Source organism: Micromesistius poutassou, assembly GCF_964030765.1.
Source record: "Micromesistius poutassou genome assembly, chromosome: 6".
NCBI classification, from domain to species: domain Eukaryota; kingdom Metazoa; phylum Chordata; class Actinopteri; order Gadiformes; family Gadidae; genus Micromesistius; species Micromesistius poutassou.
This window is the reverse complement of record NC_140276.1, coordinates 12,963,048-13,070,547: the sequence shown is the minus strand read 5'-3', so window position 1 is coordinate 13,070,547 and position 107,500 is coordinate 12,963,048. Positions and strand designations below refer to the sequence as shown.

Genomic DNA, 107,500 nt, shown 5'->3' with positions numbered 1-107,500 from the left:
GGGGAGACGGAGGCGGAGCAGGAGAACAACGGAACGGCGCGACGGGAACTCTCCCCCGACGACGACGACGGCAGCGACCGGGCGGCGGGGAGCGAGGGAGAGGAGGGACGGGTGGACCCCGAGGAAGAGCCGGCGCTGGAGAAAGAGCGTGTGGAGAGGCGGGAGGAGGAGGAGGAGGAGGAGGAGGAGGAGGAGGAGGAGGAGAGAGACGGAGTCGCCGAAGCGGACGATGCAATGGAAGACGAAGAGCAGGCGGCGGAAACGGCGCTGCCGGCGTCCGCCGCCGCGGAACAGGAAGCGGATGTCGGGGGCGACGCGGACGCCGTCGCCACGTCAGGCTCTCCGACGGCGCGGCGAGGACACACCCACCAGGCGTCCGACCCGGCGCCCGCAGCCGCTCCTGGGGACCAGAACGCCTCCCAGCAGAGCTCTGAAGACGGAGGAGGAGGAGGAGGAGGAGGAGGAGGCGAGGACGAGACTCCGGAGGACGAAGGAGACACCGACGAGACGGAGCCGAGCGCGGAGCCCACGGCAGACGCGGAAACGGAGGGACGCACCGCAGGCGGCGGCGTCGGAGGGCCCCGACCGGACGCCGGCGGGGCGGAAACCCTCGTCGCCGCGGCGACCGAGACGGACGCGGACGTCCGAACGGAGACGGAGCGGGAACCGGAGCCTGGCCACCGCGCTGCTGCCTCCCCCGTCCCGCCCTCCCGCCCCACCGCCGCTCCGTCTCAGGGCGACGCCGACATGGAGAGCGAGCCGGAGGGCGGGGGCGTCCCGGCGGTCGAGGCGGCACCCCCCGCCGCCGCCGCCGCCGCCGCCTCGGCCGTGCCGGAGGCCAACGCGGACGCCGTCCTCAGCGCTAGTCCCGCGCAACAGCGCTCAGAGGAAGGCGTGTCTCCTCCTGATGAGGTCGCAGAGGTAACGGCGAAGGAAGAGGAGGAGGAGGAGGAGGAGGAGGAGAAGGAGGAGGAGCCTGCTGCTCTGGACACCCGGGCGGCCGTAGAGCCGAGGGCAGACGGACGGGCGGCGGTGGATCAGGAAGAACCCGCAGCTGAGGTCGGAGACGCGGGAGGGCCGACCACCGAAGAAGAAGAAGAAGAAGAAGAAGAAGAAGGAGAAGGAGAAGGAGAAGAAGACCGGGAAAGGGCAGAAGGGGAGTCGCCGAGGCGGTCCTCCGTCGACCTCTCGTCGGTCGCCGTGGAGACGGAGCACAGACAGCCGCCACCCGCTGACAGCAGTGAGCAAAGCGGGGTGCACTTCACCGTCGCCCCCGCCTGGCAGAGATCCCTCTCCGGAGGAGGAGGAGGAGAGGTGGAGAGGGCCAAAGAGAGCTCCGTCACCAGCCCCCACCCTCACCCCCACTCCCTCCCCCCCTCCCCCTTGGCGTCTGGCGACCGGCCAGTCGCGGCGGCGGCGGCGGCGGCGTCCAGAGCGGGACGGGTGAGTGTGTCGTCGGCGGAGGTGACCCTGAGCCCCGTCAGTCCCAGGACCCCCGCCGGCCCCCCGACCAAACCCCGCCCCTCCTCCACGGCAGCCCCCGACGGTGAGGTCATCGCAAAGGTCACAGTTAGTGCACCACAGAGGTCACACTTAATGCAGCACAAAGGTCACACTTAATGCATCACAGAGGTCACACTTAATGCAGCACAGAGGTCACACTTAATGCATCACAGAGGTCACACTTAATGCAGCACAGAGGTCACACTTAATGCACCACAAATACAATCTAGGAGCGTTTGGCATTTGCGTAATGTAATGTACATGAGGCTTAATGTACGCACTTATTGTATGTTGTACATCCTGGCACTTTAAACCCTGGCATCTATGTCTCCTAGTCAGCGTATTTTTGGGTGGCGAAAGGCATCAAATGAGATCAGTTGTGATAGTTGAGTCTTTAACTACTTAGCATCGTTTAGCATCTTATCCTAGCTATCTTTGTTGTATACGGGGAATGGGTTAACCTAGTGATTGTTAGTGCACTTGGTTCTATGAACATCCTTACTGTACCCACAGTGATCTATTGTTTCACCTTCTGACAAATGTACTGTACATTGTGTGTTTGTGTTGTTGTGTTGTGTTGTGTGTTATTGTGTTGTGTGTTGTTGTGTGTTGTTGCGTTGTGCGTTGTGTGTTGCGTGTGTGTGCCGACAGTTAATTGATGCTGGGCCTTGATGCGCTCTAATCGAATTGAATACATGACCTTGATTATGCAGATTGTTTGATGATTCTTTTTAAAAACCATGACGAAGAAACAGGCCCTGCCTGTCCCCAGCGCCCCGGCGTGAGTGTGAACCCTGTGTCTCGTCCGCTCCACAGAGGCGGCGTCTCCGGCGGAGGGGAACCCTGAGAGCCCGTTCGGGGTCCGGCTGAGGAAGACGGCGGTGGCCCCGCCCCGTAGCGGCGAGGAGGCGGGCCCTCAGGTCAGAACAGGGCTGGGTGGAAGAGGGGCGGAGTCACAGTTCACCGGAGATAGGAGAGAGGAATGGACGAGGAGATGGTGTCTCTGGAGGATTTGCCGTCCTTTCTTAGAGAGATGTTTTTGTATCAGGGATACGTGGAGATTGATCTGGGGGGGTTACTGGTCTCCATATCATAAAGATGTATAGATTCAAACCTGAAAATCTGTAGCTCAATTACTTGGAAATGCGTTTTCTATTGGCTAACAATTAGTTTAGAAATTTGCATCTAAATTGCCATATACGATGTACGTGTGATTAAGGGCTATTTGATTCAATATAAATTATTTGTAAATGATTGTTTGTTTCTCATTCATCAACAGTCTCCCCAGTCCAACCCTGAGCCGCCAGCCCAGCCAATGGACAACAAGGTTGTCGCTTCTCCACTAATCAGTGTGAAGCCTTCCCTGCCTCAGCCAATCAGCATTAAGCCCGCCCTGCCCAAGAAACCAGAAGTCCAAGCACGCCCCTTGGGTATGTATAAACCACTTCACTTAAACAGGTTTCCACCTCATTTTCTCCATGGTCGATATTCCTCTCCACTCACGCTGAGTGAGCTTGGCTCTTGTAGCTGTACTGTGTTTCCTTAATAGCGTATCCATACAAACGACCTTGGGTTAGTAATCACTTCCCAAGTGTACATTGACAATATCTTATAAAAATGCAAATACATAAACTTGCTAGCCTGGCATCGCCAGACGAATGCAAACTGCGATTAGTCGGGAACTTCTCGGTTCATTTTGGATTTCCAGAGGGCGTCACCGACAGGCACCAGGTGAAATACCACAACACTATTGGGTAGGCCTACAACCAATCACAGCAAGGACACGCGTGACACAGCACTGAGCCATGAAAAAAGATACCTCTTCTCAACAAAAGCTTCAAGTGCAGTCGTCTTTTCTTCTTTAAGTGTAAATATACCGTCCAGTTCGTTGAACACCGTCTCGATAGCATAAACAACTAGAGATCAGCAGCAGCCATCTCTGTTGAAATACAAAGAACTTCAAATGTCAGGAGGGCAGCCGGACCTCATCTGCAGAGCGAATGAAACACAAGCTCACGAGAATAGGCAATATGCACGCAACACTTCCGCATTGGTCTCAGAATGCTTCTACAAATCCGGTTCAGGTGTTACACCGATTTCTCCGACCCACCGCACGAGTTTGAAGCGTAGACATGGCATGAAGTTGTTCACGTGCGGAAACGCACACACAAGCTTAAAACGTAACATTTGTATCGTCATCCGTTTTTTTTTCCTGGTTTTGTGAAACCGGGCAGTAGTATGTTGATCCATAGTATGGGTCTGTAAAATGCTAATCAAATCAAATCAGGGTGTCGATGACGATACAAATGTTACGTTTTAAGCTTGCGCATGTTTCCGCACTTGAACGACCGTTGCCTGTCATGCCTGTCGACGCTTCAAACTCGAGCATGTTTCAGAAAATGTTCAACAGCCCCCTTGGGTCACACTTTTCGGTGGGTCGCAGAATTCAGTGGAACCGGATTTGTAGAAGCATTGTGAGACCAGTGCGGAAGCGTTGCGTGCATAGAGCCCATTGTCTGGTTCCCAGGCTGTGAACTGACATGACCTCCACATGAAGGGGTGTCATGAGTCCCCCCTGGTGGCGTCCAGCTGTACTGTACTCACGGCGTGTCCACAGGTCTCATTTCTAGACCTCTCCACCGCTAACAGTGGTGGAAAGGTTAGTTAGTGTGTGTGGATAAAGGATTAGAACCCGGACACCTGTGTGCCTCTGTGCGTGTGTGCGTGTGTGTGTGTGTGTGTGTGCGCGTGTGCATGTGTCTGACCAATCGACAAACGGAAAGGAAAACAAAACAAAAGCACCATAAACAGGGGAAGGAAAACCCACAGGCCGTACCTATCGACCATCTTGGTTCCAAACGTTAGCGACACAACTAGTGTTTAGAACCGAGATGGCGGCAAGCTGAACGAGGCCCATAGCATCCAGTCACAACACGTTTGCTCAGTTTGCTTTGTTCTTTCTGTTGGGTGTAGACGCATCCGTAGGCCGCAGTGTCCCCAGTGTTCCCAGTGTTCCCAGTGGTTCCAGTGGTCCCAGTGAGCCCCCCAGCTGGATCTCCATGGCCCGGCAGAAACAGAAAGTCTACAAGGACTCCTCGCTGGACGACGCCTCCAGTGCTACCAAGGTAGGGTGGGTGTGTGTGTGTGTGTGTGCGTGTGCGTGTGTGTGCGTGTGCGTGTGTGTGTGTGTGTGTGTGAGAGAGAGAGAGACATCGGGTGTGTGTGTGTGTGTGTGTGTGTGTGTGTGTGTGTGTGCGTGTGTGTGTGTGTGTGTGCATGTGTGTGTGTGTGCAGTCTCGTCTTCATTAAGCACGTCATCAGAAGGACGTCAACAGGAAACAAACCGTTCCAGTACCACCCCTCCTGTAGTTCATCCACAGTTTCTTTCTCATCTGTGTGAGGAGCATAAATAAATGTGATGTCATTTGTGCATTTACATAAAATGTAAGGTCTACATTTTATGTAAACGCACAAATGACGCCACGTTATCTACTTTATATCTACTTTTATCTGATCTGTGGCTCATAGGCAATGAAAATGACTGTCGTATATTAAATCCAATTTTGTATTATTGTTGATCGATTATTTGAAAGTCTGGGTTTGATCGTCTGCCTGTGTGCTGTGTCTGGACCTTAGCTTCTCATGTTTCTGAACTCACACTGAGCCGCTCTAGATGAAAGCGTCTGGAGCCAGACGGCCCGTAGGTCACATGTTACCGGCGGTGATGTGAAGGAGGGGGGTGGTGCGTTTGTTTCGCTGACTCGTGTGTCTGGACAGGAGGAGTCAGACAGGAAGTCCTCCCTGCCGTCGTACGTCAGCTCCGCCGCCTGCAGGGAGAGCAGCAAGGCACCCGCCTCCACAGGCAAAGGTAACACACACACACACACACACACACACATACACAAACACACACACACACTCACAAGCACACACATGAACTCACACGCACGCATTCACAAGCACACAAGCACGCACGCACACATGCATGCACACACACACACACACACGCACTCACAAGCACACACGCACACATGCACTCATGCAGACACACACACATGCACGCACGCACGCATGCACAAACTCACACATGCACACACGCACACTTACACACACACACACACACACACACACACATACAAGAAGGCATGCACACTCACTGATGTCAACTCAAATGCACGCACACATGCAAATATTCCCTATTTGTTACTTTTATATAATGTCATACTGTTTGACCACTTGAATATTTTTTCTTAATCTCCCAGTGAGTTCAACAGAGGTGGCCAAAGCTGTGTCCCCCGTGGAAAAGGACTCGAGGAAATCTCTCTCTCCACCCACACCGGTGCCCACCCAGACCCCCACAGCCCAGACCCCCACAGCCCAGACCCCCACAGCCCAGACCCCCACAGCCCAGCCCCCCAAAGCCCAGCCCCCCAAAGCCCATACCCCGCCCTGCCCCATCACCCCTAAACCCTACTCCCCGTTCTCCAGCGGCGCCCCAAAGCCTTTGACCCTCCCCACCCCCTTCAGAAAACCCCTCTCGCCCCCGACCCCCGTCCCCGCCATCTCCCGGGTCACCGGCCCCCCGGCCCCCCCGGCCAAAGCTCCCCTCTCCCCCCCTACCCTCGTGCCCGCCGCCCCCCGGGTCACCAGCCCCTCGGCGCCCCTCTCCAAAGCCCCCCTGCCTCCCCCTGTCACCCCCCCCGCGGTGAAGACCTCCACCCCCGAGGTGCCCGTCGCCCCCACTGCCGCCGCCGCCCCGCTCCCCCCTCCCACCTCGTCCAAACCCACCGCTGCCTCCCGGGCTCTGGCGGTCCCGGGCCCCCACCCCGTGGCCTCGCCCCGGAGCCAGCCGGCGCCCGGCGGGTCGCCGCCCCCGGGCCTGCCCCAGGACGAGCCCCCCTGGATGGCCCTGGCCAAGAAGAAGGCCAAGGCCTGGAGCGAGATGCCTCAGATCGTGCAGTAGATCTGAGGCAGTAGGGCGGGGTCGGCGCCGTAGGGCGGGGTCAGCGCCGTAGGGCAGGGTCAGCGTCGTAGGGCGGGGTCAGCGTCGCGGCCAGGACAGTCCAAGATGGGCCCCGGCCCTCGACGGTCGACCTGTTTAGAAGGCCGACCTGTGTGAGTGTGTGTGAGGGTTCATGCTGAAGAGACAGACTGCGTGAGGAAGGCGACCTTGTGTGAGTGTGTGAGGGTCCATGCTGAAGAGACACACACTGTGTGCAGAAGGCGACCTGTGTGAGTGTGTGAGGGTTCAGGGCTGGGAGGGGAGGGCCGGTCCATGGACAAAGATGCTTTTGAACACCCAGAGTAGTAGATTAGTTTGTCCCTCCTGGTTTGTGTTCTGGCTTGCTGTGATAGCTAACAAACCCACTGAAGATGCCAAAAACTAAAAATCCTCCTTCTATTCCTCTGATTAGTTTTACAAGTTTTTAGTTTTTATTCGTTTTTTTGTTTTTTTAACTTGACCAAAACTGTAAATCCTTGCAGACCCGCTTCAGTCAGACCAGTGCGCTAGAGAGTGATTTGATTAAATAATCTGTATATGCCTCATATGCGCTTTTGGTTTGGTTTGGTTATGGATCCTGTTGTGAACGGCTGACCCACGCTTGAGAGAGACCTGTAAATAGTCCACAGCTCCTGTCTATGTTAGATCGGTTAGCTTCCAGAAACCACCGCCCCAATCTCTTTATTTATTAAAAGAGATTACTACTACCGACACAGTGCAAAGTAAAGGGGGCAAGAGTGACTCTAAAACATGCTTTTTATCTCACTGAATGTTTGTTTTAATACTAAAGAGGCGCAACCTTTTCCAGAAAGGTAAATTGTGTGTTTTACTCTGGGTTAATACCATTGAAATGACTCTCAGTAATAGAACATTAGGAATCCTAGAAATGAGACAAAGGGCGATGGTTTCAAACGTGTACGAGGGCATATCGACTTCCATGTTTGAAACTCTTATGGCCGTCTTGTTTCTTCGTTATTCATCTATCACTTCTAACATATTCAGAGGACACCTCACTAATGCACTAGTGCAACAGGGTGCACATTTTCGTAAGTAAGTTATGTATGTTGTTTTGTTTCGAATCTTGTTGGTTGGATTGAAAGACAACCACCCTCTCCACATGTCCCATCGTATTGTACGGCGTAAATGTGTTCTGAACACACGTAACGCATCAAAACGACGTTGATAACGCAAAACATTGTTTTAATCAATTAGAAACTTCTGCCAAAATTAAAACAGCCAATATTCACAAATCATGAAATAAGGGCATCTCCTGAGCAAAAGATGTCAATAACATTTTTTTTTACTACCGATAAGTCTTTTTCACCAACTAAATACTCATGTTTAATGAATTGAATGAATTGTTTCTTTTATTGCCTTTAAATGTTTGTCTTGTAAATAACAGATGTTCAGTAAAGAACGACTGAACCACGTGTGTGTACCGAGTCCTCCATCCAAAGTATGCGTGTGTGCGTGCATGTGTGCCTGTTTCTACGTGTGTGTATGTGTGTGTGTGTGTGTGTGTGTGTGTGCTTGTGTGTGTGTGTGCGCCTGTGCATGCCCCTGCATATGTGTGTGTGTGTGTGTCTGTGTGTGTGCCTGTGCATGCTCCTGCACGTGTGTGTGTGTGTGTGTGTGTGTGTGTGTGTGCCTGTGCATGCTCCTGCACGTGTGTGCCTCTACCAAGTATCCATAGCTTGCTGGCTGGCTGCTGACCTTCTCATTTTCAAAGTTATGCAAGCAGCCTACTTGGCAAACGTGGTCATACTGGGAGAGAGAGGTTGGGGAGAGTGAGGTTGGGGAGAGCTGGGCAGGGGAGAACGAGGGCAGGGAGAGCTGAAAGAGGTCAAGTGTGGGTGAGAACATAGTAGTTCTAAGGAAATGTGTGTGTGTTGGGGGGGCGGGAGGGGGGGGATAACAAGCATTCATATGCACTCATTCTTGTATCAACCTTTTTATTGTTATCTATATTTATTTAATATCCACCCAGGCCTGAGAAAGATCAATCATGCATTTGAGCCACTACAGATGAAACTGCCAAAACCGACACCAACACAATACGCTATAGCTGTGGGATTCAGAGGCTAGGGTTCGTTTTTATTATCTCATTATGATCGCATTGATGGCAGCCAAGAAAGTTCTGGATAAGTGACACTCGTGAAAACCAAAGTGAGGAGGGACCCTCCTGGTCGGACGTCTGGCTCAGAAATAAACATTCCCTGAGATTTGGTCATTTTACAATGAATAAGCTAGAAATGCTGAAGGTCATTTTGGTTGAATGAGGCACTAAGGAAATAGTAGCTTATTAACTTATTAATTAACATTAACATTAAGCGCATGGGCACATGTTTAATGGGGTTTTATGTAAGGGGGGGGGGGGGTTGGTTGCGTAAAGCTGAAAGCAGGTCAGACAGGAACAAAGGCTCTGTGGAAAGAGATCCCTGGTTCTGTCTGTACGGATTACGATTTAATCTGTAACATATGTCTTCTATTCTGTTCACTGCTGTTCTATTCAGTGAACAGACACTGGACAGTTCACTCTGCCCAGTTCTGGTGTATTTAGTTGGTCTAGTCAGTTCACTATGTCCTCCTCTGTTATATTTAGTTGGTCTTTTCGGTTCGGTATGTCCTCTTTTATATTTCGTTCTATTCACTATGCTCTCGCAAGGGGCCCCAGACTTCCCTTTCCGGGGGCCACATTGGCCAGCTCTGACAGGGGATCCCGTCACCAGTTCAAATGGAGAATTCTTTGATAAAAAAAAAATTTGTTTCAAATAAAAATAATTTTTCTAACTTCATTCTTGACTATATTTTCTATTCATTTTGCAACTCATTCGATGAATAAAGGTGAGTTTTCATGGAAAACATGTTGTCTGGATGACCCCAAACTTTTGTCTATGTGTGTATATATATATATATATATATATATATATACGGAGGAAGGCCTCCTCTTGACCTACATTAATGCAGAGCATCATAATACTGCAGGCAAATTCATCCAACAAATACCTACTCAATGCACATGGTTTACCTAACCTGTGGGTTTAGTTTTTTATCATATGTAAGTTACTTCAAACTGAAAAAGCATTCAGCTAATCATGAGTTGGATCGACCACTAATCTCCAGGTTACTAATCAAATTATACAATGTGTATATGAAATAATGAGCATTAACACCTATTCACTGCACCAGCTCAGAGGCTCATGACCCTCGTTAGTAAAGAATATCGCTGGGTTGTTATGCAGCTAATGAGCTAATAGAAGGGGACTGTAAACTGTGTGGAGGGCGTCGAGGCTTTCTCCCCCCCCCCCCCCCCCCCCGAGACCCCCAGCCATCAATGACCTAACCAACCGGAGACCCCTCGTAGCGGACCCTCTCCGCTCCGGTCTGACCCACACGAGACAACGCCCAACAACCTTCTCTTTCTCCGCTCGTTTTGATTTAATCACAGGCTGCTCTTACAGTACAAACAAAACAACATGAATCACTGCAATGACACAGAGTAAAAAAAAACAACGGACGTTTACGTCGAGCATCCGAGAAAGCGCCAGTGGTATACATTCATGTTCCACACGGAGACAGTTTAAGAGGCCGCGGTTCTGCTCACGACAGGGAAGACGTCCTGGTCCCGTGGCACAGCCGAGGTGTACAGCCGCGTGTCGGGGCACTCGTGTGTCAGCATAAGCATGGTTCTTTATGCTTTACATAAGGCAAATCATTTACAACCCTTTTTGTTTCTGCTTCAACAGTTGACCTCAACTGATGGGAATAACGTGGATCGGACCGTCAGGCCTTAACCTCTTGAGCATCAAGAGAAATCTCATTGCATAAGTTTAAATACTTTAGACATTGCACTTCAAATATCCTAATTTGTAGATCTCTGGGAGTGAGCGGGACCAGTTGAACTATGTATTCGTTAGGAACTGTAAAGGCCTGTGAACTAATGTGTTTGGCATGAGCCAACAGGCCGACACTCTAAGCTTGGTTTCAGTCAGTGTCTTAAGATGGGCTTTACAGATCGGTGGCTTGTTATTGGCTACCTCTCACTCCAGGACCTTTCATTGAAGTTAAACATAGAAGCCCACGAGAATGGAAGAAATAAACAGTAAGGCACTGGTGCTGCTACACTGAACATCCACTCACACACAGCTCTGCGGAGCCCGACATCTGACTCAAATGTAAAGTACGTTGGAAATTGTGGATTACATTTACGTGACTATATTTTAAAGGGTCCCGATATGGACATGAGAACAAATGACTCAATTAGAAAAAAGTCACTTTTGGACTGAGATTAAGCAATTCAGAAACTCTAAATTGAACCCATTTGAATGTTGTATAAATGGCAGGGTTAGGGAGATTTTCCAACTCAACTTTTGCAGCTAACTTTGACACAGTTGTTACCAGAAGCTAGTTGCTGTAACGTGATATTAAACATAATCATTTCTCACAACATCCTATCGCCAGAATCACAGAGGCCAAGCTTTGGCCCATATTTTAAAAAACAAAGTTCGAAAATACGATTATTACAAAGTTATTCCCATCAAATAAATACAGGAAATAATACAGTACAAAAAGTCTGATGAAATAAAGATTAAATACACATGCACCACCTTCAAGATGTCCTTTCTTTAGACCACGGGTGGAGATGAGAATGCTTTTGAATCACGGAGTCAATGATATGTGCACGGTCCCTCACGTTTTAAAAAGTGCCATTGCTGTAAACAAATATCTTTTTGTTCTTGAGGAACAGATGGAAAGGTAAGCCACAAAACTCTTTTTTTACTTGTTTACAGGTAAAAGGATCAGCTACTTCTAGATAAAAAGGTTTGGGCCCTTGCTACACCTTTCAGAAATTCAATAGGAATGGCCCCCAAAATAAAAAGTATGTATGTCATTGTATTTCTTTGAAGTATCCAGAATGCATTCAAAATCACACATCCACAATAACTGTTTACATCTCTCACTAGATAGAGGGCACTCCAGGCACATGCAATCTATGAAAACGACCCAGCAGTAGCTGGGGCATGAAGGCAAGACTTCAGTCAGCAAGACACGTCCACATCAACAGACATAATGCCTACTGGCTCAGCACGTGGACGGTGGGAGGACATCGATACGCTTCTACAATACTAATACTAACTCTATTATTATCTGTTACTAAGGAAGATCTTTTTTCATTTGTACCTGTTCAGGTTCTCTGCTTTGTGCCCTTTTAAAAGGGTGCCAACACTAAGAACCGTGTTGACCTGACCCATTGTACAGGTTCTTGGGACTCTGGAGAGTGTTTTAACAAAATCCTTTTTGGTGCAATTAAAACCTTCGTAATGCACCACATGATTTCATGTTTCACCTGTCCATTGCAAACTGTAGACTAAGAGTGTCACTAACCAAAAGGGCCGACCTCTAAATGTCTCTCTGTATGCCAGTCTGGTTAGAACAGAACATAAGATGAGCTTGTTTCTATCAGGATTTATATTAAGTAATGCTTGATATCTTAAAAGTGCGAAGGGAGTATAGCTACTGAATCTCTACTGCTGCAGATAGTCTTTGGAAGTTCTCAAGCAGCCCTCCCTGTCTTACTGCAAAGAATGTAAACAATACCACTGCATTCACATGCACACATGGTCATAAATAATAATTATAATAAAATGAGGGAAACAATAAAAAATACACAATCAAAACAAAACAAACAATGTGAAAAAAATGTTCCATAGACAGCTTTCAACAGTTCAACCATGTTGACATTCAGACTGTCCTTATTTTGACTCGGGAGGAAAAATATACTCAAATAGAGAAATTGAAGGAAGACTATTGAGAGTGCTCACTGGAAGATGCCTGACGGTGACTTGTGTTGAAGTTGCCATTTAATAAATCTGCCGTTGTAAGTGGGCACAATCCATACTCTGACACACACGTTCAGTGCATCAATGGAGGGACAAACAATATCCTCCTGTGTTTGTGTGTGCGTGTGCGTGTGCGTGTGCGTGTGTGTGTGTGTGTGTGTGTGTGTGTGTGTGTGTGTGTGTATGTGTGTGTGTGTGTGTGTGTGTGTGTGTGTGTGTGTGCAATAACGAACTTTGGGAGAACTCCAGATGCTAACCAGGAGCATTACGTTTTCGCTTGCTAAGTGTTCCTGGCAAAACGCAGACCTGGACTCACTCTGGCGTGGCTACCAGCCGAGCTCGGGGCTACAGTGATCTGGGAGGAGTCCTGGGTTGGGGGACGGTGGACAGGGGGGGCGGTGGACGGGGGGACGGTGGACGCGGGGGGCGAGGGCTTCATCCACATCACTCCGGTTGTGCGGCACGAAAAAAAAGAAGTTATTTTGTGCGTCATCTGCAGTAAGTAATAAAGGCTTGGCAGCAGAGCGGGGGGGGGGGGGGGGGGTGGTTTGGGGTAGGGTCGCCATGGTAACCGCGCCGGTGGTCCCGGGTAGCACCTCAGAGGGAGGGGGGGGAGGGTCAGCGGTGGCGCGTGTTGCGGGCCATGAAGAGCAGCACGCGGCGGATCCCACGGAGCCGGTCCTGGAGGGAGGTGAGAGCCACGAAGGGCAGCTGGGCGCGGCCGTCCAGGGGGAGGACGGCCAGCAGCCACCAGCACCAGGAGGGGCCGTTGGGGCTGGCCTGCACACACACACACACACACACACACAGGGAGACAGTCACGATCTGGGCCTGGGATACACACCCCTTCATGCAGTGTAAACACCTCGGACAAACGATCGATATATTACGACTTATGAGGGTGTCATTATTACAGCTGCAATAATCGCTTCATGGACTTTGTTTATATAATTAACATTTGCGTCACTATTTGTAGAATCATCAACTGCCAGTGTGTGTATGTGTGTGTGATTGTGTGTATGAGTGTGTGTGTGTGTGTGTGTGTGTGTGTGTGTGTGTGTGTGTGTATATGAGTGTGAGTGTGTGTGTGTATGTGTGTGTATATGAGTGTGAGTTTGTGTGTGTGTGTGTGTGTGTGTGTGTGTGTGTATATGAGTGTGAGTGTGTGTGTGTGTGTGTGTGTGTGTGTGTGTGTGTGTATATGAGTGTGAGTGTGAGTGTGTACATGCGTCCACGCACCTGAGGATCGGAGTCTTTCTCGGGCATGGGTCCAAAGTGCGCCACGATGCGTTCCTTCTGGTCCGGTTTGAGGGAGTTCACCCAGACCAGGGCGTGGTCGTACACAGCGTCGTGGAGCGTCTGGAGGTCCTTCTCCGCCGCGCCCTCCACCTACACAAACCGCCACGCACAATGTCAGATACTGTTGGGACAGTATTTTCATCTGTTCTTTTCTCTATTCAGTCATCGATCCATCTAGCCTCCCATCCTCCCTCTAACCCTCCCTCTAACCCTCCCTCCTCCCTGCCTCCCTCTAGCCGGTCCCCTCCCTCCCTCTCTCCTTTCCTGCTGCGTTGCGTCTCCCTCTAACCCCCCTTCCCTCCCTCCCTCCCTCCCTCTCTCTCTCCCCTCCTCCATGCCTCCCTCTACCCCGTCCCCTCCCTCCCTCCCTCTCTCCCCCTCCGGCTGCGTTGTGTCTCCCTCTACACTGTCCACTCCCACCCACCCACCCACCCACCCACCCCCCTCCCTCCCTCCCTCCCTCCCCCCTCTCAGGCTGCGTTGCGTCTCCCTCTACCCGGTCCCCTCCCTCCCTCCCCCCTCTCCGGCTGCGTCGGGGGCCGTACCTTGACGTCCTCCAGGTACTCGATGTCGGCCGTGTTGTAGCCGTCCTGCTGCCGGTGATGGTTGACCTTGAAGCGCCGCCGGCCGATGCAGTCCACCACCGAGCGGCCGTCCGCGAAGAACTCCACATTCCGGATCTCCAGCAGACAGCCGTAGTCGGCGAACCCTTTGGCTTCGTCCCCCAGGCACATGCCGAAGCACCTGGTGCCCGTCTCCATGCAGCGGCGGATCATGAGCCGGTAGCACGGCTCGAAGATGTGCAACGGGCAGGGCACGGTGGGGAAGGCCATGGTGCACACGAAGATAGGCACGTTCTGGTTGAGGCTGGAGGGACCACAGTGTGGTGTCATTAGTACATGCTGCATAGCAACAAGAAGCCAATGAGAAAGTCACTGCCCAAAATACATTTGTCTAGCTTATTATGTGGATACACCGCAGGGGGAAGCTCTGATTGACTTAAGGAGGCAAAAGGATTGATTTTGATTAGATTTTTTGAATTTATGAATTTCAGAAGTTTGGTTTCATAAGCACTTAGTAATAAGTAACACACTAACTAATATGTGTGTGGACTGTGACACATTCAATTTGTACAAAAATACTTTACACCCGCCGGGTGTAGCCCCTCGGTGTGACGCAGGAGGGAGATACCACAGCTGGGGCTGATAGTGAATTTTACACTAAACACCCAGCCACATCGCCAGCAGGCCAGCTGTGAGCTCAGCCTGTAGGCACAGCTCTCCTCCAGAGCACCACCGGAGCTGGGTCAGAGGGTCAACCACCAGGGACACTTACTTTGAGAACTCGGCCATCTCCTCGTGGTAGACTTTACTCCGTTCCATCAGATCGGCGGGAAGATACGTGGATATCAGGCTCTCCATCAGAGACGTCTTGCAGTAGGACCGCTCGGCCAGAAACTGGGGAGAGACGGTAAAACATGATGCATATGTATAGAGGAGGGAGAGAGGGTTATAGCTCAGACATGGCAATGTGTATGGTGTATAGTCCGATCTTGTGATGCGGTCTTCAGGGAGGACATTACTGTTGGAAACATTGATCTGACTGTGACTGTGGAATGGTCACATTGGGCATCATGTCGTGTACATTTATTGATGAAACTATTCACCTATCCTCTCTGTGTTTGCTCTTCATTACTTTACTTCACTTTGAAACTAGAAAAACATGCATTGGTGACATTTGGCCACAAACGCCATCTTAAACTAAAAGTTAAGAGTAGAGAGGAAGGAGGTATCCTTAGAAGCTTGATGTTCTGGAACATACCTGAGACAGGTCTTGTTTACAGAGGGGACACTGGGGGTTGTGGTCCAGACATCGCTCCAGACACTTAAGACAGAAGGTGTGACCGCATGGTGTGGTCACAGGCTCGTAGTAGAGTCTGGAGAGACCAGAGGCACAAGGGAAATGGGAGCCATCAGAAACACATCCGGTAAACACAAATAAACACAAAAAATTGTGAAGCTGAAGCATTTTAAGGCCATTGCGATTGTGTTTGCAGAAATGCAAGATTAAAGACTTTGACGGCAGGTTGGAACAGAAGCATTGAGGTCAAGTTGTGTCTGTTATCATACCTCATGCAAAGAGAACATTCCAGATCTGTAGGGTCAATGAGGTCACCAACCACAGAGTTGCAGGCACCAATCAAAGGCTCTGGAAAAAGAAAAAGAGTAAAATAAGAATACAAAAAATTTACATTCCTGATTCCTCATCGGAAACCGCAAACGTTCAACACCTTAGTAATAACTGATTGATACTGCGGTAGAGACTGTTGTATGGAGGCCCTTAAAAACATGGCAACGTGAATGTGTGTTAGCAGGAATGCATTTGGCTCCAAACAGCAGCGTCTCAGTTCCTCACCAGACTTGAGCTTCTTGCAAACGTCTTTCCCTGTTGCTCCTTCCTCCTTGGTGCTCCTCTTGTCCTCCACCACCTCCTCCTCCGTGTTCCACCTCTTTCGCTTGAGGAGGTGGCGACAGCAGGCGCCATCGTCCTCGGCCCCCTCGACGGCCAGTACATCGCTCACTTTCAGAGACTTGCAGGGGAGCCTTGAGGAGGCTTGTGGTGGGGAGGGGGGTAGGTCTATTTCTGAGGACAGTTGACTGGACTGGACCGGTGTCTAAAGTAAAAGATTGACGACAGGAAACACATGTGATTAGTAGGAGGTACTTCCCCTTGGTTGTGACGGATCTCTCTTGCTACTGTGTCAGTTTGGACACGATACGATAACGGTGCTCGCTGTTTACTCCTTTTGACTGTGCCTCCTGTTTTGAAACGTCGACAGACGAATGAGAGCCATAAAACCGTAATAGCTTAATAACCATTAAGTGATTCATCTCTCTTGGCTTGTACTTTGACATCAGTGTTTTGTAATACGTGCTTTTGCATAACCACCTGCACGAGAGTGGGAGACAGCGAGATGAATTTGAGAGAGAGACGGGTCTTACCCGAGGGGACCCCGAGGGCGCGGTGGGCCGTGAGTGCGTGCGGGGGGCCGCCGACGTGGCGGGTGTGTGGGTGTCCCACGGCGCCAGGCCGCTCTTGACCGTCGTTCTGGAGCACAGCAGAGCAGAGTAGTCCAGGACGCGGTCTGGGACCTGGTCCGTGACCGGGGCCAGGAAGTCCCCAAGGAGCTGAGGACGCAGGACACAGGAGGAGGTAGGACAGAGGAGACGACGGAGGAGAAGAGATGAAGAGGGAGAGAACACAGGAGAAGAAGTTATTCAAACGTGTATCGATGGGGTGTCTCATACATCGTTTAGTGGTAGGATAGAGGGTCTCAAGCTAGTTCAAGTCGCTGAATCAACACCACTAGTAAGAGGTAGTTTTAGAGATTAGTTTCAGCAAGGTGTGGACATTATATCACACATCTCCATCAAACAAATATATATATATATATATATATATATATATATATATATATATATAAATCACAATACTTCCATCAAGCCTACATAATAGTCTACCTTTTGTGCCTCCGTCTTGGCCAGTTTGCAGTCTGGTTGCAGGGTCAGACAGATCAGGTATTCCTTAAGAGCGTCGTCACTTCTCCCCAGAGACACCAGGGCCTGAGCCTTACGCTGATGACCCTGTGGAACGAGGACAGCGCATCGATTGCACACACGGCTTTACCCTTTCAGTCCACAGCCTGCTGTGGATACACATGAATCATTGCACCAGATGGCCAATTAAACGTCATTCGGTCCATGACGGCCCGTACCTTGGACCAGTGAGGCATGAGCGTGCAGGCCGTCTCCGCATCGCTCAGAGCCATGTCGTAACGCCTCAGACTAGCGTGGATCTGAGACCGGTTGCTGAAGAGGAGGTAGTCTTTAGGTGCTGGGAGAAAGAAATAAAGTAAGGAGAGAGCGATTAAGAAAGAAGGAAAGAAAGGAAGATATAAAGAAAGGAAGGCATAAGGAACGAGAGAAAGAAGGACAGAGAAAGAAATTAGAGAAGAACGAGAGAAATAAAGAGAAGGAGAAAATGAGAGAAAGAAACAGAGCAAAGCAATTATTAATCAATGAATTGATTATTATGTAAAAGCGGCCGCGATGGAAAAAGGTCCATTACAAAACGCTGCTTTATGAAACCGCTTCATATGTAGGACGGCCATGCTGCCAGCAGGTTTCATAACCTGCTAGTTGCATAAGTTAAAAACTTATGCAAACGTCCCCATTGTCTACGGGAATCGTGAAAATATATGCATTCAACATCCTACTTATAAAGTGTTAGCCCCTATACATTTCTAAAATGTTATGAATCGGTACTAATATGGATTAGGATTTGCTTGTTTGCATCATTGATCATCAAGGACACCTAATTAGCCTAGTCAGTTATAGCGACGTAATCCACTTGTAATGTATACATTAGAGTCACCCCTTGGCCTGACCTGATATAACACCCTGACCCACATATCATGTCTGTTTTCATTGTTAGGTGCCACACAAGGTGCGGGGAACGCGCCAGCAGAAGCGACGCACTTACGCAACGCTGGCTCCTGTTATCCAACACGGCCCATAGCCCAGCGGAGGGAACACATGTGCTGCTGACACAACCCCACAAAGGCTACTGCACGAACATAGGAGCGCGTAACAACAACAAATCCCAAAATAAAAATCAACAGACGTCTATTTTCGTACATATAAATATAATGTGCCTAACATTATAATATCATGTAATGTGAATGAGTCAAAAGTTGTAATTTTTACATTGAGGGCCCCAATTCACGCAAGCAGCAGCAAAGGATGATCTTCTTCTTAATAACACTGTAATATATACATAAAGTGCATATAGCAGGCAGCATCATGCACCATGCAGTAGTAACGTCGAGATAAGTGCCCATACGAACTGCAGACCTACCTATTAGGATGGCTTGGTTGTATTTGCCCAGAGCCTCTTCCGTCTTCTGGTCCGCATAGAGGCTGTTGCCCTGCCGCCGGAGCTCGGCGGCCCGGCACTGGGTCGGGAACCACTTGCACAGGATGTTCCCGAGGACCACGTTCACCCGGTAGCCCGGCACGTCTTTGAGCTGGGAAGAGTCACTGCACTCCTTACAGCTGACGGGCTGTCCTCCGGTCTCTCTCTCCAGGCACTTTTTGCACAGGCTGTGTCCGCACGGTAGAGTCACCGGCTCGGACAGAAAGGCCAGACACGTCCGGCACGACCAGGCTTCGAGTCCGCAGCCCGTGGCGGCATCGGGGCATCCCTCCGCGGCTACCGACTCCATTCCAGGGTCGGTCTTATTTTTACTTCCACCTCCATTCTTCTTCATGTTCTCGGTGAGGAAGGTGAGAAGGTTGCCCAGGTGAACAGGTTGAAGTCTTTCTATCTTCGCCGCTTTCTGGTAGACACCGAAGGCTTCGGTGAGTTTCCCCCCGAAGGCGAGCGCGTCCGCCCGCCTCACCATGAGCTCGAGTCGGCCCCGGGGCTCCGCCGGCTGCCGGAGCTGGTCCTCATAGATGTCCGCGGCCAGCTCGTAGTTCTTCAGGTGGAAAGCCTCCGCCGCCAGCTGGAGCATAGCGTGGGTCTCCGTGCTCATCGCAAAAGGTCTTGTGTGGTAAATGTCCTCCTCCGTGTTACACTCGTCTGCTCCCCAGTCTGCCTCTGGGTCATACTGCCATCCGTCGGCGTGCTCAGACCCGTTCCTGTCCTCCTGTCATAAAGGACGACGTTCTCAATGGAGGGGAGATAAAAAAAAAAAAAAAAGGTTACGTAAAGGTGTGGTCATGTGACGCCGGCGAGCTGTTGTGATTGGACGAGCGTGATAAACGGTTACAAAACAGTCTCTGAGCTAACAGTTTGAACACAGGGCGGGGGGGGCTGACCCACCAGGAGAGGCTCTGCCGCTCCGCCGCGCCGCCCACCGCCGCTCTGCCGCTCCGCCGCAGCTAGCCTACTTGAAGATTTCTAGGGCGATAGTTCAGTTTGTGAAGGTGATTTAGTGTATGTACAGTAAACTAAACTATATTTAGTTTTCGTTATGATTGAAGTGGTTGTAGATACACAATACCTAATTGAAATCATGTTATATAGCTAGGTCAATAGCATCCTCGGCTGTGGCCGGTCATGTAACTTGAATTGCAAGTCATACTGACCTGCGGTCTGTAGGCTATATAATACTTATATATAATAACTTATATCATGCATTATGTTAACCATGACATGGCTGTTTCCCCATACAAATACAAAAGGCCAGTATAAGAAAATGTGTATAAATATTATATATATTTGTTGCGTTGAGATGTAGCCTACAGGTACATATGCAGTTAGACATCCTTATATAATATTTACTTTCATTTTATTTTCAATTATTAAAAAAGGGGGCATTTTGGCTGGTCCATGAAACAGTTAATACACCATATAAATAGTGTTTATGTGTAGTATGATCTTTAGAGTTTGACTCAAGTTTGAGGTTTGACTCAATATAGCCTGCATGTTGTTGTGTTATTATTAGGGTTACCCCGCCATATCCTATTAATAGCCATCTCAAACATTCCAAATCAACTACTCAGGCTTACGGACTTGCCTCATTGTAGTCAGGAATATAGGATGACAGGCCACTAGAATGCTACTACCAGCAGAGCTATAGGTCAACTGGTCTAGTCTGAACTCATTCCCAAACACAGACACACAGAGCTGGAGGATGCAGAGCAGAGGCACTGACACAGATGTTCATCACACAAAGATAGACAGTTACGGACATAGCCGTCATTACTGACTTTCACTTTTTGTAGGCTATATATTGATTCTAACATACATACATACATCTATAGGCTACATACATGCATACATACACACGCAAACTCATACATATGTACATACTGGTTCATAAATACATGCATGCATGCATAGGCCTACTAGAGCCCAACCGATTGGTGGGCCAATTTTACAGATTGTATATTATTCTATATGAAAACTTTATAAATGGTGTTGGTTTATAAACGTAATCATCTATTGATGAATCCTCTACTGCAGTGGTTGAACCTATACATGCTTTGACTGAGCACATCCACTCCCAACGCTAACAGTACATCATGTTCTGTGTGATGGTTAGTAGCTCCTCCCCATACCGGTAATGGGTTCCTTTAGTTCATGGTTTTAATGCGACGTTGCTGCAGCACAGTGCATTGCTGGAGGCTATGCAGCAATGCCCAAGCTCCACCCCCAGAATACCTCAATATATTTATCGCATATTGGTCGATATATTGACATCGGCCAATACCATTTTTATACCCTAATCTGTATCTGCCCTTCAAACCAAATATTAGCGGGCTCTAATGCATATACATACATACATATATACACACACACACACACAAACACACCGCGTCTTAATACTTGAAACAGCTTCATAAAATTCCTCAAAAATAAACAAATATGTATAAATAAGCAGACAATGTCTCTAGCCATGCATTTCAGTAATCAGACTGTATAAACTGATTGGGGATTTAACAGTGTTCTATGTCACCTCAGAGAGCATGACATAACTTCCGATTCATTTATATGGCCTAATGGAATCACCTTAAAAAACTGAGCTGTTGTGTCAAAGTCTTCGCATTGAAGAGCAAAATGGTGCCCACTTTTATTTTCCTGTGATGACAACAAGACACTAGACTTATTTATCTCAATTAACCTCCTCATGTCGCACTAGCACTAGTAATCAGAACAGAAAGTCAGTCCACTTGGTTGAATGCATTTTAGTTTTGGGTTGATTCTTTCTGAGAGGTCTGTTCTGAATAAAAATTACAGCCAGACATTCCTCTCTGCTAAGGTAGACCTTCAAAAAAACATTGTGCCATGATAACGTGAGATTGCGTAACAAAAAACGAGTCCAGTATTTTTAAAATAGGTTAATACGATTGTGGGGGAAAGAACTATCTGTGCAGCATGACATCAAACCAGCCAGCACTGTAAAGCTGGCAGGCTTCATGGCTAGCCTTTGGACTGACAAAGCATTTTGTCTAAACTGAGTGCAAGCACAACATTCCACAAGTGCCTGCATGGCTGACGTGACCCATGCTTATGTGGATTAGACCATCAATACAATAGCATAATGAAGAGGTTAAAGGGCATTTTCATAGGCACTAGCTTATATGCATAATACAGGGTGTGGCCACTTCAGTGGCCAGTCAAATTAACCCTGTTAGATGGCCATGTATCATTTCTATAGAACCGTACCTACCAGACGATCTACAAGATACAACATATGTTAACCGAAATGTTCAATTCTGACTGCGACATCCACACCGATGGACACTGAATAAAACATAATGCATCTTCAAAATGGGGCTAAGGTACAAACATGAGGAATTCTTTTGTAATTATATAATTTTTTTATATCAAATATTTTTTTGTATGCATCATCAACACCTTTACTGATATGTCAGACAAAATTGTAAAAGTGTGTGTTTTTTTCTGAGACAAATCCAGATGAGCCAACAATAACGCAGTATACCCACCAGTGCTCATCATCCTCTGACGTAACTGATATACGCCCATCCGTTCACACATTTAAAATAGACAAGGGGGAATTAAACTGTTGAACTATTAAACCGTGTGACAAAAGTTTAATTCCACAGAATGACTTCAATGAATGCTATGTGACAATTCTACAATAGTTTGAAGGAAGTATTCGGCCTTAAACAAGAGAATAAGGATTGCTGTGGGACTGAAGTGTGCCGCAGTCAGTCCTGGATCTTGAGGACGCTTTTCTTTTCCAGGTCGTTCATCTCCTTCAGGATCAGAGCCACGTTGTAGCGAAGCTCCTGGAACTTGGAGACGGGAACCTGAACCGGAAAACAATATAAACAGTGGTTTGTACTCAACAGAAGAGGTGGCACAAGTGTCGTCCACAAGATAATGCCACTGTTATTTGATCTACTTTGATGTAGAAATAATTGTTAATCATCACTATCTATCTTCATGCCATTGCTTAATGGGACGATGAGTCAGTAGGTTAAATGCTCGGTTTAGAGTATCACGCCTCCTTTTGGATCAGTGTGTCCCTTAAGGTTTGGACTTCTCTTTAGCTAGTGAGATAAAAGAAACAATAGTCTGTTAAGATCAATACAAGAGGTTGTTTGATGTTCTGGCCATGACGTCAATAAAAACCCTTCAGAGCTTATTGTCCTGAAGAAATCTTCAGAGCTTAGATGATAATGACAGAAGTCTGTTAGAACTGCTGCCAAAAGCGCTATTGGAGCTATTTTAATCCTTTCGAGAAACAACTGCTTGCTGGAAACCATTATCATGAAACAATATCTGCTCATTAGAATATGCCGTCTAATTGCATAGATCGATTTTTCTTTGGTACTCAAAGAACAGGGTAATGGTTTTAGATGCAATCCCTTATGTTTCAAGAGAATTCAACATGATTTCTGAAGCTATCTATGATTTATGAGATATGATCTGCTTTCCCTCAGTGTGACCCGATACAATCTTATTGTGGCAGAAAACAAGGTGACAGTCAAGAGCCCACTGGCATTCTAACCCACTTTAACAGCGGTCTACAGCCTGGGAATACCGAGAGTACACAAGACAGAAGAATTTAAGAACTTTTAATTTAGAGCAAACATACCTCAAATTGCTGCACACTCCCATCAGATAGTTTCATCTGCATCAGAACCGATGGCTGAAGAGCTCTGGCTAAGGAACTGGAACAACACAACAACACAACAACAGGGTTTTCATCTTTCACATTTCAACTCCAGAAGGTTAACAATCTCCCACAAAATCAATGGAAACATTTTAAGTAAAACATGATGAACGATGATCAACTGTTCCTTCTGACTTTTGGTTGGCGTGTTTACACAGAGGTCCTAGTATTAGAGATCCAGTTTTCCGATTGGTATCCCTGCTCAGCCCAGCTGAGATGATGCATACATTACAAAGCTGCAGCGTGTGCCCCAAAGCCAATTACGCCGATGTCTTACAGAACATTAGAAAGCAATCCACACACTCTAGTGTGGTTGAACATTATATCCCATCAGACTCTTTCCAAAACAATTAGCCATTTTCCAAAATACATTTAGAAAGAGATGCGTGTGTGTGTGCGCACACACACACACACACACACACACACACACACACACACACACACACACACACAGACACACAGACACACACACACACACACACACACACACACACACACACACACACACACACACACACACAAATTAAGCAGTGCAGCCATATTTCAGATGCTGAGGGTTCTTGACCTTCAGTTATTCCCTGTGAGTGCTACCTGGTAGAGATGGTGACGTCCACACGCCAGCGGAGCTCATCCAGAGTGGGTAGGTGAGGGTCGCGTTGTGACGTCACAGCCTCTAAAGCCGCACGACTGCAAATAAAAGCCACAATTTGAAACTAAAAATAGTATTTTTGTCTCAATCACCATGCATGACCTTTTAGATCATTGAGTAATCCATTTACAACAAGACATCCATTGTAACTTAATTATTTATGCAAACACAATACGGTATAGAGCTTTTAGCCCTATACTTATCATCCACTTCTATACTGAATGTTGCTTTTGAATGAGGTAAAACGTTACATACCGGCTTCCGAACACCACACTGGCAAAATCTGTGATAAAGTCTTCAGGTATCCTAATAACAGAACAAGACATATATTCAAACTTGATGAAACAATGGTGTGTGTGTGTGTGTGTGTGTGTGTGTGTGTGTGTGTGTGTGTGTGTGTGTGTGTGTGTGTGTGTGTGTGTGTGTGTGTGTCGTGTCGTGAATCAGACTCGCCTCAATTCTCGAAGATCTTCTTTGAAAGCCTGAATGGAAAGAAAATAACAAGATCATGTCAAGTCAACCCGATACTCCTGTAGCGTAACGCAAAGAAACACTGCTGCCCTTAACATACAAGTCTGTTAACACGTAAACACATAAGTCATGTACATGTAAAACACGACAGAAACTGTATTTCGCGATGATACTTGATTTGGAACATCAACGACCACCACTAACCACTCGGTGAGTTGCACATTTCTGAAAACGTTTAGGGTTGTTTTAAGGACAGGTTTGTGAATGCCCATAGCCAGCCATTCTGAAGCAGGCAGGGGCGATTCTAAATAAGCCAAATAATACCCGAGACAGGACCAATAGTCAAAATTTCAGTGTCAACCACTCTATTTCATCCTAGACAAACCAGAAAGGGGGCTCAATGTTCAAAATACCGGAATTGTCATTTAATGTGGATGTTCAGCTGGAAATGGCTGATTTTTAATGGAATATCTACATAGGTGTACAGAGGCCCGTTTCCACTCCTGTGTTCTAATGGTACATTGTTTAGCCCATCATGTTAAAAGGCTAATCGATGATTAGAAAACCCTTGGTGCAATTATGTTAGCACAGCTGAAAACTGTTAATAAAAGTGTGAGTTTTCATGGAAAACATGAAATTGTCTGGGTGACCCCAAACTTTTGCACTATTTTTTTTTTTTTTTACTTTGTCTATTTGATCATCTCTGTTATGTTGTTGAACGTGTCCCGTTAGGCACGGCTCACCTCCTGTTTGAGGGAGGAGGTGGGGATGCGGATGGCCTCCGTCAGCACGCGGTACATCCCCGCCACAATGTGACTGAGCTTCTCCTCGGGGATCACGCTGCTCTCCGCTATCGACCTCATCACCTCCCGGCAGTCTCTGCCCTCTATGCTACTCACCAGAGCTGGACACAAGAACAAGGCTGCTTCATGAGGAGGATTAAAATCGGACAGCTCCTCTGGAACCTGTTCTATTGTTCCATGGACACATGATCACAGAAGGTTTAAGTGAGGCGTGCTGGCTGCAAGTCATGTGAATGTCTTGTTCAAAGTGACCTGTGGTTTAACATCCAAACAGCTTGTAACGGATGTTGGTAATGGGGTCCATTATTCAACATTGATGCTCTCTCATATATAACAACTTTTCAACAAGACGTCCCAGTCCGGCCACTTTGGATAAAACCCTGGTCCATAATCACCCAGAAGAACACATAAAATATTAAGTATGGAAGTAGCATATCTGCACACTTGACACTTTGACAGTGTAACTTAAAGCTTCTTTTGTCCACCGTTTCCGCTACTTTGGATATTTCCACCAACTCAATGATAGATAACATATTTACAGCACAAGACATGGACACTGTACTCAGTCAAACGCGTTTACCTTTCAGTATTTTCCTGAAGGTGTCTTGGTCTAAAGTTAACGATGCATCCTTCAGATATCTGGACATGGATTCCACCTCAGGGGGGATCCTCCCGCCCAGGAAGCTGGACTCCTTGGTCTGGTGGGACGACATGGTCCACCGTGCAGCCTTAAGAAACGCAAAGGAACTTAAACAACACAGAGAACTCTGAATCAAAGAGCAGGTCGCTCTCTGTTTATGTCTCCACTTCCTGGCTCAGATCACGTGCTCGGCTCGCGTTTCTTCTGTTTATGTCACTACTTCCGGGCTGAGGTCACGTGCTCACCGTCGTCGTCTCGCTCGGCAGTGACGTCGTTGCATAAGTGAGAGTGTCATAAGTGCAAAGAAAGGACTTTTTGCAAATGGAGGTCCCGGGAAAGACCCAATAAACGTGAACGGTGAGTGTGCGAACACATTACACGGACGTTCTGGCTGTTATTCCAACGTTAAACCTCGGATGACGGGCTGAATGTGACGGAAGTGCAGTGTGTGTATGTGTGTGTGTGTGTGTGTGTGTGTGTGTGTGAGTGTGTGCGTTAGCTCCCGTTAGCTGCACCTGGCATGCTCGCAGTCAGTTGACCACACCAAGTTGTGTTTAATCGCTCCTCCACTGGGGGGGGAGCCTGACAGCGTGTCACTGTGGGTTGTATTCGGTGAGGGGGTCCCCTGCCCCCCTCAGGTAGACCCCCTAGAGGCTGGAGAATCACGACCCCCCCCCCCCCCAGCAGGGCTCTGTCAACAACAACAAGCCTGGCTAGCGAGGCACGCCAGCTAGCCGCTACATGCTATCCGCTAGCAGCTAGCTGCTGGTGGTAGCCCCACCAGAGAGCTTTAATGACTCGGTAACGTGATCGATCGACACTGACTTTAATAAAATAATATCTGATGAGCTAACGTGTGTATTCTGTGATCACGTGGCCACTAGTTTTGTTTTACCTAAATCTGTGACGTAAACATGTGGACGTGGACGACTGCTCACGTTAGTGGGTCAACAATAACAACTTAAACTCGTAGGTTTTCAATCTATTGGTGTCTAGACTCCACAGAAGCCAATTAAAGGCGTGATCAAGAGCACAGTTATACGATCGAATACCTTGTTTCTATACTAACTTAATTGACGGGTTGTGTGTTTATTTGTTTGTGTAGCTGTACACAAACATGTGTCTCAAGGACCACACAATCTGTGGTTCTTACTGTGGCTTTCTAAATGATACAATGAACTGCCCTGTCTGTGGTGGTTGTGTCACTTATGTGCAAACCGTTTAGCCTGTTTTTGTGATTCATACAAGAGGCACCAAATGGCTTGTCATTAACTCATTCCATCATCTTGACTTGCAGAATGGTAAAGCATGTCTTACATTTAGGGCATTTAGCAGACGCTTTTATCCAAAGCGACTTACAATAAGTATATGTGTCAGAAGAAGGTTAAACAACAATATACCTCTGTACAGTGAGGATGTCCATAGAAACAAGTGTCATGCACTAACCATCGCTAGGTTAACCCATTCCCTGTATAGAACAAGGATAGCAAGGATAAGACGCTACACAACTAAGTATTATAACTAAGTACGACATACAATAAGTGTGTACATTAAGTGCCAGGGCAAACAACATACAATAAGTTAGAGTGGTGGTAGGGGGTGGCTATGCAGAGTCTACGTGAACTCTGAACAGGTGAGTCTTGAGTCTTTTTCGGAAGCTGGTGAGGGACTCTGCCGCCCTGACATCGGCAGGGAGCTCGTTCCACCACTGCGGTGCCACTGCGGAACAGAAAAGAGTTGTTGTGACTTTGAAGTCTTGTGTTTGGCATTTCAAAGCTTTGCATCATCGTTTTCTTTTGGACACTGTTGTCAAAGATATGATGTGATCCTTCTGTTTGCTTTATTTACATTAAACATCATCACACCAGATTGAACCGGGGAGTAAACCATCAAGCACTCTGCTCTTCTTCCTCGGCCTCTGCAGCGATGTCCGACGCTCTGTATGAGAAGTTCCTGGCCCCTGAGGAGCCCTTCCCGCTCCTCTCCCAGAGGGCCAACCTCAGCGACGTGGGCACCCTGGACGTCAGCGACTTTGGGTGTCAGCTGTCCTCATGTCACAGGACGGACCCACTGCGCCGTTTCCACAGCAACAGGTAGGCAGACGCAGTACATATGCCTTCATCTGTCTTCGGAGTCTGTCTGAGCAGCAGTGGGGCCAGACGGATGTGCCAGAGCAAAAAAAAACATGACCTGGCAGATTTCCCTGGCTCCCAGCCTACGGTAATAGGGGTAGCTACGACAAAGGTGTATAATTATTTCCATCTTAATAGGTCATTTTCAAAGGAAATCATTTTTCCGGAGGGGTGTGAGTAACGCTACCCTCTGTGTCTCCGACAGGTGGAACCTGACATCCTGTGGAACCAGCGTCGCCAGCTCGGAGTGCAGCGAGGAGCTGTTCTCGTCGGTCTCCGTGGGGGACCAGGATGACTGCTACTCCCTCCTGGACGACCAGGAGCTGACGTCTCTGGACCTGTTCCCCGAGGGCAGCGTCTGCAGCGACGTCTCCTCCTCCATCAGCACCTACTGGGACTGGTCCGACAGCGAGTTCGAGTGGCAGGTATGTCGCTGGTCATTACGTTATGTATTTAGTCGTGGTTGTTGAAGAAATGTTTTTAATGGCAGGCATGTGGTATTACAAAGGCCTTGTTGTTTAAATGATATCCATTCTCTGGTGCTTAATCCACTCGAGCAATGGTTCTCAAACTTTTTATATTGCGTACCACCTCAGAAAATAATGATATTTAATGTTTCATTTTTTTCGATATTCCTGTGCGTACCACAAAATAGTGCATCCATCCAGTACCATAGTTTGAGAACCAATGCACTAGTGTTAACAAAGCATATGAACGGAAACCATTCAAGCATGTATGTTATGATTGATCTCTCAGAAATAGTATGATATATTGGTGAAATGAGCAGGAACGTTTTAGTTCTCATCAATGCGTTTGTTCTGAAATATGCGTCTCCACACCTGTGTCCTCTCAGTTACCAGGAAGTGACATCGCCAGTGGCAGCGACGTTCTCTCCGACATCATCCCAAGCGTTCCCAGCTCCCCCTGTCTGTTCTCCAAGAGGAAGACGAAGCCCCACCCACATCCCCACCGCAACCTGGATGAGCTCCCCTGGAGCGCCATGACCAACGACGAGCAGGTACGCCCCGGACACCTCCCACCAAGGGCCTCCTGACCCCGACGAGAGGCCAAGAACCAGCCAACACCAGGGATATCTCCCCTGGGAGTCATCTGTGTATCGCATGTGGAGCTTCCTCATCATCGCTCTTTCACTGAAAGATAACTTTGCTTATGTGCTTCATGCAACACGCTAAGCACCTGTTTGGGCCGAATAGTTTTACACCGATTTTTAAAAAATCCATTTTCATGTGAAAACACTTTTTACACGTTTACATTTTTTTTGCAGACGCTTTCATCCTAAGCGACTTACAAGATCCATACATACACGCATTCACACACAGATGGCGGGGTCAACCATGCACAAAGAGAGCCAGCTCATCAGGAGCGGTGAGGGTGAGGCGTCTTGCTCAGGGACACCTCGAGGAGCCGGGGATCGAACTAGCAATCTTCGGGTTCCAAGTCAACCCACTCTCCCTCCTGAGCTAAGCCGACCCCAGAACAGTTGACAGTAAAGTCATTGGTAATGGAGCAATACCAGTAACGTGTGTGTGTGTGTGTGTGTGTGTGTGTGTCTCCCCAGGTGGAGTACATCGAGTTCCTCAGCAGGAAGGTCAGCACGGAGATGGGCCTGCGGGAGCAGCTGGACATCATCAAGATCATCGACCCTTGCGCCCAGATCTCCCCCACGGACAGCGAGTTCATCATCGAGCTCAACTGCCTCACCGACGAGAAGCTCAAGCAGGTCCGGACTCCTCTCTGAACGAGGCACCTTGAATAATGGCACACATGTACACATTTTCTAAAAGGTGTTTTGTAGCATGCAGGTAGGCTGCAGGGTCCAACATGGCTGCTGATGTAGTGGCAGAATGATTTCACCATTTGGCCGGGAAAAATACAAAATTCATAGTGTTGATTTCGGATCCTGGCTGCATGCCATGGTTAAGGGCAGACCCTTAACCACAGAGACATTGTTAAGGGCAGACCCATGCCTGCTGCTACTTAACTACCACAAAATTCCCCCTTAAAAATGTATGGGGTCATAAACCGTATCTCCAACTGCACATAATAACCTCCCATCCAGCAGTACCGCTCCCTGTTGAACCTGAACCGTTCTCACCCTTGCGGCCCCCCCACCCCCCCCCCCCCGCCCTCCTCTCCTCCCTCCCCCTCCAGGTGCGCAGCTACATCCGGGAGCACGGGCCCCGGCAGCGGGCGGCCGGCAGCGTGCGGGACGGCTGGAAGCGCAGCGGCCACAGCAGCGCCAGCACCAGCGGGGTCAGCGGCGCCAGCAGCAGCAACGCCAGCATGGTCAGCTCGGCCTCCTCCTCCGCCGGCTCCACCAACTCCAACTCTGTGGCCGGTAAGGTGGGGGGGGGGGGGGGGGGAGGACCCCGCGGTGGGGGGGAGGGGCTTCAGAGGGGGAGTGGCTTTGGTGGGTGTGGCCTAGCACCGGGCCCCATGGTGGGGGGAGGGGCTTGGGTGGGTGTGGCCTAGCGCCGGGCCTCTTGGTAGTGGGGGGGGATTTTGGTGGGTGTGGCCTAGGGCCGGGCCCCACGGTAGGGGGGGAGGGGCTTCAGTGGGTGTGGTCTGTGCAGAAGCAGGGGGGACATGTTGTCAGGCACAGAGGCAGCTTAGGATGGGGGACACGTTCTGATGCAAGAGCAGCAGGCGTTGAAGGCATAAAGTAGACCCTGTTCAGAGTCGTCCTCGTAGCTGTCGCTCATAGGGCTTATTATGGATCTGCTCCCTTTATGTACCAGGGCACAGGGAGTAGACTAGTGAGGATGAGTCTACTATCCTGGTACGTACAGGAGCAGACTCATAATGAGCGTGACACCTCTGTCCTATAACGACCTCTCTGGGAAAGGTGAGGCGTGACGTTTCCTGATTGAGTCGTCGTAAGTGGCCGGTCCCCAGCAGGCGTCCGTCGCCGGCTCTATTGGCCGTGTTCCTCAGCTCCTCGTCTCCCTCTGAACCCTGCAGGCGGTGGACCGGCGTCGGCCTGCAGCGGCGGCAGCGTGGCCAACATCAGCCGCGCCCACAGCGACGGGAACCTCTCCAGCGCTGCCGAGCGCATACGGGACTCCAAGGTGAGGGGGGCGTGTGTGTGTGTGTGTGTGTGTCTGTGTGTGTGTGTGTGTTCTGGCCTGGCCTGCAGGGTGTGTCATGAGTGCCTCCACGCCAATCCCTTCATTCCAGGACACGAATATCTCTGCTCATGTAAGCAACGTCCCACGGCGCGCACCGTTCGACGACACTACTTCACAGCTCCTCTCTTGTTCCCACACCCTCCCACCTTCCACCCCCCCCCCCCCCCACCTCACCTCCCCTCCTTCAGAAACGCTCCAAGCAGCGCAAGCTCCAGCAGAAGGCCCAGCGCAAGCAGCAGCTGAAGGAGCAGCGGCAGGCCCGCAAGGAGCACCTGAGCGGGCTCTTCCTGAACGAGGAGGTGCTGTCCCTGAGGGTCACGGAGGAGGAGGACCGCCTCGGCGACGACCTGGACGTGCTCATGTGACACCAGTGAGCCAATCAGTGCTCCCTCTAGGCCTGTTGTCCCCTCCCCTCCCCCCCCCCCCACCCGCCGCCGCCGCTGTTCTAGCCCCGCCCACCCAGGATCAACGACCGCATGCGTTAGCGTATGAACAGCACAGCACGCCCCCCCCCCCCAGCACAAGTCCTCGTTAGAACAAAGGCCTTATTATACCGATTAATTTGAGTAGATGTTATTGCTTTGTGCATGCTTGCCCTTCTCCTGCGGGCGTCATAGTTATGTACTTATTAGTCAACCGCTCGCTGTCGCAACCGCTCGGCAGCCTCCTAGTGTTGTGAGAGCTCTGGTGAAGAATCTAAGTAGTAGCTACCAACGGCACCGAATGAGTGTAGTGAGTAACGCTAATGCTAAGAGCTTTCTTATCTTTGACGGCTGTTTCTACATATAGGATCCGCTTTTAGCCTGCTTTTAGCGAACGTAGTGGCGAAACTCTTGAGACTTTTAGAACCCGAAATTTGAAATGCTTCTGCTTCTGCCGTCCTCGACGTAGTCTGCATTTAGTGGAGGATCCTGCGAGTCCTAGGTGCTGAAAGACCCTCAGCTGCTGCTGCTGCTGCTTCTGCCACCCAGAGACCGACGAGACCCCCACTCACAGCAGGGCGGAGCCCCGGGGCTCCGCTCTCACCCTCATTCTACAAGATACAAAATAATACTTGCTGTACCGCGCTTCAGAAAAAGATGTACATTAGTTTTACTGTTTTTTGTTTTTTTTCAGATTTGAATTGATGAGACTTAGAACCAACAACCTCGGACGTTATTATGGTATGAACCCTCTAGAGACCTTAATGATTGGTCTAGAGCAAATACACAATCCGCTGTATGCTGGCTCACATCCAGACCCCAGTACCTTAGCCACCATTCAAACTTTATATTTCTCAATAGCAAAATATTTACAACATATCTGAATAAAAAAAAAATAATAAAAAAAAAGATAAATGCATAGTTTCCCGATATGGCTCTTAAAACGAATCCTAACGGACTCTGAGACGACGTAAAGGGATGAGCTGGTGGTCTCGGTCTCTCTCTGGCCCCGCTGCTGTGTGCATGTCACCGCACCTCCCCCCCTCAGAGGCTTAGAGGGATCCCTGACACCCCCCCCCCCCCCCCCCCCCTTCAGAGGCTTAGCGGGACCACTGACATCTTCACCCCCGCATGAAGTCTGCAGCCTCCGTCCCGCCCCCCCGGGGCCCGGCGGGTCACTAACCCGACAGCGCGGGACTTTATTTGCGTAGTTATAAGAACACAGCGCTCGTCTGTGTCCATGTAAATAAATGGTGAATAAGTTTAAATAGTTGGCTTCTGGATCTTTCAGACTTTTTGTGCTTCTCCCTTTTTGAAGCGGTTTTAGAATCCCCTCGCGTTCATGTGCCGCCACCAGGATTTGACGTCGTTTCACGTTTTGTACAAAACGGGACCCACGGGTCATTTTGATGATGGCTGTTAGGAAGTTTGACCACCTGATCAGTTTTTAATAATTTAACCTTTTTCGGTGATGTCTTAATTGTAATTTTCCTGAACTATTCCTGTGTTTTCATATGCCTTTGCTCGGTTTGTTTTGTGTAGCATAAGTGTGCGTGTTTGTTGCAGGTCTCATTATTACGGATTGAGATGGCTTTAGTCTCTTGCTTGGCATGAGGCGCGGTGTTTAAATTAGTCTCGGTGAGGTTCGCGCTTGCAGAGCTCAGACAGAACCGGGCTCTCGGTGAGCATATGCATTCTAGCCATCGAGCTTGTTTTTGCATGGCACTGTTTCTAGAACGCATCTGCACAGACGAATTAGCAGGTGATTTTTGTTTGTTTCTTATCCCTGGTCTGATTGAAGGATTAGGTGTATTATATGTGTCTTTCATTTTCCTGTTATTTTCCTTCTGGTTCTGGTCGTTTTCTCTCAGACATCGACCTGTCCGCTTCAGCGCACTCTGTCGCCCCCTTGTGGACGCTCACGGTTCTTGAACGCAACTTTCACTTTGACCTCCTGACCCTGTTTCTGTATGCTGGACATCAGCCTTCGCTTCTGTCTCCCCGTGTGAATTTATGACCTAATATTACAGCCATTATAATAATAAAAAAAAACTATGTTTATGTATTCAGTAGTGACAAATTAGTTATCTATTTTGAAAAATAATAAAAAATAGCATTTTGAAAGAAAAAAAAAACTAGCTGCAACACAATGCAAAAAAACCTAATCAATGTAAATATATTTGCGTTTATCTGACATCCTAAGCCCTTGATTCCCAACTGGAATGTTAATACTGGATTGTGCTGAGGAGTTTGCACGTTGTATGTACAGTAACTAATGACCAGTACTGACATTTAAACGGTTCCAGTAACAATCAAGTTGATGTACTGTTGATGTTGATGTGACGGGTTACACAAGGCGACAAGAGGACCATCCCTTACCAACAGTATTAGTATTTATTGCTAGGATGTGATCTTCTCTGTAACATGGCCCTTCAGCACTGCCCGGCCCAGCTGCTTGTCATCTCTGGCCTGTACATGAACTGTTCACTGGATGTCGTCTGTTGTGTACTGCTGTGCCCTGAACATATACTGGCTCACACAGGAGACTGCTGTCTGCTGGATAGACCCCATGTACTGTGCTCTGGGCGAAATACATTTAATAAATAACATTGTTGCAACCTATTACTGCCGTCTTTGAATCTACTTTGTTTCTGTGGTCGTTTCCTGCACTGTAAATGGGTGGGTTCTGCCTGTATGAGTAACAAGCTGACCATTTTGTATTGTTTACATTGTTTCAGTATTATGTTGATGCTATATATACACTACTTTAAAATTAATGAAGATGACACTTTTCTGAAACTGAATGTCTGAAATTAATTTTTAGCAGATTATAATCTGTTCAAGATTCATATATCAACATGAACAGGCTGAAAATATATATTATATATATTATAGACTTTCACTGCCCAGCCCAACCAGGCCCACCATTTGAAGAGGGCAGATACAATGTAAAAAAAAAACCTTTCACATTCTCATTTAATTCTGATTTAAATAGTATGCTGGGTGGACGACACACTACGTCCATCTGACTACGTCCTCCATCAATCCAGGGGGAACATTATTCCCATAACCTACAGTCCTATACTAACTCTTCTCCTCGCTGTCACGTCAATCCGCCGAGCGGCCGCCCGGGGGCAGCATCCGCACCACACGAAACCCGGAAGCAACACGGAAGTCAACGTCATCGCTGTGTTTGTGTTGCCACTATTGTGTGCACAAAGCGATCAGATCAAGCAGATGCACAATAACACTCTTGTCTAACCGCTGGAGATGGGCGGTCACGGCCTGATGGGGGACGAGCCCGAGTCCCTGGACTACTCGGTCCATGAGGCCTGGAACGAGGCCACCAACGTGTACCTGCTGGTCGTCCTGGTCAGCTTCGGCCTGCTCATGTACGCCAGGAAGTAAGAACGCTTTCCCTTTTACGATCTACACAATGCATTTACATTTAAGTCATTCAGCAGACGCTTTTATCCAAAGCGACTCACAGTCACAATAAGTACATTTGTCAGAAGGTGAAACAACAATATATCGCTGTTGGTACAGTAAGGATGTTCATATAACCAATGGAGGTATAACATACAATTAGTGCGTAGGAGGGGTGGGAGGGGGTGGCTATGCAGAGTCCAAGAGTCAGTGCAGCTGTATTAATCCAGCCTGATGATATTCATGCCTGTGATGTTGGTGTTTTGATTACTCATTTCCTTCTCCATCGCCGTGTAACGTACAGAAACAAGAGGAAGATCATGCGCATCTTCACCCTGCCTCCCGCCAGCACCCCAGAGCCCAACTTCTACGACAGCCTGCAGAAGGTCCGCCTGCGGCAGCAGCTGGAGATGTACTCTCTGTGTAAGCATTCATACCCCAACGATGCCTGGACGTTATATGTGCATCGTCCTGCAGAAGGATCTGGTGTTTTGACAGCAGAAAAGGGAAATGAGATGTAGCCTTATTTCAGTCTAAGTATCTGCAAGCACCACTACAGTTAATTCATTAACATCATCACACACATTCAAACGGACCCCAATCAATGTATTCAGTCTGCTATCATACATTACTTGTCTTAGACAACATACGTTATGAGTAAAAATAATCCAGATGAATATAAATACCATTTGTAGAAGAGCTAAAGTTATGGAATTGTATATCTTATATCTATCTGTATGTCTTTCCGCCAAACCACATTTAAATAATGGTATTGAATTATATTATTAATTATATTATTATTGTACGGTTGTCAAGACCAACAGTAATGTATCACAAACCTCCATCTCTGTTGGGTTTTCCACAGCCAGGAAGTTCGAGCAGCCGGGTCAGACGGAGAGCGTCCAGCTCTCCATGGAATGAGGGACCAGATAGTGCTGTCCACCGAGCAGGTCACCGCTCAGCCCTACCCCTCACTCCGTCTCCCCGAGCCAACCCTTCCACGGAGCCTAGGGGATGTGAAGTTGACCCCATGTTGACTGCTATGGGGACACGCCTTGTGTAGAGGTCTCTGCCGGTGTTGGTTCTGTCCCACAAGAGGGTGCCCGTCGGAACGTAACTTCACATTCCCTATGGAGGCCGTCGGGGTAGTCATCAGGGGGTGGGGGCTCTCACCATCCCTTCTTTGACTTTCTCTCGTTGCAGAGGAGAGCTGTAGATGCGTGCCTGCTCTCCATGTGACCGTAGCGGAGGGTGAGGTGGTCAGTTTGCTGTGTGGCGCGTAGTGATGATGTCTAGGCTCCCCTAGATGGTCATCTCTTAACTGGCATTCCCGTGTTAAATCTGCAATTTGAAGGATCTGCTTCATATTGTTGTTGCGATTAAGCCCTTTTTGGGGTTTTAAAATATTCTGTATATACAAAGTCATTGTTTCCTTTTGTTGTCAATTCTTTAAATACCGTTGTCGTGCATGATCGGATATGTAAATTGGCTTTAAGTAGGACATTTTGAAGATGGTGTATTAAAACTAATGAATCAAACTTGTCTATTTTTTGTGTGCCAATTTTAAGACTTGCAATGGACAACCATTGCAGACAAATCCACCTTCCTCAAGTGTAAAATCCTCAGCAGTCAGAGTCCCTCACCTGCTGGTGAGTGTTTGGAAGCCCATAGCTAGCTTGTCCAGCCTTTTATTTTTCAAGCATAAATTTGTACAGATTCTTTGGCAAACAATAAGCAAATATACAAAATGCGCCAGGCATTATAAAAAATATTCCTAACCAATCGATTTCAAACACTTTCAAATCACTTCCTGATATCTTCAAGAAAACATTTTCTAAACTGTAAATAAAAAGCCAGCAAATAGTGCCAAGTGTTTGATAGGTTTCAATGTATGCATCAAGAAAGGCGGTGATGGAAGGCTTAGTGGTGGAACCACGTCTGTCCCGTCGTCTTATCAGCGGCGGGCAGACGTCTGTCCGGTCATTTGCTCATCGGGCAGACATCTGCCGGTCGTCTGCTCAGTGGTGGACCAGCGGGCAGACGTCTGTCTGGTCGTCTTCTCAGTGGTGGATCAGAGGACAGACGTCTGTCCGCTCAGTGGGCAGACTTCTGTCCTGTCGTCTGCTCAGTGGTGAGTCAGAGGACAGACGTCTGTCCGCTCCGTGGGCAGACTTCTGTCCTGTCGTCTGCTCAGTGGTGAGTCAGAGGACAGACGTCTGTCCGGTCGTCTGCTCAGTGGTGGGTCGGCGGACAGACGTCTGTCTGGTCGTCGGGGAGCTCGCTGGCGTACGAGGAGCTCCAGTCGCGGACGAAGACCTGGTCCAGCTGCGCCTGCAGGGTGGCCTGGCCGGGGCCCACGGCCGAGCCCGTCTGGTTCACCACCAGCCCCACGCCCGCCGTGTGCACAAAGTAGTTCTCCGACCAGTTGGACGTACCTAGAGCACAGAGTTCGTCTATCATCGGGGACACCCTCGCCACAGAGTGCTGAGGCAAGCAGAAACTTTCAAAGGGTGTTGCATGCGTTGCGATTCGTGTATCAGTTGCTTTGCTGCAATTGAACAATTTTTTTTATCTTGATCTTGAGCCAGCCCTGTGCAAATTTTTTTTTGCCACAATGACTGATCTTAATCTGGGACGGCTGATTGCACAGTGTGTGACTGTACGATGTTATGAATCTGTGAGATTCAGCAAGGAATTTATTTTGTAATGAAATAAAGATTCAAATAGCTGATGTTCCCTGGCCGATAGATTTATACAAAACATACAGGTTTATCTCAAACAACCAGTTCCTGTGTGTGCCCACATATATATAAATAAATTTAAAAATAAAAAGAAAGAGAAAGAGAGAGAGAGATGGGGGTTACCTATATAGGCCACGCGGTCCGTCACCATGTACTTGGCGTGGTTGACACGAGCATAGGGGATCTTCAGCTGCTCAGGCGTCGACGGCACCGTGAACACTTTCTGGAGGGGGGGAGGGGCCAACGGCAAACGCCAAACGTTAACAGAAGGAAGGATGTGGTCGGGGGCTTCCTGAGAACGATTTCAACGATAACACATGTGGCCCTGTGGTGGACGCTGTTCTCCTCCTCATAGTCTGAGTGCAAACATCTACAGCATCAGTGAAACAAACCAATCAAAAACCCTGTTTAAAGGTCCCATATTATACCACCAGGTGAGTGTGATCAGCCATTACAAGCCGTTTTGAAAATCGGCCTCTTCCTGCGTTTTAGTGACATCACAAGTGGGCGTGTCCCCCTAGATGTGTGCTGGATGGATCCGTCCACCAGCCTACCCAGTGGACCGTGGCAGACGTTGCACATCTATCCGTCATACATCTAGGCGGACACGCCCACTCGTGATGTCAGAAGAGGCCGATTTTCCCAAAGGGCTTGTAAAGGCTGATCGCCCTCCCCACCGGGTGGTGTAACATGGGTCCTTTAAGAGCTTCACCTGCAGCCCGAACCCCCCCCACCAACAGAACCACAGGACATTTTAGAACCGAACCCCCACGCACCACGTCGACGCGGCAGCCCAGCGGCGGGCGGTGCAGGACCCTCAGCGACTGCAGGAAGACGAACATGGCGCGCGACGAGTGCGGCCAGCAGCTCACCAGCAGCTTGACGTCCACGCCGCGCGCGCACGCCGCCTCGCGCAGCGCCGAGTCGATGGCGGGCCAGAACCTGACCGGGGGCACACCGCAGAGGAGAGAGGAGGAAAGAGATGAACTGCAGGTTGAACTGGGAGAGGGTCAGGCTGAACTGGGAGAGGGCCAGGTTGAACTGGGAGAGGGTCAGGTGGAACTGGGAGAGGGTCAGGTTGAACTGGGAGAGGGTCAGGTGGAACTGGGAGAGGGTCAGGTGGAACTGGGAGAGGGTCAGGTTGAACTGGGAGAGGGTCAGGTGGAACTGGGAGAGGGTCAGGTGGAACTGGGAGAGGGTCAGGTTGAACTGGGAGAGGGTCAGGTTGAACTGGGAGAGGGTCAGGTGGAACTGGGAGCCCTAAACGCCCTAAATGTAAATGTAAAAAGACGGTGCGTGACGGTGCCGCTGCTGGCTTACCGGCCCGGCACCGAGTACTCGGAGAAGGGGAGGAAGTCCATGACGGAGATGTGGACGAAGCTGCGGGCGTCGGCGATGACGGACAGGATGGCCCAGAGGTCGTCTGTGCGGCCGCGGGCCGAGATCTGGGGCGGTGCGGTCTGGAGGGAGACCGGTAGAACAGAATGAGGGACGTTTCCATTTCCATATATATTTCCATACAGATAAGAATGAAATGAATGAAGGAATGCAGCTTGTGAATAAAGCCCTGTGGGGCTGCACAAAGGATAACTGATTTAATATTCTTTAATCCGGCTATATTTAAGTAGAATTTGGTATGATTGAGCTGCTCCCAGTAAGATGCCGGTAGACTGCCAGAATAATAATAAAAAACCTTGAACTGGCTGTGCGACTGTGTGATGGGAACTAGCGGCACACAATCTTGCGTCACAAGATTGTCGATGGTAAGATTCTTGTAAACAAAGGGAGGTAAAGGCTGGACCGATTTTTTGGAATTTTTTTGGAAGTTGGAATATAGTTAGTTGTACGATATGATTTGATAACATTATTTAAATCATCATCCATCAATGCTGATGGATGATGATTTAAATTATCCATCAATTATGAACTATGTCCAGGTTACTTTTAGCTGTGGGCTAGTTGAACTGCTACACATTGGGACTTAATTTCGAGTTGTGTTTAATTATAATCACTTTTCATCTTTAACCTATAAGATATTTATGCGTTTCAAACATAAGGCTCAATGGGTCGTTCTGGCGGTGAATGGACGAATGTGAGGCGTTAAGTGAAGTGCTTTTGAGTGGCAGAATAGTGTGATATAAATGCAGTCCACACACACACACACACACACACACACACACACACACACACACACACACACACACACACACACACACACACACACACACACACACACACACACACACACACACACACACACACACACACACACACACACACACACACGACACTCACAGACAGATAGACCCGTGCAGGCACTCCGTTGAGGCGCAGGGTCAGAGGCTGCTGGGCGCTGGACAGGGCTGAGAGGCGGGCCGGCCAATAGGGCGGCAGCGAGACGTTCTTCTCCGCCCCCAAGCTCCAGTAGACCCCGAAGATACGAGCCGCGTCCTGGGCCAGGCAGCTGCAGTCCTCCACGGAGACACCCACCTCCTTCACCTGGGGGATAGGACGGGCTTAGAACGCATGACTAAGGGAACCGTCCTCGATAATGTTGAACCGATATGCAACGTCTGTTCAATGCAAATGAGTGAGCGAGTCCTAGCAGCCATTATTGTAGGCGTTATCTAGATTGTCAACGCATAAACCACTCCTTGATGTATGCAACCGCCCCGGGCGAATGTACCGCAGACAGTGTAGAGGAATGATGCAAATAACTGCCACAGGCGTAGTGCCAGTGTAGCCCACACGCCCTTCTGCTAAATGCTAAATGTACAGCATACAACTAACGTTTTCTCAACACATTTTTTTTCTTGTGTATTAAAACCACCAATGAGCTCCATCAGTGGCTTGAGAACAGTGTGCTGTTCTGTTCAGTTCTTTATTTGTCCCAAAAGGGAAATTTGGTTTACCGCAGTGGTAAAGACACAAATCAAAAGACATGAGACAAAACCTGACCAAATACAACCAATAAAATAAAATACCACTGTTTGTTAATAAAAGTCTATTCCATTTAAATTTGCTAAAAAATAAAGCGCTTTAGTGCTATTGGAATGTTCCGTCAAGGTTTAACACTTGTTAAGTGCATTTATTGCACTAGGAATAAAGGAAAATGTATACCTATTGCACCTAACCCTAACCCAGTGCGGAGTAGATTGGAGAAGTCCTTCACCACAAGAATGGCCTCAAACACACAAAGAGGAATGCAAAACGTGGGTAGGCAGATCTGCTGAGTCAAATGACATGCAGCTGGTTTTACCTAACAGGCTGAATATGTATGTCCTCCCAGGAAGATTGAGCAATGAAAAGTATTGAAAAGTATTGAGACATTGTGGCCTTTTTCATTTAGGAAGCATATATATATATATCGCCTGTTGTGCAGTAACTAAATTATTTCTACACACACATTTGTAAATCACAAAAGGGGAAAAGGGAATAGCTACTGCTAGATTACTGAAAATAAACGCAATGAGTAGCGAGTAGTAAGTAGTAGTAGCAAGTTCTCTTTTCTGTAAGAATTGGTAAATGCTGTGAACTGCCAAATGAAATGGAAGTCCATGACGACGTTACATTAATCTGCATTGAAAGTCGTTTTCTGCTCTACAGTAAGGTAAAACTTTAATACGAACCGCAGCAAACAGGTAAAGTTAGATTTGAGTGACAACGCCAACAAACAGTCAGCCAGCTGGTTTTTAAGTAGTACTGCCAGCTGCTCTAGACAACACTTTGAAAAACTATCTTGACTCTCATTATGTATATTTAATGAGAATGATATCATTATGTATATCATTATTATATAATGAGAGCTTTGAGACAAGTGAAGAAAGTCATCCATCAAAGTGCTTCCCTAGGGTGTGTGATCTGTGTGTGTGTGTGCTGCACTAGAGTGTGTGAACCGTGTGTGTGTGTGTGTGTGTGTGTGAACCATGTTCTCGCTGCGCTGGGTGCTGGTGGTACCTGGCTGAGGGAGCGCCAGTCCATGTTGGCGCTGCCCAGGTAGAGGTGCTGCTGGTCCACCACCCACAGCTTGGTGTGCAGGATGCCCCCCGACACGGCCTGGAGGTCCACCTCCCTCACCTCCGCCCCTACGGCAGAGAGCAGACAGCCTTCATACGGGCCCTGGAGACTGCTGGACCCCAGGGACGCCAGCTGAACATCCATAGGTTGAGTATAAGCAGAGAGCAGAGACAAGATCCTTCACATGGGCCCTGGAGACGCCTGGTCTCAAACTGCATATCGATATGTTGAGTAATTAGCACAGGGAGATCTCGAGGGGAGATGTCTGCCTTTGACATGTTGGATTGGCTCATATGGACAAATGGACTAATTGTAAGTCACACCTAACGGCATATTCAGATTTGATCATCTTTGAGGAAATTGCTGGTATATATATATGTTACATTTAGAAGACTCTTTTATCCAAAGCGACTTACAATTAGTCCATTTGTCAGAAAAAAAGAGACATTGCTGTCGGTAAAGCAAGGGTAATGTGTTTAGCGATGCTGTGGTTATTCTGTGGTTGTTTTGTTGTTAGAGAAAAGCCTACATTTCCTCTACAGTGTCAAAGATCATCTGGATCTGAGTGGATTTGGGCGTCAGACATTAAGAGCTCCACGGTGCAGACATTAAGAGCTCCATGGAGCAGACATTAAGAGCTCCACGGTGCAGACATTAAGAGCTCCACGGTGCAGACATTAAGAGCTCCATGGAGCAGACATTAAGAGCTCCACGGTGCAGACATTAAGAGCTCCACGGTGCAGACATTAAGAGCTCCATGGAGCAGACATTAAGAGCTCCACGGTGCAGACATTAAGAGCTCCACGGTGCAGACATTAAGAGCTCCACGGTGCAGACATTAAGAGCTCCACGGTGCAGACATTAAGAGCTCCACGGTGCAGACAGACATTAAGAGCTCCACGGTGCAGACATTAAGAGCTCCAAGGCAGCGTCGGCTCAGCCTACCAGCGGCGGCCAGGGCGGCCGTGTCCACGGTGGAGCTCTGCGGCGCGTTGACGGCCACCTGCAGCTGCACCCCTCTGGCCGGGAGCCGGCTCAGCTCCTGGAACACCGCCCGCCCCTGGGGAGAGACGCCCACGCGTCTGTCAGTCACTACACACGGCTCACCGTCCGTCAGTCACTACACACGGCTCACCGTCCGTCAGTCACTACACACGGCTCACCGTCCGTCAGTCCCTACACACGGCTGACAGCGTGGTGTAGGTTTGTAGGTCAGAGTTCACCGCAGGTCAAATGCATATTTTGGTAATGTTATTATATTAGCATAGCATATATTTTGACCTGTTCAACTTCAAATAGAAACATGCACCGATAAGCAATATTAAAGTTCTTTACATTGATATTTCTGAAGAACCAGATGGGGTTAATAATACTACAACAACACAACATCACAACAGGATCTACATCATAGGCCAATTCGAATGAAACACAAGTGAGGTAAGTTCACTGAATGCCATTTGAACCCTGCAACACACACACACACACACACACACACACACACACACACACACACACACACACACACACACACACACACACACACACACACACACACACACACACACACACACACACACACACACACACACACACCTGTGCGTCGGCGGGGTCCGCCGCCTCCTGGTCCCTCAGCGTCACGTAGAAGCCGGCGATCTGCAGCGAGCCGCTGGCCCGGCCCAGCAGACGCAGCCAGCCGTCGGCGACGCTGGGCAGCGGGCCGGGGGGCTCGGAGGGGTACAGGCCGACGGGGACGCTCTCCACCAGACGCACGCTGAGAAGGAGGAGGAGGGGGGGGGGGGCGCGGGGATAACAGGTTTTATACCGCAGCATCGTTGGATACCGGATCCTGATTGGTCACTACTGTTCCCAGGGTGTGCATTGTTTTAGGGGACAGCCCCTGGCTTTAACGGCTCTGAATCTATCCGCTACAAATCCAACATTACTAACGGTCAAACGCGACCGTCAGACCAAACAGTTCAAAAACAATATTCAAAAATACTTTCATTTCATCTAATTAAAGAAAAAGATTAAACATCACAACAACATCATTCCACCATTATCTAATCATTATAAATAACGCACAACATGATGATGCGGCCGAGGTGAAGCCCAGGCTGCTAGCCTCCTCCGTATTATGGGCTGTGTTCCTCGTGCATCATAGTTTATTCCTTCCTATTTGTATTTGAGTGGCTGTCAATGCAACGCTTTCCTTGTATTGGTATAAATATATAAAGGGATTCATAATAGCAACAGCAAAACTAAGATATGGGTATTCAAAAGAATAACCAATGGAATAGTAACTGCTGCAGAATAACTGCTGCCACTCAACCCTGGAACCTGTTTCAAACATGACGTGTTGAGAGTAGCTTAATCTTACAAGAGAGGATTCAGCTCATTGTAAATCAAATCAACACCACAGGGCAAAACAGGTGAATAACCGTCCTTTGTTAAAGCTAAGGTATTATCGATATTAGCGGTATTATCCCACCAGGTGTGAGTGTGAACAGTCATTACAAGCAGTTGGAAAATCTAACTTTTCCTGTGTTTTAGTAACATCACAATTGGGAGTATCCTAGATGTATGATGGATAGATCGGCAACATTTGCCACAGTCCACTGGGCCGGCTGGTGGACTGATCTATCCAGCATACATCTAGGTGGACACGCCCACTAGTGATGTCTCTAGGGCACAGGGAAAGGCATATTTTCAAACGGCTTGTAATGGCTCATCACACTCACACCTGGTGGCATGATATCACCCCTCTAAATCAGCACTGTGGCTGTGGTGCAGTGAGCAGAAGCCACAAGTGAAGTGAGCAGGCGCCACTAGTGAGCACTGTGCATGTGGTGAAGTGAGCAGAAGCCACTAGTGAAGCGAGCAGAAGCCACTAGTGAAGTGAGCAGAAGCCACTAGTGAAGTGAGCAGAAGCCACTAGTGAAGTGAGCAGAAGCCACTAGTGGAGTGAGCAGAAGCCACTAGTGAAGCCAGCAGAAGCCACTCGTTTTCACCAACACCCTGGACGATGGCCCCGGTCTCCCTCCTCACCGGCAGTCTGCGCTGCAGGGCTCCCCGGCCAGGCCCCAGCCCTCCAGGCCCTCCAGGCGCTGCAGCTCCAGCTGGGCCAGCAGGCGGTCCGTGGAGCGGGGCAGGCCGTAGCGCCAGGCGTGCTGCACCGCGCCCCCCACCAGCAGCATGGCCGCGGGCAGCAGGCAGAACAGGACGAAGCTGCAGCAGCCGGACCTCTGGGGAATCAGCAACAGAAGAGAAACAGACACTGAGTGTGGGAGGAGGAGGAGTGTGTGTGGGTGGGAGTGGGGGGGGGGGTAGGTCATTTGACTGGAGGGTAGTAGGAAAGTACTCTAGTGTCAAGTGAAGACACCTGGGGGATAAAAACTACAACAGCATGCCAAAGCTGTTCAGACAGGGTGTGGTTCATTCCACACCAGTGCTGCTGATGCACTTCTTTCCAGTGCTATCGGTGTTATTATGAGCAGCCTTATTATAAACACCCGGTCCCCAAGGGAACCGTGAACAGAGACGACGGCAGAACGCTGTCCTGTGGATCTCCTGCCTCTCATCCGGCTGTCGCCAACTAGTGGCAGCGACAGGTGGTGGTCGGACCCTAGAGCGATGACAATGGTGGCTGGACTGCATAGCCACCCCCTCCCCACCCCTCCTACGCACTTGGTGTATGCTTAGACATCCTGGCACTTAAAAATAGTACTTAGCATCGTGGAGCATCTGATCCTGGCTATCTCTGTTATATACGGGGAATCGGTTAACCTAGTGATTGTTATTGCTTGGCACTTGGTTCTATGAACATCCTTGCTGTACCGACAGCGATATATTGTTGTTTCACCTTCTTCTGACAAATGTACTCATTGTATGAGACACTGTTTTGGTCCTCATACCATCTACAGGTGTGCACGTTCCCACAGACATCCCTTCTCTCTCTCACGTGTTGCCTGATAGAAACCGAGCCCGTCTCACTAAACACCATCTCTCTGCAGGGCGGGGGGGAGGTGGGACTACTGACCTTGGCTGCGGGGCTGCTCCGCTCGGGGGCGGCGGGCTTTTTCCTCTGGGACCCAGCGGGGGGTTGGGGGGCTTTGGGCAACTCAGACCTGACCTCCGCAGGAGCAGCCCGCCGACGGAGACCCTCCGCCTGGGGGGCGCGCTGTCGGCGCCCGCTGCCGTTCTCCGCGACCGACTCGGACGCGCTTCTGACGGCGGAGGGCTTCTCGGCCTCGGCGTCCCGGACCGGCAGCGTGCCGACGGGCTCAGGGTCCCGGACCGGCTGAGGGTCTGCGATCGGCTGAGGGTCCCGGACCGGCTGAGGGTCTTCAAGTTGCCGGGGCTCTTGGACTTCCGCCTCCCCTCCCTCGGGTTCCTCCAGTGCCGGGCCGTACCTCCCGGGCTCCGCCACCCAGGGCGGCAGCTCGTCCGCGATGTTGATGGCCCGGGCCGCGTCCCACAGCTCTTTGGCGGCGGCGGCGGCAGGGGGGGTCACGTCCTCCCGGTAGCCCAGCGTGTCTCCGTCGCCGGACGGCCGGAGGCCCGTCCAGCCTGCGTGTGCGGCCTCCTCTCCCCGGGCCCCGGTGAGGCCGAGGGGCGGGGCCTCTTCCGGCTCCTGGGCGGGCTCCGGGGAGACCTCCTGCACCCGGGCGGTGGCCCTCAGGACGGGGCGCGGTGTCAGGGTCAGGTACTGGTACGGCTCTGGAGCCCGGGGGCCCTCGGGGAGCGGCGGCGCCGGGGCCGGCTCTGCACTGGCCCCTGGAGGGGCGGGGTCCAGCCCGGATCTGGGAAGCAGGCCGCTGATTGGCTGGTGGTGGTGGTGGGGGGGGGCGGCGGCGGCGGCGGCGGATGGCTCCCGCGCTCCGGGGAGCTTCGACTTGGGGACGTCGGCGGAGGGGGCAGGGGGGTCCTTCCTGGGGAGGGGCGACTCGGCGCCGTGGCTCCCCCCCGCGGGGGGCCGCTTCTTGCCCAGGCTGCTCTGGAAGGTGGGGATCCGGGAGACCAGCGTCTTGCCCCCCCTGCGACTCATCTCCTCGGGCTCCTCCAGGTCTCTGGCGGCCCCCTCCTCGTCGGGCGACAGGCGGTCCAGCACCACGGCACACGACCACGGAACCTACGACGCAGTTTGATTAAAGTGCTGAAGTCAAGTCACTTTTATTTATAAAGCACATTTAAATACAACAGGAGTTGACCCAAAGCGCTTTACATCGCAAAATAAAGTGCAAGTAAAATACAGTAAACAAAATAAAAGTAGCAGCAATGGGGAAAGGAGAGGGGTGTTAAGTGTTGTTAAAAGCAAGAGAGAAAGGGTAGGTTTTTAAATTAGACTTGAAAATGCCAAGGGTGGTAGAGGACTTAATATGGGGGGGAAGGGGATTCCATAAATTAGGGGCATCAACAGAGAATGCCCGGTCACCTTTTGTTTTGAAACTGAACTGTTCAAACAAGAACACACACACATAGATGCAAATACACAGTGAGGACATGTTATACTGGTTATTATGAGCAGCTGTAGACAGAGGTTCGTACTAGTATTACTGTGCCAGTAGGATCCAAGATAACGACCAGGAATTGTTACATGTTTAGAAGCAAACAAGTGATTACTTTACTTAAATTGCTGCCATGACAATCAGAATCATAGTGTTAACACTCCTAGAATTTTGTTAAATGTCACTTACCCCAAAAACAACCACGCTAAGCAGCCTCTAAACAAACAGACTGACGACATGTGACGGATGCTGGCAGCTTAACAACATTTCCCTCTCGATGTGTCATCATGCCGGGTCTGCCCCTCCCAATCAACCGAGAGGCTAGGCCTGCTTCTGGCCGCATTGCACCCTCTGTCTGGATGCCAGGGAATTCAAATTACCCGAGCGTCCTTCCCTTCTTCCACTGCGTCACCAGCCGGAGGCAGGTGAGAGTCCTCCGGCTCCATCTCCGTCCTCGACTCACTGTCCGACACATCTGGGTCCTGCAGGAGGAAGAGGAAACGCGTTCATACTCTCAGAGCCAAACCTCCACACTGAAGCATCACCCGGTTAATGCACGTTTCAGAGTTAGAAGGACTGCAGCACATCGAGGGAGTACATTAACGGACACGTTAAGAGCTAATGTTGTGAAAGTATTAAAGCTAAAAGGCTAGAGAGCGAGTTTAAATCACTAAATCATAACATTAACCGCAGTACTGCGCGGTTCCAAACTTACCATGGCCGCTCTGCCTTCACTTTCCGTCTGACGACGCGGCGCAGGAAACACGGAACTCACCTCAACGTTCAATAAACAGCGAAAACTAACCGTTCCTAACGCTCAAACTACCGCTCATCGTTCAGCGGCTCTTAACGCGTTAGGAGGGTTTCTGCAGGAGGGCGTTCAGTACGGACTTCCTCTCTCTCTCGCTCTCTGTCTGTCTGTGTGTGTGTGTCTCCCTCTGTGTGTTTGTCTGGCTGCAGGCCACCTGGTCCACGAGCGACGTGGCGAGAGGAAGAGGAAGGCTCCAGCCTTCCTCTTCCTCTCACCACTCGTGGAGGTGGGTGTAGTTGGGTGGGTGTAGTTGGGTGTAGTTTAAAACACATGTGTGTGATAAACCCAGAGTTGAACACAGCCAAATACACATGTGTGTTAAACTACATATGTAGTTTATTTTAACACACACACGTGTGTGTGTGTGTGTGTGTGTGTGTGTGTGTGTGTGTGTGTGTGTGTGTGTGTGTGTGTGTGTGTGTGTGTGTGTGTGTGTGTGTGATAAACCCAGTCTAACACAGCCAAACACAAACATTCTGGCGGTGAATGAATGGGTCTATGGATGGATGAATGTGAGGCGTTAATCAGTGCTTTTGAGTAGCAATTACGGGTCATAATAATTACTGGTCTGGGATATATAAATAAACACACACACACACACACACACGGGAGGTGGGTCCACGAGTGGTGAGGAGGCTGTGTGTTAGACTACCCACCTCGACGAGGGGCCGTCTGCCGGCTCCTTTAAGGCGGGAGGACCTCCTCGGCCTCAAGTCTCCCGTCTCGCCGCTGCTGACCTCCAGCCTCGCGCGGAGTTTCCTCCTCTCCATATCACGTCAGTCAACGCTTTGTTCGTAAAGCGATTATCGAATTTAAAAAAAAGGATTATCCAAGTCTAACCCTACTACGTGGAGCGATTGCGTGCCGATCCACTTTGCATGTTTGTTACGTTATCTAAGTCATATTTTAAAATCCTGATCTGAATAAAAAAACGGCACGGATTTTTTAAATCGTCAACATCTCCTACGCAACTAGGAATTCAAGCAGTCGCGGTTTCCTGAAGCCGCTGATTGGCGGAGGAGACGTGGAGGCCCCGCCCATACGGCGCAGGGCCCGCCCACACGGCATAGGCCCCGCCCACACGGCGCCGCCTGATCCAGTGCGGAAGTGAAGGTCTGAACAACAAACCTGAGGCGTAAACCACCTGACGTCTTTCCCACCACTTTCCCCCCGCCACGATGAGGGTCACCCCCCGGTAGAGGTGAAGGGTGAAGGGAGAAGATTGACCGACTGACACACAACACATGAGATCACTCCGCCGTCAGAGAGCCGGACCCTGAGGCTAAAGTACGGTTTGTCCTGCTGCCGCCGGTTGTTGTCATGTTGTTGTCACTGCTCATGGACTCTTATTAAGTCAGGGGTCTGCCACGGATATATGTACGGCTATATGTACAGTGGTGTGTATACATTCTTAACGTTTATCATGCAATATTAAAATTACACAGATTAGATGGATTATTCTTAATCGGTATTACTTATCTACAACTGATACTGTGGTCAAATCTGTCCCCAGTAGATCCCCCTTCTGGACGTAGATCCATAGAGAACAGCGAGGTGTGTGTGTGTCCGTGTGTGTCCTCCACCGCTGTGTTGACGATAAGGTGTCGTGTGACCCGTCCTCTCCCTCTTCCTAAGGTGGGTGACTGAGCTGAGCTCAGCCTTATTTACCCTCTTTCTACTCTCTCTCTTAGATGCGTTGTGGATAATCTGGACCCAGGAGGACACTCCGACCGGCAGCCCCTCACCATGCTCCCCGCGCCGAGCTCAGCGGGGGCTCCGGCGCCCCTCGCCCTCCAGCCCGACCCCACCCCCGCACCGCTGCGTCCGGCGGTGGCGCCGGCGCTGCAGCTGGGCTTCACGGCGCTCTACGCGGCGCTCTACGCCCTCCTCTTCCTGGCCGTCTACGCCCAGCTCTGGCTGCTGCTGCTCTCCAGACACAAGCGGCTCAGCTTCCAGAGCGTCTTCCTGTTCCTGTGCCTGCTCTGGGCGGCGCTGCGCACCACGCTCTTCTCCTTCTACTTCCGGAACGCCCTGGAGGCCAACCGCCTGCCCATGGCGCTCTACTGGCTGCTCTACTGCTGCCCCGTGTGCCTGCAGTTCTTCACGCTGAGCCTCATCAACACCTACTTCACCCAGGTGAGGCCGGGCCCCGGGGGGGGGGGGGGGGGGGGTCGCCCACGGCTGGGTAGTGACAGATGAGACAGAGGAGGGGTGTGTGTGTGTGTGTGTGTGTGTGTGTGTGTGTGTGTGTGTGTGTGTGTGTGTGTGTGTGTGTGTGTGTGTGTGTGTGTGTGTGTCTGTTTTAAACTACATGTGTAGTTTGACACACAACATGTAGTTAACTAACACACACAGGTGTGATAAACCCAGTTTAACACAGCCAAATACACACACACAAACACACACACACACACACACACACACCATAGCTGTGTTGTGACAGAGACTAGATTGCAGAATTTGATCATGTTTATGAAAAAGTATAAGGGTGTAGGATTAGGTGGTCAAGCACAGGGTTGGATGAAGTATTGAGTGTTTCCGCTGGAACATGCTGGACGGTTGAATCTGATCCAAAGGTGTTTGCTTTGCCCTAACCGAGTGCGTCCCTCCTCGGTCTCACTGGTTCCCAGGTGCTGCTCAAAGTGAAGGATCTGTGGCGGGAAGACGTGAACAAACTGATGTGAGTTCAGCAACTTCTGTCAAACCCGGTGTCAAATCGATCAAACCCGGTGTAGATCTGTCCCCAGTAGATCTCCTTCTGGATGTAGACCCATAGAGAACAGCGAGGTGTGTGTGTGTGTGTCCGTCCTCCACCACTGTGTTGATGATAAGTCTCCCTCGTCTCCACCAGGTGGGTGACGCGTTCTGCGTACGGCGCCCTGAGTCTCCTCTTCCTGTGTGTGAACGTGGCGTGCGCGGTGCTGGGCCGGCGTGGCGGCGGCGGCGAGGGCGAGGGCCCCGGGGCCCCCGAGCGCGCCTGGAGCCTGGTGCTGGTGCGCGTGCTGGTCAACGACCTGCTCTTCCTGCTGGAGGCCGTGGTGCTGGCCGCCATGCTGCTGCTGCTCACCAGGCACTCGCGGCCCGCCGGGGCCTCGCTCCACGGCAGGGTGAGGGGGGCGTGGGGGAGGTCGAGCTGGGGAAGTGTGGGTGCGTGAGGTGGGGGTCCGGGGGGGGGGGGGGGGCGATCAGCATTCATTAGCAGAATGCTAGCGTGCACGGCAAACAACGGCCCAAACAGTAATAAATCGAAAGGACATCACATAAGTACTCATTCATTTGACTTTTGAACTATAATCTATATTGAACTTGCGGAATCTACAATAAAATCTGCGATATTTCAACGACAAACAGGTGAAAGAGACATTTAGAATGGGGGGTCTAGCCCCATAGACCCCCATTCAATCTGCACTCGCCCGTGATCACCCCCAGTGGAATTCTAATGGAACTGCAACCAAGTTCGATACAATGGGGCTCAATTCATACTTTGCACGTGACGTCACAACGACTGGCTGGCGGGCAAGAACTCCAGCAACGAAAGCTAGTAACCTAATCAGGACGTCGCCAGTTTTACCACACAAACGGTCATTAGGTTCCTCTCAGTCCAAATACCGTCATGATGGAAAGATTAGTTCAACGGGAGCATTTGTGCCAGGCATACACATGGCAAACTGACAAATTAGACATATATTTTTGTACGGAATCTCCCTGCTTCTGAAATGCGTGAACATCTCCGCCCAGCGCTCATTCCACTGTGCAGATTAAATCGCGCAGCATTCTGTAACAGCAACTGTGCAATCATCCCTGCCCTCACACATTGATCTTCTCTTCGTATCTAATTTTAACATTTTGTGACATATGGTCTAAATAGTTGATTGATTGAAGTATCGGAAATCTGCAAGGCTGCAATTCCCCTGGTTGGCCATTGTTCGTCGCCATTTTGCCAGCGTTTGTTGCCCTCCAGGTATCCATGGTAGTCACGTGACCGCAAAGTATGAATAGAGAGTTCCAAGGCTCTCCGTAGACGGGCTCTGTCCAAAGTCAAGTCAAAGTAGTGTTTTTCTGTTATTTACTCTGTGTGTGTGTGTGTGTGTGTGTGTGTGTGTGTGTGTGTGTGTGTGTGTGTGTGTGTGTGTGTGTGTGTGTGTGTGTGTGTGTGTGTGTGTGTGTGTGTGTGTGTGTGTGTGTGTGTGTGTGTGTGTGTGTCTCAGGGCCCGTCCCTGTGTGGCACTGCGGCCCTGGGCGTGGCAGTCATCCTGCTGTTTGCCAGCAGGGGGTGCTACAACCTGACGGTGCTGGTGCTGTCACGGAACCACCGCGTGGAGGCCTACGACTTCGACTGGTACAACATCTCGGATCAGGTACTCACCGATGGCTCTGTGACGTGCGGTTTGAACCACAGCTTTGTGCATCTAGTTATAAAGTACAATATATAGTACTCATTCTACTTTGTTTAAGAATGCTTGATTCTGATTGGCTGGGAGGAGGGCATTAACCCGGCACGTTGCCCGCTGACTTGTCGGTTGTACTTGCTGCTGACTGAGCACAGCGTCATCAAATAGTAGATCAATACGCCGCTTGTATTTTTTTTCACTGAAATTTCATTTCAGTTCATCATTCATTCATTCATCAGGTCCATTGTAAAAATAAACCTTAGAAAAAAGTTTCTAAAATGTGTCCGAAATCTATCGGAGGGTCAGTCGATGCATAGTTTTGCAAGCGAGATACAATGTAGCAACTACGCTATTAAACTAGTGATCAGATGCAGCCTTGTGTGGTTGCTATAGAAACGAATTAGCTACAGCTGAGCTAATGTTATTCACCGTAGTTCTAAAGGGGACTACTTTTTGAGGGAGATGAACTCAAACAGAGTATACATTTAATAAGCATGCAATATGAATAAGAAAAAGCATAATTATTAAAGTATTTGAATTGTTTTATTATGTTGGCAAGCAAGAAGTAGAATAAACGGGATAATCACAGAGAGGCAGGGCAATAAACAGTTTGATATGCCCGGCTCGTGGGAGGTAAGCCGTCCACGAGCTGGGCATATCAAACTGTTTATTGCCCTGCCTCTCGGTGATTATCCCTTACTTAGCATGGGGTATCTTATCCTAGCTGAATGGGTTAACCTAGTTATTGTTAGCGCTTGGCTCTTGTTTCTATGAACATCCTTACTGTACACACAGCGATATATTGTTGATTTTCTTTCTTCTGAGAAATGTACTTATTGTAAGTCACTTTGGATAAAAGCGTCTGCTAAACGCCCTAAATGTAAATGTAAATTCAGTTGTCGTATTGTCTATGTCTTAAATGTACTATTCGTAATCCATTGAGTGAAGTGTACCTTTTCTGTATAGAGTGTGAATCATTTCAACGACCTGTGTGTGCTCTGTCTATAGCACAGTACACAGTACAGTGGTTTATTCCTCACCCCCCGCCCTCAAGCCTATATTTATATTTGGTTAGTCCCATCAGTAGCAGTAAAACTTGTTGTGTCACATTTCCGTGTGAAATGTAAAGCACTCTCTAATCAGTAGTCTGGGGACTCCAGTCACGCTACATTGCAAGGGTTTAGAGATCGTGAGGTCCCTGCTTGCCAGGTTTCAAGTGATGCGCGAGTGGCCTGACCACGGATACGGACCAATCAGAGTCTCATGAGGAACCATGTGATCTACCTGAGTCCTGCCCACAACCACTCAAGTGTTTGTTTGTCTGCCAAGATTCCATCTGGCTCAAGATGAGACACGTTATCTTTTTTTCCTCATTGTTCCTTTCATTAGCTTCCTTCAGCCCATTGTTATCAGCTCCAGGAATCCCCTACTGACGGCCTGGCCTTGTGTTTGTCTCCCCCCTTGTGTTTGTCTCCCCCCCTGGCCTTGTGTTTGTCTCCCCCCTTGTGTTTGTCTCCCCCCCTGGCCTTGTGTTTGTCTCCCCCCTTGTGTTTGTCTCCCCCTCCTGACGCCCTGTGTTTGTCGCCCCCTGCAGGCGGACCTGCGCAGCGAGCTGGGAGACCGGGGCTACCTGGCCTTCTGCACCATCCTGCTGATCTGGGAGCTGCTGCCCACCACGCTGCTGCTGGTCATCTTCCGGGTGCGCTGGCCGGCTCAGGAGGCGGTGAGTGTCTCCACTCAGGGGGGGGTGGGGGGGGGGGGAGGAGCGTCACGAACCGTAGAATTATCCCAGTCTACCGGGCAGGCATGAGGCTCAGGAGGTACAGCGGGTCGGCTGGTAACCGGAAGGTTGTCGGTTCAATCCCCGGCTCCTCCTTGCTAGAGTGTCGAGGTGTCCCCTCAGCGAGACGCCTCACCCTGACTGCTCCTGACGAGCCGGCTGTCGCCCTTTGTGGCTGACTCCGCCGTCTGTGTGTGAATGTGTGAATGAATGGGTGAATGAGGCAATATTGTAAAGCGCTTTGAGTGGCCACTGGTTAGAAAAGGTCTGTATAAATGCAGTCCATTTACCACAACGCAATAAAAACGAACATCCTCTCCCAGTCCAGCAGTATGGCCGTCCTCCCCAGAGCTCTGCCCCGGCCGTACTTCTTCGACGACCCCCAGGGCAGTGAGGACGGCTCCCCGGTGCCCTGGGCTCACAGCGTGCGGCCGCAGTCCAGGTAAGCGTGCCGCGTTGTGCGCTCCGCTCGTTGTTACGCTCAATAGAAGCATGACATCATTGTGTAACCTCCCATTGCTCAGTGTGGTTTGTTTCTCTGCTCAAAGTCTTCTTTTATCGTTGAAACCAAGTTGAAATGTGATTGATCATCTCTGTAGACGTTAATCAATTTAGTACGGCAGGACACGGCCTCTTATCCAAACTGAACACACATATACACACGCCTGTGAAGACAAACACGGGTGTAGCTCAACGCACTAATGGTGGGTCTGCTCCTTTAATGCACCAGGACGGACTACTACTGAGTAGACGGAGTCTACTGCCCTGGTGCATAATAGCAGACCCATCATCAGTATTATGACATTTACATTTACATTTAGGGGATTTTGCTGACGCTTTTATCCAAAGTGACTTACAACCATTCATTCACACACTCACACACCGACGGCAGAGTCAACCACGCAGGGCGACAGCCAGCTCGTCAGGAGCAGTCAGGGTGAGGTGTCTCGCTCAGGGACACCTCGACACACAGCTAGGGGGAGCCGGGGATCAAATTATTACCTTCTGGTTACCAGCCAACCAGCTCTACACCGCTGAGCTATATTTGAGCCACACCTGTGTTTGTCCTCTGTGACAGGGGTGTATTCTTTGAGGATAACTCTGGTGATCTGTCCCCCTCTCCTTCAGCTGGTACGGCTCCGAGACCACCCCTCTCCTGTTCGCCAGTAACCCCCCCACCCAGGACCACCAGCACCACTCTCTGTACTCCACCCCTAACAACTGAGCCTGGCTCCGGGGCAGGAGATACAACTACCAGCAGCACCACGCTCTGCCAGCAGGGCTTTGCACTTTAAACCTCAGGGAACGTCTCGTGCCGAATGCACACGGTGTGTTTAAGCTTTGGACCAAAACGGCACGACAGCCAGATATCTGTAGACAAAGTTGGTTTTAACTTCAAGGGAACAAAGCGTTAATTGTAGCTCACTTTTCTTTTCTTAAAGACGTACATTTTAGGTTTTCCTTGAACAGTTTTTTACTTCATCTGTCAAATAAGTGAATCTTCACTATTTGTTATTTAATTTCTTTCTTTAGTATAAACCTGGTTCATTGCTGCCGCTACACACTGTACCAAATACATGTACAGCTCATGTGCTGTCGTACTCGTGCTCCAATTCCAATGACTGTATTGCTGTAGTATATTATGTACTACATGTTACCTGGACTCCTTTTTAACGACTTTATGAATCATACAATGAGGGGACGTTTCTCATGATGCCATGTCTGACTACCTTAATACCTGTGCTGTTGGAACTTTCTCCTCAAAGTGTGCTATAGATTTTTAGCTAATTCATATAATTGACTTGGTTGTGTTTCTTTTTCATTTAAATAGATTGTAAATTATAACTTATTTTCTATCAAAGTTAATGCTTTTTAAAAATATATATATATTATGAAACCTCCAATAATTCCTCTAATGCACTGCTGTATATTTGTTATGATGATGTTACCTGTTCAACAGGATGCAACACACGACAGCCAAACATTTCAGTGCGTAATTAATTTATTGCCCTTGTCATTTATTGCACTGATATTTGGGAAAGCTAAAATGAGATCCATGACCCACAGTGAGTAAGAATGCATTACCTTTCTGTGGGAGAATCTGAAGCAAATTCTCTACCTATTATTTTTAAAATCAGTGTTGTACATTCATCAACACACTGACCAATAAAGAGCCAGTTTACAAAATGACAACCCAACAATGTATTTCTTGAAAGTGTTCAGCTTTTAACATTAGGCCAATTTAATCCACTTTATCGATCACTTTTAGTACATTAAAGATATTTTCCTTCTTTGAACAGAGCAAACACTCTTTACTCTTTGACATTAATGGACTCGTATCCTCTAGGGATACCATGGTAATATAAGAACATGATCCAATAATGCTTTTAGAATCAATTTGGACTTAAACTGAGGTACTCCAAAGTAGCACCACCAGAAACCTAATAAATTAATATCCAAATGTTACAACAAAACAAGACTTAAACTTGCATGCACTTTCTCCAACATCTGATATTAAGGGTTCTTTAAATGGTGCAAATCACTTGGATTAAGGATTATTAAGTGAGCAATTTGCACTAGATGTAAGCCACAATTTTCATAGCCAGAACATTGACAATATCCCAGGCAGTAAAGAGTGAGTCGCTGTATAAAATAAGTCTTACAACAAAATACTTGCACTTGTTTAGTTGAAGCCGGTTTGTTTAAGCAGTTTATTTAGCATTATGTACAGTTCATACTATTAAAATTCTTTACAGTATGTACAGGTTCAATTACATCGCCTCTATGTAACATCGTGGTGACAAGACCTCCACAAACCAGATGGAAACCAAAAAACGAGAACTAAATAAAGAAAAGCAAAAAAAACCCAAATGGTCGTAATCTCCCACAGTCTACCGCAAGATTCCTTTGTGTACCCCGCTAGTAATATAGTCCCGACAGAGGTTACGTTGAACCAGCAATACAGTGAAGGGAAAGCCCAGCGCCATCCCCAAAACTGGGTCCAGTCCGCAGTCCGAGCAGATGACAACCTTCCATAGCGGTCGACTACCATACACATACAAAACAAAATAAAAACGTGCTCAGTCTCTTACTCCCTGATCCGGAACCGCCCCGCTGGGTGCTTCCTCCAACCGGTGTCAGCCTAGGACGTACTTGGTGGTGGCGGCCGCCGTGCACATCGTGACGAAACCGCGGCCAAACAAACTACAGTTAAGAAGACAAACCGCTCCCTCGGCGACCGTGGGGGGGGGGGGGGGGGGGCGGTCTCTCCACCACCCGGGTCCCGACTTGCAGCTAGCAAAGGCCGGCCAGTGGAAGGCATGAGAGCTGGAGGCGAGAGGCGGTGGGGGGCCCAACAGGGGCCCTAAATAGGAGTATAAAAAAAAAAAAAACACAACAGATCTAACTGGCTGAGCGGTGCCTCCTGGTCGCCGGGGGGGGGTGGGGTGGGGGTGGTGGGGGCCGTTGGGCCGCTGGGTCTGTCGTCACCGGAGGGGGGGGGGGGGGGGCGGCCTTCAGTTGTCGGGCGGGGCTTGCGATGACGAGGACGTCTCCAGCTTCCTCAAGCGCCGGCGTCGCAGCTCCGCGGCGCTGGGCTCGGCGCCTCCTTCTGCCGCCGCCGCCTCCTCCTCCTCCTCCTCTCCGTCGACGCTGGGCTCCCTCTCCTGCGGCTCCTCCGAGGCGGAGGCCGTGGCGGTGGTGGTCGAGTCGGCCGGGTGGGTGAAGCCGGTGGCGCCGGCCGCAGACTCAGCTGGAAGACGGGGGACAGAGGCCGGGTTCATTGGTCCACACTGAAGACATGACTGGAGGCTGCATGTCGTACAAACGGGGACCTCTCTGGTGCCTTCTCATCGCTGAGAGTACCAGCCGTACAAAATCACTCCCGGGGCCCCGTTTCACGAGACTGGATCCATTCCTCGGATGTGTTCAATCTGAATTCGGGAGTAACCTGAGGTGTTTGGTTTCAGATACCAAACCGGGATCAGACCTGGTACCAAACATGGTGGCCCGAGTGACGTTCGCTCGCCCGGCCAGAGGCTGCAGTGGCGTCTTCCTATCGTCTAATTCAGGGATTCCCAAAGTGTGGTACGCACACCCCCAGGGGTACGCGAGCTACTACCAGGGGGTGCGCGAGATGAAAACTGTAATGGCGGTCTGGTGTAATATTACACAATTACAGTGCTGTTTTTTTAAGTGGGATTTTTCCATAGAGGAAAAAGAGAGAGGGACCAAGAGAGTGAGGATTTGGAGGATTTGGAGGCAACAGAGACGGAGAGAGTAGAGAAAGAGGCTTAAACTGTCTTCCATTGCGCCAAACTTCGGAGAGCTTTGTGCCAAGATGCAAGCCCACCCGTCGCATTAATATGGGTAAGTATTTGATATTATTGCTACACATATAGGCCTACTGGGAATATTCTCTCTCTCTCTCTCTCTCTAAAAGTTTCAGATTGATCCTTGTTTTTATTTTTTTATGTTTCAGAGCCTATTCTCTTTAATGTTGTGGATCGTTTGTAACTTCATTGCAATTTAATTCATTGTACTGTCATTCTAATTTCCATAACCATTGTATGATGATGATGATGCTAGCTCCACAGTCATTTAATAGGCCTATTGCTGCAATTTTTCTTTTACACGGCTGAAAATAAATGTGCTTTCTGTTACTGAGCCTGTGTCTGTCACTCATCCTCTTAAAAGTGGAAGCTTGTGCGTAGCTTTGTTGCATTATATTGAAACTTTGTTGATGTTGTTATTGTCATGCGTGTTCTGGTTATTTGCGCATGATTAAACATGAGTCTTTATATGGTGATAAAACAAAGCTTTGTTGCGTTTTTTTTTCCTTCTTTTTGAAGTGGGGATTGGGGGTGCGCCAACCCGGTTGGGACGTAGAAGATGTGTGGTACAGTGGGTGCGCAGGAAAAAAAGTTTGGGAAACGCTGATCTAATTGGTTAAGATTATGGTAACGAATAGGGGTGGGATTCTCTCTAGAACAATTCTGTCTCGATGCAGAAAAATTAATAATCTGAAAGAAATTTACTAAAATTATTCTTCTTCTTTTTTTTAAATTATTAAATTAGTTTGCCTGCTGCAGAGCGCTACAGAAAACTTCTTTCTGCCTGCGGGTTCTCTGTGCAGAGAACCAACTTTATCTAATATATAATATTAGATAAGGTAATTCATCTGTTGATTGTCTTTAATGATCATCACAAAAGTAGGAAGTGATTAGCAAACTCTGAGTAGCAAAGTCAGATGTATATATATATATATTTTTGAAAATCCTGCATGGAAATGTACATAGAAAAAATGATTGAATCGAGATGCATCGATAATCGTTTTATAATCGAATCGTTGACCTCTGAATCGGAATCGAATCGTGAGGTGCCAAGAGATTCCCACCCCTAGTAACGAACTTCAAATGTTCATATCAAAATCTATGGCATTCCAAGGTGCATTTGCATAGTATTTTCATGACAAGGCCGCTCTAAATTGCTGATTCCATCCTATAGATGATGTGATAGATGAGGGCTTTTGAAGCCTGTCATGAATGCCTGTTCTTCCGTTTCCACCGATCTGAGATTGGGTGAACTGGTTCCTCAGGATTTAAATCAGCTGTTCTGAAAAGGCTCGCTTAAGTCAGAGTTCTGGTTCAAGTTAAAAACATATCCCGACCTGTTACTTCAAACAGCCCTAGGTCCTGCTCCAGGCTGAGAGTACTTATTATTCAGTCATTAGTTAAGTTTCTGCTAGATCTAGTCCCACTCTCCCTGTGTGAGTCCCATTCACTACTGACACTGGTTATAGATCTAGTCCCACTCTCCCTGTGTGAGTCCATTCACTAGCTTCTGGTTATAGATCTAGTCCCACTCTCCCTGTGTGAGTCCATTCACTAGCTTCTGGTTATAGATCTAGTCCCACTCTCCCTGTGTGAGTCCCATTCACTAGCTTCTGGTTATAGATCTAGTCCCACTCTCTCTGTGTGAGTCCATTCACTAGCTTCTGGTTATAGATCTAGTCCCACTCTCCCTGTGAGTCCATTCACTAGCTTCTGGTTATAGATCTAGTCCCACTCTCTCTGTGTGAGTCCATTCACTAGCTTCTGGTTATAGATCTAATCCCACTCTCCCCGTGTCAGTCCCATTCACTAGCTTCTGGTTATAGATCTAGTCCCACTCTCTCTGTGTGAGTCCATTCACTAGCTGCTGGTTATAGATATAGTCCCACTCACAGCTGCTGCTGGCTGCCTCCTCCGGGCCGGGGGCTTCAGCTCCTGCCGGGGGGGTGGGGTCCGACCGGGCTCCGCTCCTCGTCCCGGTACGGGGGGGGCTGGGGAGGAACCAACAGAGCCTCAGTGAGTCCACTTGAATCACAGTTATGCATCTCAAACAGGGCTGAACTGGGCCGATGCATTCTACATGGAGCGGAGACAGACCCATTAGACCCATAGACAGTGGATTTATCATGTCTCACGTGGGTGTGGCCGCGGTGCTGAGGTACTGGTGGATGTTGAGCATGGCACATAGGCACATAGACCCATAGCCTGTATACCCATAGACCAATAGCCTGTATACCCATAGCCTATAGACCCAATATACCCCTAGACCCTGAAGGCGGGAGCCTCACGTGAGCCTGGCCACGGTGCTGAGGTACTGGTGGATGTTGAGCATGGCACATAGACCCATAGACCTTTAGACCTATAGTCTGTAGCGTTATCATGTCTCACGTGAGTGTGGCCACGGTGCTGAGGTACTGGTGGATGTTGAGCATGGCGGCGTCCAGCAGCGTGTGGATGTTGTGGAGGCACTGGAGCCGCGCCTCCAGGCCCCGCCGGCCCTCCGCCTCCAGCTCACCCAGCTCCTCGTCCGACAGCGCAGACAGGGACGGGGGCGGCGGGGGCATGGACGACACTGAGAGAGAGACACAGAGAGAGGCACAGAGAGAGAGAGAGAGACAGAGAGACAAAGAGAGAGAGGCACAGAGAGAGAGAGAGAGAGACAGAGAGACAAAGAGAGGCACAGAGACAGACAGACAGACAGACAGACAAAGAGAGAGAGGCACAGACAGACAGAGGCACAGACAGAGAGAGAGAGAGAGCGAGAGGCACAGACAGAGAGAGAGGCACAGACAGACAGACACAGACAGAGAGACACAGAGACACAGAGAGAGAGAGACAGAGGTAGAGAGAGATAGAGAGTTGACGTTAACCGACTACAGAATGAGGATTTGTTTCATATTGAAATTCTGAAAAACATGCACATTCCCTACAGCCATGGTCCTTTAGGAGTAGAGCAATGGCCCTTTAAAAGTCAAGTAAACTAATAACCCGTTGGGCCTTTAAAGCCATCATCATCCTCATCACCAGGGTCTCACCGAAGGGCATGGGGGGCGGGGGAGGCAGCCACGGCGTGGAGGGGAAGGGCGGCGGTGCGAAGGGGAAGCCGAAGCCGGGGTTGGGCTGGCCGGGCGGGGCGGCAGACGGGTCCGTAGGGGGAGGAGACCAGCTGGAGCCTGAGGGGCCAAACAACACAAGGTGAGACCAGAGAGAGACCAACACAACCCCCAGGTGAGACCAACACAACCCCCAAGTGAGACCAGAGAGAGACCAACACAACCCCCAGGTGAGACCAGACAGGGAGGAGGAACCTTTCCATACACAGCGTGATAAGATAAGAACAACTTTATCGTCCGTCACAAGTGACAGACATTGGTCAACAGGGCAGCTTCAATTTACACGAAATAAATACATACAAGACAGAGACAGTCCAAAAAATGAACTCTTTATTAAAACCGTAATCAGATAAGGGTACTCTGTGTTCCTTCTCATTACTGCCCCCTTCTACCCTGGAACTCCAGAGTTCTCGCGAGAGCACAATTTTAATTTGCTCAGCGAGTCACTCTGGGAACAAGCAATATACTCACTCCCGGATTCCCCTGGCCCAGAATATTATATATATATAATATATATATAACCAATCACACCGGTGTATCTGATATAGGCGGGCCAAAAGCGTTGTTTTACCTCGACACTCGTGCGACACTAGGTGCGTGGAATCGAACTAGCAACCATCCGGTTACCAACCCACAACCAAACCCACTCTACCTCCTGAGCTACTGCCGCCCCCCCAATGCCATCTTCCATCGTACAACACACGGAGCGGACCAGCAGCAGTGTGTCTCACCTGCTGCCTGGGGGGCCTCTGCGTTGCCCTGGGGGGTGTCGGAAGCGGGGCCGTTGGCGGGGGGTGCGCCCGGAGGAGGAGCCCCAGGGAAGGGACCCCAGAAGGGGAACATGCCGGGAGGGGGGAACCCGGGCAGCATGCCCATGGCCACTGGAGGAGAGGGCAGGACAAGAGACAGGATGAGTACACTTGCCGTGCAACTAAAGAGAGTGCAGAGGCTTTGGTTGATATCATTGGGAAATAAAAATGTTGCAATCCTAGGAGAATGCTTGCTCAAAGGACAATTCCGGTATTTTGAACATTGAGCCCCCTTTTTGGTTTGTCTAGGATGAAATACAGTGGTTGACATCGAAATTTTGACTATTGGTCCCGTCTCGGGTATTTTGCTCATTTAGAATCGCCCTGCCTGCTTCAGAATGGCTGGCTACGGGCATTCTCCGGAAACGGAAAGGGGGGCTGTTTACGTTTGGTTGTAGTCTTTTCGCTCGGTTCTAGTCCTACTGTTGAGACGGAGAACCCAGCGAAAAGACTACAACCAAAATACAACAAATGCGTAATATGTAATACTAGGACAGGTTTGTGCATGTATGTAGCCAGCCATTCTGAAGCAAGCAGGGGTGATTCTAAATGAGCCAAATAGTCAAAATTTCTGTGTCAACCACTCTATTTCGTCCCCCCAGAAAGGGGGCTTAATGTTCAAAATACCCTAGTCCTTTAAGTGTTAAACATTTCACATTTACATTTTAGACCTGCAACCATTCATGCACACATTCACACCCCAACGGCAGAGGCAACCACGCAGGGCGACAGCCAGCTCGTAAGCAGCAGTCAGGGTAAGGTGCTTTGCTCAGGGACACCTCGACACTCAACTAGGAGGAGCCGTCTACCAGTCAACCCGCTCTACCTCCAGAGCTACCGCCGCCCCGTTAACACCGTAGCCAGTCAGACTGATTCAATGGATGTGATCGATGGGGATTCGCCACTGCATTTTGTGACTGTTTCCCCAATAAAAAAAAAAAGCTAAAATGTTGAGTGCTCTGGGGGAAATCACCGTTGGGGGGCGGGGCGGCCGGAGCGTTGGGGGCCGCTGCGGGGGCCGGGGGCGGGGCCTGGGGCGTGGCCGGGGTCTGGTTGGCGTTGGACGCTCGGAGGACGTCCATGCGACAGGTGGGACAGGTCTGCTGTCTCTGGAACCAGGAGCGCAGGCAGCTGGGGGCGGACGGAGGGGAGGAGGAGTTAGGCTGAGGACTGACCAATGGACGAGTAGGGCGGCAAATTAATTAAGGTTTGCTTGTGGTTTAAATAGCTTTCTTAATTGTCCCATTGTATTATTTAAATGTATTGAAATGTTGTTCTGTTTGTTTGACTGTTTATCTATCTATCTATTGTTCATTTGTATTTCTGTTTGCATGTGGTAATCATCTTTGAAAGAGAGAGCCTGCTCTCAACGGCCTTCCCTGAATAAACAAAGGTTAAAAAAGGCAAGCGTTTTCCCCTCTGCCGTTCATAATAAAATCTTGGGAGTATGAAGAAACATACGATTGCACCACCCAGGCCTTTAAAATATGGACTCCCAGCAAAGTTTACTTAGTGCAGTTCACAAAGTTCAATGTAATTGTTGTTCAATGTACTTTTGTAATCAAGAGCTCAAAAGTTTTTGTCTGTAATCAGTTGTGTGATTATGTATGTCAAAGATAATATAGGCCATACGGCAGACGGCTACAAGCTGAAACTGAACCAACACGATATGTGCTGCGGTCCAGGAGGCTGTGGTGCACACGGACTCTGACCTGGAGTGGAAGATGTGATTGCAGGGCAGCTTCTTGGCGCCCGTGACCATTTCCTCACGGCAGATAATGCAGACGTTGTCAGAGGCCAGCAGGTCTGCCGGAGTGGCATCGGGGTACCTGGAGCGCACCGAGGACATAGGGGTACAGGCTCAACACGACTGAACGTACGTAGCCGACATAACCAGGTGTGGGGCGAGAAAAACACACTGCAGCTCGATACGGGCGATGGATAGTGATCAACGCGACTCACAGGGTGTTCATGTTGCGGATGGCCCGCCTGGACATGATAGCGTCGGTCACGGCTTTCTTGAACTGCCTGAATTAAAACAGACAAAAACAGGCAGAAGCAAGTTATACACCTGGTACAACAGTGTCCGTTGTATTACATAGGTAACTAAATAGTAATAATAGTAAAAGGACCGCATTCATACAGCGCATTTCACTCAAAGCACTTTACAATATTGCCTAACGTTCACCCCATCCATAAACACATTCAAACACCCATGGCGGTGTCAACCATGCAAGGCGACAGCCAGCTCGTCAGGAGCAGTTAGGGTCATGGTGTCTTACTCAGGGACACCTCGACACTCTAGGAGGAGCTGGGGATCGAACCGGCAACCTTCCAGTTACAATCCGACCCACTCTACCTCCTGAGCCACATGCCGGCTAATACAAATTAATGAATGAATTAATGAATTAAACTGAAAAGCATTACATCTAAACCCAAAGCATGCTTGTGCACAACAAGGGTTTCATCACGGTCATTAACATGACATGTAAACCAGAACCCCCAGAAGGAGAGCGGCGCCCACCTCATGGCCAGGTACATGGGGCGGATGGCGAACAGTGGGAAGGTGTGGACCTTGATCATGATGGTCATGAAGGCCATGTAGAGCAGCACCTTGATGAAGCCTGCAGCACACAGGGCAACGCGTCACTCATGGTGGTTATACATTAGGAGATGTACACTACCGTTCAGAACTTTGGGGTCACTTAGAAATGTCCTTAAAGCACTGGGTTTTTTTTCCAATGAAGAAAACATTAAATCAATCAGAAATACAGTCTAGAGTAGACATTGTTAATATGGTAAATGACTATTCTAGCTGGAAACGGCCGATTTTTTTATGGAATATCTACATAGGAGTACAGAGGCCCATTTCCAGCCACCATCACTCCTGTGTTCCAGTGGTGCATTGTGTTGAACGGTAGTGTACATACTATACTGTTAAATGACACAGGTTTGAAAGACGAAACGGTCAGCGTGGTGGAGGGGAGGGGGAGGACGGACCAGCGTACCAGTGAAGAGCTCCGTGTACAACATGTACACCGCCTTGTTGTCCCAGGGGTTCTCGCTCTGCAGGTCTATGGTGTGGAGCAGGTACTTGATGAAGGTGGTCAGCACCATGGTCATCAGGATGGCGTACTGCGGAGGACAGGGAGCGAGCGGTTCGGTTACCCTTTATAGCGCACACACACAGGCACAGACACACACTATAGGATGTAGAATTAACTTTCTTCTCCAGCCAGTGTGGGCGGTAAATCGCTATTTCTATAATCTTCCAAATGTCAACACATTTAAAAAATGTGCAACATGCAAGATCTGGCTGGATTAGTCACATTATGAACCGACAGGGGGCAGCATATTACCTGAAAGTTATTGTATTCTAACCGGTCTGAACGGTGCATCAACAAGCAGCTAACTTGGCAACCATATTAACACAGTCAGTAACCTCATACAGGTAGAACATCTTTAGAAGCTTTCGCAAACAAAGCCAAACGCTTGCATTGACAGCTGTTTACAAACCAGTCTAGAAGAAACATTGCAATTTCAGCATCAAACTTAAGTCTTTTACTTGCCAAGAGCGTTGTGAAGCAACGCCACTGTTAACTCTAGCTTCTTCTACTTCTGTCATGTATTTTCTTAGCTGAATTGACCAAAGGTTCGAATAAGCCCTTGTGGAGGCTGACTATCAGGGCGGGCTGACGCCGCAGTGACGGTGACCTCTTGTGGTACAAAGTCAAGCTACAATACGTCCCGGTGAAGCTGCCACCTTAGGTAAACATCTCAGCAACACGACACATCCACGCCTCTGACATAACGTCAGCACATACTTCTTCACATTCTGCTTAATACTACTCCCAAATGTAATGTTTTAAACTAACATTTAGAGGCACACAAACGACAGCATGGGGCCAGTGAGCCAGACCCATGGTGGCTGTGGACCAATTGCATTCATTACTGGTAGACATATGGAACTGGTGTTCGCAAGCAATTACAGCGTCTGTATGTTTTGGCAGAGTGCAAGAATATTTAGACCTGTACTCAAATAACCTCTAAAAACCACCAGTCATGACAGGGAACTAAAACAGTAGGATGCAAAACGGGCAGACCTCGAACCCGAAGACCAGCTGGACGGAGGCGCCCCGCGTGATGATGCTGTGACAGGCGTGGTTGACGAACAGGAAGTCCAAAACTCCCAGCAGTCCCATGAGAGCTGAGGGGAGATGAAGCCACGCAGATGCACACGTCAGCAGTGTTGTGCAAGTTCACACTTTTCATGAACTAGTTCAAGGTTCAGTTCACACATGTTCAAAGTGAACTGTTCATAGTTCACCATTTCAATTTTGAACTAGTTCAAAGTTCAGTTCATTTTTTTTTTAAGTGAGAAATGAAAATGAAAGGTTAAGGGCGCAGGGGTTGCCAATTTGTTGAAATTTCCATCTAGTGTTGTGCATGCTAGGGCTGGGCGATATACCGGTAGTAAGAGTTATATCCAGTGGGCGAAATCTGTTTGGCTCTATAAACCGATTTTGAATATCTCTAGCTAGCAGTGGTCAAAGGTTTCAAATTAAAGTGAGACCGAGCCGTGCAATGGCTTATGTTCAACATAGGAAATAGTATTTTGACAAATCATCTCACCATCTACTTGGGAGCTTAATTGAATAAAAATGTGTATTAGATTTATAATTACTATTTACCATTTTATAGACTTGTAGAAGTTAGGCAATTTATGATTTGGTTAACGCTGTATTTCATGCTGTAGACAATTTATAGTGACACAGAAGAAGTACTTTGATGTGAAATATATCTTAGTACTTCTCATCTACGACCTCTGGAAATATAGCACAATGACTGCTTACCCTGACAAAAAGTTATTATTTTTAGGTTTTAACCCAGAAACTATAGAAATGTACTTTGAGATAACCATAGCCACTTTGTGAACGTGGTTTAAAGCCAGGTGCAATCATCATAATTTACATAAATCCTTCTAAAGCCAATAAACTTGTGCCACAGCAATAGGTTCACTTTCAATGCAAATACAACAGAAACCCCCTGAGACCAACACATGTTGATATGAAAGCAGCACAGCAGCTCAGTTGAGTCCTGCAAGTTGCAGTTGAACTGCAACTTCAGAATGAATGTCCTTGGCAACAGGTGTCTCGTTATGTTTACTCACATAGCACCCTGAAGTGAAACACCCAGGAAATGTTTGGACTCCTCTCCATCTGAGGGAAAGGGAGTAAACATGAACAATGCCGTCACAAAGGGAAAGAGTGACTCACACAAAAGCAAAAGCTTCCTTCTCTTCTCAGACCTTGGCTTTCTCAAAGTAATTGAGGCAAGTAAGTGCCGCTTAAGGCTGTCTTGCAATACGATAAACCCAATATCTTGAGGTAGAATGGCCGAGTCTTTTATGGTATGTCTGGCCATGACAGTCATGTATCATCATCTTTAACATCACATGCAGACAGAATGGTGTCCCACATAGTGTACCACTGTAGCTGGGTGTATCCCTAGCACAGTGTTGGGAGGGGGGGGCTGGGATATGAACCACAGGACCACACCAGTCACCGCATGCACTATTTCCTTGTGAGAAACGGAAGCTAGCTATTTTCAACCACCACCTGCATCACATCTGCGTGCGTATCTGGATATTGATAGTAAATGTCTTTCATAGCCAGACATAGACATTTAATAAGCGAAGCCAAAACAGTTATGAGTCGTCTAGCTTTGGAATAAAATAATAAAATCAAAGTAATAATTCTAAATAAATCCTCTTCTGTCAAGATGTGATAACAGGGGACGCGGTTCATTCGATTTACTGCATGGGGGACTGAGCCTCTGTTTGCTCAGGCTTGGAATTGCGATTCATATCTCGGCTGAAATTATTTTCTCTGCCAGCCCACGACACATCCATAATAAGTTGATAGCCCATTAATAATACTGGTGTCGAGCAGTATAGGCCTACCAAGTCGCTTCAGAAATAAAAACACGCAGTACAGAATAACATCAGAACTAATTTGCCACTGGGAGCAGAACTGCTGATCCCCGATGACATTCACCATCAGACGATGTATTGTCAATGGCAACAACCCTAATCTGAACCAAAGCGTGAAGCACCATGAGGCCTGTGTCTGTGTCTGTGTGTGTGTGTGTGTGTGTGTGTGTGTGTGTGTGTGTGTGTGTGTGTGTGTGTGTGTGTGTGTATGTCTCTGTCTCTGTGTGTGTCTCTGTCTCTGTGTGTGTCTCTGTCTCTGTGTGTGTCTGTGTGTCTGTGTGTCTGTGTGTGTGTGTGTGTGTGTGTGCCTGCCTGCCTGTGTGTGCCTGCCTGCCTGCCTGCCTGCCTGTCTGTCTGTCTGTCTGTCTGTCTGTCTGTCTGTCTGTGTCTGACTCACAAAGTCCACGCGGTCCTCGGCCAGCCAGTGGAAGCACTTGAGGAAGAGCAGCAGTGTGAAGAGGGCCACGAAGCGGGGGGAGAAGTCGTCCCTGAACACGGTGAAGGCCAGGCAGGTCTCGGTCACGGCGTACCACGAGCGCTCGATCAGGTGCTGGGAGGGAGAGAGGGGGAGGTCAGGGGGGATGATTTAGACATTGCTGTGATACCACCCACGAGTTGTTTTGGAATAATAATAGGGAGGTTTGGGCAGATTTTACAGTGCCAATGCTACCATCTAGTGTGAGATCAAAGAGGTTTCTGTCAAACTGAACCGCATTGCAAAGAGTCCTAAACTTTTAAATTGGCTCAGACCTGCATTTTGTTATTTAATCTGCCTTTAAATGTTATTATTTTACACCTTTAGATACATTTTCCTTGCTTCTAAGTGAGAAAGATCAGACATTATTCTATGTAGAAAATAGTCACGCGTTTAACTAGGATCCGAGTAGGCCTCCGCAATTTATATAGATTCCCTCCAAGCCTATTTCAGCCTACTACTGCACCGGTATCTGATACACATTCCCTTAACATAAATACAATGGAAGTGTAGCCAGAAGTGTACCTCCATCTCTGCAGCCCTCAACTGGCCGAAGAACACCTTCCTCATGAACTTCCCCAGCAGAAACACCAGCACAAAGGCCTGGATGTACAAGACCTGCAGAGGAAGACAAAAGGACCTATATTTAGAATAAGAGTTGATTTGGGTTTTCCTGCACACTCTTCTATCTTTCAGATAACGATCAAGATAATTTCCTTCTGCTTTGTATTGGCAAAAATCGAACAATGCATGAGTATTACACCACAATTCTTCATGCAGCAATACATTGTGAATTTTCCTCATACCTGCATATATTAAGATGGCAAAAACAATAGTCAACATTATTACAATACATACAATAAAATACCTGTTTTTACCCAGGCATGAATACAAATTCAAACTAAGTTGGATCGATAGGGTAGTCGACCAAACAACAGACTCACCGCCATGCTGGGGCTGCTCTTTGTAAGGTAGACCACCGTTGGGTAGAACTGGTGCTTGAGGAAGTAGGCATGGGCCACCACAGCCCCAGTCAGCACCAGACTGGTGGCCGTCACCAAGATTGCTCGCACCATGACGGACGCCACTGCAGAGCAGGCAGAACAGGTAGCAAAAGGGGGACAGGGGAACAGTGATAGAAAGGGGTCATTAGCGTGAGAAACAAGGATGATACTGATACGCAAAACCAACGTTGACCCATGATGTGTCAACAGGAGGGTCACGGACAACTGTGTGAGATTATAAAGATTATTGTGTCAATAGACCAGATCACGTGGTGCAAATGTAGTGGCAACATCTGAGGGCTAGGAAAGAGGATTAGTGCACTAATTATGTGCAGTAATTTTAGGGCAGAGGTATGTTCCGACAACAGCAGTTACAGACAGGAAGCAGGATTGTGTCTCAGTAAGTGTTAGTAATAAATAAACGTGTTAGGAGTTAGCAATTGACTTAGTTATTTACTGTGCTAGTGTTGATGGGGCAAATGTTTACAGGATCTATTCACACCTTGGAGTCAACGTAACATCAATGAGGTTATGTTTCAGAAAAGTGTATTTCCTCTATAGTGCAATATTCCCTGCACATTGTATTTAGATATAATCTCAGCGTCGGAGCCAGCATGTGTAAGTAAACTCAAACTAGTACGGTGGTCCACCTCAGTGAGTCCCTCGTCTAATAGACGCGCAGGTGATTTATGAACTCAAGCTTCTTTAACGCTACACAATATTGCTTCATATGGAAGCGGATCCTGCAACACGGTGAACAAATGTGTGGAGCAGGATCACCTTATATGTACGGGAGCTAGCTAGCTAGCGCACCTAGCGACAGGTAAACTAGAAGGCTAACCCTGCTGTCACAGGTTAGCGGCTAACCTCTTAGCGTCATGCAGACGTTCACTGCGTTACATTATGTGTTAATTATTATGAAGGTGCTTTATTAGTATCTAACCTCATCTGCTGGGTGTATATTTGCCCAGACGGCTAGGGTTAGCCATCGTTAGCGGGGTAGCGTTAGGTAATGTTACAGCTGTCAGTAGTGCGGACTCACCTACTCCTGCTCGGTGTAGCTCTCTCTACCGGATACCTTCACTCCGGTCACAAACTCGATATTTACCCCGCAACCCGCTCACATAGGATCCTGTTAGCTACTGCATCACAACATTTCAGATTCCGTTTTTCGTGACATTTATCGCCTGCGCCCACCACAGTGTGAATACGTGTTTATCTTTGGCTTGCTCCGCCGATGGCCACCTCACATCCGGCGGCTCAGCCAATAGGAGGCGCCGTCGCTTCTAGGGTCGAGCGCACTGTTTAACGTCGAGCGCAGATCACTTTACGAATTCGCGTAATCCGATTCGGTGTTCAACGTTCACCGTGTGACACGTCGGCGCACAGCCGCTGCGGTGTCACTGTGGTTAGTTTTTCGGTGCACCTGAACGGAAGTTTCCGTGGTGTTTTGTGGAGGTGATTCGCGTCAGGGTATTACGGTAAATACCGACGTGGACCAATAGGAAGTTGTACACCTCGAACGATTTTTTTTCCTGTGATAGTAGCCGCCCATTGGACGATGGTCTCAGTGCTGGAAATTCCGAATGACTGGGAATATTATAAAACAGCCGACCGTCTATTGATAACAGTATGAAACATAGACTGATGCGATTATATGAGTTCATATTTTTATATTTACGCAATATAAACAGAAGAAAAAAACGATCCTCGCATGTCGTGAATTGCAGCGATAGGCGGCAGGGTTGCGTCATTAGCTACACGCTCAGATTGCATACAATGGCCAGACCATTTATAAGCGTATGGAATGCTATTATTTATGCTTAGTTGGGGCATTGTTAGAGTAATGCTTAGTAAACTGAAAACCATGAAAGCATATAGAAAATTTAACTTGTAACGCATACTGTAATCTGTAATGGGAAATCAAGCCTTTTGTAAAAAACATATTTCAGTTTTTAAATGTTTGTAAATGTAGATTGAACTAGGACAAGTTTTAAATATCGTATGAGTCACCAGTTTCCTCATATAATGCCAGCAATACTTAACTTTTATACATGTTTATGTATGGGTGAATCATTGAGTAACAGTGTCAGGTTTGGCTCTACTCATTGTCTGGATGGAGGTTAATGTGCCAACCTTACAGTCAATAATGTGTAGTGTATCTTCCTACTAATACCATGAGTTTCAAAAGGTATAGAATTACTTATTTTCCAAGTAAACATGTTGTATAAATAGCTGTCATTCCACAAATTGAATTTTACTTTGAGTGATCTGTCCTACATACTGATATAAATACATTCTAAAACTACAGTAGTCTAAATCGTCTAATTTATACAAAGATTAAGTACAATGAAAGTATGCACACATTTGTAGATCCTCTTTTGAAACTCAAGGATCAGTCAAAAAGTCCAAAACCCAAAGCAAAAATACAAAACAGAAAGTTCAAAAATAATTACAGCAACAAATTGTTATCAATAACAAATAACCTGTTTATTTTATTGTGCTAATGAATTCTGTTATGCTGTTGTACCCACACCTACATTTTGTATGCCTTCACAAGAGAAATTAAATAAAGTCCACAAATGCAATCTTGTTAATACAGTGAGTATGAAAGCACAGTCACTCATTCACTTGAACATGAAAGTACAAAGAGAATTGGCAAGTCATTTCCATTATATCACAAAAGACTACTTCTATTGCAATAGATGTAACATTCATCAGTTTATTAGCTCATGGCATGTTACAACATGCTCAGCCATGGATCTCCCATATCAAAGACTGCCACGTGCCAAACATACTTTATTGAAAAGGCTGTCGCTCTGTTTCTAGCAGTAGAGACTATAAAAAAGGAAGCATTTGTGAAATCTGAGTCTAGTAGGAAACAATTATTTCTATAAATCACATGTCCATATCAGACTTTTAGACAATGTATGGAAAATGAAAGTGTGCTGTAAAATTCCATTGTTGCCTAATGGGGAGAAGAATAATCTGTCTTTTAAAAACTACACATAGATAAATCATTTGTGGGAGAAAAATAACAAAACAGTAAAAACTGAACCGTGGTCGGACACAGGCCGGGAGCTGGCCCTGAAGTCAGGCTGTTGGTCGGTAGTGTCTTCGAGCAGTAGTGTGTCCATGTCATTGCTGCTACGCGGGCCCAGCCTTTGTCTGCAGGGGGGGCTTCTCTCGCTCCCCCGCAGCGGTACTCGCTTTACCAAAACAGCCGGATCCAGGCGGCGGCTGCTGCTTCTCTAGCCAGACTTAAGATTCCCTCCCACAGTAAGTGTAAACAGTTCAGCCGTTAAAAAACAAAAAGACTCCACCGGTGTCGCTTTGACCCATCGCCACGTCCCGCCGTGTTAAAACAGGGGGTGTTTCCCCTAGCTGTACCCAGCACATGCCATAAACCTTTAAACACACCTTTTGAATTGCATTCACATTAGTCCAGATTTGCCAAATTATTTATTTAAATGAACGAAAACACAAAAACTGAAGAGATTAAATGTCAATCTATTGGTAGGTTTGGTAGTGGATTTTTTTGACTAACGGAGAAAGCATACGTCACAGAAAATCTATGGTGATGGCGATGGGTCCGAACTGCACCAACATTGTCCTTTTGTATACCTTAAATTATAAATCAGCAAAAACACTTAAAAATAACTGTTAAAAAAAGGTGAAAAGGAACCCCCGAGCTCCCCAGGGATCATCATTAGGACACGGAGGAGATGGGGTTCAGAGGCGACCCCATTTGTGTCAGCACCTTGTCCAGCCACTGCAGGGGCCCATGCAGGTGCACCTCAATCCAGCAGGGGGTGCTAGTGACATCCTGACGGTGGTACTCCGCTCCCCAGCCCTGTGAAATGAGGCAGAAATAACATCAGTTGGAGAACACTAGTAAAAACCTGAAACAACCTCTATACAGTCTACGGCACAAACCCATTATCCCCTCAATGACAAGACGCGTGTGTGATTTACTGATTACTTGACACACTATCTTGAACCTCCACACACTGGATCCTCACACATCACCACACAGCATACAGTATTTTAAAGGCACCTTGACGAAGCTCATCCTGATGGTGCACATCTTGGTGAGCTCGTACACCGCCTCGAAGCCGTGGTTGACCGACTGGGCCAGCAGCTGGGCGAACTCCTGGTTGTTGAAGATCTTCAGGCTGCAGCCGCTGGGGATCTTGCACACGGTGGTGGTGTGGAAGCCGTGGTGGTAGTTGCAGTTGCGGCTCTGGACGAAGATGCTGGTGTCGCTGAGGCACTCTGCGTACACCTCCCCGCCCACGTAGTACAGGTGCACGCCTGGAGCAGGAGCGAGAGAGGGAGAAGAAGAGGCTACAGCGTCAACAACGGGAGCACACCGAGCGATCGTCGTCTCACACCACGGGTCTACGGGAGCCGGGCGCTACCTTTGCCGATGTGCCGGCGGGTGTTCTCGATGGTGGAGTTGCGGTTGACGTTGGACAGCAGGCCGAGGCAGAAGCGGTTCTTGTTGTTGGAGGGGTCGGTGAAGCCGTCCACCAGCACACTGGTGGAGGAGGCGTGGTAGGCCTCGCCCACGCGGTTGTTGAGCTCGTAGTAGACGATGGAGCACCAGTGGCTGGGCTCCTCGTACTCCACCGGCTGCACGTCTGGGGAGCGGTCGGAGAGGAGCAGAGTGTGAGGATGACTTTGTGTTGTCAATGTTAGAAATTAGTTAATGGTACAATATCCCCGTCTCAATACTGTCCTAACTCTCCAACCCTCTGTTTCAACCACTCCCACCTAGCCTTGGGTGTCACATTTCTACCGTGGTATAGTGGTAGTGCAGTGTTGGCCCATAGATGGCCCTACAGCCAGGACAGAAGCTAATGCTGGTTCCTTGGGGTAGCAGTAGCATCACAGAACGCATATCGGCTGAGTTCCAAAAGTCTGTGTGGCGGATCCTCTTTGCTTCTTGCCAAGATCAGATGTTTATGTATGTTTGTTTAAGTACGCAAGACATTTACATATCAAGCCACCGCATGACCACATAATCAAACGTGATGGGCTACATAGTCTGATGGTTGTGATTGGTCAGATCGTCAACATCACCTTTAACGATGCTGAGGCCTCACGGAAGCTGCCATTATGTACTGCTCCTTTATTGTGCAACCACTGGTGCTCAGAGCTTGAGGGATCAAGGAAAATGTTTTGCAATCCAGCCTTTGAATTGTATATGACCAATGGTCCGCAGAGTGAAGAGCACCAATGGAATGATGATTCATCCATTTGTCATGGCAAAGATTTTAATAAGTTTGAATTTATAATCTGCAAAAGCCATTTGCAAGTCTGACTTTCTTCACCCCTCTGGCTCTGTTCTAAGCTGCTTCGGAAGAGCAATTATCACAAGACATTGCGTCATACAGTAGAAACATGCATGTTTGGATGCCAAAATTTATTGTATTCTTTTTTTTGTCTAAACTTTTGTCCAAAGAAGCAAAGCATTCTAGGGTCATGTCACATTATGCTAATCAGGTTAACGGTGGTAGAACCATTTAACAAATTGCAGACAAGCAGTTGGCAGGGGATTAAGAAAAAGAATGGCAATAATCACAAACCACTTGTTTAAACTAGTTTATGGCCAGAAGGCAGAGGTGAGGATATCGCTTTCCCTCATCCCCTCTTGAAATGATTCAACAAGTCTTTGGCGTGCAGTCATCGGAGGCAGATGTAGAGTCCCACAGAACGTGAAGAGACACATGTCGACCATCTAGCCGTTACAAATCAATTTAATCTTGCTCTGACAAGAGCGTAAACCAGAAGATGAGCAATGGCCGGCTGACGGCGTGGCTCCAATTACACGTCTCCACAGGGAAGGGCTCAGTCCAGGCTGAGCTCAACGGAGCGCCGCCATGACATTCTGGACCGTCAACACAAGACGTGAATGTTTGTAGAAATGCCAAACACCACAAAAGCACCACAGCAACTGTTCCAAGATGTGGAGGCTTTATAAGTTATGTGCTCTGTATCTGATGTGGAGTCGAGTCAAGAGGTCGCCAGACAGGCCGCATGTCAGGATTGTAGAACAGCAACACCAGACACACTGAATCAGGACATTCCAGATGAGTCTCTGGACCGCCTCAGACTCAGAGTTCTGACGGAGCCGATCACATCTGTACCGTTTTGTCTGCCCTCCTCCCACAAGAGATATCTGACCCATTGTTTGGAATCCGCCCACAAACTGTCCAAACGCTAGTGGGAAAGGTTCTATATTAAACTATACCTCCTAAAATACTTGCATATAAAAATGAACAACTTAAAAGATTGAGAGAGAGAGAGAGAGAGAGAGAGAGAGAGAGAGAGAGAGAGAGAGAGAGAGAGAGAGAGAGAGAGAGAGAGAGAGAGAGAGAGAGAGAGAGAGAGAGAGAGAGAGAGAGAGAGAGAGAGAGAGAGACTCATTCAAATGCAGTGTTTTGCGATCTCAGCAGGACTGATGTCCACCATAGCGTGATTAGGATAGGATGTGCCGTGGGGGATGTGGGCCTCAGGTCTCTCACCTCCTCTGGGCATGTTCAGGGGCACCACGGTGCTGCTGCTGGTCTCCATGGACTGGCTGTCCGGGCCCATCTGCTCATCAGGGGGCATGTACGCTGGGGGCGGGGTGTCAGCTGAAACACACACATCACACACTTTAGAGGAGACAGTTGTTGCGGCGGGCATATGGTAGCCTACACACACGATCCGTCCTCCAGATATGGTGTCAGATTTAACACATCCGTCACTTGCTGAAGCAACCGTTCCCGGCAGAAGTGTAACTAGAGATTTTTCAAAGCTCCCTCGGGAAGATGCAGTTGTTTGGACAAATGAACAGCGCTAAATGGATCCGAATGCTCATCAGTGGCAGAGGCTATTCTACACAAATTAAGCCCCACTGGAACTGTAAGCCGATGCCATTAAAGCACAGCTTCTCTCTGCCTGATGACGGAAGAGGCCCGCATCAGCAGATCTGGCCCGCAGCACAATACAACAATGCCCCCACTCACGGCCGCACAGAGACACCCACACACTCAGCATCACAAGTGTTAATGGTTAATTTAGTTTGAGCACTTAAGAGGGAGCCATCTGGGTTGCTGGTCAAACAAGGCCGTATACGCCGTCCTTAGTCATTTGTTGCTCATCAAACCAGGCCGTAAAGATGTCCTCTGAGGTCATGTTAAATCCATGGTCGTGAAACTCCAGATTTAGTATTTTCCCCAATATAAATGAATCTGCATTTAATAAATTGGGGAAAGCTTTGATCCACAATTTAGTCATTTTTTCCTATAATCTAGAGTGGGCCTACTTAAGTCAAAACTCATAGAGCAACAAGTAATAAGCATGTAATGAAAACTGCAAAAATATAAGGCCAAATATTGCACATATATTGTGTTAGATATGTCATAGGCAACCATCAGCGAGTGAAATGTTAGAATAGTGGACTCTGCTGTATGAGACTGTTTAACTTTTAGACCGCTGCCACCTTAATTCTGACCCATGGAGCATATCTTCTGATTTGCTTAGGGACTCTATCCTGTGCACTAACAGCTTGGCTATAGCGCCCCCACAGGGGAGTGGATTCAACACATCTCAATGCCAGAGACTCCATAGTGAGGGAGTGGCTTTGTTTACGTTCATTCCCAACACCATGCTCTCTTCTGCTCTCCCTGTTTCCAACACACATATATTAGCTACAGCAGCATGCATATCCGGTTTAGTTCAGTTATTATAATGCACAGGATTTACATTTTTTTAACTCACTATTTACTGAGAATTTAAATCAACATTGATTCTACTTTTCAAAATGGAGGGTGCAGCCCCACTCCATGGCTTGCCTCTTTCTCCAACGTTTTGTTGTGGAAAACATTTCTATACCCAAACGCCCTGATAGAATACAGCACGCTTTTAATCAAGCAAATAAAAAGGATTTGTTTTGTAATGGAATTTCCGTGAACCCTTTGATTCATGAAACACTACTAAGAAATGGGTAGCGTAAATAATAACATACATGTACTAGGTATTCGGATGTGTTTTGTGAAACTTGCCAATGGATTTACAGCTGGGGGCATCCTGAACACGTATCAAAGGTTTTTTTTAGCATCAAGCTACCGAACCCCAGCTGCCTCAGTGCTTAATCCAGGTGAGGAGCTGCATCCCGCCGGAGGTAAGGGCCACGCCCTGACCTCATGGGGATCATCAGTATCTTAACGCCCTGACCCAGAGGAGGTGTGTGGTGGGAGTGTCTCTGCGTGCGTCTGTGTGTGGGTGCTTGTGTGTGTGAGTCAGTGCATGTGTATGCATGCGTGCATGTGCGTGTGCGCTGCGTACCAGGGAGCTGGAATGGACTGGAAGGGCCCGAGCTGGCAGGGGAGTTGGGGTAGGTCCCGCTGCCGGCTGGAGACGACGGGTAGGGGGAGTTGGGGGAGACGGGGAAGGACCCCCCTCCCCCGCCGCTGCTGCCGGCGCTGTGCGGCTGCTGGAAGGACTCTGGGAAGGTGGCGTTCAGGGGCATGTGTGGCTCGTTGTGGGTGAGGTTGCGGAACTGCACCAGGAGGCTGTGCTGCGGGTTGAACTCACTGTGGCGCGGCACCAGCACTGGAGGAAGCACTGGGGGGGGGGGGGGAAACACAGAAACAAGACGACTGAGTAACGCATCAGCCATCATCAGGCGGGGGCAGGACAGCGGCAGAGTGCCTGAACATGTGGAGACTATGGCTGCAACTGTGTTATTTTAAGAACAGGTTTTGTTTGACTCATCAATTTGGTTGATCAACGCCATACAGAATAGAAAATGGAGTCCATGGCCAGGCACCCTGATAAATACAAATTCCTCATATTCTTCCAAAGTATCTCTCTGCATACAGGGTCAAGAACATTTGAGTGTGAGGAGGTAACCGCACATGCACAGGGGTTTGTTTACTTCTGTTGCCTTGGCGTTATTTAATAAAGCTGTTTGAGGACGGATGAAGACATCACACAAATCTGCTGAGAAGAGCAACAGGACAGCCACTGGATGAAATGTGTTTTTGGAGAAAAGAAAATGGCACATATCTGCTGTTGGTTAGTCAGTGGTTTTGGTCTAATTTCCTGTAATACATAACTTTATTATACTATTTATAACATTGATACTATTTCTTTGCGCAAAATAGGTCTAGACGGTTAATTTTTCATCTAAAAAAATGACGTGACATTTGGTGGCACATGACACAGCCATGATTAAATTCCTTCCAGGCCATGAAGGCCTCGCTGAATACTTATCTAGTTGGAGACGTGAGGCAGGCCAAGCATTATGCAACCTTCAGCTCAGGGGAATCTTCCCAACCTCACTTTGAATTGACCATCACCAAGCTTATCAAAGAGACTTCATCCAAGGCCACACTACCATAACCATAACTTGAGTTCGTTGAAATGTCCTCCTGCCCAACCGGTCAGAAGCAAGCCAGCAACCCCCGGGTGAGATGTTGTCAACTGGCGTTCGCCACAGCCAACATCAGGGGTGCTTTAGCTGGCATTGCTTTAGCTAGCATTGCTTAAGCTCACGTTACATACTAGCGCCTGTGGTGGATAGTGTGAGCAAGGGAGAGATAGGGAGCTGGTGATGGCAGCATTGGCGGGAAAAGCTTTTGGCGGAAGAGTGGAGAGTGGAATAGACATTTAGAAAGCCTCTTTAAGCGGCCACACCCCAGCTGAAGTGCCCGAGCCATATAATCCAATAAGACCAGAAAAAAAATAAAAAGACACGCGAGTTGTATTGATTTCCTGCGATGGGCCAGGGATCGGCTGGAATGGAGCGGTGTGATTGAGGATCTCTTTACCAGGCCCGGGCTGCAGCCCTGGGCTGTAGGCAGACCCACTCTAGGGCCGCTCGCTATGAGAGCGCAACCAGAGATAATAAAATAACAAGGAAATTTATGGATTACAGTGGGTTCCTCATTAACTAACCGTTTACTATAGCCGTTCTTGCCCGTGTTAAATTGATTTAATAAGAACCCCTAAAGAGACGCCGATATTGTCAAGAAGCAAGTATTCAACGCTCGCTTCATGCTTTACTTCCCCTACACAAAGCTAAGGATTGTCACCCACACAAAAACAAAAAACACAGCCTCCACTACTGTCTGAAGTGAATCTGGGTCATGTTCAAAAATAGAAAAAATAAAGAAACAAGCAGCCTCTGTGTGTGTGAGTGAGAGGGACAACAACAATCTTCCACAAACAACATGCCCCCGTTACATCCTCCATTCTACACAGCATGCACCACGAGCCATGACCTACCAGGACTCTCCACCCTCTTGTAGTGGTAGGGGTTGATGCAGACCTCCTTCTGCTTGGAGCCAAATGGGTACTCGCACACCTCCAGCGGCTTGAGCTCGTGGTGGGACTGCAGGTCGGGCCAGCGCCACACGCGGCAGTAGATGACGTGGGGAAGCCCCTTCCGGTGGGACACCTGCAGCCGGCCGTCCAGCGAGCGCGGGATGGTGACACACTTGCTGGGCTGCCCGGGGCTGCTCAGGGCCTTTTCCAGGTCCTCCATGGCGCCCTTCTTCTTCTTCAGCTTCTTGACCAGCGCGTCCACCGCCTTCTCGGCCCACTTCTCCTCCTCGTCGCCCTGCTTCCAGCCCAGCAGCCGCTTGACCGCCGGGCTGGTGAAGGAGAACAGGCTCGACATCGAGGTCATGCCGACCGGCTCCAGGGAGGCGGGGGGAGGGGGGGCGGTGTTGGAGCGGGGAGACCGGGCTAGCGGGCCCGATTGATGCGGCCTTGCGGTGTGTCCAGGTATGTAGCACCCAGGTGACGCCCGTCAAGACTACAGTCAGGCAGGCTTCAGCAGTCGATTCGGGGAAATGTGCGTGTGTGTGTGTGTGTGTAACAGAGGGCCCCGCAGAGACGATGGACCGGGTGGGTGGGTCCGAGGGGGGGGCGGGGCATGGGGTAACGTAGCAGGGTCTGTAGCCTCTTGTCCGACCAAGGCCAGGAAACACGGGGAGGGTAGGGGGGCAGCAAGCAGGACGCAGCTGCCGCCGCTCAGGAAGGGCCGGCAGTGGGCTGGAGGGGCCGGGTCACCACCAGCCTGCACAGGGGAGGGGTGTGTGTGGCAGTAGGGAGGGCAATTTGGGACGCCAAGGGACGGGCTTCAGAGTGCCGTGGTGTGTCCTACTAAACACAATAGCCTCGGTGATAGGACCAAAAATAAATAAAAGAAAGGAAAAACGTGAGGATGCGTCCTCATGCAACTTCTCCCCGTTTCTCCTGCTGTCCCTTTGTTCTGATTGGACCACCGGTGCCCACCTCTCTCAGTGCTCTAGTCCATGTGTTTCCTGTAGAATGACGACATAAGAGGAAAAGCATTAAAACACATTGATAAAGAAAATGCTGCAGTGAAGAGCCTCACTCGTGTGATGTTTGTGACCAATAAAGTGTTGTAGAAATGAACAACAGCCCTCTGATTTCCCATGGTGTAACAGTGGCTGCAGCAGGGTGACTCAGTTATTATACGTATTTTACCAATCATACAGTCATGCTTACGGAAAGTCCAACTCATTCTTCTAGCCTTGGCCTTACCGGGCATCGAGGTCAAAATGCTGGCCAAGGATTCAATTCATGCGGATACTGCATTGTCCAACATGACAGCACTAGAACGGTGCACTACATGAGAAACGCCGCCTCAAAAGCCATCTCGGTGAACTAGCGTTGCGCCAGAAAGCCGCTCCCTAAGACTCAACTTGGTAAAAATCAGGTAGCACGACTACGACACTCTGTCACACTCTGAACAACGCTCCATTCATCCAAACTCTACAAATAAAAAGGAGGAGCCCGCGCGGAGCCCGCGCCCCGGGCAAGTGGAGCGGCGGCTCAGACAAAGAACAGGACAGATGCGGCGGCAGGACAGGCGACCGGCTGTATCCTGCTCCCAGGAGCGCCCACAGCTGTGCGGCTTTGCCTGTGAAGAGGGAGGACGCTGGCCGGCCCCCGAGGAGGATGTGACCACAAAGGGCCGCTTCCTCCGCCGGCCCATCTCTGCCCTCCATTCCAGCGCACAGCTGTCCCGTCGGCGTGGCAGGCTGCTCTCACGCCTCATTGTTCTGCAGGAAGCCAGGAGGAAGCCTCCCTAAAGTAGGACAGCGAGCTCCAAACAAAACAATGTCGGTCGCTTCCCCCTTGTCCTCCAAAACACGCTCTTAACAATAATTTCAACACACTTATTGGTAACAAAGGCCAGGCCCACAAAGGAGGTGCGTTGGATTCCCATTGAGTCACCGTTTCCTAGGACGGTCAGCCAGGGTGATGGGACGAGGGGAAAGTTGGTTGAATCCGTCCAATAACAGCACCCAGCGTCGATAGCAGAATTAGGACTTCGACACCTGCCTAAATATCGATACCGATACTGTAACGATACCACAGCGAAAACATACAACATCAGGAGTGCAGAGCTCCTCCAAGGAGGTGTGTTGAGTAGTTTGTGTTCAGCCTGCTTTAGTGCACTACTGTAGTGTGCAGGCTGATCATCATGGGGTTGAGCTTCATCCACATCAACTTTCTTTTTTTTGTTTTTGCTTTCTTGTTTGTTTCTTGATACATTTAGGTGCGTTTTTGGCCATGAATATGTTCTTATAGCAAGAATAATTTGATTATTGTAAATAATTAGATCACGGTCAGTGTCATTCAAGCTTTTACACGCCATGCAGTAATCTGAGGTGCAATTGAGATGGTTAATTTGACCCCATGGTGTGGTCATGTCTGTCAGCCACATGGGGCAGTGGAGAGCAGAGCTACGGGAGTACTGTCGAAATGATTGATTGAATACTCTCCGGCGCATGCACACATTTGGCAAAGCAGAACATTGAAAATATCCTGTATTTTGCAGTCAAATGCGTCCTCACCGTAATATTATTATATAAGTATTTCGCTAATAATCAGTTTACCCGCCTGGACTACTTCAGATTGTCACAAGCAACAAACAGTCATATTGTTTGGTGTTGATAGTTTTTTTATAGATGTCCCACTCGACATTCGGTGAAATAAATAAGCAGAGCACTTCGTTCAGACAAAGACAACGTGCAATCAGTTTATAGAGTTACTTGCAAAAAAGGGCCCTGGTTCTCAAATTAAAGCTAGCATGCACATGAGAAAATAATAACTGATGACATGCCCACAATGCCTGCAGGGAGTGGATACAAAGCGCTGCACACACACACACACACACACACACACACACACACACACACACACACACACACACACACACACACACACACACACACACACACACACACACACACACACACACACACACACACACACACACACACACTTAAAGTAGCGCTATTAAATAAATAAAATTGGGTATTGTACCGGTTTAAATGGCAGGGAATTGTGATCTGGTTCCAGTATCGGTATACCATGCAACACTAGTTACACCCAGAACTAAAGTGCTGATCCAAAGAACTTGATCAGATAACATTCACACCAAGATTATTATCTGCCAGTCACACCTATTGCAAAATAGATACGCAAACGATAAGTCCCAGTACAACGAAATCCATACAGAAAGGATGTATTTTGAAAGTTATAAACTTTTGAACTTGTAGGCTTGGACAGGTAGTTTATACAACTACAACCGAGAAACAGTTAAACAAATGTCTTTATCATTAAGAATAATGATCACGTAAAGGTACTTGTATGTAAACAGTACACCGAAGGCAACTCAATATGCCTTACACTAACATTATTAGAGTTGTTCCGATACCGATAGTAAATACCAGTCTTGAAAATGCCTCCGATACTGCATAAAATGCAGTATGAGTATGCAAATCGATGTGCCGTTCTGATACCGTCCCGTAACAGCTTGTTTACTACACAAGCAAAGAACATCACAAACACGTACCGTGTTGAGCTGCATTCATTTATGGTCAGAGGTGTGAAGTTGGAAATCACGTCATCTCCGACCTACGTGCTTCGAGCTACCAAGTCAGACAAACATGGATGATTACGCTAAACTAGAAGAATACAAAGTTTTATAATAAATGATCTAGTTTGACTGACAAAATAGATATACAATAAAGGAAAGTTTTATACAAGTCATTCTCTGTACTTTCACATTAACATTACATTAGACTTGTCATTTGGATGAAAACAGAAGCTTTCAACAAAAGTGACTTTTGATTTGTATATTTTGTTGACAGTAAGACCAACTATACATTCCCATCATCGTAACAGAACCCCTTCAGTAAGAGAAAGTGCCATTAGTAGTTACAATGCAAGATGCTGTGTGTGTTTGTTTGTGTTTTACAAAGGGTTTAAACCTAAGCCCGGCCATACAACAATCATACCAAATCGGTAGAGGGTTAGTAGTATACAGCTGTTGAATAAATAAATAAATATCCCCAAAACAAATCATAATCAGTATCAGCCGATACTCAAGTTTATGAATCTGAATAATGCTCTGACCGTTAGAACCATCCCATACACCTCTGACCAGTAGAACCATCATCCGATACCCTTCTGACCAGTAGAACCATCCCATACCCCTCAGACCAGTAGAACCATCATCCCATACCCCTCAGACCAGTAGAACCATCCCATATCCCTCAGACCAGTAGAACCATCCCATATCCCTCAGACCAGTAGAACCATCATCCCATACCCCTCTGACCAGTAGAACCATCATCCCATACCCCTCTGACCAGTAGAACCATCATCCCATACCCCTATGCCCAGTAGAACCATCCCATACAGTAGAACCATACCCCTCTGCCCAGTAGAACCATCCCATATCACTCTGACCAGTAGAAGCATCCGATACCCCTCTGACCAGTAGAAGCAACCGATACCCCTCTGACCAGTGGAACCATCACATACCCCTCTGACCAGTAGAACCATCACATACACCTCTGACCAGTAGAACCATCCCATACACCTCTGACCCGAGGGTGCAGGGTCCGGGACGCGTCGACCATGGAAGATGATCCGTGACAATTCACAAAATCAAAAAGGAGAAATCAAAAATAACTAGTGCAATTTCAAAAATATGAAACGTTTCCCTTTCTTAAAGGATAGCGCTGAGGTCATTCAGACCACCCCGCTAAACACTAAGACCAAATACCAAGAGCAAAACACAGTTGAAGCTAACTAGCCTAGCAACTAAAACACGCCAATATCAACATTATCTACGGTCTTCAGAGACCGCCACACTCCACCAACTTTTAGCCAGAGTACTTGAGCAGTCTTACCCGTTTAGAAGACAACGTCTACCGCTCGTTCAAGTACAAAAACTAACTTTTTGACCCTCCATTGGATAACTTGCCCCCTTCCTCCTCCTCCTCCTCCATTCCACAGAAACTTTTCCGACCGCTTGGCTGAGCTAACAGAGCTAACGGAGCTATCGTTAGCTCCATGTAGCGTTAGCTCAGCCAAGCGCTCGGGGAAGCCAGCTAGCTCCATGGAGCTAACGGAGCTAACGCTACATGGAGCTAACACTAGCCCCGCACGGCGCAGGGACGAGTTGGGACCCCGAGGATGTACCCGTGGTCCGCCTTTTTACAACTTGAACACACACAAAACGTTGAACAACATACCGTCATATGTACACCAAACGACCCTGAGTGACTCCACTTGTGGTTACTGATTGTCCCGGGTTAGTTTGTCTTATAAGAGCCGTGTCTGGTCTCCCGGCTCTCCCCCTTCAGTGAGCCATGCCATGTCCTGGTGGAGCCGACTGGAGATGCGGAGGAGCGCGTATCCTTCCGCCGCACGCATGAGAAACTAGACCTCTCTTTGATGTGCTGTTCAATAGTTTTGCTTTCGTTGCCCAAAATATGTCCGTTGTAATTTGCTTGAAAGAGCAACCAATTAAAAAAAAAAAATTGAGGTACATTTTGTATTAGGTAAAACAAGAACCTGAGATTGTATTAGGATTAAAGTTTCCGTCAAAGAACTCAACTTTTCACCTGCATAGTTGCGTGTGTGTGTGTGTGTGTGTGTGTGTGTGTGTGTGTGTGTGTGTGTGTGTGTGTGTGTGTGTGTGTGTGTGTGTGTGTGTGTGTGTGTGTGTGTGTGTGTGTGTGTGTGTGTGTGTGTCTGCAGCGCGACTCAGATCGAGGTTATTACGTTACAAACCTAGTAGTATTAAAGGATATCATTTGGGTTCTTCCATGGAGGTCGTGCTGCGCCACGGGAGCGTCTCCCCGTCCGCGGCTCCGCTCTGTCTGGAGCGCTGCAGCGCTATATTGTTAGGCAGATGTCAAGAAAATCCTCAGTCATTGAAACATCAATCACGGTTAGCATTGGTTTCCGAACCGGCTGTAGACATCCTTAAGCGTTTCATTCGTTACAGGGGAAATCAGTGGACACGATTTCGGCTATGTCTCCTATCAATCTTCCGATTCATGTGAAAACACAGTCCGCAAGTCATAGATTCCACCGCTAGTAGGAAACCTAAACATGTTTTGGTTGATCGGCAGAATCTCGGTCTTATTTGTATGAAGCTAGTTACCATATAATAATTAACGTAATAAAAACACCGTTTAGATTGATTTCAACAATCGACCTCACCGAATACTATCCTATAAATATTAGAGGCAGTAGGCCCATGCCCCTTAATACTGGCTACATAAACAGATAAAGACAGCAAGAGATCTCCAAAGTGTCACTTTAAATAATGCATGATATTGTGTTCATTTTGTGTACATTTTTATTTTTTACATAACTTTTAAACCAATAACTTTTATGCCAAACTTGCTGATAAAACTATAAAAAAAAAAAAAAAAAAAAGAGAAATTGGATAAGGTGCGATCAAAATTCCCTTCCCCCAAGTGGTGGATTTGAACAAAAACCTTCAGCAAAACAAAAATGTAACTCCAACAGACTCAAAACTAACAATATATAAATAACATTACATTTTGTTTTCAAAATCTTCAGAAACCTAATACCTTGTGTTTAGCCCAAGGCGTCTAGCAGGCCTGCTGTTGTAGACGCGCCTGGTTAGACTTCCAGCAGTAGGATGCCAGCATGCTGCGGCTGCCATTCATCAACCACAATAGTTTGGACACGTCTCAGTCACATCTCCTGGACCGCTGCATGGGCTTTTTCAATCAGGTTGTGCGGAAGCATCCAATGTGCGGTGAAACACAAGATGAAGGACCTTCAGCCTGCTGCTGTTGTCTGCTCAATATAAACCGACCGTCTAATGTTTACAGTCAAGCAGCATCATGGTTCATGTTGTCTGTTAATCTTACAATATACACCGCGACAATATCATGAGTTATTTGGACTGTTAAAAAAGACACATCGGGCCTCCATTGCACCATGCCTGATTATTGATTGTGAATAGTTGAAGCATGTACCTTACATCAGAAATGTTTTAAAAGCCCTCATACCTCGTAAGAATGCTGTGGTTGCAGCAGACTACTGCCCAGGACTGCAGACTACAGCTTTGTATTTTATAGATTCCAGATAGATTAATTTATTAGTCTAATGCCATTTAAATGCTTCTCATTTGTTGTAGGTTCGGTTGAAGTCCTGCAGCCTATCCATCGGGCGCCATAACGTATAACAACAATAATCGATACCAGGTATAAGGTAAAGGTAATGAGACTGTCAATAACCGATGTACATTTTTCAGTTGACTGACTTATGAAAGAAATGAAAAAGTATCTGGTTGGTATTGCATTCCCCACATGCACATCCATAGTATATTGCATTAAAAGCCTAATTCCAATAACACTTTAATTTATTGTGATTTACTGTCAGCATTGTGTTCTAACGCTAAGTGTGACAAGGAATACAAAGTACATTCATGTATACAGAAAAACAATAAGAACCAAAAGGTCAAACCTGTCAAAAGAAGTGAATGTGTTTCAAAATGATCAAATACAGAGTACACACCATCTTTACAAACATGCTATTAAATAGTGACTATCTGCCTGAAAACCAAGCAATTCACTACAAAAGGAAGCACAATTCAATCTGGTCAGGTCACTTGCATTAGAAGAGAAAGGGTGGTCCTGTAAAAGAGCAAATCAAAATCAAAGACATGCACCTATCTGCCTGTGTCAGTGGATGTGCAGTCCCAATGTTAAAGCATCTACTTTAAATTAACTTTGTAGCTGGTAATTACATGGTTTACAAAGATAACAACCAATCAAGGCTTTTAAATAAAATTCTAATTGATCAGGATATTGTGAGAAATGAGAGGCCTTAACACCTTTAAATCATTAACTTAAAAAGATATTCCCCACATAAAACATCTCACGCTCACAATATGATACACATTAACCAAGTTATAGCCCAGATGTAAATCACACTTGATGAAAATGTCCAATGATGACTTTGTATCCTGCTGTCAGACAGTGCTGGAAAGGCGAAGGTGAAATGCCTGTGAATCGCTCTGTAGCAGCAGATTGGATAACTCCCAACTCTACGTTCCACAAAGCTCAATGGAGGTATCATGTCCTGGAGCGAAACCAGATAGAAAGTCTATCCGGATGATCAGAAATGGAGACAATCAAAAGTACCTCAGAAATAATAATACTATAAAATATTATGGTTGTACATTAGTTTTGTCCAGCAAACCCATTTTAGCAGGTCCAGTATAAAGTCTGGGGTCACTTGATGGTTCATCCCCAATGCGGTAAAATGTCTGCATTGGAGCATCGTAATGATTAATAATGTGGAAATAAATGCAAGACATGAACTATTGTAAGCCTTGAATAAAGGATTTTGCTCCCTACTATCTAGATATAGATATAGAGCAATCATCCACTAGTAAACATGGTATGCTGTATTCAAACTCTCTGTATCAACATTACAGAACAGAGAAGTATTACGGTAGAGATGTTTAATGCAATCAAGTATGCAAGATCTACCCCAGACACTTTGGATAGGGAGACGTGGAGACAGTTCCACATCGCCATTCAATGAGTTGGTGCCATAACTAAGTGGCATTGCATGTTGTAGGGGAATCCAATGGGGATTATTCAGAATCAGGAATTCATTACAAAAATGTCAAAACAATACCCTTTGAGGTTCTTTTTAAATGTCTAAAAACACATGGAATATGGTATGTTTAGGTTGGTCCGGACCCTCTCCCACAGTCAAGCCTCACACAGGCTCAGAGGACCAGGTTTACAGTCGGCTAAGGTAATCCCAGTCATTGATTACCTTAAAGCCTGATAGGCGACTGAGGAGGAGGCCAAGAGGAAAGCACAAAGAGCGAAGTGAGAGGTATGTAGCCACATCTATTAAAACGATTCATTCTACACAATGCATTTAACATTAACGATGCATGTTAAAAGTTGACAAAGAAAATGTGGTCCCCGGAACCCCTTAACATTTTTTTGGTAGCTGATAATAACGCAACGTGGAAAATGTACAAAGAAAGATTTGTGGGAAATTCACAGAGTTACAAAATGTTGATGGCTGGACAATCTTTGATTAAATAGAGTAAGGTTTTGTACTTCATGGAAAAGCATTGAAATTAAACACAAACAAACGCTGACGATATAAGACTGATTTGATACTTCAAAAGCAGTCATGCTCTTTGTCCTTTACTTTAATGTTCCCTCCGATAGTTACTGAACAAGTTATGTTGCAATACATGAAAAGGTAGAACAATGAAGTAAAGTAAAGGCACTAAAAGTAGATGTATGAGCAGTATCTGATTGGTCCAGGCAAAAGAAGCTGGTGGGGGCCCCCCCTCGACGCTCAGAGGGCCCTGCATGAAACGTAGTTCTGGACGGGGGCGGGGCCGGACACTATCTGCCCTGGCCGTCCAATTGGATGCTGCCGTCGCTCTCAGTGGGCGTGTCCAGAACAGGGTTGACGAACCCCTCAAACTCAGAGTCCTCGTTGTCCTCGGCGTGGGCGCCGCTCACAAAGTCGTTCTCCCACTCCAGCCCTGTGGAGTCCTCCGAGGCTGAGGGGGGCCCGCTGTGGGCCGGCCGGGCCCCCGGCCTGAGGGCCGCCCTCAGGATGTCCTCCTCCGTCCGGGACCGCTCCCACGCTGGGATGGAGCGGTTCATCCCTGCAAAGGTCAAGGAAAGGTCGTCAGATTTTCTTCTTTTTTTTTTTGCATTTTGATGTGAGATAAGTGAGACAGACAGGGAGGTATGGCAGAGAGAGGGGAGGACATGCAGCAAAGGTTCACAGGCAGGAATCGAACCCGGGTCGCCACGATCAGGACTAAGCCTTAATGGTACGGACTCTACCCAGTGAGCCACTGGGACGCCCCAGGTTGTCAGCTTTCGATGGTGGAGAAGAGACATGCCGATGGGCGAGCGTGAGTCTCAAAGGGTGGGTTAGCAACATGGCTGCAGCCCATGTCAGGTACTACCAAAGGCATGTTCAGACCTGGGTAGGACTAGGCCAAGCAGCCACCCGTAGTAATCATTGAAAGATGGGTCTATGCTTATACAGTTTGAAAAACACATCAACTTGGCTCTTTGTTACACTCGTGGTTTATTAGTCACTCCGATGGTATGGTATTCTCTCTCTCTCTCATGTGTGATGTTTACATATGCATTTAGCAGATGCTTTTATCCAAGGCGACTTACAATAAGTACATTTGTGTGAGTGAGTGATGCAAGTCTGATGCGAGTAAATAGCAGACATGGCCTCCCACCCCCATTCTTCCGAGAAGTCCACTACAAGAGGACTTTGTGGCGGGACATTTCTGACCCATGAATCATGTATCTTACTGGCCATGGACTGGAAGGCATTCTTTCTCACTCACACACACACACACACACACACGCACACCCCCAACACACCTTCCTCGTCCTCCCACTCCAGGTCCAGCGAGGTGCCATCGTCATTGGTGGAGCGCGTCTTGGTGTTGAAGTCCCAGCTGCTCTCTGTGTTGGGCGTCACCACGTTGGTCTCAGACGACAGCCCTGACAAAAGAACACACGGTGAGTTCAATCATTACCTACCAGAACGCTTTACCTTCGACGAATGGTAATACGTAATAGGGGCATGCAGCTCAGGAGGTAGAGCGGGCTGACTGGTACCCGGAAGGTTGCTGGTTCGATCCCCGGTTCATCCTAGTTTCGAGGTGTCCCCGAGCAACACACCTAGCCCTAACTGCTCCGGTGTGTGAATGTGTGAATGTGAGGTAATATTGTAAAGCGCTTTGAGTGGCCACTGGTTAGAGAAGTGCTGCATAAATGCAGTCCATTTAATATAAGGACAACAAAAACACTCGTCAAACCAGAATGATCTTTTTCTTTATGTATACAAATATGCATAATAATTACATAGAGTAATAATTCATAATGAATATATATATATAGTGCGTGTAAAGCCTTCATGGCTGACTCACTGCTGCTTCTGAAGGCCTCCGACTGGGCCTTTACATTCTGGATGTAGGCGTCAAAGTCTTCCCCGTGGGCGTGCGCCTGTCTGTAGAGAGCAGGGCGAGACGGGAGCAGCGCATGAGTAACGGCCCCTGAGTCACCAGCCCAGTGTCAGACGGTAGTGACCCACAGTACCATCACTAAGACCCGGCAGCCCAGTGACACAGACGGCATCACTGTCTCTGCTGCTTTCTCAGAATACTACATCCAACGATGTTATTATTAAAAGATGCTCACAACATATTGTCCGTCATGGTCAAATCTAATCAATAACTGGGACTGGGAGGAGCCCAAGGTGTTTTAAAAGGTCCCATATTGTACCACCAGGTGTGAGTGTGATCCGCCATACATCTTGGACACCCCCACTTGTGATGTCAGAAGAGGCAGATTTTCAAAACGGCTTGTAACGGCTAATCACACTCACACCTGGTGGTATAATATGGGATCTTTAATGCAATTATGGAGGAAAGACCTGAATTTCATGAGAAGACATCTGAGAAAAGGATTAGGAATAACGTGGTGTGATTGCAACAATGAGAAAAATGCAAAGTCCTAATCCGATTAGAAAGTGAGACGACATACTTCCTTTGTTGAGCTTCACTCACTGCACCGTCAGCCTTCCCCCTGGGCCTTTTAGCAACCCGTTGCTAAGAAATACACAACAGAACACAAGTTAAACACAAAACGAGGACCCGACAGTTTAGATGCTTTTTGTTGGAGAACAGCTTTTCATTAATGGATCTTTTGTACAAAATGTTCTGCAGAATGAAGGAATGAGCGCAAGAAAAGCGGTGGGGTGAGGCATTGAAAACAACAAAACTAAAACAAAATGCTGGCTCATTGCTGTACAATATGGGGTTCAGTCAGTTGCAATATTAACAGAAAAGTCTTTACTTGTATTTTCTTGCATTGGCAATTCAATTATTTAGTTTAATTAATTTTTGATGCATGTAAACATTATGTATAAATTAGCAGTTAGTTATAGCTGGCCAGCCATTGTTAGTTTCAGAATGTTTAAAGAGTAACTACACACAAGTAATCAAGATGAACCCAGCATGATTTGAACTTTAGCCTGTCTAGCATGTAGTTACTCTGTAGCTGTTAGTTAGAATGTAGTTACTCTGTAACCGTTAGTTAGTTAGTTAGTCATGTAGTTAACTGTTAGAGTGACCAGTAATTGGTGTACGTACACAAGGTGGAAAACATCAGGCAACATACAGCAGCTAGGGGACAAAAGCTAGCGAACAGAAGATGGTGGATAGAAGCTAGTGTACAGGTGCTAGCATACATGTGCTAGTGTACAGGTGCTAGTGTACAGAAGCTAGTGCACAGAAGCTAGTGTACAGAAGCTAGCGTACAGAAGCTAGCGTACAGAAGCTAGTGTACAGAAGCTAGTGTACAGGTGCTAGCGTACAGAAGCTAGTGTACAGAAGCTAGTGTACAGAAGCTAGCGTACAGAAGCTAGTGTACAGAAGCTAGCGCACAGAAGCTAGCGTACAATACCGCCTCACCTCCTGTAATATTCGCTCTCGCGCCACCCTCGCGGCTTCCCGCTGGGCGGCATTTCTAGCCTCCTCTTCTAGCCTTAACTTCTCCTCTTGTGTCGCTAACTACACAGAAATAACAAAATACAAACAAAAAAGCAGAAACAGAACAAACGACAACAAAAAAAAGGTTAAATTAATTCAAACAAAAAACTGAATGCTGCAAATGAAAACGCTAAACACATAAAATAAAATGATGGTGCCACGATTGTTTTATAAAAATGGTAAATTGAACACGATGTCTTCACACAACTGAGTGCACTGCCCTATAAACAAGAGGCCACAACCACAACATCACTGAAACCCTTACCTCTGCTTGTATCTTTTGGTCTATTAAAATCTGCTGGTCTGATATCGCAGTGTATTGGTGATCTTTGAGGTGTTTGATTTCATCTTCGTTGATGGGCCTTGGATTAAAATAGGATAAAATGACAGTACATCATACAGTATCTCAACGGTGTTATAAAACACTGGACGTTTATAGGTTGTGGAGGAGGGTAAGAATGCAGGAGGAGGGGACAATCTGCAAGTCACAGATAGATTGCAATGCATGTTTTGAAACCAGAAGTGTTGCCTTCTGGCATCACATCCAGAATAAGAACTGTCTGGGGTGCTCTGCATTGTACATGAGACATGCATGAAAATCACGTTCTCAAAGCCTACGTACCTTGGACAAGGCTGGGGGCTCTCGGCCTGAAAAGACAGAAACAGGTGATTTTAGAGGCTTTCCAATATCGCCTCCCTCTCAAGCAACACTCACACAGCAGGTGACTAGAGGACACTTAATGATCAGTTCTGTCCGTTTCTATGTAGCTGGGGAAGAGCTAGCGATCGAGACCGGAGCCAAGAATTGTGGTAACCAAAAAGAGTGAACTTTTATATGAAACCAAAGAACATGGAAAATGAACCTATGAAGTTAATTCATATGGACTAAATGTAATTGGGTACAGAGCAGTATGGTGCACTTTCTGAACAGGAAGTACACAAAGCTTAAGATATCATTAGAAATATGAGGATGGCTAAGAATGACAGTGAAAAATGAAACATGAAGTCATTAGTAATGCGATAGCAACATATCACACCTACCTCATCACTCTCTACAAGGTTTTCAAACTGAAATAGAAAACAAAGGGAAACATTTGAATAAACCCATTAGAAATCATTCATTGCACATACATAAATAAATACACACATATATATATATATATATATACACACACACACACATATATATATGCACACACATTTAAAAGTAACTGCTTGACAACAGATCATACCTCTATGGTATAATGCTCCCCAGTGGTACTGCTTCTGAAATATTTTGACCTGCGTATACAATGAGAATAACATAGCATGATCATTATGTCTTCAATCCAACAAGATTTGCTAATTAAGGGAAATTAAGATTGGCTTTCCAACAGCCTAATCCCTGTGTCAGGGGAACAGAAAGTCAGGTTGTCCTTAACAGTGTCCCCATATGAATCTCATGTGTGATTTAGAACCATCGTTAATTTATCCCATTTATGCAATTTGTAAATGTAAAATAGAAAAGGGTCAAATGTGTATGTTTTATCAAATTTATTTGCATCCCATGAGTATTGTTCAAGAAGAATGACATGTGCTGCTGTGTGTGTGTGTGTGTGTGTGTGTGTGTGTGTGTGTGTGTGTGTGTGTGTGTGTGTGTGTGTGTGTGTGTGTGTCCCGATGAGCTAGAGAAATCGTGACAGACGGCAAACACTGAATAAATAATAAGGAAAAGGCATAGGGGATAGGAACAGACAGACGCCAGACTGACCTCACACAATGAACCTGAAATGCTAACAGAAATCCTAGACGCCTACATGGAAACACACTGATGTCTGCGTGATCGATACTTGGGACATGATCAAACTACAAGGCAGAATAGACTCTTATAATCGACGTCATCAAAAGCAAACATTGTACCACCACAGTCCCATGTTGGTCAATATCAGGGGTGGGGTCGTGGTCCCCCGGCCGGACCACCCACCCAGCCCAAGCCCTTTGCACCCCCAAAACTGCCATCGCCTGCCCATTTCTACAACACAATCTGAATGGTTAACAGGCCCTTAAAATGTCATTGATGCATTGACAGGCCAGCCGAACCAAGCCTGTAGCTCCCAGCAACTGGTAGCCTGTAGCGTCTACGACCCCCTCGTCCCTCCTCATCCCAGCCCGGGTGAGGAGCGCAACCTACCCGCCGCCTCTCTGGATCCGGCTGGCCTCTCTCCGGAAGGACCCGACACAGTGCGCCCAGCAGTTACCCATCGCATTGTCGACTACTGCGGGGATCTAGCTGCCCGGCTAGTGCTCTAACCTTACACCGGGGATACGTTGAGGCTCAGGAGCAAATCCAAAATACACGTCTGGTCACTTCCGCCTCGTCCTTCATCTTCGTTGTGAATGATGAATGGTAGTCTTCAGAACATAAATCAATATACCGCCGCCTGTAGGCAGAGGGAGGCGCAGCCTCTCTGTTTATTATGGCGTCTACCTAAGCAATAACAATACTTAAATATTTATATATAAACTATCGATTCAAATAAAGATGTGCAGCTCTTATAACTCTTACCCTTTATGAATAGTAATGCAAATAATAGTTTAATAGTATGGCATATGGTTGTATATAGTAGCCTAATCCAAATCAGTTTATTTGGATACAGGTGTGTGTGTGTGTGTGTGTGTGTGTGTGTGTGTGTGTGTGTGTGTGTGTGTGTGTGTGTGTGTGTGTGTGTGTGTGTGTGCGTGCGTGCGTGCGTGCGTGCGTGTGTGTGTATGTGTGTGTGTGTTTGTGTGTGTGTTGCTCTCAACCAATTCATTAATTGAACACAATAATGTACCTGCACATAGGCATACACATACAAAACAATTAAACTGATTTGAAGGTGATGGTACATTTTTCCCTTCCTCAATACCTCCTCTTATCTCAGGCCGTATTCAATTTATTAACAGCTTTCAAACTGAAACCATTTGTTCTGCCTCCATTTTCTATTAGAAATACAGAGGATATGGCCTTTACCACTGAGGTGTAAGGGGCCAACACATGATGTTAATTATGGGCATGCCAGGCATGAGACTCATAATCAACGACAAAGGTCAGCCTCTATAATCATTTGCGATATATTTCCACTAGATGGCAGCCAGTATTAAGACATCTCAGTGGCTCTTCGTTCAGCAGATAACAAAACAGATTACTAAAAAATTAACATACATTTGTAAATGATACCCGTATGGTAACATTGTTGAAGTATTATGTTATTCTAAGATTTGTAATTACCTCATGTAGGCATATATATTCAATATAAGTGCCCATAGATGAAAATGTATTAAATGTGACCTAATTTCCAAATGGCTCTCTCTATTATTAGTAGAGAGGAGAAGCAGGCTGGGGTTAGTTCTGAGGAAAGTGCATGTTGTCATGTATTGGATAACTGGAATGAGCTTACGAAGTGACTTTCAATGGACAAGAACCTGAACATGTTGGTCAAACTGGGCATTGACCAACCTACTATAACTGTGACTGATAGGGCCAGCGGTGTTTCATTGAGTGACAAATCAATTATTATAACAAGTTTACTATTTTAAATTAGAGATTGAGTTGAATCGTTATAGAACAAAGTTGATACACAAAGAGTATTGAATAAATTAACCGTTGATTTCATGCATGTGTATAATACTGAGTAAATTGAATTAGCTGGTAATATAGAACACACGTCTATATATACAAACCCATCGTTTCCCAAAACAACTATTATGCATGAATAAATGTTTTATACCATGTCTCTGATTAATCTGTTCAATCCTAATGTATTTTTGCTCTGTGAATTCCTTGTGTATTGATGATTTATAATGTAATGTTTGTGGTGTGTGGTATTTCCATCTCCCACCCAAGGACTATCGATGGTAATGAGCTGGTAGCTATCTCTGGTGAAATATATTGTGCACTGTCACTGTGAAAATTATTAATAAACAATCAAATAACGATAATATATCAGCTCGGATTGAAGGGGTGAGACAAGTAAGTTAGCTCTCTCTCTCTCTCTCTCTCTCTCTCTCTCTCTCTCTCTCTCTCTCTCCCCCCACTCCCCCTGGCCTGGTTGTCTTCTCTTGATGAGGTCATCAGGCTGATGTCATACCAGCTGTCAGGACCAGGAAGTCTAAAGAGTGTAGTGAAAACCTTCCTCGACGTAGCACACTGAGGAACTTAAAACCTCCCCTCCCCACACAACCGGGCTGCAGGTGACCACAAGTCTGCATGTGTTTAGGAGTAGAGTTTCTATACATGGCCAGCCTAGTTCATGGACTTGACGCTTAGTATACTGCAGCAGTGTGGAGAAAAAAGCAGTTGTAAGCAGTATTTTATTTTTAAGATTTATTTTTGCATTTTTATGCTTCATTATAGAGTGAGATGCCATTTGTGCGCGAGTGACCTAGTTGGTACATTTTAATGAGTCTCAGGGTTTTGCTGTTACTATTTGACAAATCTTCAAATCAATCTTCATTGGCCCAAAATACGCTCCCCCGAGGTCACTGAGGTCCAAGGACCAATCACTTCTCACCATCCCTCCGTCAAGAGAGCAGGGGTGATCAGGCTTTTTCAGTCGTTGGCCCCAGACTGTGGAACGAACTCGCTCTTCATGTTAGGCTAGCCCCCTTCAGTGCCCATTTTCAAATAAGTTTTACTATTGTCTGTTAGTCTCTTTTTTTGTGCTTTTACTAGTTTTTATGTTATTTGTGTGTTTATATCTAGATAGTTGATTCGTACAGCACTTTGGTCAACTGTTGTTTAAAGTGGCTCTGGTAAAAGAGGCATTCCAGGTGATTAGGAGGGACGTCCTGCCAGGAGATGTTCCAGGCAGCACACATTTGCGGACAAAATATGCATTGCTAACCCCTAAAAGCAAACAACCTTTCATTCGGCTTCACCTCTTTGAACGCACGGTTTTACATCCCATAATTAGTCTAATTAGTCCTGCAGATTCCTCACTGTGTGAGGCAACTTAAACTCAAGCATTGCTTTTTGTAATTGTTGTTGCTGTTGTTGTGGTTGTAAGAGATTACCTCATAGCAACCAAGAGCAATCCGATGCATGAAACAACGAAGGCATAGGGGAGGGGCTGTGACCACCGTCCAACAGAACTCGTATAACACCGCCGTATCCACGCAGCACTCTTGCCATGCATCAATGACTCCATTAATGTAGCAGCGATATCCCCCTGTGTCCAAACCTATCTCATGTACAACCATCTCCCCAGTGCGCTATGTGATAGATGAAGCCTCCACAAGGAGTGAAGGGTACCCTCCTCATTGAGTATCAGGGTATCCCCATGAGGAGGTGTCAGATTATCAGGGTATCAGGACCATGGACAACGCCCACCCCCTCCACCACACACACCGGGAGATGTGATTGAAAACCAGTATTATCCTGGCCCCTGCTGCTTGATTGGCGTGGGGGAGGAGCACCTGCCAGCCATGTGACCACAAGCCGGGCTGCCAGCCGTAGAAGCATGCAGAACCTTCCCCGTCGAGGAAGGACTGGGAAAACCTCTTGACTTTATGGGAAGCGTCCTTTTTCCAATTCAATGGTCCTGAAGAGGAAACGAAGCTAAAGAGATGAATGTTGAGGAGAGACGGACTGCTGTGTCTGCCACGTACAGCATCTTCCTGTGGGGGTGTGTGTGGATGACGGCTGGTTTAAGCAGCCTCACCTGGCCACCTCTTGTCATCTACACAGCCGCCAGCTCTGAAGCCCCTGGAGAAACATACCGAGACCAGGGTTTGAATCCTCCCAGGGCTTCAAGGCCAATTTCCACTAGATCCGTCTCAGAAGCGCCACAGCAGTAAAACGTTTGCCGCAGACAATAGAAACAATAGAAAAGTGCCAAACCGGCACTTCGTTTACAATACTTGCCTCTTCTATTTTTGAAGGTTGCTGGTTCGCAGCTGTGTCTCAGAACACTTCTACAGCCAATCAGTTAGCATTTTCTCATGAATATTCATGAGCTCACATCGACCCATATGCAATTCACTAACAGGGTAATATTATACAGTCTATCTATGGTATCAATAGCTAATCAGTGGCACCTTGCTAATGGTTGAATACTACAACAATTACGACGTAGGATTTGCTACAGACTCACAGACAGCATTACTTATTTAAATCTAAAAGCCTACCTGTTTTGAAAAGTCCAAGTCCAACATAATCACAGTCCAACATAATCACGTAGCATAGTCTATGAATATTCATGAGTTAACACTTCCCGCCGATTGATACATTAATGCCTAGTCTACTCTCTAATTGCAAGTCTAGTGTCGTGAGTGGAAAGCAAGCGGGCTCGCGGACTACATTGTGATGTCGCTAAACCAGCCGGAACGTGTCCGGACCGCTTGTAGTTTGGATCGCAGTACGGAACACAGCCGCTTCGCTGCCGTACCGCTTCTGAAACGGATCTGGTGGAAAATGGGCCTTCAGGGTTGTCCAGGATCCTGATAACCCTGATATCCTCTCCCAAGTTGTGGGACCCAACCTAACCCTCAGAACTTTTTTGGCATGCTGTATTTGGTGATCCTTTCTTAAGGGGCACTGTGCGTTGTCAGGCATCAACCCGGCTCCAATGGGATCGCGACCCAGCTTTAAGAAATGCTGCTTGAAACTGTAGGAAAAGCGGTGTTCTGCTTTGATGTGGAACCCCTGTAGCTCCAGGAACGATGGAGTGACTCTCGTTATCTTATTGTTGACCGTCTAGGCTAGCAAAGGGTGAACCTCCTATAAAATACCTTAGCTGATGCATGGGTAATTTAATACCTAAGCATTCCTTCTCAAAAGTTTGGCAATTTTGCTCACGTTTCAGTCACTTGTGGCTCAGTTGTTGCCATGCAAGATTCGGTCTGTCAAACGAAGTACCGCGCTAATATTAGTTTGGTACACAGGCTCAGGCACAGAACCTCAAATGATGTTTCCGCTCTGCACCTGAAGGGGAAGTGGGCTCTCAGTCCGGTCATGTAGGGGGGCTGCAATAGAGGCACACTAGGGATACAATTCTGGGAATATCATTCCAAACCAAGGAAAAGTTTGATCTCTTTGTTTGTGTCAGGGCAGGTGCAGACTGCAACGTGTTCCACCTCGTTCTGTTGTGGCTTCAGGTTCCCTTTCCCCCTCACATACCCCAGATCTTCAGTCTCTTCGACCCCCAGCTTGCCTTTGTCGGATTAGCAGTTGATCCAGCTCTCATTAGGGCTCCTAAGATGGCCTGCAGCCCCTCCAGTCAGGAGGCCCAGTCCGATCCCTGGATGATGTCATTGTGAGCAAAGGGTTTGCCACTTCCCCTTTACTCTGACCAAAGGACTCCAAAGTGTGTCCTTACCCTATAGCTGACTGGCCCCTCCGCTCTACCACTGCATACGACCCATAACCTCTGGTGGGTTACCTGCACTCTTCCCAAGTTGAGCAGCATCACTTTTTTGCCGAAATGGAATACTCAGGCCCTTGGTTTTATACCCTGACCTGTTCCTCCTGCACTCTGCATGTGGTCCAGACCGTGGTACCAGGCCATGTTCCATTCCAGACCGGGGTCCACTCCAGACCGTGGTCCACTCCAGACTATGTTCCACTCCAGACCGGGGTCCACTCCAGACCGTGGTACCAGACCCTGGTCCACTCCAGACCATGGTCCACTCCAGACTGTGGTCCACTCCAGACCATGGTCCACTGAAGAGGAAACAAAGCTAAAGAGATTAATGTCAGACCATGGTCCACTCCAGACCTAGTCCACTCCAGACTGTGGTCCCAGACCATGGTCCACTCCAAACCATGGTCCAGACCATGGTCCACTCCAGACCGTAGTTCCAGACCGTAGTCCAGACCATGGTCCACTCCAGACCATTAGCCAGACCGTGGTCCACTCCAGACTCTGGTCCCAGACCATAGCCATCCGGGCCTGAATGTGTTACACATGCTCAATATCTTACCTGTCAGGTGATCGATGTTGTTACCAGGCCGCTTTCTCACACACACTCACACACACACACACGCACAGACGCACACACACACACACACACACACACACACACACACACACGCGCGCTATGAGAAATCCTAGTTTATCAGATGATCGCAATTAATTATTTTTGTGGGTTCTGTAACTGGAACATTGCAAACCTCTGCGGCCCATCTGCTGCCAACTAAACACCAATTAGACAGGAAGTCACCTGCCTGGACCGGAGCAGAGGCGCCACCACCCCGCACACCGCCCCCCCCCCCCCCCCCCGACAGCCAGCGCCTCCTTCTGGGGCTCCAGCGTAATCCAGAGCCAATGACAGAGGAGTGTCATTTGCTGCTCTATTTAACCGGGAATCGTACCAGAAGGAGGTACTTGTGTCATCTTGTGTGTGCATGTGTGTGTGCGTGTGCGTGTGCGTGCGTGTGTGTGTGTGTGTGTGTGTGTGTGGTGTGTGTATGTGTGTGAGAGAGAGCTCTTTGTTTTTTTACAAACTCAAAGTGTCATTTCTATTGGGATGAAATTGGCCCCTGGATCCAAATATTTTGCATCAATTCACACACACTCCCAGAACGCACACCCACTCAATTCACACTCACAGTCCTCTGGCGCCCAACTTTTGGATTGTCTTTATGATGATGTCACAGCTGGCCGAAGTTTACTTTCTTTAAATAGAAAAAATACTTGCATTATGCATAAATGCATAAGTTTTGTAAGTCCATATTTCAGTTAGTATTTTCTTGTTCGGAAATAATGGAACATTATTTATATTTAAACATTTATAGTTATACAACAATGGGAATTGATGTAATCAATTCTGGATGTCACATTTTTGTATGATAGTTGATCATAATAATTGTGTTTGATTACAGTTGTGCATTTAATATAAATTCATGATATTCCATAATGGATGATGTTCTGATTCTGCGCAGGGTTTAATTTCCCCAGCCTACCTGTAAACACCCCAGGGAGAGGATCTCGATGATTGGGGTGATGGGGCATGATTGCAGAAAGATATTACATACGTTGATCCACAACATACAAGTGCTTCATTTACACGTTACCAACAATGGATTTATTTTCTACTCACAATCAAAAGAACTCTCTAAAAATAGCGTGCTGGAAAGCATGGCTCCATTGAATATCAGTGGGGATATCCACAACTTGATATGAAGCAGAGACTTTAAAGCTTTATTCATATCCCGCCAAAATGTATTTATCAAAAGAGCAACATCATTGGGTTTCTATTCCCACAAAGACAATCTTCTGAGGGGGTAAGAGTCCTAATGTTCTAGCTTTCATTAAATCACATGACTCTGTTACAGAGACCATAATGCTTGAATTCAAGTGAAATACTTTAGATATTAGATATTTTGTAATAATGTTCATGTTTGTCTTTCCTAAATACATTTTTAAATGCATCAATTTCAGACAACACAGATGAGGACCTTTCCTCAAACTCTGCCATCAACATATCACATGACTTTGAAAGGAAGGCTTAATTAAGCATAATTGAATAAGATGAATCAGATTGTATCGTACTGGGAAACTGGGATCCTGAAATGTGTGTCTGCACTGTGCAGTATTGTGGAAAAAACCAAGCAGGTAGGAATGTAATCAAACACATGGATGAAATAATACTTTAGGAACAAATCTATGAATGAAACAAGGACACCAAGCCACTTAAAATACAGGGCATTCATTCATTCATTCATTCATTCATACGCTTTGTGCCCAGATAGGCTAGAACAAGTGTTACAACATCAATGCTAATCTTGTCTTTTCATATCTTATCTTACCGATTTAATATGAACTTATATCCTGATTCTAGACTGTGCCACTTTCTGACACCTCTGTTGCCGATAGGCCCTTTGGTGAGCCCACATCAGGTCTAACCTATATATTCTCAGAGACTAGAGACGGCCTCCTATCTCCATCCCCATGATAGAGCATCATGATGTAAGTGGAGGGTGGTGGAGGTTAATATCCATCCTTCGACCGGCGGTCCCAGGCAGAAAACAGAGTGTCTGAGAAAAGCACGTGGACAGGGGAAGAGGCAAGGCAGGCTACTCCTATCTTAAAGGGGATGTAGGTCAGATTCAAGAGTTATAAAGAGAGGAATAGAGAGCAACATTTTGAAACTAATCAACCAAAAAACGAATCACCTGTTTCTCTACATTTCTCAGCCATTTAGAAAGGTTGCATTACACACACACCTCTGATTGACAGGCAAGATGCCTTCCTGAACCAATCAGGGAAGAGATTCCCTGATTGGTCAGAAAAAGTGCAGTCTTAAATCTAAATCGGCCCATTCAGAGACAGGTGCAGTCAACTCAAACGATAGACTCAAAACTCAAAAGATATTATCACAGCATATTTCACTCACCAATAGCTGATGTAAAGATATTACTTTGATGAATTAGTCTCAAATAATAGCTTCTTAATCCTACCTACAGCACCTTGAAATTAGTTTGGCCAGTTTGTTAAGACCCCAGGTTAATTGTTGACAGGAGTAAATCGGAGTAGGAGTAAATCAGCCATGATTGTAGTTTAACTCACCCTGTTACGGTGTAGACGCATGCTGAAATCGAGCAGCTGGTGTTCAATTGACATCCCTCACACAGCAGCTCCCATTGCTCTTTGTTTTGTCCAAATCAGGTGTTCAGATGAACCGCCCAGGCTAGGTGGCTGACTAACAAACAAATCCACAAGTTATGAATCTGTGTCTCCACTGCGCATCCTCTCAGACTTAGACGGAGATTCACTGTTAAACTCCTGAGCGAAGACAGTGGCTTTGTGTCTGATCATTCAGAACAGAGCAACCATTCAATAGGTCGCCAGGGTGAGTGCAGGAGGGGGGTGTTTCAGAAACTGATTGGAACCTAGAATCAGCATGCAGTCTTTTCTCGGTACCAGTCAGGTCTGCAACGCGGGCCAGCGGTGTAATTTGACTCACAGTGCGCCCAATGAGGCTGCTTCAGATAAAATAATGGAATTGGTTTATTTTTACGGGAAGCGGGTGTATTCTTTGGTTTGCAATCTCACTGGCAATCAGCGAGTGAAGGGAACTGTTCTGCTTCTTGGCTTTGTGGCTGTTTATGTTTGTTTTACTTATGTGAATGCCAAGCAGGTTTTAATGTCGGCAACGTTAATTCCATGAAAATGAAAGAAGTCAGAAGTCAGAAATGATTCCAATAATTGTTACACTTGATTAACATGTACAGTGAAAGAAGAAAGAACCACTACTGAGGCTATACACACAGAGACTCACGTGTAGTTCTGTGGTCCACCCCCACGTTATTGAATGGCCATTAAAACAATGACAAAAGGATAATAGGTGCTTTCACCTTGCCACACAAGTTCTCTCCATTTAAAACGGATGACGCCTTCTCCCTGGACAGATGTTAACTGTTATTAAGTGACTGACCAAGCCAATCTATCGCAATGGGTTCAGATCCCGGGCGTTGTGTCCATGCACTGGGGATTATGCTCTTACGATGAGTTACAGGGCTGTGGTGGAAGCAACATGTTCTGTGGTTCACGTCCAGGAATAATTGGTTATTATGATGCCATGTGTGATGCTTGAAAAGAAGGGGGCAGACATAAATAGAAATGTCAATTGCAATCCTAGTTGTTTGCATCTTCATCATCATCTACTTCTTCATCACCACCCCCACCACCATGCCTCGGCTCTGTGTTGGAGGTGGCGGAGGTGTTGTTTGAGGGGGCTCTGCTCTGTGACAGTGGAGGTGTTGGAGGTGGTGGAGGTGGTGCCTGAGGGAGGCTCCAGGCTCCAGGCTCCCTGACCCCCTCATTATCCCCCTAACCCAGGGGGCTGGTGGGGCTCAGCGTCCTCCAGCCCTCCTGAAGAGGACTCATGACGACGCCTCATGACAACAGCCTCTCGTCTCAGAGGCATAAAAATAGATTAGGATTTTATCAGAGGACAATTGCATGCAAATCAGTTTCCCTGGAAGTGCTGCGCCACTTGGGACGGAGGCAAGGGGGACTTGGGTCGGCTCCGCTCAGCTGCCATTTCCGACTCTCCCCTGGGACAGAGGGCTGTTGTATCTTATATTCCTCTTACTCCGTTCCCCGAGTCTGTTGTCAGGCGCATAACTCATCTTTAATAACGCCATGATGTGGCCTAGAAAGTGGCTCGGTGGAACATAATTGGTAATTATTGCTCAAGAGTTCTGCTCCATTAGGTACCTTAAAAAAAAGAGAAACAGCAATCATTGCAGCATGGGTGCTGTTACGGCCGTCTTTTGGTTCTTCATCTCCTTCGGGGAAAAAAAACACTAAAGCCTTCATTTTTCAATGGCAAAGATTTATTGGCATGGCTCCTCCTAACGGCTTGACCCACAAGGAATTAACTTTGGCTGGATGATGTTATCGTTGTCAGCCCTGGGGAAAACCAAAGGTTTACACCTGGTGAATACAACGTCCGCAGGAGAGGAAGGAGAAGTCGTCGTTGTCTTCATGCAGTGATGAGGCTGTGCCGGAGACACGGTTTAGAAGCGCTGCGAACACATTGAGAGAGGCGACAAGTCAGGGACGTGTTTCTCAACTCCGGCGCCTGCGAGGAGAGAAAGGATAAAAAAGTAGAAGGGGGCTCCTTTCCTACATCAGCGGTCTGACACTCGGAGGAGGGAAGGTGTGAGGATGCGGCGCGGTCGATCTAAAACAGGCGTTCATTAGCACCTCCGGAGCCCTGGAAGAAGCTGGAGGGGGGGGGGGAGACATGTTGGTACACGACCCCTTGCTTCCTGATCAGGATAATGATAATCACATCGGGGTAACGACACCGGCAGGGAGTCAAGCTGCAGGGGTCGTGGTCTGAGGCATCGTCAGAAGAGAAACTTAAAAATAAAACCAAATGTGTTCAGGAATAACGATAATTCATAATCACAAAGAAAAATCAATAATAATGTTCATATAATAATACTGCTTGTAATATGAATATATTTATTTAAATAGCGTTATCACAATCTCAAAACCCATAGGTAGTTAATATGTGTGGAGTATGGACTTAATATACAAGTTGTTTAGGGAGGGAAAAGAGTTATCTGCATCTCGTCCAGGCCCTTGTTTCCACTTCTCTTGGTATACTACGATAGACTAAAAACCTAGCCTTCTGAAGAGTGGAGGGATTCCACAGAAACCTCATTACAGATGTCTAGATGTCTGTTGCGCTCTGGCCTATATCTATCTTCGCGTTGGAAACCTGGCGGCTGGTGGGGGCTCTCTGCTGCTCCTCTGAGAGTGAAGGGCTATTTCCAGTGAGCCTATTTATACGGCGCCTGCCTGAATAGAGAGGCGAAACGAAGCGAGACCTTCCACACAATCAGGACAGGGATCTGTCGTGGGCCCCAAAAGACGTCAATGGATGGGTCCCCACCTTCTCTACAGAAGGGGCGGGGCCACGGGCGGGTCAATGCAGCCCTTATCTCGCCGGTGACACCGCCTCACCGGAATCAATCGAGGCAATCAGCCCTTTGTGGCCGCCTGGAGAGGATGTGCACAATGGAGGGAGACGCTGGAGTCAAACCACAGCTTATCCATTTGTGGTCAAGTGCCCTTTGGTGAGGATGATGCATTAGGGCTCTCGTTTCCCCGTGCAGACGGCTCGCAGCGGGAAGGGGCGTGGATTCCACCCTGGCCCTGGGTGTGTCTATTGTAGCGTGGGGCTTGAGATGACGTTCCCTGTGCATGATAACCAGTGTCACTTCTTTGTCCAGTGAACCGACTGTCATCAGAGGTTTGTATCCTCAGAGAAATAACGGCATTTTCTGTACAGTGGTTGGGGGGTTTAATCCATCCACACAATCAATCAATTCATACATGCATACATGCATTCTTCCGTCCATCCATCAATTCATACGTTCATCCATCCATCCAATCATCGACCTATCCATCCATCCATCCATCCAGTTTCAGCTTCCCAGAATCCCATAACCACTGTTACATTGACGCGTTAAGGAGCATCACTTGTTTCCGGGTGAAACTAGAAGGACACGCACTTCGCTCAAAGTAGATCCAGACGGCGAAATGGGGTCGCAGCTGTGCTTCTATTGGTTGTGAAGTTATCACCACCTGCTAGGACTCAGGGAGACAATCAATAAGGCTTCTTTGTTTGTCACAAACACAGCTTAGTGCTAGTAGTAGGGATGGCAGCAGTAGCAGTAGCAGTAGTAGTAGTAGTAATAGTAGTAGTAGTAGAAGTAGTAATATTAATAGTAGTAGTAGTAGTAGACTAGTAGTAGTAGTAAGAGTAGTAGTAATATTAATAGTAATAGTAGTAGTAAAAGTAGTAGTAGTAAAATTAGTAGTAGTAGTAGTAGTAGTAGTAGTTGTTATAGTAATAGTAGTAGTTGAAAAAAAAATTCACGGTGGGACAAAGAATTTCTCTATGTACATATTCTTCATGCTCCTATCCTGAATGGGAAAGGTGCTCACATAACCCAAACAGTTTACACCCTGGAATGCATTAATATCTGCCTGCTGCACGCAAGAACCAAGATTATGAAACACTAAATGACATTCCAAACCTGTCCTTTTGGTTCGTT

General features: G+C 47.6%; 10 protein-coding genes across 21 annotated transcripts in view; 4 read left to right on the top strand and 6 right to left on the bottom strand.

The window, feature by feature from the left end:
• The window catches only part of LOC311345183 (uncharacterized protein), a 39,177-nt gene extending 31,250 nt beyond the window's left edge, over positions 1-7,927 (top strand). For all 6 annotated transcript variants that reach the window (XM_084469566.1, XM_084469562.1, XM_084469564.1 and 3 more), the window contains 6 exons: positions 1-1,546; positions 2,320-2,423; positions 2,783-2,933; positions 4,477-4,628; positions 5,281-5,371; positions 5,766-7,927. The exon at positions 1-1,546 is cut by the window's left edge and continues 129 nt beyond it. In XM_084469566.1, the coding sequence (XP_084325692.1) occupies positions 1-1,546; positions 2,320-2,423; positions 2,783-2,933; positions 4,477-4,628; positions 5,281-5,371; positions 5,766-6,466 (2,745 nt within the window). In that variant the 3' untranslated portion in view covers positions 6,467-7,927. The remainder of the gene's footprint in view (positions 1,547-2,319; positions 2,424-2,782; positions 2,934-4,476; positions 4,629-5,280; positions 5,372-5,765) is intronic.
• Positions 7,928-12,903: 4,976 nt separating this feature from the next.
• LOC311345086 (LON peptidase N-terminal domain and RING finger protein 3-like) lies at positions 12,904-19,282 on the bottom strand. Its single transcript, XM_084469454.1, has 11 exons — positions 18,562-19,282; positions 17,420-17,538; positions 17,166-17,288; positions 16,647-16,832; positions 16,060-16,318; positions 15,774-15,852; positions 15,466-15,580; positions 14,980-15,101; positions 14,190-14,511; positions 13,585-13,734; positions 12,904-13,125 (listed from the first exon to the last, which is right to left on the bottom strand). The coding sequence occupies exons 1-11, from the start codon at positions 19,238-19,240 to the stop codon at positions 12,964-12,966; spliced, it is 2,316 nt and encodes a 771-aa protein (XP_084325580.1). The 5' UTR covers positions 19,241-19,282; the 3' UTR covers positions 12,904-12,963.
• A 2,298-nt stretch (positions 19,283-21,580) lies between these two features.
• Positions 21,581-26,088, bottom strand: commd5 (COMM domain containing 5). Its single transcript, XM_084469798.1, has 7 exons — positions 25,860-26,088; positions 25,220-25,380; positions 24,459-24,487; positions 24,261-24,311; positions 23,948-24,043; positions 23,279-23,354; positions 21,581-22,487 (listed from the first exon to the last, which is right to left on the bottom strand). The coding sequence occupies exons 1-7, from the start codon at positions 25,990-25,992 to the stop codon at positions 22,386-22,388; spliced, it is 648 nt and encodes a 215-aa protein (XP_084325924.1). The 5' UTR covers positions 25,993-26,088; the 3' UTR covers positions 21,581-22,385.
• Positions 26,089-26,143: 55 nt separating this feature from the next.
• On the top strand, positions 26,144-34,238 carry fam199x (family with sequence similarity 199, X-linked). The gene is made up of 8 exons (XM_084469797.1): positions 26,144-26,276; positions 27,844-28,012; positions 28,257-28,476; positions 28,905-29,069; positions 29,631-29,792; positions 30,224-30,410; positions 31,034-31,140; positions 31,389-34,238. The coding sequence occupies exons 2-8, from the start codon at positions 27,846-27,848 to the stop codon at positions 31,563-31,565; spliced, it is 1,185 nt and encodes a 394-aa protein (XP_084325923.1). The 5' UTR covers positions 26,144-26,276; positions 27,844-27,845; the 3' UTR covers positions 31,566-34,238.
• A 559-nt stretch (positions 34,239-34,797) lies between these two features.
• Positions 34,798-36,580, top strand: smim19 (small integral membrane protein 19). The gene is made up of 3 exons (XM_084469932.1): positions 34,798-35,026; positions 35,353-35,471; positions 35,914-36,580. The coding sequence occupies exons 1-3, from the start codon at positions 34,893-34,895 to the stop codon at positions 35,967-35,969; spliced, it is 309 nt and encodes a 102-aa protein (XP_084326058.1). The 5' UTR covers positions 34,798-34,892; the 3' UTR covers positions 35,970-36,580.
• A 229-nt stretch (positions 36,581-36,809) lies between these two features.
• Positions 36,810-49,062, bottom strand: pld7 (phospholipase D family, member 7). Of its 4 annotated transcripts, none has more exons than XM_084469306.1 (12): positions 48,778-49,062; positions 47,691-47,792; positions 45,843-46,934; positions 44,852-45,048; positions 43,400-43,577; positions 42,752-42,866; positions 41,747-41,874; positions 40,085-40,288; positions 39,110-39,249; positions 38,566-38,731; positions 37,913-38,012; positions 36,810-37,483 (listed from the first exon to the last, which is right to left on the bottom strand). In XM_084469306.1, the coding sequence occupies exons 1-12, from the start codon at positions 48,889-48,891 to the stop codon at positions 37,281-37,283; spliced, it is 2,739 nt and encodes a 912-aa protein (XP_084325432.1). In that variant the 5' UTR covers positions 48,892-49,062; the 3' UTR covers positions 36,810-37,280. The 4 variants fall into 4 exon arrangements, 3 of the variants coding, with proteins under 3 accessions (XP_084325432.1, XP_084325433.1, XP_084325434.1); XM_084469307.1 differs by lacking the exon at positions 48,778-49,062 and adding an exon at positions 48,026-48,183; XM_084469308.1 differs by lacking the exons at positions 47,691-47,792; positions 48,778-49,062 and adding an exon at positions 47,500-47,657.
• A 194-nt stretch (positions 49,063-49,256) lies between these two features.
• Positions 49,257-57,045, top strand: gpr137 (G protein-coupled receptor 137). Its single transcript, XM_084469744.1, has 8 exons — positions 49,257-49,408; positions 49,813-50,257; positions 50,752-50,801; positions 50,973-51,228; positions 52,330-52,479; positions 54,107-54,235; positions 54,616-54,734; positions 55,421-57,045. The coding sequence occupies exons 2-8, from the start codon at positions 49,868-49,870 to the stop codon at positions 55,515-55,517; spliced, it is 1,191 nt and encodes a 396-aa protein (XP_084325870.1). The 5' UTR covers positions 49,257-49,408; positions 49,813-49,867; the 3' UTR covers positions 55,518-57,045.
• A 153-nt stretch (positions 57,046-57,198) lies between these two features.
• syvn1 (synovial apoptosis inhibitor 1, synoviolin) lies at positions 57,199-71,445 on the bottom strand. Of its 2 annotated transcripts, none has more exons than XM_084469743.1 (16): positions 71,059-71,445; positions 69,957-70,099; positions 69,538-69,630; positions 68,935-69,087; positions 67,716-67,764; positions 66,649-66,752; positions 65,554-65,680; positions 65,070-65,169; positions 64,508-64,573; positions 64,258-64,374; positions 63,519-63,676; positions 62,468-62,617; positions 61,659-61,796; positions 61,012-61,195; positions 60,517-60,614; positions 57,199-58,043 (listed from the first exon to the last, which is right to left on the bottom strand). In XM_084469743.1, the coding sequence occupies exons 2-16, from the start codon at positions 70,086-70,088 to the stop codon at positions 57,808-57,810; spliced, it is 1,905 nt and encodes a 634-aa protein (XP_084325869.1). In that variant the 5' UTR covers positions 70,089-70,099; positions 71,059-71,445; the 3' UTR covers positions 57,199-57,807. The 2 variants fall into 2 exon arrangements, with proteins under 2 accessions (XP_084325869.1, XP_084325868.1); XM_084469742.1 differs by having other exon boundaries at positions 71,063-71,445.
• Positions 71,446-72,492: 1,047 nt separating this feature from the next.
• Positions 72,493-86,270, bottom strand: smad5 (SMAD family member 5). Of its 3 annotated transcripts, none has more exons than XM_084469555.1 (7): positions 86,139-86,270; positions 80,298-81,340; positions 78,354-78,632; positions 76,547-76,657; positions 74,438-74,659; positions 74,074-74,330; positions 72,493-73,869 (listed from the first exon to the last, which is right to left on the bottom strand). In XM_084469555.1, the coding sequence occupies exons 2-7, from the start codon at positions 80,698-80,700 to the stop codon at positions 73,726-73,728; spliced, it is 1,416 nt and encodes a 471-aa protein (XP_084325681.1). In that variant the 5' UTR covers positions 80,701-81,340; positions 86,139-86,270; the 3' UTR covers positions 72,493-73,725. The 3 variants fall into 3 exon arrangements, with proteins under 3 accessions (XP_084325681.1, XP_084325680.1, XP_084325682.1); XM_084469554.1 differs by lacking the exon at positions 86,139-86,270 and adding an exon at positions 85,598-85,728; XM_084469556.1 differs by lacking the exon at positions 86,139-86,270 and adding an exon at positions 81,549-81,567.
• A 1,494-nt stretch (positions 86,271-87,764) lies between these two features.
• ap1ar (adaptor related protein complex 1 associated regulatory protein) lies at positions 87,765-95,297 on the bottom strand. Its single transcript, XM_084469224.1, has 10 exons — positions 95,132-95,297; positions 94,194-94,242; positions 94,003-94,029; positions 93,584-93,609; positions 93,227-93,323; positions 92,884-92,982; positions 91,955-92,019; positions 91,339-91,418; positions 90,788-90,910; positions 87,765-90,042 (listed from the first exon to the last, which is right to left on the bottom strand). The coding sequence occupies exons 1-10, from the start codon at positions 95,200-95,202 to the stop codon at positions 89,774-89,776; spliced, it is 906 nt and encodes a 301-aa protein (XP_084325350.1). The 5' UTR covers positions 95,203-95,297; the 3' UTR covers positions 87,765-89,773.
• Between the last annotated feature and the right edge of the window lie 12,203 nt (positions 95,298-107,500).

Bases quoted from the DNA above. Each gene is read 5' to 3' on its own strand.
- LOC311345086 (XM_084469454.1), bottom strand. From the start codon at position 19,240: ATGAGCACGGAGACCCACGCTATGCTCCAGCTGGCGGCGGAGGCTTTC. The intron at 15,102-15,465 runs GTATGTTCCAGA...GTCTCTCCCCAG, and splicing joins GTAAACAAGACCTGTCTCAG to TTTCTGGCCGAGCGGTCCTA. The intron at 14,512-14,979 runs GTAAGTGTCCCT...TGGTCCCTCCAG, and splicing joins GAGATGGCCGAGTTCTCAAA to CCTCAACCAGAACGTGCCTA.
- commd5 (XM_084469798.1), bottom strand. From the start codon at position 25,992: ATGTCGTCCCACCAGACCAAGGAGTCCAGCTTCCTGGGCGGGAGGATC. The intron at 24,044-24,260 runs GTATGTAACGTT...TTTTATTTGCAG, and splicing joins AGTGTGGTGTTCGGAAGCCG to TCGTGCGGCTTTAGAGGCTG. The intron at 23,355-23,947 runs GTAGCACTCACA...GTGTTGTTCCAG, and splicing joins GACGTCACCATCTCTACCAG to TTCCTTAGCCAGAGCTCTTC.
- fam199x (XM_084469797.1), top strand. From the start codon at position 27,846: ATGTCCGACGCTCTGTATGAGAAGTTCCTGGCCCCTGAGGAGCCCTTC. The intron at 28,477-28,904 runs GTATGTCGCTGG...GTGTCCTCTCAG, and splicing joins ACAGCGAGTTCGAGTGGCAG to TTACCAGGAAGTGACATCGC. The intron at 31,141-31,388 runs GTGAGGGGGGCG...CCCCTCCTTCAG, and splicing joins AGCGCATACGGGACTCCAAG to AAACGCTCCAAGCAGCGCAA.
- smim19 (XM_084469932.1), top strand. From the start codon at position 34,893: ATGGGCGGTCACGGCCTGATGGGGGACGAGCCCGAGTCCCTGGACTAC. The intron at 35,027-35,352 runs GTAAGAACGCTT...TGTAACGTACAG, and splicing joins CTGCTCATGTACGCCAGGAA to AAACAAGAGGAAGATCATGC. The intron at 35,472-35,913 runs GTAAGCATTCAT...GGTTTTCCACAG, and splicing joins GCTGGAGATGTACTCTCTGT to CCAGGAAGTTCGAGCAGCCG.
- pld7 (XM_084469306.1), bottom strand. From the start codon at position 48,891: ATGGAGAGGAGGAAACTCCGCGCGAGGCTGGAGGTCAGCAGCGGCGAG. The intron at 43,578-44,851 runs GTGAGGAGGGAG...CCTCCTTCTCAG, and splicing joins CCCTGCAGCGCAGACTGCCG to CGTGCGTCTGGTGGAGAGCG. The intron at 38,013-38,565 runs GTGCGTGGGGGT...CCCCCCCTCCAG, and splicing joins TGGGCTGCCGCGTCGACGTG to AAAGTGTTCACGGTGCCGTC.
- gpr137 (XM_084469744.1), top strand. From the start codon at position 49,868: ATGCTCCCCGCGCCGAGCTCAGCGGGGGCTCCGGCGCCCCTCGCCCTC. The intron at 50,258-50,751 runs GTGAGGCCGGGC...ACTGGTTCCCAG, and splicing joins TCAACACCTACTTCACCCAG to GTGCTGCTCAAAGTGAAGGA. The intron at 54,735-55,420 runs GTAAGCGTGCCG...CCTCTCCTTCAG, and splicing joins AGCGTGCGGCCGCAGTCCAG to CTGGTACGGCTCCGAGACCA.
- syvn1 (XM_084469742.1), bottom strand. The intron at 69,088-69,537 runs GTACACTTCTGG...TCTCCCTCCCAG, and splicing joins TGAGGGCTGCAGAGATGGAG to CACCTGATCGAGCGCTCGTG. The intron at 58,044-60,516 runs GTGAGTGGGACT...CCCGTCTTCCAG, and splicing joins GGAGGCAGCCAGCAGCAGCT to CTGAGTCTGCGGCCGGCGCC.
- smad5 (XM_084469555.1), bottom strand. From the start codon at position 80,700: ATGACCTCGATGTCGAGCCTGTTCTCCTTCACCAGCCCGGCGGTCAAG. The intron at 74,331-74,437 runs GTAGCGCCCGGC...CTCCTGCTCCAG, and splicing joins CCGCCGGCACATCGGCAAAG to GCGTGCACCTGTACTACGTG. The intron at 73,870-74,073 runs GTGCCTTTAAAA...CTCATTTCACAG, and splicing joins TCAGGATGAGCTTCGTCAAG to GGCTGGGGAGCGGAGTACCA.
- ap1ar (XM_084469224.1), bottom strand. From the start codon at position 95,202: ATGGGTAACTGCTGGGCGCACTGTGTCGGGTCCTTCCGGAGAGAGGCC. The intron at 92,983-93,226 runs GTAAGGGTTTCA...ATTTCTGTGTAG, and splicing joins ACCAAAAGATACAAGCAGAG to TTAGCGACACAAGAGGAGAA. The intron at 91,419-91,954 runs GTATGTCGTCTC...TGCTCTCTACAG, and splicing joins AGTGAAGCTCAACAAAGGAA to ACAGGCGCACGCCCACGGGG.